The following is a 115261-nucleotide window of genomic DNA, read 5'->3' as shown; positions in this document are numbered from 1 at the left end:
GTAACTCGAGATGACTAAAAGTAAAGCAAGGATGCACTTGGTTTCTGACCATGGGAATGTTCTTTTCTCATGCGTTTTCTGCATTTAAGGAGGTCAATAAATCAAAGATCCGAGCACAGTCAGCACTCAGGGGGCGATCAGTGAGGAGATGAGCACAGTTAAAGGAGAGAACTTTGCCAGGGGCAGGCTTTTGTCTTTCTGCTTGGTAGACACACAGCTGAATGGCACAACAATTTGATCTACCATTTCTAGAGGCTGAAGATCAAACTCAAACCCCGAAGGCTGTTTCCTCAAAGCCAGCAGAGCTACCAGCACTGTAGCAGCACCACAAGTCACTTTTTACTTTGGAAAATCACCTCCAAACTATAACGAACTCCACTTACTGAGCATTCTGTCAACCCAATTAATAACACTAATAAAATTCAGGATAGCTTCAATGCTCTGACAATGCAGTAAACAACCCTGAAACTTGCTACAGATATCTGTGTTTTCCATCTAGTTACACCAGTGGTTTTGTCACACGTTGGATATGGCCCTTAGCAAACACAAACACAGCTATGGCAGTGAAGTGGAGGTGCTCGGTGTGCTTATTTAAGAACAAGATGAGTAAACTATTTCTTAATCTCTATCTGCTGTGATAGCAGCGCTAATTAATTGGCACCTGGCACACACATTCAAAACCAGATCAGTAGACAAACAGTTCATCTACCATTCCCACTGCCAACAAGCAGAAGCTAAAGACCAGAAAACCCATTCCAAGAAGAGGAGTGACAGCTGTTGAATAAGGAGGTGACACCACACCGGGTACCAAGAGGCAGGTGTCATGAACCTGCTCCACACCTAAGAATGGCAAGGGGTGTGCCAACGTGCATTGCATGGCCATGATAGGGATTGTTGGTGCATTCCCACAAGATGGAAGTGAGGGACTACATGTCTGTAGTTGCTGACTGGCAGAAACAGCCTCCTCACTCTTCCTCTATAACAACATCATCTCAGCAGCAGACAAACACCAGGTAACCAGACAACAGCAACACATGTAACCAGAGGAAAAAAAAAAAGGAAGAACTAGTTGGTCTCTGGGATCTGAGGAAGAGGACCTAAAGCACTCAGAAATCCAGCAACAACACAGAATTACTGTGTCATACTCTTCAGATGAGCAGAATCAGACAGACAGAAGGGACCATCTGGTGGTTGGTGACCCTGCACATAGCAGGGGGTTGAAACAAGATGATCATTGTGGTCCTTTTCAAACCAGGCCATTCCGTGATTCTATGCCTGCAGTAAACCAACAGACCAAGCAAAGCAAAGGCAAGCAGTCTGCTCCTGCAGGAGGTTGGAATTACCTTCTCCTGCACAGGTGAATAAAGTTTAAACATAAAGCTTTAATTTAAATATGAATGGTAGTGCTTAAAGTTTCAGCCTTGATTAAAGGATGAAGTGATAATGAGTAAGATTGCTTCCTCTGTGGTTGACTGACCTGCAGGTGATCCGGAACAACCTTTACCATTAACTTAAACCACTGATTAATCGAGCAGTCCATAAAAAAAAAAAAAAAAGACAGGATTCTCCACCTGTGAGAAGTGTATTATTGCAATGTGTGCAAGGTGGAAGAACATCTAAAAGGGAGAGATATTAAGAGCTGCTCAGATAATAGTAATAGTGTTAATGAAGGCACAAGCTGTGCAAATTGCAGAGATGAAACCAATTGCTTCTGATACTCGCTTGCCCCATCCTAATGGCTTCCATCCAGCAGCTGCTGTGAGTCAACCAACAGAGACAAGAAGCATACTCTGCTTCCAGCCCTACTGATCCCTTCAGGGCAAGGGTGAGATTTAGCCCATGGGAAGAGGAAATAATCCTTCATACATCCTTATTCCTGGTTGTGTTGTTGTTCTTTATCAGTTTTGTGCATAGCTGGGGGGTTTGTTGCTGCCATTCAGGAGACCACAAAGAAGCTCACATCTGCTGAGTTGGGACCTCACAGCCAAGAGCACGTCTTTTAAAAGAGTTCATGGAATGGGAGTTCCAAAAAGGTTGGATTAATTGCCTTAGACAAGTAGCTTTAGGATAGGTGTACTGGAAACATCTCACTATTTAAAAGTCAACTGTTGGTACAAAAGAGGATTTAAAGTAAGAGGAAATAAAATGGAAAGTGGAAACAAATCTTCAATTTGAATCACTGGAGAAATATTGCCATCAAGTCTTTCACCAAAATAGACATATTCCCATAAGATGTTTTGCAGAGGTGGCATTCTATAAATGGAAAGCTCCACCACATCTTAAAAGGAACTCCTTATGTATTTTGTCATCACGTTAAAAGTCTGTATTAAGCCAACTGCAAGTAATGGTACCTGGTCCCATTTCTCCCCAACCTCAGCACTTGGGAGTTGAGCTGCGTGGTCATCTCAGAGGTAATGAGTGCAGCAAGATCACGTCTGCTGAGCTATTTGCCTCTGGGCTATCATACCCCAAAGTAGGGGGCTGATAGTTAACTCATTGGTCTCCTCCAAACTGAGCAGCTGGAAAAGTACCATGGATGCAAAACACATGAGTCCCCATCCACTGAATTAATAAAGATGTTTTCAAGACTATTTGCAAGACTGCCAGCTTTTTATCTATTGTAGCTGCTCTACACACTAGAAGTTCCTGTCACTGAGAATCTGTTGTTTTGTCACATATGAATATGATGCTTCTCAAACACGGAGCTCCATCTAGAGTAAAGATCAAGTCAAGGGGAAAAAAAAAAAACATTAATGAATCTAAAGTAGGATGAAATAAAGGGGAGATGCTTCTACCAACTATGTCAGCCTGTGAAAATTCTCAGCTGAAACACTGACTCACTTTGGAATCACTAAAATGAGGTGAACACCTGCATTTGTTGCCCAGAACACTTCACTCCTCCAGTTCTTCTGCTAAATATGGCCCAGAGCAACTCGGCTTTCCATGGGCAGATGAGCCTGGTGCCAAATTAGCACCCAAGGCTGTAAGACAGCAGGCCAGCCTCACCTCCAGCTGCCTCCTCCCTGACCAAATACTTTAAGCTCATCTGCAAGCAACGGAAACACTGCGTAAATGCAAAACCTTATGTGAGTATCCCGAAAGTCATAACAACAAACACAACTAAAGAAAGGGAAGAAAACAATTACAAGAGAACTAAAATCTGGGAGGGTGCCATAACCAAAGCTTAATGAGTGAGGCAGAGGTGTCGGAATATAATGACTTGCCTCTTGGGAAACACTCCAGAGGCACAGCCAGTAGAAACCAAGGAGTCATTTTTAATTGAGTAAGACCAAGCCTACAGATGAGTACAATGCTGTTTTCAAGTATGTTGAACTGAGTCCCTCACTCTCATTAGCAGTTTATGAAATACAGGCTTTGACTACCGTAAAGCAGAAAGGAAAGCTTTCAGCTCAGTCCAACTTTCATTGAGGTAACTTTACATGCTGACATACCGTACTGTTAAGTGATCTCTAATGGAATTATCCTTGGGTATAACTTTCTTCACAAGGAGACAAAAGCCAGGCTGTTTGCAGGTAGAGAAATGCCTCCATCAATGCCTTCCTTTTTGTAGTATCTATTCCTGTAGGTTACAGATACTCTCAGAAATGGCTTATCTAAGCCAGTGGGACTTCTCACATGAACAAAAGTAACCTCACCTTAAGTAATAACACCATAAAAATCACTTGTTAAATGACACAGTTTTAAGAGTAAAAGGAAAAAGAAAATCATACTTTAAGACCTGCCACAGTATACAGCAAATAGTGGCACTTCTCCACATCACCAAACAAACAACGCTTTTGAGACGCTATAACAGTAATGTAGCCAGATACATCTAGATTGTAAAAGAAAGAAAGGAAAGCCATTCAAAAGGATACAGATGACATAGACAACATTATTACCAACATGCAGATCTTCTACAGCGCTTCTAGCTAGATTTTGAGATTCCTTATAACAGAAATGAGTGATTTTTTTACACTGCTTTTATTAAGAGGAGAGCACAGGTTGACTATTTCAGCCCTCACTTGTTTAAGAGAAAAGACAGAAATTGTAGTTGAATTCCATGAATACTCAAACCCATTATTTCTTTAACCTCCACCACAACATCTCCTCTACAAAGCCAGCAAGTGCATTCAGATTCCCTTAAAGCAGAGAAGAAAGCAGACGCCTTCCCCCTAAATAACTGGTAATCGGTTGGAATGTCCTTTAACCAGGAATTCCATCAGCCATATTAATACCCACAGTTGCCACAAACCTTACCACTCCCTTGGCTTTCTTCCCTCCCACAACCAGACCTTTCCAGCCCAGAGGCTCTTTCCCTCTGGCTCAAGTTTCTCTGAACATCCACACCTCCAGCCCATCCTCTCAAATCAACAGCTCTCCATCCAACAGCATCCAACCCCAGAAGCCCAATGAGAGGACCAGAACCCCAGCTGGATGAAATGGGCATGAAGGCAACTCCCTACTCCACCTTGCCATGCCATTAGCACGGCAGCAGCAGAAACACCTGCATTCCTTCAACATGCTCCCAGGACACCTGCTCCTGTAGCCAAAATGATGCTGGTTTTTGATGATACACTCATCTTTATCAAACCACTCTGATCTGCCAATACTGAGGATCCTTGGGTTGCAAGGTTTTGGGTTGCAATTCTACCTCACTACTCTCCTGGGATGGTAATTTATTTTCAGGAAGCACGAAGGCTATCAGACTTAAGAAGTTTGAGTACAGTCATAGAATCACAGAATCATTAAGGTGGGAAAAGACCACTAAGATCATCAAATCCCATCCCAAATTAAACTGCTTTTAGGACCTTGTAAATAGGTTGTACAGATTCGTTGCTGAGTCCTGGTAGGCAGTAGGAAGTTAAAAGCAGTATCAAGACAAAAAGTGTACGGAATACCTACTTTAATACTGAGAAATGGGTACAGAGATGCATTTGTACTCACATTCTGGTACGGTTGATGCACAAGCAGTGTGTTTTTAACACTATAGCAGCCTGAGGTACGTGATTAAAATACAGTGTATTTTTCAACTATGAAGAGGGGAGGATCCACGTTGACTGAGGAATCTGATCATTAGATGCCTTAATTTCTATCCAAGTTTCTGTCTTTCTGACAACCAGGATCATTTTCCTAATAGCTCAGTGCAGTGCCAGGAGGACAGGGAAATATTCAAGGCAATTTCTTTCCTTTCTTCCATCTGATTCCAAGCAGACTGATCTGATACTCCAAAAATTGAAACAAACACCCTAACAGCACTTTTTAAACAGCTTGTAAGCATGCTGTAAGATGAAAGAAAGCAGAACTGTGCTGAGCACATTTCATGCCCATCAAGAAAGTATATTGCAATAGTGCATGGGATTTCCAATGTCCTGAGCCGTAATACCTTGAATCCTGTTGTCTTACAGCAGAGGATGATTACGTAAAGACACACCCATGTGAGAAGCCAGTTGGGTAGAAGCGCTTCAAAAAGGAATTACTGCAGTATGGAGAAATCAGATTTATTCAAAAGAGTAATACTTGAGTGTAAGTTTTCGATTAAAAAATTGTGATTCGTGTCCAGAATGAATGATTTAATGTTTAGATGGTGTGGCTTAAGAGTTAAGTGAGATGATTCCATGCCAGCCTGTTCTACAGACATTTCAAAACTGCATTTTATTTAAGCCATTCTAGTGTAGATGTCACCCAAAACACGATGTTACATTCACCCTTTCCAGACACACTTGTTCTGCTGTCAGCAAACATCCAACTTTGAACCAGTACGATTATTTTGTGAGAGGAGACAGTCCCATAAGGCATGTGGGACCACCGTAGCTGATATGTTTTGACTTATGAAACATACGTATTTTATGTAACGTTGTAGGCTATAATTTGCTTTAAGCTTTGGGATGAGGTTGGCTTTCTTTCTTTATCGACTGTTTTTGTTGTTTTTTTTTTTTTTTTTCTTTCTTTCTTTCTTTCTGGTGCTGCTTTTCTGGAAAATGACCCTGGATGTTAGAATAAATTGTTCACTATGTAACTTGGTCACTTGTAGTCTGATGCATGGAGCTGGAGCAAGACAGTACCTGAGTCTTCCTAGTGCAAAAAACTGCGGTTGTCTTCCTTACCAGAGCACCAAGGAGGTGCCCCAGCTGTGTGCACAGCTTAAAATGACACCGATACTGAAGAAGACATTTGTGTTAGATGAGTCAACACGTGAATCCTTCTAACAAAGGGATTATAATACAGGCTGCCTTTCTCTTTCGTAGATTTCGGTACTCCTTATTTCTTGGCTCCTTGCTCATATATAGTATTTCTTTACAGTCTGAATTACACCTTTGTGTCCAAACTTGTTTAACTAGTATTCTTCCTTGCTAAGTGAATGTTGAATGGGGGGCAGGGGAAAAGAGGAAACACTGTTGGTAGAAAAAAGAGTGAGCCAATGGGAGTTGCATTCACCCCACTTGCTTAACTGATGGCAAGACTGTTGTGTTTTCATTTACACTCAGTGATATGCACTCAGGGCTCAGTCCTGTACTGCGTCAGTAACTGGCTGAGACACAAGACAAGTTATTTGCATTCATTAACCTCAGGAACATTACAGGGAAGTTGGTGGTGCTGTGAAACAGTTTTTCACTGAAGACTAAAAGGTTATTGGCAACACACGTTCAATTAGAAATTCTGATAAATCTATCTTGATTGCTTCCTGATAAATTGGGCTTTTTAGGGGTTGTTGGCTCACTTAGCTAAGAATGCACTTCCTCCATAGGCACGGATTGCCTGATAAAATGGATCTGGATTGCTGAGAGGGAAATAAACCTTAGAGAAGAGTTTGATCTGTGGCACTGGCATACAGATTTACTGCCGTGGAGATAGGTGTGTGTATGAACACTTAGATCCAGTCCTTCCTTATCTACTGAAATCAAGGCCAGATATCGTGTCCAATAGTTTGAATATTTCAAGCATAGTGTTTAAGGACACGGGCACCTTCTTTAGTCCTTTCACTTAGAAAGATAAAGATTGCAAACTCAAAAATGCTATGATCGTGTGGCACTCTGAGCCAGGTCAGGGGTTCCCCAGGCATACTAAGGTCACAGGTGATAAAATGCTCTGCAAATAGCTCACTTGGTACCTTTGCTCCTAGATGAGTGGATATTTACCTGCTTGGCACCTGAATTTTCCCCCTTAGCAGAAGAAAGTGTCAAGCATTACTATGATGATGACGACCTTGGAAGGAAAAAGAGAGAAAGAGAGAAAGAGAGAGAGAAAGAGAGAAAGAGAGAAAGAGAGAGAGAAAGAGAGAAAGAGAGAAAGAGAGAAAGAGAGAAAGAGAGAAAGAAAGAAAGAAAGAAAGAAAGAAAGAAAGAAAGAAAGAAAGAAAGAAAGAAAGAAAGAAAGAAAGAAAGAAAGAAAGAAAGAAAGAAAGAAAGAAAGAAAGAAAGAAAGAAAGAAAGAAAAAGAAAGAAGAGTAAGCTTTTTAGAATGGCTGATCTGTAAGAGTTTATCCTAACCAGCTTCTGTAGCAGAAGGGTTACTGTAGTGCCAGAAGACCTGATGCAGGGTTCTTACATAGGACAGATCTAAGTGACACTACATACAGCAGTGCCATTCCATTCCCCTCTTCAAAGAATCAGACCTCATTAAGGTATTCTCCCTTCTTCTCAAGGTAGAGCAGTGTTCTGCAATCTGACACATCTGAGGATCAAAGGTACTTTTTAAACAACACTTCTTTTACTTAATTAGCTTATTTTTCCTTCTTTGCTACCCCCACCTTGTGTTTTTCCTCCCATCTTTCCTTTTGCCCTCTATCTGTTGGGGTCTATCTCCTCCAGCCTTTGGTATTCCTAAGGTAAATAAACAAAATTCTTCAGGTCACATCTCAGTTCCTCTGGTCATTCTGATATCTCTTCTTTGCACCTCTTCCAGCCTGAATTTGGCTCCTTTGAATGTGGGTAAATCCAGGCAGAGACAGAGAGAGGAGATGACAAGGATGCAGACTTTGAAGACAATCTAAACACTGTGTTTACATCAAAGCCCAAACAGGTGAGCACATTCTCCAGCCATTTGAAAAGCTGTTGATCTCAGCATGGTGATAAAGCAGAGCCAGCAAGTCTAAAGTTTTCCCAACCTTAATACACTTACTGATTAAGGCAACTCTTTGGTTAACATTTGAAGGCAGTTTCCCAGAGGAGACAAAACAATCTAAACTACATTTGCAGGAGATGAGGTCATATTAGTCAGTTTTGTAGTAAGAGATGTGTCTAGGAGGAAGTCTAGGTATAAACATTACAACTAGAAAAGAAAGAAAGGAAATACACTGAAATGCATAAACCTTTTTGGAAGGACTGATGTTTTTCTATTGTATTTGTATTACAGTACTGAGAAACACACTGTTGAGGATCAATGTATGACTTAGTCTGGAAGGTACCTCTAATCCAGTCTCCTACCTATGGGAAGAATGGCTGTTCTTTCCTCCCACAGGAAACAGAATAGGATAAAATAATATTGAGATAATTTTGCACAAGACGCTATTTAAATTCCTGGCTTTTATTTTAAGATGGTATGTGAAGGAGAAATTCAGTCAGATTCCAGCTTTATGAGGCACACTGGAGCTAGCAAGATGCTTACAGAAAAAGGGCAGTCATTTTGGGCTAGTTCTGGTCATCCCATCAACCTTTCTTCATCAGTAACAGAGTCTCATCTGGTGTAAAACTATATCTAATGTTGGAGAGAACAAAGATCCAGGCTGAAGTAAAGACTTGGGTCTTGCTTTGCTGAAACTGCCTTTTCCTTTGAGAGCTAGCCAAGAGAAATATGTGATCTTGGTCTCCAACTGAACCAAGGCAGTCAGATGTGTCCTGTTTTAATACTGCTACACTAAGCATTTCTGTTGGAAGCCCTGAGATCAAATCTAATGAATATCAGTAGTAATATGAGTAAAGTTCCTAAAAAGAGAGATTGAGAAAAATGATCCATGCTTGAAAAAAAACAAAGCCGAACACCAAATTGAAACACTGTTAAGATGAGAAAAGCAAACAATAGCGTAATATAAAATATGGAGTTTCTAAAACCTTGAAAATATTTGAGGTTATTGTGAAAATAATAAAGCAAGGTTTTGACATCTGCAGAGAAGCAATTGTACTGGAAGAAGCAGATAAAAGGTATTCATATTTCTGAAGCATGAGATGGAGCTGCGATATGGTTTAGCACTTCAAGTTCCCTGCTGGTGGAAAACAACATATAGCTCATCTCTTCCTGTCTGTGAAACACTCATTCTTGCCTGACTAATACCAAGAAAATAAAAGATATTTGTCTGGAAAAACATACAATTCCTTTTCATTTCTTCTGTTGAAACTGCTTTCGAGATGGCATTGGAAACTGAAGACTTGACAGAGCCATGAAAATACATAATCACAGTAACTAATAGCTCCAGATCCACCTCTGCCTGTGTCCCATGGCTGGGCAATATGGCAGGTCTTCCCCATAAACAACAGGCTGGTGATGATGATACAAAACCGTGCACTAATGAAACAATAATGCTCTGCGTTCATCCGAACCCTGTGGCTGTCCCTCTGCAGCTGCCTATGAGCCAGTCCCCTGTATCCTCAATGGATATAAAAATTATTAAAAAGCTCTCCTGTGAGATTGCAGGATGAAATTTCTCACTGCTGTTGGAATCTTCCAGCCTCTGAGATTGTTGAACATGCTGATTTTGTGTGAAGAAGAATTTACAGGTGAGGTCGATAAGAGGTGTTTGTGTTTACGTTAGCTATTTCCTGTTCTCCCTTCAGCCCATTCCTTGTGCATCTATCTATTCCTGCTGTTTGTATTGACTGATGTGTACCCAGACACCAGGTAACCAACATACACAACATCCAAGCCATAGACAATCACAACAGAAATTCCAGTTTCAGAGCAGGATGGTGAGAAAGAGCCAAAGTTCAAGCTTACTTGCGGAAGAAAGATAACAAGTGTAATTGTTTGTTTGACAAACACTACCTCAATTCCCCACCCGTCTAATGAGATGCCAGGCTTAGCTTGTGTACATGCAAAGCTGAGATGAGCACGAGCCTTGAAACCTATTCAGTCACATAGATCACACTCAGACAACCTCCAAACCATTAATGGATGTATCCTCTCCTCTCCTCTCCTCTCCTCTCCTCTCCTCTCCTCTCCTCTCCTCTCCTCTCCTCTCCTCTCCTCTCCTCTCCTCTCCTCTCCTCTCCTCTCCTCTCCTCTCCTCTCCTCTCCTCTCCTCTCCTCTCCTCTCCTCTCCTCTCCAGATTTAGAGGCTCCCTCCTCAGCAGTGCATCAGGGCAGAACTTCTGCCAGCCTGCACCCAGGGAAACTCAGTGCTTACACAATGACAGCCTATGTTTCTGACTCAGACCCTCCGGGCCAGGGCTGGCACAAGCCTTACATCTGCGTGTGCTGCTGTGGTCACCCCCAGGCAAGAAGAGCAACTGGGTGCCTGTGGCTGGGTGAGAGAAATGTCCTTGAGGTGTGCAGTGTCTGCCAGGAGCTGCAGGGTGACTCCTCCATGCCCTGTCACTGCCTGCCCTCTGACATCTATTTTCTGTAATGGAATTACTAGTCTTTGCAGTTGCTGAAGAAACCAAACTGCTTGAACAGCACTGAAACCCATCAGGCTGCTCATCCTGGCAATGGGGCCAGCCCTGATCCCAGGCCAAGTTTTCAGACTTCAGTGATGATTGGAGCCCTCTTTCCTGGGCATCTCCAAGGGGGTCCAGTGGTTCCCTATCTAAGGTAGGGACAACACATGGGCACCTGGGGATTGCTTGCAGTGTTGGCTCTTTGCTCATCCCCCTTTCTCTTCAAGAAGTAGGCTGGATATTAAGCAGCAGCCTTCTGATATTAGGAGTCTCACGTATACATTCCAGCTGTGTCTGCAAATGAAAATCATTGTCTGAATAAAACACCATTACAGCCTAAAAATCACTAGGAGTGAACCACAGCAAAATGCTGCTTTCTCTATCTTTTGTTATTCCTGTAGCCCTTTGGTTCTTTTTTACAACAAAACACTTGGCTAAAACCAGGGATTGATTCTCATTCAACAAAGGAAACCTTTTTAAGAAGTAATTATTTTCCCTCTCACAGTTTTGAGGGAAGAAAGAAGCCAGGTAGCAGCTCTGACCTAAACTAAGACCTATTCAGATCTTGTCAGACAACATGTTGACTTAGTTCTTGTTCAAAATGAGAAAACACCACTGATTTCCTTATCATTGCATTTTATTTTCTGCCACTTTGGCACCTCTATCAGTCCTATTTCTTTGTTTTTCCTCTTTAAAAAGCTCTAAAACTGTAACGTTTTTGTGCCTGTATGCTTTCTGTGGCTTAGATAAGATGAGAAAGGAAATATTGCTCCTAAATCTCTGTCAAACTACATTGCCAGTATCTTCCTACTGCATCCCCATGCTGTTTTTCCCTGCTCCCAAGCCACCTGTAGGGCCAAGACAGGTGGAAATGTGGGAGGCCCTGAAGCTGACATTAAGCTGTGTAAAGAGGCAACTCCCAGATACTACCCATTGATGGCCCCTGTTTTTGTTTCCTGGTTGATTGCTTTCAAAGGTCTAAGGGGTTTTTTAAACAAACTTTCCTTCAAGTTACTTCCATGGAGTAAGCTGGTTTATTTACATACAAGAGGCTTGAGTTTAGACACAAATGTAACCCAAGATAACCTTTCCTTCTCTGTTTTAGCCAAAGGGAGTTTATTCAAGGACTTATCAGACCCTCTCTTCCCACACACTTGAGAGCAAGAAGACCACATAAGTGGATTAGCGTGTAGTTCCACCTGAGGAGGTTGCAGAATAAAGGCCAACCTATGAAAAGCTCAAGACAGTGGGTAAATACTCACATCACAAAGGTCTGGCTGCCGTGTCAACAGAACCTTGTAAAACACCCACTCAGCACAAGAGCTGACACAGCCTTTGAAACAAAAAACTGGAAACAGGACTGAGTTTGACACTGCAAAGAGAGGAAATCCCCAGGCTGGGCCATGAGAAGCATGCTGCTGCTGGCTGTGAGCTCTTAGTGCATGGCTCCACTCCTGGGGGCCAACACATGCCAATAAAACCACAGTGGGATGAGGCAGGAATGGCTGTTCTGGGCACAAATGGCAGCTCCAGAGCTGTATCTATGCGGGGACAAATGTTACCTTGCCCAGCAGCCTCATCCAAAACACTCTTAAAGTGTTGGGTTTCTCCCCATTCTGCACACAAAGCTAGGGCTAGGAACATGTCCACCTTCATAGAGGAACCCTCCAAGGGAAACAAGCCCAAGATGTGCAATAAACCCTAAATGCTCACTCACTCTTTCACTGCGACTTTGGATTTATCACGGCCAGCCCCTTTCTGCCTCCACCAGGGCTGGGCTAGAGCTCTAGTGACAAAGGTGGACATGTCCAACACCTACAGAATATTCTGTATGTATTTATCACTAGAACTCACGTCTATGACCTAATTCTCTACACTTCAGTTATATTCAGTGTTCACTGCATTTTTTTTCTTCATAGAAAGGCAAATAAAATAAAGTAAAATAAAATAAAAATAAAAGCTAAAATTGGATCAAATAGAGATATTACAGTGCTGGGAATTAGATTCAACTGGAAATACAAACCAGCATTCCTGGTCTGGAAACATAACTCAGATCCAATCATTTGTCCATTTAGATGCTGCTCAGGAGAATCTGGAAGTTATTCCAATTATATAAATTAGTTTCTTTCCATAAGTTGTTGGCCCACAATTTAGCTGAACTACAGCTGTGTATCAAAGGGTCATGTGCCAAACACAAGGAACTCCAGGAGGCACACTGAGATTGGAATACAGATGTAACCAAAGCCACCATTTCTCACTCACAATCTCCCAGGGCTTTGCTGCTTGGCAGCGAGTGCTGAGGAGCTGAACTGGATGGCAGCTGCTTCCAGAGTGCCGAGAAGTTGGCACCTGGTAGAGGAAGTGTAATATTCAGCATGATATTCTCCATATCTTGGCTATGGAGCAGTCACCTTCAATCCCTGCAGACACCTTATTTGCATTGATAACAGAAACATGTCTATGGAAATCACTCGACACTCTGACTTAAAAAGCCCAACTGCACAGTCACAAGCAGAGTGAAGGAGAGTGAGTCACTGCTCCAGCAGGCAGAGCACACAGACATGACTAAGATCCTTGGAAGGAAAAAATGTTGGCAGGTTGATGCCTAACCCAGGAATAAGAACATTTGAATTGCCATCTCTCAAAGCGTCTAAAGCAGAATCAAGTTAGGTGCCAGGTTTCTGTGCAGAGAAGGAAGATCCGAGCCGCACTCCTTTCGCTTCAGCGATGGAAGGCTCATTCATTTCAGTTTCAAATGCATCAAACGTGCAATACCTGGGGAAAAGTATACACAGAACCCTCCTTTGCAATACCCTCTTCCCCAGGCCATCCCCCTCCCCTGTCCTTATTGTGTGCTATTCCCTGACCCTGTGCTTGCCTTTGTGCAATTTGTGCAGCTGATTATAAGACTTTTATCTGCACATAGCTCCAGCTGTGAGGCAGTGTGAGCTGTTAATCCCAACACTCTCTCTGCAAGCCAAACTTCTCTAATTCCACGAAAGTCTCAGGTATCTCCAGACCACCCTCAGTTTTATGCCTGCTCAGTTTTTTTAAGGTTTCCTAAGTTATTTTTTATTGTTATTTGATTGGTATTGTATAGCTGGACAAAGCCCACATGTTGGATGTATCCAGAGACAGCCCTGGTGCCCAAGGATAGAGGAAAGGCCTCCTTCCCATTCCAACAAGAATGGTACCCAGGACTTCTCAGAAGAAATCTTGCTTCCACAGGATTTACAACCCAGTAATAATCTAAAGACATGAAGACTTGAACATACATTTTATGGGATGCTCATTGTCTAACGTTATAAAGATGCCCACCTTCTCTGACACCACTCCAACTGATGCAACAAAATGCATTCTTGTAAGGAAAAACAAGGAGGAGATTCAGCACAGGCATACAAAAAGGCTGTAGGAAGACCCAGCAGTGTTTGGTGTCAGCCTACATGGGAGTGGTGCCCATTCTTGTGCTCTATTTCGTCAGATCACTGTGGCATCCAGGTCAAGGTTGGCATGAGTTTCAATCTTGTCTTATTAAATGTATCAACATCAATTACGCTTTAATTATTTGCTCTTTTAGTTATGTTTCTGTTTCTGATGTTGATTTTCTTCTGTAGGTACACAGCAGTGAAAACATTAAATGAACCTGAAGTGAGCTTAAGCCAATGCAGCGTAATCACAGTTTATCTGTTGTACCATAAAAATTATACGAGATCACACACAGTGCTGAGAGCAGATTGTGTAAACAAAAAGAAGTGTCTTATACAAGCTGCTACGGTGTTCTTCATCAGGAAGCTTTCATTGCTGTCAAGATTAGTTAGTCATTAAGCTAGCTAGTTCAGCTTGAAGAAGAGAAGGCTCCAGGGAGACCTCATTGCATCATTCCAATACTTGAAGCTTGTAAACAGAAAGAAGGCATGTTTTTACATTACATCTGATAATGTAGAGGGAACTGTTTTAAACTGAAAGAGGGGATGTTTTGATTGGAGGTAAGGAGGAAATTCTTTACTTGGAGGGCAGAGATGCCCTGGAAGAGGTTAAGCAGAGGATGCTCTGTCCCTGCAGGTTCCCAAGGCCAGGCTGGATGGGGCCCTGGGCAGCCTGAGCCCTGATGTAGAGTTTGGGAACCCAACCCATGGCATGGGGTTGGAGCCAGATGGCCTTTGAGGTTCCTTCCAACCCAAGCCATTCTGTGACTCTATGGTCTTGACTTCTCTTCCATCTGTAGCGATCAGTACTCCTTCTGGTAAGGACTCATATGTGATCATTAATTTTGCACTAAGCAATGCTGTGTTCAAACCAAACAGTGGGCAATTATCACAGACTGTTCATAACACTGCAATGACAAAATAAATTGTTACTGCATGGAGGTTTGGATTAGGCTTTTGGCAAGGAAATACTTCTAAAGGTCACTTAAGATTACAGAATGGTTACCAAAGGCAGGGAGAGAGCAAGGTGACCGCTTCCAGGAAAGAAATGGGGAAAAGACCGGAATAAAAAGAGTCAGAGCAGAGCTATTCATTCTGCTACTAACTGGAATCCCCCAGTGTAGCAGCAGTCTGACCTGAATGAGTGGAAATCACTACAGGGCCAGGGAACAGCAAACAAAGTACACAGCAGGGCACTGCCAACAGAAATGGCACTGCAGGACCAGGATTTCATCACTCCAGAAAAGACTGAGTGTTCCCATGGGGAATACTGGAACAGCTGCTCTTGCCCTCGAGGCATATGGCTGAATCCATGGCAATTGCCAAAGACAAATGCTGTAGAGAGTGAACTGGAGGAACCCATCACCTGCCCTTATGGTGAGGGGTGCAGGCATCATGGTAGTACTGTGCACAGAGCAGTTTCAAGTCCAAGTTCAGAAACTCTAATAGTGACTGGTAGCTGCCAGATGAAATCCCCTGAACCAGAAGTCTTACTTGCTTTGTAATTTCATCTTCCTGTGTACCACATTGATAAGAAAAGCTGTGGCTCCGCTCATTAAAAAGCGTCCCGAGTTCTGTGTTCCTGTAAAAATTACATTTAAGAAGCCATGAAATGCTTGATTTGGTGAATAATAATAAAAATAATAAGGTTGTTCTGATCTTTAGAAGTGAAGCCTACCAGAAAGTTGTTTCAATAGTAAACTGTCAGCTCTTAGTGATTCCAAAGAAAAGAATTCACAACATCTCAACATTTCTAAACAGACGGTTTTATTGTTACTGTAACTGCAAAATCAGGTGAGATAAATGGAATTACTGGCACAGTTTCATATTTCTCAATGCATATAAAACTCTCACAAACTTTGATACTGAAAACATATGGCTCTCTAGACAGAGCATCAAGCTTGAAACTAAGAACACCCATTGGAGTCTGACACTGCTGCCCAATTTCCATCTTCATTCTGCACCCACAGCTGGCAGTGAGGATGTAGGAGGCTGGGACATGCCAGGAATGCAGACGCTCAGCTTGAGAGGGCAACTTCATCTTTCTGTTTCCTCTTATATAAAACAGGGAGGACAATACTGTGTTACGTATCTCACCTAAGGTTATCTCTGCATAGCATTCTGCAGTGCAGAGCAACTCGAGACCTCCCACCTGTCTGATTCTTCAGTGGGACTGGTACAGTGTTAAAAGCTGTGTGTGATTAGCTCAAAAAGATGCATATACAAGTATGTGTAGTCTTCAGTCCCAATAACTGGTGAGCCTAAACAGAGCACAGGGCGCATGCTCCATCCGAATGCATCTGGGTGAAGAGGGAGATGCTTCTCCGTTATTCAACCAAAATCCATGTCTCAACCTCCTTCTTCTCCTCACCCACCAGCAAATCTGCCTGGAATTTGTATTTCCATCTTCAAACTGGCAGTTCCAGACCTGATCAGATGTGGGATGCTTTATCAGAAGGCAAAGCTTGCTTGTGTGCCAGCTTGTTTCCCAACATTTGCTCAAGGATTGCATCGGAGGTAGAATGGGGCAGGACCATGTACAAGGGGAATGTCCATCCCTGCAGCACTTCTGGACAATGAAGCTGGACTTCTGGCAGCCTCTCAGAAGCTGATAGCAGAGCCAGACTGGAGTGGGGAGGGCTGCCAGTAACAGATGATACTGTTTAACCTCTCCTAAAATTACCACGATACCAGCAGGTAACATGCTATTAAGTCTCAGGGCAGCGTAGGCTCTGAGGGTGTGGGAGGGGGTGTTTTTCTCTCTCCCAAAACTCATAAGCACATTCCTCAGTACAGTGACCTCACTGAAAGGGTGGAGGAAGGAGGATTTCACCTCAAGATAAACGTGTTTCTGCTGAAGCAGAAAGTAAAGATGTCACTGAAATCTCCTCCTTCCCCCTAGGCCCCTATCCAACCATATCCAATCTCTCTCGGGACTGCACTTCAGGAACGTTCAATCCCCACAGTCTGCATCCATCGGCACAAACCCACTTGCTCTGCATCTGGTGTCACTGTGTGTGACTGTGGGACACTTGGGCACAGTGTGCACTGAGACTGGCATAGCAGCCCACCCATCATAGTGCAACAGCAAGGAGAACATGGACAACTTTCCCCCTGTGTAAGAAAGAACTCTCTTAAAAAGCTTTTGCCCTCATACTCAGCTGATAAGCACGGCTGGGACCTCTGTGACACACACATAGCTGTAGTTGGGAAGAATGTTCCCACTCATCTGGCTCTGGTCCAGTTATCATGCCCAAACTAAGCAGCGTGGGCTCTCTTAGCTACAAGGCTGCTGAGCACACTGCAGCAGCCAGGCACAGCCAGCTCAGTGCCAACCCTTCCCAGCTGCTCCAATCAGACCTTGCCATTCAATGGCCCAAGACAGGAGCCAGCTCTGTAGTCCCTTGCCCTCTGTGCTCCAGCAGCACCGTTCCAAGACAGTTACGCTCCCAAGGAGCAACAATACTGTTGCCCAATGGGGAGAGTCTGACTGCATGAGAAAACACTTCCAAAGAGCTGGAATCATACCAGGAACCTGTTAGCTGCCAGACCAAAAACAAATACTGAGTAGTCCCTTTCCCTCCCTCCCTCCATCCAAAAGTAAATATAACAGCAACCTTTCCCCCCACACCCTTCCTGGATGCTCCCAGCAGCAGTTTCCTTCCCGTCATCAAAACAAGTGACAGTAAAAAGCCCAACAACATGCCTCCTGGTGGGAGAAAGAAAACGCTGTCACTGGTGTCCTTGAGGACACTGCTGAGAATTGGAGGAATGCCTTTTCAGAGGATTAAACCTTGCAGCACAAATGCGAGGGGATCCACTAAAGCAAAACCTGACCAGTTCTTCAGGAAGTACATGGCGGGTTTTTCATGACGTAGAACTTGGGGGTATTTTTCTCTCTGTAATATCTACAGGGACCCAGGGGAGCATTACACCCGAGTTACACCTACACAAATAATTGCTTTCTATGACTCACACAAGTTCAGGTTGTTGTGAAAAAGGAGCTGAGTCTTACAAAGCTACAGCATGAAAAACCTTGGGCAAACTCCACTAGTTTTCCTACTCTGGAAAGAGATAAAAAATAATGGAGAAGGAGGAAGGCAATCAGAAGAAGATGAAGGAAAGAAAGAGCTGAAGGGAAAGAAAACTGGAGCTTTGTATTGTAGGCAGCAAGCTGACAGCCAGATTGGGTGATGGGTTTGTTTATTTAATGCAGTACAGGAGGGGATTCCTGTATTGAGCTCTCTAATTGTTAGATATGCCAGGAGCCTCCCAGCACTGCCCTGCGTGTTTGTGTGATGGATTTACGGAAAGGAAGATGATGTTGACACAGTTGGAACAATCACAAGGTTAACAACCAGCTCTTGTGTCCTGCCATATGCATAGTGCTGTGTTACAAGACTGAAATCAACAGCAAAAAACATGTGTTCTATCAGGAGAAAAACAAAAACCAAATCTTGACTTGTCCTACTGAAACCAAGAAATATCAGGAATAGGAAAGTAGCCACATACAGGAGGCAAGAGGTGGGTAAATCTGACGCAAAATCTACCTTCAACTCTGGAATGCAATGTTAAAGCACTGCGAGAGCTGTAAGCCAGGGAGAAAGATGTCAAAGTAGAGACGGCCAGAGATTTGCAAGATAAAAGTGTAAGCTTCTATGAGTAAAAAACTGAAGAAAAAGTAGAACTGATGAGATAATTGCTAACAAGGGTGGCTAGCCCTAACCCTACCTGAGGCAAGGACAGTCAAGTTCAGCTCTGGAATGCAGAATTTGCAGCTTCTAAAAGCTGGCTTCCCCATGTACTCAGCTCTGGTGAGGCTGCACCTTGAGTACGGTGTCCAGTTTTGGGGTCCTCACTGCAAGAAAGACATTGAGGCCCTGCAACATGTTCAAAGGAGGGCAACAAAGCTGGAGAGGGGTCTGGAACACAGGCCATATGAGGAGAGGCTGAAGGAGCTGGGAATGTTCAGCCTGGAGAAGAGGAGGCTCAGGGGAGACCTTATTGCTCTCTATAGCTTCCTGATGGCAGGTTGTAGTGAGCTGGGGGTTGGCCTCTTCTCTCTTGTAATCAGTGATAGAACTAGTGGGAATGGTTTCAAGCTGCGCCAGGGGAGATTGAGGCTGGACATTAGGAAATATTACTTCTCGGAAAGGGTGGTCAGGCACTGGAATGCACTGCCCAGGGAGGAGGTGGTGACACCGACCATGGGGGTGTTCAAGGAATGACTGGATGTTGTGTTGAGGGATATGGATTAGTGGGAGCTATTAGTGATAGGTGAATGATTGGACTGGATGATATTTTACGTCTTTTCCAACCTTGGTGATTCTATGATTCTATGATTCAATGGGCTTACAGAAAGGCAAGGGGCAAAGGGAAAGCAAAGGGAAATTTGTGTGCTTTTGTCTTTCCTCAGGAGTTACTGGGGTGGCTGGGGCTGGTGGGCAGCATCACGTTTCTCAATGGTAACTTCAGCTTTGGTTGGGAGTTGCAAAAAAGAAAAGAAAGCAAACAATCTGATGGCACCTTGTTAAAAATAACCTCACAAAGGAATGTTCCCTCTTGGCTGAAATGCGGCATTTTTGGCCCCATGTTTGTTCTGTGTGCAGTTTTATCTACATTATTTCTTCAGGTTTGGAGAGTTAAGACATTAATACTATCGGAATTCAGAAGCTTATCAGGAAAGCTCAGGGGCATTCCTTCAGTTCTTCATGTGAATGGTTTAAGAACATTTCCTCGATTGCACAAGACAGAGAACACTGCAGGCTGCAGGAAAGGAAAGGCTGCTGCTGACAGATCTGCCTGGTGGGATTTATTTACTGAAGGAATTGTTTTGTTTCAAACAGAAGAAGGTTAAATTTATACCAGAAAGTCCCAGCAAATTTGCTCTGGGTGACTGTACATATTGCAAACACAGCTCCACTATTGAACTCAGCCTTTCTGCCTGGAAGATGGCCAGAGGAGCGCTGCTCGTTGCAATGAACACAGCCAACACGCTGCTCTTACACTCTGGTTAGAGTGCACACTTCCTATGCTATATTATGGAAAAAAAGCCGTGGAGATGCAACCCACTGCTGCCTAAATGTTAATGAAAAATGAATAATGAAATGTTTCATGTGAGCTTTTGATGACCTCTGTGTTACTTAATAGCCATGTATAGTCTTAGGTGGAATCTTGTCTTCTTTGCACTTCATTTCTATGTAGAATTCTTTTTAGGAGGCTATTTTAGGTAGGCAAGAAATTGACCCTACTGTCATTACACACCACTGGGACTGTAATATGGGCAACACTTGATAACTCGTGTAGTCCAGGGCTAGCATCCCCTGTGCTTGCACACTCTGATAAAGCAAAGCCCTGATGGATGTAGTGAATATCTGCAGTAAGAAAGTGTTTTCAGCATAGTGCTTGAACACAGTTGAATGGATAAGGTGATTATACTGAGACATTATACTGCACCTATTGCACAGCAGATGCCTTTGAAAGCAAGGGTTCCGCTGAAAGACCAGCCAATCACCCCAAGCACAAAGTCAATATTTAACAGAGATGCTTGACACACGCCTTAAGGAACCATCCGTGACACCTACATTTCTCATCCAAGTGAGATTAAGCAGAGCCAGCTAGGAGCCCCATTTCCTTGTGCAGACAATGTGTGAAAACCAAGTTATCTCCAAAGGACAACAAAGAAACACAAAGTGGAAAACCCAGACATCCAGACCCTCCTCCAACCATTCCAGTAGCTTGAGACTCCCTTAAAGGCAAATATAGAGAGAATAGCAACACCAGAGGGCCCACGAAACAAACTGCTGGGGGTCTTTTCTCAGAGCTGAAAAGGAAAGAAGCCAAGGATCCCTCTCTGCTCACTGATGAGAATAACACACAGGGATTTCTGCAGCTCCATGCAGGTGGTCTGGCTCCAGCAATCACCTTTTCTGAGCACTTTTGGTCAACCACACTTTACCTCTCTCTCAGAACGCTCTGATACCATTCTATGGGGTCGTGGAGCTTATATTCAGTGAAGTTATCAAGTAGAGCAGAACTGGTTTTCCTCTGAGAGCCACAGCAAACTGTCAGCAACTTCAACACTGCCAAATCAGGCCAGACAAGCAGTGGATCCACACGTGAAATAGAGATGCTGAATGCTTTAAAGCACAGCTAGTTGCAATCTGAATTTCCATGTACAGCTCTCTCCTTTTAATAATAGTAATTAATATTATTAGTGTACCGTTGCTTTCCAAGAAAACTGTTTTCCACTGCAGTAATTAAGCATTAGGTGGCCCCTTTCTTCTTTTGGAGAAGGTCTGAGATATCTTTATATGACCTAAAGACTTAAGGAGAAAAGAAAAGGAAATTGATAGGAGTTTGTTCAGCTAAGATTTAAGGTTGCTACTGCAAAATAAGCCATTGTTTCCCAATTGGAATGCATACACTGTAAATCAGGGTATGAAACAGAGTATCCTGGCTAACAGCCTGAGTCTCGAACAACGCCTCATCCACACAGCAACCTTTCTGGAGATACATGTAGTATCTTACCCTGAATAACACAAACCCATCTCATCCAGCTCAGATGTAAGAACATACAGGAGGGATCTGCAAATAGAATTGTTGCTCTCCTTTACCCTGCTTAGGTTTTCCCAAGTAATTTCCAGAAGCATCATCAGAGCCTCACCTCTCCCTTTGAACCAAGATTCTACACTGCAATGACGTCCTTTTCCTGCCTACTGAAGAAGCAGAGAACCGTGCTAAATCACAGAGCATTTAAGAGACTCACGTGGACAGTAAAATCCTAATGGGATTGAAGATTCTAACACAAAGACCAGCACGTAGTAGTTTAATGGGAGCATTCAGCTTTCTTGAAGAGGCTAATAAGGAAATAAGGCATTGCCTACAGCAAGAGAGCAATCAGGCACAATGGCTTCAGGACAAGGTTCTTCATTTGCCCTTCAGTATTTCCCAGCCACTTGAAACCACAAACACTTTCTTGCCAAAGCACCGTGCTTTTGCAGAATTAACTTTGTGCTAAACGAATGCCTGCAAGCATGTTCAGTCCTTAGAGCAGTATGTGCTGTGATATTACATGAGGAAATAAAGCATGCTTTGCCGTAGTGTGGCTGAACTGCAGCTTCCTCTGACAGTAGAAAGGAGCTGAACTTGTCTGCAGGACAGAGAAATGCTCCCCGTAGATGCTGTCAGCACTGCAATACATCTTCATGAGCTATTCAAACACGGGGTTAGAAGTGACTGGATTTACTGCTACCTCTTAAGCTGGTCAAACACACATCCCTGCAGTCATGGTTATGGTAAGGATTGTGAGACAAGCACTGGTAGCAACAACAGCACAACAAAGATTTATGGCAGGATCCACAGCAGGGGGGAGCCCTGGGAACAACCATTCTTCATGTGCCTCCAACTGCATCAGCGTGGCTCACCAGGCCACGTGCAATCTGTCCCAGTGCACCAGGACATGTTCTCAGTACTGTCACCTGCTCTGCGACCCAAGGAAAAACCTGCAGACATTCCCCAGCAATTATTCAGAGGCATTCAACCTGCCCTTGTGCTGAATCCACCCTGTTCGTTCCACATCAACCTCTGACTTCTTTTCAAATGGCAGGATTCTTTTTTGACGGTATGCCTGAGGAGAGTCTTGCTTAACCCAACGGTTGCATTAGCAGTCAGTAACAATATGTTCTACCACCCAGCTCGGGCACGGATCACATCTGCTCCTGCCTTCAACATGAAGTCCTCTCTGGACACTCCTGCAGCTACAGACAAGGCTGACATTAAGAACATTCCCATCCTTCTGGTACCCCAATTCCTGGAGAGAGCTGCCTGCAAAGTAAACCCCATCAGAAGAGCCCCTACAAGCAGGTAGTCCTATTGCAGCACAGATCCAACCTGGACTTGGACTTTTCCGGGTAATTTCATCTCTGGGATGAAAGAAAGATCTCGTCGCAGTCCTTTAGGGGAACAGGATCAAAATGAAATCACTGCCAAATCCTGGGCTGAGAGCCAGTGCTGTCCATGGGACTTCTCCCAGTTAATGTAGTGCATTTAGTATATTGCTCTCAAATCTTTTTTCCAGGCTTGTCCTTGAAAACAACTCCCTTAGGCTGTATAATTTCTTTGCCAGACAGCAGCCTATTGCCACACATTGGAAAGAAAAAGCAACCTTTCTCTTATATGATATGTTGATTATCTCATGAATTATATCTGGGTCTGAATGTGCATTTCCATCCAGACTTTTGTCAAACAGACGTACTGCACGCTGAACAGCACAAGGTGGAATCCTCTTCCAAAGAAGCTTGAACAAATTCTGCACAGCACACTCATCTAAAGGCAGATTACTGACACAGTGATACAAGGACATCCAGCACATTACATTACAGAGGGATCTGGGATGCCCTGAGATCCCTGAGTTCACAACAGCAGGGATTTGTGTAGCTAATCAAATTCTGCTGTCCTTACTTTGGAAGGGATCTCTTGCAGTCAGTGAAGGGGTTTGCAAGGCCAGACGCCAGCAGCATTGGGGTCATGAGATCTATTTCCTAACGTGTAGAATTCCTGACATTACTTACCAGAGAGGCTGAAGGAGTGCAGAGCAATGACGTTAGCACCTGCAAAGAACACCTTCCATGTTCTGCAGGACCCTGCACAGTAATAGGCTGTATAACCATCACCTCATCAAAGGCTGGAGAAGAAACAGGCTGTGCAATGCATGAAGTGCTTTGCTTTCTCAAGAGACAGTGGTAGCCACTCCATTTTTCCTACGCTGTCATGACACAGCTGCGTGCCTTGCACATTTTGTATCCATTATTTTCACTTTCCTGTCGTTGCGAAAGGGCTGCATGTTTGGACACCATCCCAGTGCTTAATGCAGTTGGTTTTCTGTCAGTTTTGAAGGGTGCTGCATGTTGTGCACGGCACTGCACCATGCCAAGCAGGGCACTGTGGGGCAGGGTTGGCTGTGGCTGGTGGCTCCCCACTTCCAAGCTCAGCTGCCAGGTGCCTGCATGCATCTGCTGGCAAAGCACAGGGGTTGGGGGGAGGGTATCTGCATGGGATGTGTCACATTTGCACCACCGCAGCACGCTGAGATGGATATTGTTGTTGACTTCCTTATTTGTTGTAAAAACAACACAGCATTTCAACTCACACATTTTGGAACCAAAACTCACGCTGGATCTTATCTGTAGGGAATATAGTGGAGCTTTGTATGCCTATGTTTGCTCAAACAGAAGAGCTATTGGCTGTCAGAGGGGTGAAGGTGTAGGCTCAGATCTATCTTGCAGCAGGAAAATCAGTGTTACGACCCATGTTCTCTTCTGTATCCCTCTGGTTTATCCCCGTGAAATGTTTTGGGGATTAGCAGTGTTCCGTCTCGAGCTTATAGTATCAAATTCAGATTGTCTCTCAGCTGCAGAGGAAATGGAAAGCAAACATCTGAACGAGGCAGCAAGCAGGGCTGGCTCACTCCCTTTCCAGGCCAGAGCCCAGGATCATTTCAGCCAGGACTGCAGCCATATCACCCTTGTAAGCCTCCTGCTGGCTTCTCGCCCTGGGCTTACTGCCAGTAGCAGACAGGCAGCAAAGTGAAATGAAGTCTGGTTTTGGAAGCTGAGGGAAGTTACACCACCATCAACAGGCACAAGGGCTGGTATTTGAGGTTGATAGAGTTACAGCCTGGGCATGGAGAGGGAGAGGTGAGTGGGTGGGTGGATGGATGGATGATGGATGGTGGATGGATGGAGGGATAGAAATCCCATGGATTACAGAAGATACAGGTACTATGGGGAGGTACTTCTGGGCTACCACTGTAGCACCCAGCTCCTGTTCCTGCTGACTCTAGCCACACATGCATTTCCTTCTGCACATGAGCCCACCAACACCCAGCCCTGCTTCCTGTGAGGGCACTGCAGTGCTGCAGAGTGGTGCAGATGATGGTGTGGGGGAAGGTCTGCAAGCACCTGGCCAGGTGAGGGAAATGCACCCAAGCTTGTGGCTGCTGGCTGGGTATCCAACAGGGTTAGGCATCACTTCAACCTCCTCTCACTAAACCTGTGCTTTCCCAATAGGAAGATCCCTGTTTTTACTATTGCTTCTTTTATCTCATTTCTTGAGAAACCTATCAAAATGGGGGAGCGTTGCTTCTCAGTTAGGCACCTCATTAAACACTGCAATTTGTCAGCCACTGTATCTGGGGCAAAGGGTATGTGATGCTAAACAGAGCAGCCCTGGGCTCCTTCCACATACAGGCACCATACAGGTAAGGCAAAACCACAGGAGACATGAGGAGAGCACGCCCCAGGACAGGCTGCACGGCCCATTGCAACAAGAGCTTCTTTGAGAGAAGCAGAGTCAAGAAGCAAACAGTGAGTCTGCCAGCACTGAGAGAAGGCTGCCAGACCACCTCATCCACATGTTGTGTCTCTCCTGTGTTCCTGCCAAGACAACTCCCATACGATATCCAAAGGCCTCATTTTCATGGGGAAACAGCAATTTTCTTGCCCCTCAGCACTCTGTGTCCCACAGGCAGGAGAAGGGGACCCATCACAGACAGCAGCCAAGCCGTGGCAGTTGGCTGCAGGGCAGCAAGATGATATTTCTGCCCATAATGTGGCCTGAGGAACAGGACAAATGTGCTGAGTGTATTCCAGGGCATGCTAGAGCTGCGCTGACTTCTCAGGGAGAACATGCTGTACCAAACATTTCTTATTGTATATCTTGTATAAACAAGGCATTTAGCTCACCACTCGGCACTGGTTTGTGCTAATAAATGCCAGTGGTTTTCCTTGCTTCATCCATCAAAGCTGCATATTAAAGTCAAACCAGAGATGCACATGGGATGTGCAGTTTGGATCAAGGCTCTTTGCAATTCATTTAAGCTATCAGTACTCAGGTATGGCTAGAAAAGGAAGCTGCAAATAGGATTATATGTACAACTACGACAGAGACCAAATGAACCTGAGGAAAAACCATCCCTTCCAGCCATCTCTGGGGAAGAACACACTGACAGGCCTGGAATTGTTCCAGAACATCCCCATATCCAAACAAACCCTGCTGCCACTCAGCTTTGACTCCAAATCTGTTAACATTTCCATCAGGAAGAGCATCATTCACCCCTTCGCAGCAGGCTTTCTTCAGCACTGCTACACGGAGCAGGCACAGCCCTTCGAACTCCAACTGCTGCTCAGAAACTCATCTCACTGCACTCACAGAGCAAGTAGGACACTGAGCAACCACTCATTCCCCTGGTAAAAACTGTGTGCGTCACTGCAGGGCAGCAAAGCAGCACCAGTGGGGCTCCCCAGCCTCAGCACAGCTCCTTGGGCTGCATGGCTGTTTTCTAGCAATCCCTATGGAAACACAGGGCTTGTGAAGGACTGGGACATGGGAGGGAACTGGGGTTTTGGCAGAGAAATGTTGTGGTGTCAGACAACTTGGGGCTGTTTGCAAATATCAGGGAACTGTTCGCTTAAAAGGAAAACAGCGGCTTCTCAATTTGAAAGGAAAACAAAAAACCGCCCTATATTTTTGTCTACATTCTTCTTCAGAAAAATAAAGTAACATGAAACAAATGAACACAACACACCGGAGCTACGGAAAAAAAGTCTGAAAAATGCCATCAGAAACTGAAGCATAAGAAAGGCACAGAGCTCCCCATATTCGGGTAGCTGTGCAAACAAAGCAGTGCTCTGACACAGCACCTCCCTGCTCCCAGCTCGGGTTCCTCTGCAGACAGACATTTGGTGCTATTTGTTTTAGCAAGGTGCTCAAACTCGCCACCTGTTTGAGACACACGGGTTATCTGGCAAGTATTAAATACCACCACCGAGCTAGTGAGGTCTCTTGCTCTGTCACTCTTACAGAAGGTGACCTTCTGGGTAGGGGTTTGTGGAAGAAGTGATTTTCCTCCCCTCTCAGCCTCACCTCCCACCTAACCTTCCTCGTTTCCATTTCATTCCCGAGCAGATAGCGATGACCGCACCGCCTCAGCCCCAGGAAGCACTCGCTAATCTCTGCCTGCAGCAATGGGAGATTCTGCTTTGCTGATCTCTCATCCGGAAAGCTTTCCCAGCCCCTCGCAGGCATGAATGCTACCACAGCCAAGACCTCAGATTCCTCTCATACTTTTCTACCTGTGCATCAGGCAGAAGGCACGAGACCTGTTCAAAGCCATTCTTTTAGAGCAGGTCCAAAGGGACATACTAACCCCGTGCCTTAGCCTGGTAGCAGGTAGGCAGCACTGGGGTCAACTACTGCAGTTCGTTTTGTTTTGTGACTACAGAGATCACCAATTAGTGGCACAGCTGTGCTCATTACTGACCTCATCTGTAACACAGCAAAGGTAATGAGGCTCCATAACCTCTTATTACTGCTCTGACCCGGACGCTTTGAACACCTGGTGATTTCCTTTATGTAATGATTTGTTTCTTTGTAGCAGGACTGAGTTGTTTTGCTGACTGTTGAGCAATTAACACTTTGTCCTTCCAGAAACATCCGAGGCTGCAGATGCCACGAACTCATTGGAACATTTTCAACTAAAACATTCCAGGGGAAACTCAGCAGCTCCTCTTCCCCTTTCTGGGACCAGCACCTCTCCAAGCACATCCCCCAGCACCAGAACACCACAGCAGGGCAGCACCACCAGCACAAAGTCCCATTCTCATGAGCACCGGTGAAGAAACTGACCCTCATCCTAACAGCAATGAATGGCTCTTGTACAACGTTCCCATGGCTTCCAGGCAACAGCCAGCTTTGTGTTTTCAGAGAGGCCAGAATCTTAGTTACCCCACCAGCATGTTTAATTCCTGACCTCTGGACCCAGAAGTGCTTAGATGAGCTTCAAGAGTAACTTGCTGGACAGATTTCTCTGAAGCCAGCAATCTTTTGGTCACTGCGGGTCATTCAGCCTGGGAACAGCCTGCTGGAAAGCCATCATGGTGCCATCAGATCCTTCTTTTCTAACGAGCCTATCAAACATGATCCTTTCAGAAGGATCCAGATTGGTGCTTAGGATCAGTACCTTACATAAGCAAGTTTGAATAACCAAACACAACCTCCAAATAAAATCCCTATTTGCCAAATACTCTCTTTTTCTCCTTGCTCTTATTTACAAATACCTGCACTGAGATGCGGACAAGAATTAGAAGTCCCACCACGGTCTTGTCTACGGGTATTAAGATATAGTCACAGACATTTTGCTTACAGTACCTAAAAATTACAGTAGTAGTTGACGTCTGAAATGCAGAAGTCCAAAGGATCAGAAAGTCCTTGCATCTGCTGGGCAGTGTGTGGCACTTACGCACGTAGCTCCACACATGTAGCTCCAGTTCCCAGGCTGTTACCATCACAAATGAGTACAATGGAGCAGAGCTAAGGACCATCTGTCTGTAAACCTGCTATGAGAAAGCCATAAAAACGTGCATGTGGTAGTACTTCCCCTAGGAATGCTTTCCTACCTCAAGCAATCTGTAGATCCGTGTCTCCATGTGTTCTCAGGATACTGGGCAGGAGCAGAAAGCCTGTTACATTTAACATACATTATCTATAACAATACATATGTATACAATAAAAGTCTAATGTTTTCTTACATAAAGGTACAAAAGTATCTTCATTGCTTTATTTACACACTCTCAAATGAGAATCTCTTTAAGAAAATCAGCTTAGCCAGGTCTGCTACTCAGTACCATGCAGTTGTAGCTACAGTGCGAGGTTTCTTTGGTCTGTTTTGCTTTTTGTGCTGTATGAAGTGTTTGCTTGATCTCAGCCACATATAAACTGGTACTTTAAATGCCATCGAGTTTCCCAGCCAGAATCTCCCCTCTGTGTAAAACTTGAGCGCTCATTGCAGAAAAGAAGGAAGAATAGAAACATGGATGAGAAAAAGACTCTCCTTCAAATAGACAATGACTGAATGATGGCAGAATGAACGGAACAGGAGAGAGGAGCATCCCCACAGCAGAAGCTGCACCAACACAGCCCCATGTCACAGTGCCTACAGCCAGGACTCGGGCTCCCTCTCCCTGCCCACTGCTGTCTCGGTGTCTCGGAAGCAGCTCCCTTTCCTCAAAGAAGAGCTCTCTCGTTGGCTGTTGAACTGGTAAAAAACTCGACGCTTAAACAAGCGATGGAGCTTCTCCTGGAACTGGTTCCCAATAAAGCAGTACACCAATGGGTTGATGCAGCTGTTAGCAAAAGCCATGCAGATACCAAATGGCAGCGCCGTGTCGATGATCCCTGTCACATCACAGTCATCAATGACATTCATATGAGCCAGGGCATCCAAAAAAGTCAAAACGTGGAATGGAAGCCAGCAAATTAAGAAGGCCACAACAACAGCAGCCACCAGCTTTAGGACTTTGTCTCTCTTCTGTTTGTTCTTGCCAAATTCCTGTGCTTTTATCAAGTGCCTCCTGATGCAGATGTAGCACGTGGTGATCACCGTCAAGGGCATGAAGAAGCCAAGCGCATTTTTCAGGAAGGCTGTTCCCACAGACCACTCCGCATAGCTCTCAGGAGGAAATGCCATAATGCAAGCTTTCACCTCCATGCTGCTAATGTAGTGTGTGTCCCGGAAATAAAAAGTTGGGAGGGAGGACAGACAGGCAAGGCCCCACACAACCAATGCTATAAAATACGCCTGATGCAGAGTTCTTCTTTGGGAGCGGATGGGATGGACAATGGCATGGTACCGGTCCACACTCATGCATGTAATGAAAAATATGCTTGCAAACATGTTCAGGCACAAGACGGAACTGGAGATTTTGCACATGAGAGATCCAAAGATCCAGTTGTACCCCTGTGCGTAATAGGTAGCCCAAAAGGGGAGGGTGGCGAGACACAGCAGATCTGCCATAGCCAAGTTGAAAATGTAGATATTAGCAACAGTTTTGGGGCTACTGCGATGACAGAGCACCACAACCACCACGCTATTGCCAACCAAACCTAGAGCAAAAACCACCGAGAAGAACGCTGGAATTAATGCAAACTGGTAATTGGAAGAGGTCAATGGGCAGGGAAGCGATGAGTGCGAGGCAGCCGATGAGTTTGCTTGTGCTGTATGGAGGATCTGCAGAGTTTCCCTGGTGGTGATGACCATGGAGTAGTTGTCCTGCATGTTGGTTCTGGGAGAAAGGGAGGTTCTGTAGGAGATTCATGTACTATCAGCACCTTGCTATCACATGGCTCACCTGCAGATGAGAAAGTGAGTTTGAGATATACACTCTGCAGCCATCTCAGCTCTGGAATCACACAGTCATAATAAAATAAAACCACTTAAAATGATGGCAGAAAGCTGAGGGCTGAAATATCAGGCAACCCTGCTGGACTCCTTTCCTCCATCCCACTAATAGGATGCAATTAGCACTGGGGAGGTCACGGCACTTTTTAATTAGCTGGGCAGAAAAGGGAGCAGCTGGGTTTTATCTGCTATTACAGATGGTTCTTGCTGCAGCCAGTGGAACTGAAAGATGATTGACTCTGGAGCTACAGATACTTCAGGAACTTCTGAGGCAAAAGGCAGCACTGAAGCTCCTTTGCAATCATTCTCTTGGATTTCTAATTCTATTTCCAGCACTGTGAACAGTTAAAATAGTGTAGACAGGCAGCACTTGCCAGCAGGGATCAGGTCGTTCACACCTGAAGATCTCCTGGGACTTCACAGGCATGAAAGCAGCCTTTTAGTGAGGCTATTAAAAAGCAAGCTTTGACTTCTTTAATTCACGGGGCTGGATACAAAGACACTGAAGGGTCTCTGCAGAGCATCCCTTACTGTTAGTCGTTATCAAAGCAAATCCACATCTCTCACTTCCACAGTGACTTTTAATTAGAAGGGTAAAAGAAATATATCCCATGCAGATATAGGCAGTAGATGCCCAAATACATGGTGCTTGCAGGCAGTGGATGTAACAGCATTATTTACCATTCAGTTAGGAAGATCAGGACTGGTTTTCAGTAGGGAAAAATATAGCTACCAAGCATCTGAAATGGGAGATTCTCTTGACAGATCAGACTTTGCTCCTGTGCTTCAAGCGGAGCATTTTTCGAACTTAAAGACTTGAATAGTTAATAGTTAATTAGTTAATAAATTAGTTAATATATTAGCTAATAATTTGATTAACTAATTAGTTAATAAAGAAATCATACCCAAAGTTCTCATTTTACTTAATGAAAAGACAATTCCTTTTTAATTAAGTCCTAATGGAGCCAGTCAGGTATTTAAGAATTCTCAAAGGGCCCTTAAAGCAGCAGAGATTTTGACCAAGCAAAGATAACAGAGTTGAGTAATGAGGTGTCATTGAAAAGAGAGTAACTGATCATTTCAGCAGTATTCTCTGCATTAACAGTTTAGTGAACAATTCCTTATCATCTGCTCAGTGCCAAAGATGCAATTCCCTCCGCTGAATGCACTGACAAAACTGAATTCCAGTTGTGTTGTCTCATAATAATGACAATTCAATAGGGAAATATTAACACACATTTCAGCAGCGTGCTGGTATTCAGGGTACTGGATCACAAACCCACGCTGTGTAATCAAACAGGTCTTAAACTGAGCAAGATACAGCACGGGGTATGAAGTCGTCTTTGCTCCTTAACTCTGATGTTCTGAGCCCTTCACATTAATAGTGAGGAGCTTAAATCTCAGACCCAGTAAGAAAAAACAACCTGATATCCCTGTCTTAATAGAGGGACTGCACCATACCCGAGTTTAGCCACATTAGTGGTAACGTTTTGTTGATAAAGATTCATCCCTCCCTGAACACAAACGACTCATAGCTTAGAAACTCTTTCCAAAATTCATTCCTACTTTTACCTGAGACACAACGAGGCATTTTATCACAAATAGTATAAAATCAGCGAAAATTCTATCCAACAACAGACAGCAAACATACCTCTGAAACCCCACTTGGGTCTGGATGAAGCTTCAGAGTTACACGCTCCTCTTTGCTGTTCTCCTTCTGGCAAGTATCACCTCCAGCTCTCTGCTCTCTTATATCTCCCCTTTTCCCACTGGGAGGCTTTACCCTAAATAACTCGAGAAGCGAAATATGAATGCCTGCCAGCTCCTTTTCCTTTTGGAAGCAGAAAGCCTTCAGAACCCCCCTTTCCAAAGCCACGTGAGCAAATGCAGTAAATCAGGAGAGAGGAACAAGACAACCAGGAGAAAAAAAAAAAAAGCAAGCAAGGACGCAAAAGGAAATGCACATAAATATCACCGCAGGTTTCTCCAGCAGCACTTGGGCCAGGAGAATGCAGCCAGACACAGCTCCCTTCTGCCCCACCTCCACCCCCCGTTGTACATGAAACACATACAAGCCTGAATGCAAGGATCTGTGCTTTTCAGCAGGCAGGGGGATTCCCACACACTGTATGGAGTCCCAGTACTTGCTTTCATACTTGAGAGATTAATAGGCTGTTAGTGCTGGCAGAACTGTCTGGAATGTGGATGTACAGAGGCAGAAAGCAGAGCAACATCACAGTATCCACACCAGCATCTCTGGAGCCTGTCTTACTATTAGTGGCAAGGGAAAGATGCTGCCCAAGCCCTTGAGATGATAACACACAATGCTCAGAGGGAGGAGGGCAGCAGGAAAAATCCATGTGGCACAGAAAAGTTTGGATCTGAGGCTGCCGTGGGGGAGTGTGTGATCAATGGTAGCACATCAGCAAGACTGAGAAGTCATGCTGACTTCCCATCCACGCAAATCTGAGTTTATCCATCTGCTTCCTCCTCACCTCTCATGCTCTGCTTGACCCCAGGCTCCCTCTACAAGAAGTTCCTGCCTTGTCCAAGAGGGCTGAAGGAGAATAAACACTGAGGCAAAGAAATCATCCATCAGCCTTAAACATTTTGTGCTCTGAGTGTGATCTCAGCAGCAGCAGCACATCCACTGTTGAGATGGGCACTGTGCTCCTCAGTCAGGCTGCACGTGCCAGCCACAAAATGCCCCTCATACAGTGGGGGTATTCAACCATGGTGGTGGCTGGGGGCAAGCCGACTGATTGCCTTTGCAAACAATAATATCCATGATAGTTCAGGGGCTGAAAACATAAAAGACTTAACTAATTAGCTTTAAGATAAAAATAATTTGCACTCTGTTCAAACGTACCACAACCAATGCTGGGAGACAGCAGCTCTGCTCAAGGGGCATTAAACACACATCCTTAGAACCCCATCCTTTCTTCAAACCAAACATCAGCTGGATGTGCAAATGCAAAAGATACATGCCCTGCTGCAAAGCAAACAAAATGCAGCCAGCCTTCCTCTTACATGCCACAGCTCTGGAGGACGACTGGCTCTTGGATGAGTGACGTGAGCTGTCAGCACTCCCCTTTACCCAAATCCATTAAGTGTTTTACCAACCATACGTGACAGCACACACTCAGCTAGGAGTTGCTGCTGGTTGTTCTGCGTGCAAATGGCCGCTTAAAGCTCTTGCTCCGCTCTTCATCCAGCATCCACAGTGCACTTTGTAAGCATGGAAAATAAAGTCGGAAGCATGAGAATGTTTATTTTGCAAAGATAACAACCTCAGATTGTTTAGATTTCAATATAACATTTTCCCTTCCAGATATACTTCTGATCCTCACAAATGCTGGCACTCTTTCCTGTTGTATCATTACCACAAAAGCAGCTTAAAAATATATTCTGGGTCCACATCTCTTGGTAGAAAAGAGCTGGATCTGATGCAGCCAGCACAGTGGGAGTCCCACCTTGGGCTGCCCTTTGCCAAATCCTGCTCTTCTTCTCCCCATACATCATTGCTCCATGTATGGGATCCCTTATCTGATGCCAAGTTCTGCTACAAAGCTTCATTTAATCATGTGCAAAACTTCTGCCTCTTCTATTTCCATGCCACTTGTTTCTTCCTCCCGCTGTTTCTGAGCAAACTCAGGCTTCCCTTTCTACTCTCAAGTCTATACACCAAAAGAGGCCATTAGAAGTCTTTAAAAGCAAGCAAACAAAAAGCAGCCACACAAAACTCACGTCCACCATTTGAGTAACAGCTTCTGGATCAACCCTTCAAAAACATGAAATAATACAGCCCAGCTCCAGGATCTTGGTCTTTAGCATGTCAGTGCTGTTGTCAGGGCTGGAATATTCCAAGCAAGCAGTGTATCAGATGGCTCCAGCAGACTGTCAGAGCCAGCTCCTGAGGTTAAACCTTGCCACATTCTCCAGGCAACATGGGATCCAGCAACAGAACATATTAATGGGCTTCATTTGTTTCTTTTGGAGAAAGTAAGAGAGAAAAATCTCTCCTAAATGTACTCCCCACACCAACTCGCTCTGTGTGGGTCAGAAAGGCTCTGACCCTTTCAGTGCTGATTTATAGCAGCATTCCCTGACTGTCCCCATCCCTCCCCCACAAAAAACAACCTACAAAAACCCCATGGTCCCAGGGCAGCAGCAGAGGATGGGGACTCAGTGCCTTCACACAGCTTGGGGGTGATGTGGCTGCACTGTGCTGGACACTGAGCCTTCTGCAAACACATACACACACCCCAAAACTATTCCTCCTACAGCTGGGTTCCCTCCGCACTCCATAAAGTTTTATATGCATTCTTCCTTCCCACTTCTGTTTGTTTAAGAGTTTCTTTAGGGATTAATTGTAAGATTGAGGTACCCACATCCCTACTCTGCAGCGCACTTCTGGGGGACCCTCACATCCCTTTAAGGATGTGGCTGTGAGCAGACCCCATTAAAACCTGATGCCTGAAGCAGCGAGTCCTGCTCACACACTGCAGTGTGTGTCCAGCTGATAGCAGCACTAACACTGAGCTTATCCAACACGACAGTGCTCGGACAAAGTATTGGCCCCAAGCATTTTACAAGTTACTAAAAGCAGTACAGAAAACAAACACATAAGTGACTTTGGAAACACGCTGCACCCAGTGCCAGCAGGAGCAGTGCATGCACTCACAGCCCAGCACCTCAGGGTGAGCAGCACAGCACGCCTGGCCTGAGCTCCATGCCCGAGCACTGCATGGATCCGAGCTGTGCTCCAGGTACCAGTGCTTGTCCACAACAAGCACGGAGCCCACCTCCCACTGATGCTGCTATGGACAAAGCAAAGCATTTCAGGAATGAAGACTAACTCAGCTGGAATGCAACAGGAACACTTGGGAACTCATGGTCAGCAATAGTAAATACCAGCTCTTCCATCAGACGTAGTTCTCACCTGCTCCCTTCCCCCCCCCCCCCCCCCCCCAACTAGTAGCCAAGTGACCCAATGCCAACAGCCTGGAGGAGAGAGCTCCCATGTGCCCAATCTCTGCTTTACTAGTACTAATACATCTGTAAATAACCCAGCATGTAAAGGACGTTTCTTTTTATGTTTTCAAAGCGTGTTTTTAGGAACAGCTGAGAGCTCCAGAGAGCTCAGAGATCATAAAAAAGATAAATAAATCTCCCCTCTTTTCAGAGCTGCATTTGCTGTAAGCATCACATCACCTCCCGCTGTGAGTGATTCCACCCATCTCACCTTTGTTCACCAGGAAGTTTAAAGAAAGCAAACCTTCCTCTTTTAAGTCCATTAGACCCACATGACTGTCCCGAAGTAGGTGCTTTGTGGACTGCTTATAACTACTGTCCATCTCATGAGCAAAACACAGCTCCTTAAAGCCTGCACTATTAGGCAGGGCACTCAACATCGGCTACAAATAATTTCTGAAGTAGGTACGGTGCTCTGCAAATCCCAAGTGTCAGAGAAATTAGTGAGTGAAGAACAGGCAGAACACACCAATGGCCATGATGTGGTGTAGTGCTTTCTGACAGCAGACCTGTAGTGGCTCAGCCTTCCCATCAGTGCCAGAAGGATGAGCCACCGCAGCCAAACACATGATGTACTCCAGAAAAGCCTCCTAGCAGATGGAATGGGACAACCACAGAGTGAGAGAAGGACTTAAATAAGGGCGAAAGTGTGGCAATACTCATGGAATAGCAACCAGAAAGAAAGGCTGTGTAGAATTAAAAGGACATCAGGACAAGTGATCTGTCTTCTTCAGCCTGTATTGCAATGCTCCAGCCAGAGGCAAGACACACCATTCCTGGCTGGGGACATGGAGCCCAGCAGAAACCTGGCTCCTTTATAGTCCCAGCTGAGACATGGAAACAGAACACACAAAGGTTCAACCATTAAAGCCTCTGGTGTGGCCCCAAAGGTGACAGCAGCACCTTTCCATCTTCTTCTGGTGCTCCCAGGACAAACCCCTTGCCAAGGCCACAACGCCTCTGCTGTCAGGGTGAGAACCAGCATTTGGCCAAAGCAAAGCCTGTCTAACTAAATAGATGATGTTATTTACAGCTGGAAGATGGACTCCATTACGCAACACAGCAGCCCCAGCCAAGCTTACTGGGAGCAACTATTCTTTGGAGGGTTGTTGCCTGAAAAAAAATGAGGAGGAAAACAGAACATGGTGATCTAACAGCACAGGAAAGCTAATCTGCTTCTGCACAGCAAACAGTGGGGTTTGTAAACCTGCCCAGCTCACACCATTGGGCATTTTATATACTTTGAGCCACTGTTTGGACAGAGCTGGCAGGCCAAGTTTTGACAGCCAGAAGAGGGGAGAGTGCTGGGGAGAAAATCAAAGCCTGTAAACCAGGATAAAGAAGAGCCAGCAGATCAAGAAGCTACGAGAGGCACCTGAATGGATGGGGCTGAGATAAGGTGTTTCAAACACATCACAAACTTGATGAGTTCAATACAGAGAAGTGAGGGCCCCTAGAGGCTGCTCACACTTTCTCCAGGGCACGAGCAACAAGAGGATTGACTTGAGCAGGGCAATGTGAGGATGGCTCAGCAATGCCCTCATGTGGGCCCAAGCTCAGCTCTTGCTGCTCAGCGGCACCTTCAGACGCAGGGAAGAGCAGCACGCCCTTGGGGTGCTCTGAGCTTTGCCCCCCAGGTTAATCATTCCCCACTCACGGATGGCTCTGGGCTTATCCCGGAGCAATGCAGCATCAGGACGTGGCACTGCCCTGCATGTTTCTGGCTGGCAGCAAGCACGAGGTTTGCTCAGCTCATTACATTCTCCCTTTGAGGAGCCACATTCATCAACAGGGTCACTCAGATCTGGGGGGAAGTCTGTTACCTGCTGCTGTTTGCAGAGAGCAGGAGGTGGGAAAAACAGCACTGTGCAGCACGATGCTCAGCTGCAGAAATCTTTCTGCCTCAGTAATACCCTTTGCAGCACAGCAACACTTAATCAGCTTTTATCTGCCTAAGACTTGATCCCCATTGGGCTGCAGCAGACAGAACTGCCTAATTTAATTTCATCGTGTGCTAAAAGCTCAGCCCAAAGGTCCCTGCAATGCTTGTGGTTCACGTATCCAAAAGGTACGTGCTCTTTTCCTTGTCTTCTCTACTATCCATGATTAGATGTGGTGTTTGACCTGTGGCAGATCATGTTCTTTCTTGTTATATTTACATTTAACTGTGCAGCGAAGGCTGGACTGAGTCTGAATGTCTCTGATTCGTGCCCAAGCATGTGCAGATGTGCACCCGAGGAGGTTATCCACTGTAACAGAGCTGGACTGAGAGCCCTCCCTGGGGAGATCGCAGCATCCACCGTCTCCCTGAACCTCTCCAATAATTACCTGCGGATTCTGACCACCAACACATTCAGCAACCTGACTTTCCTCCACAGCCTCTGGCTGGATGGAAACAACCTGACCTTCCTCTCCCCAGGGACCTTCCATGCTCTTAGCAAGCTGCGGGAGCTGGATCTCAGCAGGAACTCGCGCCTCACCTACCTGCACGCAAACACCTTCAGGGGGCTGTTAAACCTCATCAGCTTGGACTTGTCTCACTGCAACATCTTTGAGATCCACCCGCTCCTGTTTTCACACCTGCCCTCTTTAGAAAGACTCGACTTGGCCTCCAACAACATGCGCTATGTTCCTCAAGCCTTTAGCAATCTCTCCAGTCTTACAAGGCTGTCCCTGGAGAGCAACCACATAGAAGCCATTGGCAGAGATTCCCTGAAGGCCCTGGAATCCCTGTATGATCTGAATCTCAGGAAGAATCGGATCTGGATCATTCAGGACGGCGCTTTTACGAAGCTCCTCAGGCTGGGTGTGTTAAATTTAGGACACAACTTCATCTCTGATTTGCCTAATCAGCTTTTTGATGGGCTGATCCAGCTCAAGACTCTGCACCTCGAAGCCAACAGGGTCACTGCCATCGACTGCACCTTCAGACTGCTGCTCAACTTGAGAAGCCTGTACCTGAACAACAACCAGATCTCCTCCATTTCAGACTCTGCTTTCTCTTACTTGAACAAGCTACACTTCCTTCACCTGAGCAAGAACAACCTCAGCTCGCTGCCCCTCCGCTTGTTTGTAGGGCTGCCCAAGCTGAGGTACGTGTTCCTGTCCCACAACCCCTGGAAGTGTGACTGCAGGATGGTTTGGTTCTTGAGGTGGACGGTGATGTCCAGGGGAGCACTCCAAGGCCTGGACTGTGCCTTCCACATCCACCACAACACAACAGCCCTCAGCATCCCACAACCAGGGGACCCCATGGACTGCACGGCACCACCTGAGCTGGACAGCAAGGACAAGTGTGGGGCAGCCGGTATCAGCACAGCTCCTGGGCATCCTGCACCCACCTGTAAGGTCCTCCTGCTGGTAGTCCCCTTCCACACGTGGTATTTTGCAAGGAGATGGGTCAGCTCAGCAGCCTTGCTTTGACAATATCTCTGATACAACATGGAGGACACTTATTTTCCTGCTATTTGCATGTGAGCAATGGTTTTCATCACAGCTGATTTTTTTTACTATGGAAAAAGAGCATTATTATTTTTCTTCTTCTTTTTTTAATAGAGGAATAAACGCTTTCCTTCACAGGCAGTGATTAAATCTGAAATGCTGGTGTTGAGATTCAGTGGTAACATCTGTGTGCAAATAAAACCCAATGATAGCAAGCACAGGGCTGGAGGATGGATGTGGGGCTGGGGGTTGGGCTGGGAATGGATATGGGGCTGGGGGATGGATGGGGGGCTGGGGAGCATGGCCCCACTGCAGCCTCTGCTCACCCTGTTTGCTAACTGACTGCAGCCACGTGTGCTCTCCTGAGGCAGGATTTCCTGTGTTCAGTTCACACTGAAATATGAATTGCTTGCAAATGTTCCAGCACATCTGGAGCCTCTGTAACTGGCTCTGTCTGTTAGTGCCTTTGTGGTAGCTGGTGTGTGGATTGCTTTGCTGTTAGAATACAGGGCAGCGTTGGAGGAGTGGGCACAAACATCCCAAAAATAACACATTCAGCCCTCCATTGCTCCTCACAGTACTGGCCTCAGCTAACAAAACACTGCAGGACCCCTGCAAACAACTCCAGTATCTCAGAGTTTGTAGCAGCCACATGCCAGGGATCAAACACACTTATGGTGTAGTTCAAGGCTGAACAAGGCTCCTTCCTGCCCTGTGATTAAACTGATCTGATTAGAGCTTCATCACTGCCCATACCTTCCCCTGAGCTCCTCAATCACCATCCCCAGCACAGCTGCTCCAAGCATCCCACTCAGTTTTGTTTAAGTGGCCAATAAGTGCCCTATCTTATCTCATTTGACTTAGAAACATAAGAATAGCTGGGTAAATATTGCAGAGAGATGACCGAGTTTCCAGCACTTATCACTGTGGAAACCACTGTAGATATCATTGTTCAGTACAGGGGAGCTGGGCTGAATGACGTTTAAGGGTCCCTTCCTACTCAAATGGTTCTATGTACTGCCATGAGACTTGCCCTATGGCTACTGAAGGCACAGAGCTGGTGGTGGGCGATGGAGCTCTGTGACCTTTAATGGCCCTTCCAAGCTCAGCCATTCAGTGATAGCTGAGATGACACCAAGCTGTTCTCTGTCCTACACAGATAGATTGAATACAACCCCAGGCATCAACACTGGGATTACCATGGAATAAATACTTCTAGCAACTACTGAAGTTTCAAAGCAAGAATTATTCCTTAAAGGTGGAAAATTAGGATTTTCACACCCAAAAAATGGGAGAGCAGAGCCCTCGTTCCCTCCGACCTGCCTATAGGCACCTCTAGAGATGAGGATCCCATCCAACCTGCCCATAGGCACCTCTAGGGTTAAGGGTCCCATCCAACCTGCCCCATAGGCACCTCTAGGGATGGAAATAATAACTTGCAAAGAGGAGATGAAAAAGAAACCCAACAGAACACCCTGAGCCCCAAACAAGTCACCTGGAAGGGCTGTCAGTACTGCTGTCACTGCAGGGACTGGGCTGTCCTGCACAGCTCCTCTTGCATGGGGCTGCTGGGCCTCCAACTGTCTTTATAAAAGGCTGCAGAGCTAGGGCAGCTCAGGGTTTAATAATGGGTGTCAGAAGGTCACAGCTGTGAAGGTTTAGGCTGTTATGAAGGGCTCAGGGAGGTTTGGGATTGGGGCTATGGTGTGGAGTGGGCTTATGGAGGGAAGGTTTGGGGTGGGTTGGAGGGGTTGGGTGATGTGATGATGGGTTTTTGAGGGAGAAATGTGGGTTATGGGAACAGTGAGTGTCTGAGGTAAAGTGCAGGCATGGCAGTGCACAGCCCTGATGCTATTGGACCTGCAAGCAGGGTGTTATCTCTTGGCATGGCCTTCCACAGCTGTGGGGCTGAGGGCTGGGTGGGGCCAAGGAGGTACTAGGATGCGTGGGGCTGAGGAGATGTTGGTCACAGGGTGAGGAATCCTGGCTGGAGAAGCTGAGGTAAATAAAGGGGATGAAGGTGGAGACTGTGGGTAAAGCTGAGCCGACATCACATGTAAACCAATGCTGTTATGGCTTGTTGTTGGCATGGAGGAACCTGCTGAACATGTGGGGCCGCTCTGCAGAAAAGGACAGGGCTGGACCTTCTGTGCGTGGGGCTGAGATGGTGTATGGGGCTGAGATGCTGCAAGGGGCAGAGCGTGGGTACAGCTCTGCAGGCATGGGTTGCACATCCATGGTGCTCTGGGCCCCTGAAACCAGGGGGTTATCTCTGGCACAGACCTTCCAGAGGTGTGGGGCTGAGACGGAGATGTGTGTGGGGTGGAGATGCATATGGGGCTGAGACGGAGACACACATGGGGCTGAGACGGAGTTGCACATGGGGCACAGATGATGTGTGTGGGGCTGAAATTCCCTCCTTCCTTTGCAGCACCAGCAGAGAGGGAAGAAGAGGTGAGGGGAAGATAGAGACTGAAACGAAAGGGCTTTCAGGCCCTGCTCGCTGTATAACAACTACAGCTATTGCTGCAGACCAGCAACGTGGCCGCCCACGATGGGTGAAGGAGAAACGCAGCACAGCAGCGGCCCCCGGAGGGCGCCCGCCCCGCATCCCGCACAGCCCGGCCCCGCACGGCTCCCCCTGGTGGCCCCGCAGCCTTTCGGCTCCACGCGTGTTATTGCTCTCTTTGGGATGCGCATCCACCGCTGCTCCGCAGAACCTGCTGCCTGACAACGAGACAACCCACACCACACTGATGTAGTTGGGGTCATACAGCCCAACCTCAGACAGCTCCCTCCATTCTGTGGCTCTTCCTGGTGCAGAACACACAGATAAGCAAAGCTAAAAGCAACTGAGAGCAGGCTGCTGTGCTGGGCCAAAGCAAAGAGAACACTGCATTTAAATGGGTCTGTGGTTTGTTTTGTTTTCTTTATTATTATCTCAACTAATGCTTTGCCACCATATGACATCACTTGGAATAGCTCAGAATAGCAATATGATCTCAAAATATAGCAAACAGCTTGCCAAAGCAAGATAATATTAACTCCTATGGATACGGCATCTTCCTTCTTTGGCGACAAGGCTTCCTTTCACCTGTAAAAATACTTCTATATTCCAGCACTTTTTGCTCTTCGGATTATCAAACCCTGCTGTTCAAGAATATCTGCCTCTTCCCTGCATAAAACCTCCCCCCAACGCAGCGTGGTTTTATATCCAACAGCGTTTTAAATAAAAAACCAAAAGATATATATATAATTTCCATGCAGACGTCTGTAAAAATTAGGTTCTAGGTGCACACCGCTGAGCCGGGGCGCAGACAGAAATGCACTCGCTTCCATTCTCACGCTCAGCTGTGCCCTCAGCAAGGAGATATCAGGTGTTACGGCGTTCAAGGAGGGTGCTATTCTCAGATCAAGCCTAACTGAAAAATACAAGGAAAATAACCCTTCTTTATAAGTGGCAAGAGGGGAAAAAGAACACCGACTGCCGTGCTTTGTTTGTAAGGTCATCAGAGTAGTGAGAGGTATAAAAAGAAGCACCATGTAGAGAGAAGAGCAGGAGATCCATCCAGAAGTGAGGCGGTTCTCGCTTAGCATCGTGAGCTGCCCTGCAGGCCCCAGCTGGAGCTACAGAAGGTTCAGTGTGGCTTAGCAGGCAGGACTTTGTGCCAAGCTTTGTTTGCCAGGTCAAGGAAGTGGTCAGACCTAAAGTGAGCTTGGACCAAATGACAGCAATTAAACCAGACTGCAGATAGAAATACAACTCATCCCCGCTGCAATTCATACCAACCACCTCATAAGGCCCTTGGGGGAAAAAGAGATAAAAGGAACAAAAGGAAATAAAAAAAGAAGAATCAAGAACTACACAGTGAGTATTGGAGAAATAACAGGGCGAAACAGCTCCAGAGCAGCACTGTAAGATGCTGGTCTGTTCTGAATGCATTGCTGTGAGCTCCTGCTAAGTTCAACTTGCCTTTGGGAAAAGAGCACATCTGTTGGGTAAGGCTCCTCTCCCTGAGAGTTCTGATACGTTTGCCTTGCAAAAGCAGAACAGCATCCCTTGAACCTCAGCAGTTCCTAGGCCAACAGCTTTCAAACATGGACACAGCTGGTCTGCTTGCTACTCATGCACCCAGGGTGGCAGGTTGGGTTTTTTTTTGTTGCGTTTTGTTGTTTGTTTGCTTTGATTTTTACACGGATCTCCCCTTTTATACTCTCTTCATCCCTCTGCCCATCAAGCAGGCAAACACGGTCATGACCATCTTCGGTTTCACCTCTACAAGATCCTCTGGAAGAGCGTAGACTCGGGCACCAATTCTTCTTGCCATGGATACAGCATACCTATTTGCCATGGAAAGAAGGGTCTGTTAGCACATGGACTGGGAATCCATAACCTATCCAACACCATTTCACCTCCTGTACTAGGATTGGGCTCAGATTGAGCTGCAGAGCTGGGGCAGCTCAGGGTTTAATAATGGGTGTCAAAAGGAGCTCAAGCACTTGGGCTCAGCACTCTCAGGAGTGGTCCTTGAGAGCAGCTTGGCAGAGAAGGACCTGGGGGTCCTGATGGATGAGAGACTTAACATGAGCCAGCAGTGCACTCTGGCAGCTCAGAAAGCAAATGGGATCCTGGGCTTCATCGGGAGAGGGGTGGTCAGCAGGGATAGGGAGGTGATTGTCCCTCTCTACTTGGCTCTTGTGAGGCCCCATCTGTTGTACTGTGTCCAGGTGTGGAGCCCTCAGTACAAGAAAGACATGGAGATTTTGGAAAGGGTCCAGAGGAGGGACAGGAAGATGATCAGGGGGCTGGAGCACCTCCCCTATGAGGACAGGCTGAGGGAGCTGGGTTTGTTCAGCCTGGAGAAGAGAAGGTTGCGGGGTGACCTCATTGCAGCCTTTCAATACCTGAAGGGAACCTACATCCAGGAGGGGAGTAAACTCTTTGAAAGGGCTGACAATAGCAGGACACGGGGAAATGGATCCAAGTTGAAGGAGGGAAGATTTAGGTTGGATGTTAGGGGGAAGTTCTTTACTAGGAGAGTGGTTAGGCCCTGGAACAGGCTGCCCAGGGAGGTTGTGGATGCTCCGTCCTTGGAGGTGTTCAAGGCCAGGTTGGACGGGGCCCTGGGCAACCTGATCTAGTAAAGGTGTATGTTTGGTGGCCCTGCTAGGCCAGGGGGGTTGGAACTACATGATCCTTGAGGTCCCTTCCAACCTGGGTCATTCTATGATTCTGTGTGATATGGTCAGCAGTTCTCTCACACCAGTTTCACACGTCTATTGGATCTTCTGCCACATTCCTTTCCAATGGCACAGGCAAGCGTCTCCCATGTGCAAACTGAACTTTGAAACATCCAGCTCACTTTATCAACAGTTTAAAGTTGTAATTAATGTTTCTTAGGGCTCATAGCTAGCATGCATAATTGAGCTCATGTTTATATTTCTCCCTCTGTTTGCTTTTTAGCAATAACCAAGAGAGGCCGTTATCTACGTGAAAATCTCCTGCCATTCTGCCACTGCAGAAGAGCTGCAGAACACACATTCCAAAGGCAGGATGTGCTTTAAACTTGACAATCCATGGTGATTCAACAAGATGAGAGACAGGCAATGTTCAGTCTCTAAACCCTCATTTCTGGCTGAACATTTCACAAGCCTGAACAAACAGCAATGATCTGCTTCTCTCCTAAGAAGTGCCTGGGCTATTCTGCATTCCTCAGCAGGCAAGAGTCCAGCCAAGCACTCCTCAGGCATTACTGAGAAGAACAGCAATTCAGTTTCAAAAAGCACTTCCTGTCTGAAAGATTGTTAAAAGAGATTGAAAACCACAGAAACACAGTAAAAATGCTTGAAGCTTTAAGTCACGGCATAGTAGGTGCACTCTGCCAAAGCAAAACAGCTTTCAAGATGATAGACTTACTTAGCATTATTTTGTTTGTCATCTTCCGATAGATGACCAGTCTTTACGAGGTCATAGTTGATGCAGCCAGGCTGTATAGCATCTATTAAGTCCACAACTGCCAAGCTTGTGCTGATAGTCTTGTCCTGGAGAGTAAAAGCAGAGAAGCAAAGATGAGTATCTAATCCTGAAACGTACTTCTCACCTCAATTCAACTGCCCTGCAGTGTGCAACAAAACAAGCCTTAAACAAGCTGTTTCCAAGCAGCACTGTGAGTGATTACTCCCAGCTGGACCACAGGGAAACCAAAGTGTTGCTTCTCTTTTTGTAATAACATGAGATCAGGACTCCAATTTACTGTAACCAGTCTGCAAAGCATTTACAGGCAGCATATCCATCCCATTGACCAGACCACAGGGGAGAATGCCTAAAATATTTGTCAACTCCAGCCTCAGCACTTAATGGCACCTCAAGTCCCTACCACTGCCCTAGAAACCAACCACACTCCTCACGCTCCTATCAGCTCACTAGGCTCACTGCTACTCTCCCACCATGGGCAGTCCTCAAAGACTCCTCTATGGCAGCCCAAAGCCACTTCGTTCCCAGCACAGTCTGGATCCTGTCTTGTTTTGGGTGTAAGAGGGGAACCTGCACCTTGAAATTCTGGATGGAGGTGGACTTCCCAGCTTCTTTCAGTGTCTGGTTTACCCAGTTGACTATAATGTCATCGTTGGCTTTCTGACCATCACCCAGGTCCTCAAGGACGTTCAGTGTGTACCTGAGCACAAGCAGAGACAACGAGGTTAGGCTCAGAGCTTGAGCTAAGACCCAGAGATCACACAGCCTGGATGCAACAAGAGCCAGCACAAGTCCATGGCAGCAACCCTTGCAGCAAAAAGGAAGAGCCATCTATCCTACCTGAAATGTGATTTATATTAAAGCATTTAGCCTTTTGAGTCCTTTAATGGAGGTTCTCAAAATTGCCTGGGCTCAGGATGCTTTTAAACTGTTTAATGTAAAACTGTTTGAGCATTGGCAATGTGCTCAGAGGGGTAACACACACCTCCTAGAGGCCTGGATCAATTCACTCGTTAGTATTCTGGCCTCTAGAACCACACATGGAGATGATGCACAACAGGACTGCAGATATAGCTTATGTATTTTGTTCATCTAGTTTAGAAGAATTCAAAGACAAGAAAGAAGGATCTCAACTTGATCATCTGTTTTGAGTCAATATCCAGTTTTAAGTTTCGCCTTCCCCCTTGCTCCACTTCCAGGGTTATGAAGGAGCACTGAAATGTTCCTCTCATCACAACATTCTACTAAACATTAGAACAGAGATGTTGGGTAAGCAGTCCTGCTTTGGGTTCCCACATGCAGGTCAGCCTTGAGCAGGTAAGATTCTAGCCAGCAGCACGCACACAGATCCACTGTGGGCTCCCTGCAGGTCTGTGCTCCAGCTCCATGAGCAGCAGGACCAGCCCTGCCTGTTTATCCAGCTGAGTCTTGAAACCTTGCCAAGGATAGAGGTTTGGCAGACTCTGATGGGTGATCTGCTCCACTGCTGCAGTGCCCTCCTGGCAGAAATCTTCACAAGCTCAGTACTGCAATCCAAAGGTTTACGTTTGAGACAGCCCTTACCTTCTCATCAGCTGCCAGACTAAGGCCAGTGTCAGCGTTGGGTTTCCATCATTCAGATCCTGCCCTCCAATGCCAACCAGAGAGAATTTGGCTGGGTGCTTTCCCAGGTCAACAGCATAGTTACAGTTTTCTAGCTACACAGAAAAAGAGTGCAAAGAGCAATCACTCATAAACACACTCACTTGTGTTTGAAACCTCAAATAGGAATTTCTGGATAGTTCACATTTATTTCTGCTCCTGGTGCTCGCAACCACTTGGAAACTTGATCCGAATGCTTACCTTTTTCATATTAGCTCCAAGCTTCGGGTATGGGGGTTTGTTAACCTTATTCCAGTCAACAGGAACTTTGATCTTTTCATATAGCTGTAGTATTACCAGTGCATCTTGTAGGTCACTGAAAATGGAACAGAATGTGGCACGTAAGGGTTGGAGTCCACTCTGATATGGTCATATCATGGATAATTACTATTATTTACAGGCTGTTGCAATTTTAGTATCTCTAAAAGGAGAACATCTTGTGATTTTCAGTGCAGGTGAAATAGTCCCTGTTTAACACTGGGAAGCTGCTAAGCTAGGCTTTCATGTGATCACACCACCAGGTCCAGAACATAATTCCAGAGGCAGACACCTTTCCATTGCCCACAGGGGCCCAGCATATCCTGCTTCTGAATTACAATCATTTGGTCAAGCCTGAAATTTAGATGGCATATGAATGCAGGTCCTGTTGCTCAAGCTGTACATGCATTGGGAAGTCAGTGTACTAATTTACCAAGGGGAGGAGAAAACAAACCATTTTCAGCCCTTAAAACCAACTGCTGGTGTGCCAGCACCAGAATTCCCTAAGCTAAGGGCTGCAGGGAGCATGCAGTGAGCACTGTCTACTCCCTAACAGCCTTCCTCCAGCTACTTCCTCAGTACTGTGAGCAGCAGCAGCACAATGGGGTGGGCACATCTCCAGCCTGACCTAAGCTGGGTCCTTCCCAAGAGCCTAACACTTACCCATAGAGGTGATTTACGTGGGGGTTCACACCAAGGGAATTCATCCAGTTACGGAAGGTCCGTTCCTCACGGGTCTCTCCTAAATGAAAGAGAAAGAGTTCATGCACCTTGCTGCAAGCTCAGAGCTGTCAGAGGAGATCTCACTGGAGATATTTCCCTCCTGCTAATGTTGTGACTGATAGGGCCATCACCTTCCAGCAGAGTCCAGTCGATGTCCTGGTTTTCAGGCTTGGTAAGCGCTGGGTATTTGTTGAAGAGGTTTGCAACGAAGGCCAGGTTCAGTTTGGGATTTCCACTGACCACATCAGCCGGTGTGACAAACTGCCGGCAGCCGAGCCGCTCTGCCTGCTGCAGCATGAACTCTGCTCTGCGCAAGTCGTCCTTCTCCTGCCAGCAACACAAGGGACAAGAGCTGTCAGAGAAGAGATCGGGCTGCAAAGCAGATGGGAAGCTGCTGAAACAACATCACCGCTCCACCCGCCTTCACTAAGCATCAGTTGCTAATCAATTCAGCAACTGGAGGGACAAAGCATCCACATTAATCCCTTCTGCTGCTGATACACTTGTCCCACAGTTTGTGCCCACTTTTCCTAGCAAAGCCCTTTCCAAGCTTCTATACTTTCCATTCTTTTTAAATCCTTGGATCAAAAGCAGGATTCAGCATGCTCCCAAACGCAGGACGAATGCAAAATGTTTCTTAATTACTCCTGTTAATTGGCAGGTCTGCAACAGCCACTCATTGAACACAAGACCTGAGGTGTGTGTGTGCCCACTGACACCCTACACACACTTGAAATTAAGATACCAGGTTACCTAGAAGTCATGAGTGCAACGACAGGGTCACAAGTAGCAGCTGTACAGAGTGAGGACACAACAGCCTGAATACTTACATTGAAACCCGACATGTTAATATCGATCTGAGGCTCTCCTTCTTTCTGCCCTTTAGGTGCAATTTGATTGAGAAGGTGGAAATAAGCTCTAGAATCCTGAAATGGGTGAAAAATAAAGCTCAGGTTGCATAGCATGTGAAGGACAGCAGTGCAGACACCACAGCAATTCTCTTCAATTTCATCTTTACCAAGTCACCATGGCTAATTGACTTATGTACCTTTACTGAATTACCAAAATCTGTCAGCTTGACAGATAGTAACAGAGCACGATGGCAGAGATCCAGGCAGCACAAAAGAAAAAGGAAAAGGAAGAGGTTAGAAATATTTATGGTGAATAATTCTGGTTTTTAACTGTATGAACTCTGCCTTTATGGCACACCCTGCTGTGCACTTTTCCAAGGGCCTCTATCCCAGAGTCCATTTCAGTTGTCCTTTTTCTTCCTCCTAACTCTTAGCAAAGAAAATCAGCTCCACAACATGATGGGGTCGGCTTGCAAGAAACCCCCAGTGCCCAAGAGCTATCATCACCCCCTGCTTTGCACCATGGCAGAGTGAGAAAAGAGCCACTCCTGGCACCTGAAAAGTCCTCTGTGAGCCTCGCCTCTCACATTAACACTCAGCTGAGAGCAGAGAACAAGGGGTCTCATCTCCCCTCCTCTCCCAGTCCTGTGATACTTTGGATGAAACATCAGCAGCTACAAAGAGAACGTGGATATCACAGAGCCCAGGAATGCAGCTCGTGACTGCATCCATCTGTGTGAGCTGCAGCATGGCCCTACTTAAGAGACCTTGGAAAACTGTTTTCCTTAAAATAAAATAGATGGACTAAGAACATTTGAACATGCATGAGGAACATTAATTAAAACACACAGCAGCTGCGCAGCAGGATCCCACTGGAGGAAACACTCATACATTTGTGTGGCAAGAGATGACAGCATTATGATACCTTCAATATACTATTAACGAAACCTCTCTTAAACCTATTATTTGGAGCATTAAGAGGACCTCTCTTAACCTCTGCATTAAGGGCCTCACAGATGCATGCAAACACAGCCCTGGCAACCCCCAGCCTATTCCCAGATGCATGTGGCCAGGAAAGCTCTCAATACCTTGATGTCTGTGCTGAAGTTATTGATTTTGTGCCAGCCTGCATTTTCCAAGTGGAAGTTGGCCCATCTTAGGAGCAGCTCTTCTGGGGATAGTTTCATAAGATCCTCCAGGTTTTCACCATCACGAAGTAAAGCAGCCAGTGCTGGAAGAAAAACACTGTGAATGCATGGAATGAGCTTCAGCAAAGGACCGAGTGAGCACAGTGAGACTGCAGTATGATGTTCCCACAGCGAGAGGGATCTGAAGAGAAGAAAGTCATGGCAAACACATTCCCAAGGAGCTGAATCCTTCCTTTGCCCTGGCACTGCTGCCAAGAGCTGTGGGTGCCCCATCCCTGGAGGTGCCCAAGGCCACAGGGATGACGCCCAGGGCAGCCGAACTAGCAGGGGGGCAGCCAGCCCATAGCATGGGTTGGAACCGGATGTGCTTTAAAGTCCACTCCAACCCAATCCATTCTATGAGAGCAAACTACAAGCGCTATAACATCCACTTGGACCACGCCAAACATGCACATCCCGCACGAGCAAGCCAACTTCTCAGCTACAAACCAGCTGGCGGGCACTTGGCCTGGCGCACACCCTCGACGAAGCTGACGGCCAGCGCTCCCCTTTCGGCACAGGGGAGGGAAGAGGTGATGGGGCCAGAGGTGACAGCACGAGCAGCACGGCCCGGCGCAGGCACAGCAGCACATCGAGCACCTCGGCAGCGTGGGAGCAAGTCTGTATTCATGCTCTGCAAGTCATCACTCAGAGCTTCATTTACCTTCATTTCTGCTGAGCTCAATGTCGGCAAACAAGCCGATCTTAATGATCTGCCAGAGAAGCCCAAGAACCAGGTGGGGTTTCCCTTCCCTCAAGTCCTCCGCACCAATATTGACAACATGACACCCGATGGCGGACGCAGAATTCAGCGCCAGGTTCAAGTTCTCCTGCAGACAACACAACCAGGTCAGACACAGCACAAGGAGATGCCACTTTGCCTCTCATCCAGCACCGGCAGAGCAGAGTAGGGAATTCCCCCTTGTCCTCATTCCCAACAGCTTGGAGGAAACTCTCGTGGCTGAAGCTTTAATGGAGCTGTCAGCAGCAGGCTGAATCAATAAGAACCAAAGGAGGCACAAGGGTTTAATTTCAGCCTCTGGTATTTAGTTTCACCCTTTGAGTCGGTTGCATTTTGTGGCATCCACAAGAACATGGATGGAGAAGTGTTAAGGTATCCACACACGCGCACGTGTGGGCATCTGTGCAAAACCAGCCTGCTTTACTACAAAACAATTCAGAGAGTCCAATAACCATGTTGCTTTGGAAAGACTGCACTGTATCTAATGACCGCAGCAACGTAAGTGGGAACAGCATTTCAGCCATTTTGTCCTTAAGTTCTCATTCCTGTCTTTTGAACTGTGCTCATCACACCATGATTGCCAATTACACACCAGGCAAAACTGCCTTTAATAATTCAATGCAAGTTAGAAAACTCCATCCTTTCTATATTCCCACAGTAACTCTTGGAGCCACTGAGCTGAGTTCCCCATTACTCTGAGTGTGCATTTCTGCAAGCACACACAACTGTATCATACCTGAATGATGAACGGCGTAAGTTTCTTCTTATTAATTGCTCTTTCATCAATTGTGTCCGGAACAGAAAGATTGATCATTTTGCTGTCAGGAGGAAAAATAACAACATTTGAACAACATCCAATTTCTCATCTCAGCAAGTTGTTGCATTATGACGATGCTCACCACAGCACATTGTCTTTATCTCCCCACTTCTTTGGGCTGTTTTGGTTTGTTTTTCTAAATCAAGGTTGTGTAAATCAGAAGTTAATATTTATGTTATCAAGACTGTATTTGGAACGTATCTGAAACTAATAGCTAAGCCTGAAACCTTAAACATCTCCCCAGCCACCATTGATCTCAGCTGCTGGAGCAAAAAGAGCACATGAATTATTCACAGATGCAGACACTGAACTACTGAAGGCTCATTGCCGTGTTGTCAGGTGCTGCAGTGTAGTAAAACAACCTTCTTCCTCCTGTTGTGCAGATGTGCCACTGCTGGCAAGAGAAACTGCACCAACAAAAGTGCAAACACGGAGTGTTTAGTGGGGAACGTGTGAGCAAAATGGATGTTCAGTCAGCAGAAAACACAACACATTTTTCTTTACATCGTGAACTGTTTCCTACTCAGTTCAGTCTTCGCCTGAATAACTGAAATACTTTGAAACTGTGGAAATAAATTGCTTGTACACAGACACATCACACATAGAAGTAAAGCCTGGGTGACTGGACCCTTCTTCATGCATGCAACACTGTACGGACACATTGGTGCACAAAACCAGCCCAGCATGCAATGGAAATTCCCCTACCTGTGGAATCTGGGGAATTGATTTTGTTTGTTTCTGGAGCCATCAGGACTTACCACAGCACAATCCCATCTCCCACCGCTTTGAACAGGTCGTCTGTATTTGGGTTCATTGGAATAACGTGCCTACAGTCAGGATCATTTTCCAGGGCTTTGTTTATCCAGTTTACGAACGCATATTTCTCTTCCTCTGCAATTTAATTCAATTTAATATAAATTTAATACAGGCTTCTTCACAACATAGCGAAGATTTTCCCAGAGCTGCGTACAGCAGCCCAGAATGAAACACTATTTTATTGGATGCACAGAGTTCAAAGGTGCCTGAAATTAACTTCCATCTATCAGAATGTTCTTGTCATTGACCCATTACACATTAGCCACATCCACGAGGCTAAGTCCACGAGGACTTCATCAGCAAGCACAGTTTACAAAACAAATAAGCACATGTTTAATTCACACGTTGCTTATCTTCCATTACCCTGCATCCAGTCCTGCTCTTCATCTCCATCTGTGATCATTCAGCTACTGAGAAAGCACAACACGTGGCAGGCTGCAGGAATCTGCTCTCTCTTTGCCTCCCCTCACCCAAGAGAAGAGCAGAGGGTCAGAGATGTACCTGAGTATGAATGCTGCGTCCCCTCGCTGGAGAGCTCGGAGGTGCCCCCAATGGCACAGATGCCTTCCTTTCTGTTGATGGCTTTTCTGAACGTTTTAGCAATGTCGCTGCTTTTCACCTCTTGGAATATCTATAATGGAAAGGGCTACGTTAGAGCAACAAGAAATGCCTTCCCAAAATGAGAGGGCTGCAAAGAAGAAGCAGGGACAAAGAAAAGCTACATTCTGCTTCTCAGCTTTGAAGCAAACTCTGTGGTACAACCAGCACATGTGAAGGGCCTAGCGAAGTCATAGTGGGGTTAAATGCAACAGGGGCAGCGGGCAGAGCTGACCCACTCTAACACAAACTGTAAGTGGCCATTGAGGCAGCAGCAGTAGGTTTGCAGTAACCCACACACATTGACCTTCCCACATAGATTTCATGAGACCAGGAGCAAAAAGTGAGAATGTTGCACTATGAGAGCAGGTCCGCATGCAGCAGTTTCCACAGCACCAAAGCTGTTGTGCAATTTTAACCCTTCTGTGTAAGCCGGATGCTCACGTGGCTGTGACTTTAGTTCACACACAAGGCTCTGCCCACAACCCACAGGATACAACAAAAACATCACCTATACATCGACACAATACGTTGTGCAATCTAATCTACAATAACCTGTAACAACAGGTAAGGTTGTTGTTTTTTTTTTTCTATCAGGCTTAGACTAGCTTTCAAAACACCCTGCATTTCAGGGAAGAAGGGTTCTTCTATCATGAGATTACACCATGTGGTTTCTGCAGGTTGCATGCCACTATTAGTGGCCTTGAGGTCCTATAGAACCAAGAAACCATTAAACAAATGCAAGGCCGTATGAATGATCTTTGAATAGAAGGTCGTTCAAACATCAAACTGTAATGCCCTCAAAATTTAAGCGAGCTGTTTCCAGCCAAGCTGAAAACACAAACCAAAAAGCCTGTGTCTTTTTACATTTGCTGGAGTAGTGGGATTACACAGCTTCATTGAAAATACATGCTTTAATGCTGAGCTGTCACCAAGTTGTCTGACCCCAAACTCAAGGGGGTTCACGTCTTACCTGGCACCAGAAACCCCAATTGAACTGCTTGGAGTTGGAAAACAACAGCTCTGTCCACAGAAATCCTACAACTTATACAGCTTATTACAGCTTCTGCTGTATAGACTGGCTGCCTGTAAGGTGTTTTCCTGATGGTTACTTCATCATTGGTACCATTCAAGTCAGACAGAAAAGATTTGATTTCTTCCTTCCCAGGGCAAAGTTAGAGTCACAGACCACTCCAAACCAACAGCTGAACCATGCACCCAGCATGCAAGTGTTCACAGACTGCAAACAAACTCCAACTTACTAGTTGGCTCCGAACTCAAAAGTTCAGAGGGTCTGAAAACAACTAAGGAACAAAAAGAGGTGAATTTAAGTTGACATGAGAACAGCTCCCTAAAGTAGGAGAGCGGCTCCTCTACACGTATTTTATGGTATTATTCTTCCAACGTTCAGAGTATAAAAAGGATGAAGAGATGGATACTGAACAAGCACATCAGAGGAAGCGTTGTCCTTTTGAGAAGACAAAATAAAGCAAGTTAATAATAAAATCCGACCTATTTCTGATGGTTGGACCATCCACCAGCTTCTCCCACCTCTCTACTCCTGTCCTTCCCTTTTAAGGCAACACATAGATCTGAACTTTCCTGGATTGGCACCTAGAATAATTTCAAAGTGTGCCTTGAAATGCCCTTTCAGATCTTTAGCAAGTACTTGTGGGCCAATTAAATTAAGAAGGGAAATGACACTGCTTCTATGGGAAAACAAGCCTTCATCCACATGCCTGGAAAAACAGAGTTGCTTCCAGTCAGTCCTCAGAGCCTGGAGAACTGGAAGTCCTTTTTCCAGTTGCCATCCCACATGGAAATAGAGTTCCAGCCTCCAATGGGCTTCTCATAAAGGAAAATCACATAAGATTGTTTTGTTTGAAAAACAATGTGTTTCCACTTTGTCCAAATCTACAGCCTGACGATAAACAGCACAGAAGACAGTAGAGGTCTCTATAGGACCAAAGAGCTGCTTGTTACCTCAAAAGCAATCTGTGCATGGAAAGAAAACTAGAATTAGGGCAAGGTCAGCCCTTGTCAGAATGTTTCTTTGTCTCTGTCTAAAAGGAGACCCCAGACCATATATGAGAGTGCTGGAAATTCAGAAATAGCACTTACGTAGACAAACTCCTCAAAACTAATCTTCCCATCCTTGTTCTTGTCACTGTCGATCATGAGCTTCTGGATGATCTCTCTCACTTTGTACCCAGGGAGAGGCAGGTTGGCTTCCTTGAAGAGCTCGTGCAACTCATAGTCACAGATGAAGCCATTGCTGTTGAGGTCTGGGAAAGAAAAAGGGATGGAAGAAGGCAATTTAGGAACACAGCTGGCATCCAATGGGCCAAGCTCCAGACAGTGGGGGAGAAACACCATTCCCATGCTCAGATGTGCTTTATAGGGATGCATGTCTGCCACGTTGCATGGGTCATGTGTCTTTGCTGAAGGCAGAATCTGTGTAGGATGCAGACACACAGTGGGACACCCACACTAAAAGCACCAAGCCCAAGAAGCACACATTCAACTGACACTACCCAGGAAACAATAGAACAAGCTCAGTGCACACAGCTCATGCTCAGAGAGAGACACAGAGTGTGCCATGAGCTCGGCCCAGCTTTGTGCTATGGCAGCTTCCAGGCAGAGCTGAACAAGGCCCATCTCAGTGCACATGACCAAGCCTGGGCTAAAAGTTTCACAAGAGAACATCTGCGTTCCCATAAATCATCTCCAGAGCGTTACTTTTTGCATCTGAATTGCACTGCAGCTGGTTTCTGCAGCAAAAATAGAAGGTCACCAAACGCAGCACGTTTCTGCATTCTGAACTGAAAAATCTAAGTCAGCTCTGCATTCACTTTTTAATCATGCTGCTAATGATGTTCTCCACTTAGCACTGACAAAAACAGATGCTGCCAGAACTTTCAGTAAGGACTACAAATGCTATGCAAGGCATTCTGGCAGCTACCAAGACACAGCAGCACAGCATGCTTAGCAAGATGTGATCACCTGCACGGTTTGCTTCTTGTTTTCTTCCTCTGCAAGTGGAAACCTCAAGCTTTGCATGTCAACACATCCCAGCCCCTTTGCTGACAGCATCCCATCTACAGACCACACAAACCCAGCAGCCCTGCTCTTTCTGCAGGTAGGCAAGCTCTTGCTGCAGCCAAGGAAGGGCGCAGGTTGAGTGCTATTTATAAGGCAGCAGACTCTCCATAAGGCCACAGAATTCGACTGAGCTCAAGCAGCAGCTTCTGCTCCCCACACAGCCTTGTAGACCACAGCCTGCATGAAGGGAGGGCTGCAGCAGCCCCAGCAATGCTATCTTTTGTTCCCAAGGGAATCTCACATCGCAGTCACCGGGGTCAGAGATGCTTCCTACATTAAAATAGTCGGGGTGGCTCAGAAGTCCAGTTTGCCAGCAAATTCTGAAAGCCAATTGACTTGTAATGATGTGACAGTGGTGGTTTTTAAGTTGCATTTAAAATAATACTACTAATAATAAAGTTCCAGCAAGCAGCAGGTCGTCACCACCACCAGCCCAGCCCTCCTCATCTTCCACACCCATATGGGATTCCACAATTGTTTTGAGGAGTTAGCAAGAAAGTGACATTCAAATGCTCGCTGGCAGATGTCCAAAGGAATGGCCCCTAGATCTCAAACTGAAGAACACCACCAAGTCCAGCCAATTAATAAATACATTAAACTGCTTCATGAAGTGTCAGTGTTTCCAATAATGCTGATGAATTACGGTGGTTGGGGACAATGATTAATGAGAGCAACCGGCTGCTGCCTGGCCTTGAATTTCAGAGTTTTATTCCAAAATAACATGAGCTTACAGAGGCAGGCTTCATTAAACAGTCCAGTCTGAGATGTCATCAGCAAGCTATTTCCCCTGCAGATACATCACAGCTTCCTCCGCTACAGCTTGCTTTCTTACTGCTAACTATAACCACACGGTCTGCAGCTTCTTCCCATCTCATATCCAGGATAAATAAATAAATGAAGAAATAAAAACACACTGATAAGGAAAAGAAGGAATTTGCTGATCTCCGGGGCCTATTAACCTGAAACAGAACTTCAGTTTCACCTCCAGTTTGCCATAAGCCAACACCTACTGCTTGAGCCTGTGCTCGGCTAAACCAACCACAATCCTTCTCCACGCTGCCAAATAAACAGGTGAATTCAGAAGCACCCAACCAGCCCTCCTTCCAAGCAGCTCACTGCCTACAAATGCAATTTCACATCATGTGAAATCAAGCGAACTGAAAGAGCTCCTACTGGTAAGAATCTCACCTAAATGCACTCCAAAACCTTGGGTCTCCACCATATAGCTCTTCCAACACTAAATGACACCCCAAACACCCACCTCTAAGAATTACACTTCTACAGCATCCTGGGGAAAAGCTGTTGCTGATTTACTTCATGGATTAAAAGGAAACACACAACCCAGACACTGTGGGAGGGGATTTACCAGCAAAGCAGGTCTGTTGGCTCAGGTGCAAGACCCCACACTGAGCCAGAGTTCTTCCAGTAAGGACAGTCTCATATCAAGCTCGAGCTGCTCAGACAGAAAGGCTCATTTAAGCGTTAAAGCCTGCCGGATGTGATGGCCCATGGATCTGGCTTGGCAGCAGAGCCCAGTAACTAGCAGCTCACTGCGCAGGGGAATCTGTACCCATTCTTTCCCTAACACGTCAAAAAGGCATTACACCATAGCCCTGTCAGGGCCTGAAACCCCATCCCACAAAGCAGCTACTTTCCTACTCACGCTCCCCCTCTGAAAACACAGTCAGTATATCATGTAGCAGCAGTAAAAGATTCACCTCTGCAGCACTATCAAGCTCTGTAATGGCGTGCAGCATCACTGCTGGTCCACCATATGGCTGCCTTGCTGGATGTCCTGCCACATGGCCAGCCTTCAGACAGGAGGGGGGTCTAAAACCCCACTCCTAACAGAACCTGAAGTGCTATCCAACAGCTGAAGAGGCTGTCAAAATAGAAGCTATCCCAAGCAAAATCCCTCGGCGTACGACCCAGAATTACTAATGGAAGAAAGCAAATTGTTTTACCAGACAAGCTACAGCCTGGATTCATTATAATCCACCCGATGGAAAGGAAACTACAGCGCATCTGAAGTTTCCTATTCCCACTGAAAGATGCATGGTGCCAGCGTGCTCAGCCTGCCAAAGGTCAGCGCAGTGATAGATGGCTCCATCTTCTGCCCGTACACAGGTGGCGCAGCAAAGCCACAGAAAACAGATCCCAAAAGCTGCTTCAAGCTCTGGCTCAGCTTCCTCCAGACAAGTCCTTAAAATAGCTTAAATAACAGGATGCAAGAGGGGAAAGTAACCACACATTCCCTTTTAAGGACACAGGCTCTCAGCAGGGTCACAGCTCCCTGCTTGCCATAAGCCAGCATTTCGGAGCATTGTTTTACCACCTTGCAGCACTGAACAAAATGTTCATCCGCGTTGTGTTTTTAAGCACAGAGCATTTCCAGAAATGATCCTTATCTCTGCTTATCGGGAACAGGGAGAAGGAAGACAAATAGAACTGCAGATTCTGTACCGCTGTTCTTCCTCTACCAAGAGCCACCGTTTGGCCAGGAGCAAACAGCCACAGCAATATCCTGCTGTTGAATGCTGGAGCTGCTTGTCTGCACTGCAGCTAACTTCAGTGCCCTGTAACATCCCAGGCAGTTATAGAGCCCAGGGTGGAGGTGGCTCCTTCAGGCACAAAAGAGAGCAATAAAGATGCTCTTGACAGACACCAGGGCAGTGTCTGTGGGTTCTGCCATGATTAAACCACACAAACCAAAGGCTGTTGAAGAGGACAAGCAGAGCCCATCACACCTGCGGGTGTATGCTAATAGCTAATTACCACATTTCTTGTTACTTAAGCTTTGACGCTTCCATTTAAACTGAACAGAGATCCATCTCCCTTAGAGCAAGCTAGTTCCCTAACATAAATCACTATCTGAATGGGTTTCCCAGTGCAAAGGCAGCCAACCAACTTCACTGACAAAAAGCCACCCCACTGCAGCCAGGTCAATTGCTTTCAGTTTGCCCAAGCACAGAATGGGCTGCTGCACCCTACTTTCAACAACACCTGCCTTTAGCAGTATGTGATGCATTGTGAAGCATAACGTTGCTGCCCTCCTCCCTCTGTGCCAGCTGACTCCCACCTGCCCTAAAGGTCTGGGGGAAGAGCAAAATGGGAGAGCAAACTGCCAAGAACACAACTCGCTTCACGCCCCACCACTGTTCGGTTAGCTCTGAAATCCACTTTTACTGCTGCAGACTGTGAATTAACAGCAAGACAGAGCTTTGATCAGATGCCAGGCAGCACTTGATGTGCAGCTGGGAGGGGAGTTGGGATTGGCCTGTACTGCACAACCCGCTCCCGCCCAGTCCCAGCCCCAGCTGCAGACTCTGACCTCAGCCTGCTGCTGCCACCCAGCTCCCTCCCATCCTCCAGCAAGCCCCATGAGGAAACCAAACCAGCAGAAAACAATTTCTCTCCATCACGTCAGCTCTCTGCCCATCTAAGCTTCCCCAAGCAGCCTGCAATGGGCTCATGCCACACCAGCTCAGGAGGGAGGCAGGAGCAGGCAGAGCAACCCTGAGCATTGCCCACAGCCAGGGAGGTGGGACCCGGGGAGCCACAGAGCCACCAGAGGGCACCGCAATGCACAGTGCCCACAGAGCATCTTATCATCAGCACAGGTGATGGCCAGGGATGCAGCTACTAACTACACTTTGCTACATATGCACACTAAACTCAGTGCCTCCACACACCAGAAGCAGAGCACCTACATTTCCCTCTGCCAAAACAGCACTCCTAGGACCAAGTTCTGAAGCAATGGGGTGACAGGCTGACTGTTGGATGAGATGATTTTAGAGGCGTTTTCCAGCCTTTATGATTTTATGATACTAAGTGCTGCCTGGCCAAAGTAACACAATGCCCACATCCTTCCCTTTGCACTCCTTGGCTAGCAGTAACACTCAGAAGCAGTGATGCTGCCAAGTGACTCCTGGGCATGGACAGCAGGAGAATGCCCACATCTTACCGGCATTGCTGCTCTCAGGAGTGGGAGAAACTCAGTCCAAGCTCACAGTAGACAGATGCAAGGTGTCCTCCTTGCTCCCACTTACCAACTTTGGCAAAGGCCTCCTTGAGTTCCTCCAGCTCGTCTTTGGAGATCTGCATGGTGACAGCCATCTCATGGATTTAGGGGGGACCTGAAGAGTGAAAAAGGCTTTGTGTGAAACCAAGCTGCACTCAAACAAAGACAGCTCTGAACAGCACTATAGTAACAAGCAGCACTAAGGCTACTACAGCTTTCTAAGTCACATTTGTCTCCCCAATAAGAAAGATAGATGTGAAACTTGGAAGATGGGAAACGCGCTCCTTACCAAATCAGAAACTCCACTCACTTTGTTAATATTTAGCTCTGTGTCTTTAATTGACAGGCTGTGTTGCTCTGCACACATTAAGGCACCCACTGCAGCTGTGTGCTGCAGTCAGGAACAGTTCCCACATCCAGGGATTTGCACAGCTTTGAACGACACAAACCTACAGTTTAAAGCAACCAAAGGGCTCTGCCTGCTCATCTGCACACAGGAAAGCACACAACTATGAAAACCAAATAACAAAGATACTGAATAGTACCTGAAGAAAAGCCTTCTTGCACAAAGTAGCAGACCCGATACTTTTTGCCCAAAGGAAACAGTCTGTTTTTCAACAACAAAACTGAATAAACACTGATTTCCTGCAGCCAGTCCCTTGAGATGTGCTATAATCCCCTTTTCTGAAGAGCAGTTCGGTTCCACCTGCTAGACTGGAAAACAGGTAGTGCCATAGGGATGGTAAAACAGGTATCTGCCCATGTCGCCTTCCTGCGATGTCTGTGACAGCAGCTGATGATGATGTTGGTACTTTGGTCGATACAAACAAGAGAGATTGGTGATTTATTGGGTGTGCAAACAAGACGAGCTTTGCTCAGTGGCCTCTCATGAGCAAAATGGTGCAGCCCAGTATGCACACAGCTACAGCTCAAGGTTTAAAAATGGTGATATGGTTCCATGCAACTTCCAAAGAGATCTTCAACCGAAGACTTTCCAGCTCTCACTTTGTTAGCTACAAAGCGGAAGACTAAAAAGGTTTCCTCCTCTGCCGATGGGAACAGACGCAGCCTGCTTCTCTGCGAGCAAAAGGATGAATGCACATTTACAGGCCTTCAGAAGAGGGGATCCCAAAGGGCTGGCTCACAGCTGGAGTGAGAACCCAGGCTGAGATTCAGCAGCACCCGTGCTGTGATGAGCAAACCTCTCTTGTTTGAAGCTCCCAGCTGCTCCGCAAGCACTTGTTTGGTTAAGAACACGAGTTTGCCTATCATTGTAAATCATCACTTTCTGCAACACACATCACTAAGTCTGGAAAGTTGTTAGAGATGAGAGTGATGGGCAGGTAAGGCACCCTGGGAATGCAGCACCCATGGGTGCCAGCAGCAGGGAGAGGCACCAAGAAGCTGCACCACTGCAGAGCACAGAGGAGAGCCGAGCAGAGCCCACCTGTGAGCTCAACAACCCTCATTGCCAGGCTTGTACTGCAAGAACAGGGCAGAGGAGGAATTACTGCAAAACCCAGCCATGCTGATGGAGTAAAAAAGCACCACCAGAGCAGGACCTTCACTGTTAGCAAGCCAGGTTCCCCTGCAGCACTTGAGCAGCCCCATCCTCAGGGCCTCCAAAACCCAGGTGCTCTCCCAAGGGATAAAGGAGCCGCTCAGCAAGAAAAGTCAGCTCTGAGTGAGCGCAGGGCATGCTACCAAAGGTGGATTTCACAACTGGCAGAAACACACTGGTCTGGAGATGAGCAGCAGTTCTGGCTCTGCGTGGCATCAGCTGGCAGGAGAGGCAGAGCTCCAAAACTTCAGCCCAGCCTCCCTCACTACTTTTTGCCTAAGCCTCCTTTTCAAACCATCGGGTCTTCCCTTAAGAAGGGATCTCCAAGCACATCACTATTTAAGCCCTTATCGGGTTTGCTGCTGTCTCTCCCATCTTTAAGAGCAGAATGAGCAGCTGAGATGAAATCAAAGCTGCATTGTTTGACTTTATCAGGGAACGATCACGCTCTGGATACACCCTGCAGTTGGTGGTGTTGGTCTGCACTTAAAGAACAATTTCCTTTCTATTCCCTATGCTTTTCATCTTACCAAGTCTATACAAGAGTTACAAGGGTCACCAACAGGTGATGCTGTTTGGGTCCATCCCTCCCCAACCCTCCTTTCCCCCAGAGGAAGGGGTTCCACCTCCACTTGGCACACAGGGCTGGAGAGGCTGGGAAAGCTTTTCAGCTTTCTGCTTTGTTTCTTCTAAGCGAAGGGCATTCAGAATTGTGTTCTTTCATTCAGATGCGTCTTGAAACAATCGGCTTTGTCTTCTCACGGTCATAAACCCCCTTTGTAATGCAGCGCTGGCCATCACACATCAGCTGTCTCACTCAGACCCAGCTCTGCGGTCCTCACGCCTCACCACATCCCACTGACTCCTGCTGGGCAAAGCCTCTGGCACGGCAGGGCACACAACGCTGGCCAGAGACAAACCGTGGTTAAAGCCCCATTGTAGAAGAAGGAAAGAAGGCCAAATGAACAAGGAAAACAAAAGATGACAGAAGGAAGTGATCCCACACCCATTTTGTACACTGGTGTATGGGTGTAAATGGGAAGGCCCGCTGGTTAATGTGCACCGAAACACAGAGTTAAAGGATGAGATTCCTGCTAAACACCACCCCAGTCCTACCTCTTCCCTTCATCTCTTGGGCATGGAACAAGAGTTTGTGGGGCTCCCCACCACCACGGTGCAGAGGCACACAGCCATGCTGCACTTGCAAGACCTCACTTGGCTGCAGATGAGAGCTGCTGTAAGTGCATCTCAGGTTTTCCAATATCAACTCCCTTCCCAGATAGGAACTGCATCATATTTCTGTGTAAACAAGCTTTATAGCTTCTAAATGCACCACAGCCACCGACTCGGGGCCCATTTATTTCTGCTCCAGACAGACGTGCCATACTGGCAGGTCACATCCAGCCCCTGTGCTTCCACAGCTGGGAGCCACCTGGAGACAAGCTGCAGCAGGGATGCTCCATACAAGTGATGGGTGCATCTGCTCACATGCTACACTTGTAGCACAGGTGCAAGCACCAGGAGCAGACCGGGGCCTCTGACTGCTCACACAGCAGCTCCAGGCACTCCCATCCATGTCAAGGGTCTCCAGATGCAGACCCAGGAGGGAAGCACTGGGAGCTGCGCCCCATGGAGAGGATTGGGGGGAAGGAAAGTCAAACAGCTGCACATCTCCCTGAAAGATGGAGGATTAATCCAATAAGGATGCAGCAACTAGGTATTTCCTGCCAGCCAGTCACTCTTCCAACAGAAACAGAGTTGGAATTTGCTTCTGATCCAAATGGAAGAGCTTGCTTTCTTAGCAGCTCTGCACTCGTCTGAAAACTGAGCTGTTCTGTCCCTCCCAGGCCCACCCTGTTCTAATATCCCTGCGACTTGACTGATTAACAGCACCGACTGATTTACCCAAACAGGCGCACACACAGACGCATTAAAGCGTCAACAAAAACGTATTAAGAAGTACCTTTTCCATTTGATTAAGACAGATGAAGACAAGGAGATGGAGCCGTCAGGGAGCAGTGACTCACACCGCGTGCATTCCCCTTTGCAGAGGAACCTGTGGCTTTGCTGTCATCTCACGACAGAGGCTCCAGACAAGAGAAAGCAAATCAGTCAGCATCGGTAAATTAAAAATAGTTCAGAGCTTGCACATTTCTGACCACTATTCAGCAAGAATAAATTTTGCTTCAGGAACATCGAGATGCAGGACAGCCAGCCTATGGGTACTCCTGCAGGCCCCTACAAGTGTGTTTCAGCCCATCCCATGGGGACAGCAGCTCCGTGCCCACCCAGCACAATGGAGCTGCCAAAGGCCAGGCAGACAGACAGACACACGCACACCCACCCATATGGCAGCGGCACACCCAGCAGCTCTGCTGGCTCCTTTCTCTGGTCCAGCCCAGGCAAAGCCTTTGGGGTTTTGCAGACAGCAGCTTCAAACTTGACAGCTGAAGGAAGAAGTGAGAGCTCATGGCGTGCAAAGTTTGGCCTACGGAGCAACTCATTGCTGCTTTTTGGGGAGACAGGGAAGCTGAGGGAGTGATGGCCTTTGAGTGCAAACCAATCAAGCAATCCATCGTCTCCTGCTCCTCACCAGTGTGCATTTGAAGCTGTTTTGTTCATCAGCTTCCTCCCCAGCGCAGTGCTCACTCACTACGTGTGGTTATTGGCAAGCATCAGGAAGCACAGAGACTTGAATTTGGCAATTGCTTTCCAGACAGCCACCAGCAAAAAGCTGAAAGCACACCTTGCCAGTCCTTTGTATTGTACCAGCTGCACCCAGCACCTCACCAGTGCTGAGACCCACTTGCAACCACCATCCCCCAGAAGTGAATTTGCTGCTTGCTGCTCTTTGCACGAACACAGCACTCCTGCATGCAAAGCACAGGGGCAACCCCAGCACCTCGGTGAGCTGCTTCCTTACCTCAGGAGGGGAAGTGGCACAGGCTTTGAGCAGGCATTGCTTTGCAATGCTAGACTGCTACGCTTATTTTTATCCAGGGGCACAGATGAGACTCCCCTCTGTTGTTACCCAACTCCTCACCACTATAAGGAGAATAAGTCAAAGCCCTGAGGAGCGGAGGAGCACTGCAGCCCATCACTGCCATTGGATGGCCAGCAGCCCTCTGGATCCAGAGCAGTGTCCGCAGGGCACCCACCACTTCTGGTTACACACTTTCCTCCAGCAGGTCCAGGTGAAAAGCCTCATTTTTCCCAGCTCGATCTGGCTGGAAGAACAGCAGGATTGTTCTGTGCGGATGCACAGCAGGAAGCAGTGCTGCACAGAGGCGGGGTGACTCCAGCTGTATGGAAACAACTGCAGCAAGCTGATTTTCCTAAACCTGGACAGATCGAGCCTTCATTTTTTTTTCAACTGTTTTCTCTCCCAGGACGGAACCAGACTCACTGCTTTGATCCTATTAAATCTTTATTAAAAACAACTGCTGGAGCCACCAGCCAACTCGCACGCCTCAGACTCTCCAGCTCAGCCAAGGTGTCTTACTGGGATGCAGCCAAACAGAAAGTTCTGTGTCTTGTAGATACAGAAAGACAGCAAGAAATAGAGGATGCTCATCCACACAGCACCCAACTGCCCGAAGGCTGGAAGAGGAGGGAAGGAAAAGTCAAACTAACACAAGCACCCCACTCCATTTGCACAAGGGAGGAAAAAGCCTTCTCAGGTCTGGATGCCATCTCCACATCACGCTGCAGGCTCACACCTACGGCACCCTGTCTGCCTCACTGCTCCAAGCCCACCAGGGTTATCAACAGAGCACTTGGAAGTGGCTGAAGCACTTCTGGAGGCACTGGATGATCAGACCTTCAAAGCCCATTCTTCAGATGCTTCTCCAAAATGCCATACTTTGGCATGCCTCTGTTTTTAGCAGAGCAGCTGCTCCAGGATGAGCATGCATCCAAGATCGTAACCTGCTAGATCAGTTTAACTTACTTCTGAATTCGCTCGCATCAGTGGAAACAGAACTATATTGCCCATTAATTCATTGTCAGAGAGTGAACCAGGTCATCCTTTCAAGACCTCTCAGGAAAGGAAGAGCTGAAGACTCATCCTGTCTGGAACTCTCAAAAGCAAAAGCAATCTGTCAGGGAGAATTCCGACCTAGAGGCAAGAAGGGGAATGACGGGGGTCACATGTCAGCTAATGGACTCAGCCTCAGAAGGCTGGGTTTTAATTTCTGGCTCTGGCACAGAAAAGTCATACTAACATCTCAGGAAATTCTTATGCTCGTAGTAATCCTTGTTCTTGTACAGCCCCCCTAGAAAAGAGGAACATTAAACACTTCCTTCTGCCTTTTCTGTTTCTTAACCATAAATGACCAAGAGGTGGGTGCTCTCTTAGCACCCATGCACAAAACCCAACAAGGCAGCCCTCATCCTACAACAGGAGCCCCAGAGCTCCCTGCTGGCAAAGCAGCAGATGCCCCGCCTGCATGAGCAAGAAGGTTTGAGGATCACAAGGGTGAATCAGAGCAAATTTCCTTCCCCAGGAGCGACTGGAGCCTGCTTGCTGAAACCTGCATGTTACCCCCAACATTCTTCAGGCATGCACACTTCCGTTGCTCAGCATTCAGCCCAAAATCAGTCCAGTTCCTTACAAGGGCAAACTTGGCCCTCAGGCTGTGCCCTGGATTTACAACAGCTGGCTAAAGACCTTCATAGATACAAGACAGTTGTGGCCACACAGCCCAGACCCATCCCTATCCACCACGCACAGGATGCTGCTTCCTTGCCCAAAGACTTTCCCTTCCTTGGGAAGTCACAGCAGATGCTTCAGCCATTGCATGATGTCCACAACAGCTCCCTGCTTTTGCCAAGGGTCCTTACAGCACCGCAGAGCCCCTGGCTGGGCTCCTCAGCCCCTAAAAGCAGCACGCCCCAAGAGCTTCTCCCATGTGTTTGCTACAGAACAGCCATTCCCAGGCAGCACCTCTACTTGGCAGGTGGAGCTACTGATAATGAATATTCCATGATTAAGAACAGTATTACTCAGTCTGCCAGTTACAAGTCCTGCCTCTCCAGGAAGAGAAATCAACCCAATCCCTACATTAAATCACAGCACAGTCACTGCTTGTTCCATGCCAGCATACAAGCTCCCGCAAGCCAAACACCCAGCATGACATTGCTGGTCCCTGGTGAGCTGGATGATAGGGAGCTGCAGCAATTAACTGTGGTTGGGTGAGGTTTGTGCCATCTTTCAAAAGCCACGGCCAAACAATTTGTTGCAGGCTGTTCTATCAGCTCGGAAGTGAACAGAGCTGTCCTGTGGCTGCACAGCCAGGACTGAAATCCCAACAACCACACAGCACACAACAAATGATGGGAGAGAAGTGTGTCAAATGCTGCAACTACAGCCCAAACCTTGAATGTCTTGTTATGCTCTACACTGCATTATGTTCCAGAATCATCTGAAGAACAGGAATCCCACCCTAGCTGATCTCTTACTGGAAAGAGCTGCTGGTAACAGGAGGAAAATCTTTCTCTACTATTCCCTGCTACTTGCAGTCTTGTTTGGAGAGTACTTGGGAGAAAGGGAAAGAAGTCAAAGAAAGAAGTCAAAGCAATTCAGTTCATTGAAAGAAATAATGCCAGACAGCAATAAGTCAGCGTTGTTGCACAGCCATCCCACTGGCTTCAGGAAGCAGAAAGAAGTTTGAGTTTGACACTCATTTTCTCTAGAGAAGAGATGCTAGAGATCCTATCTACCCTTAACAAAGGCAGAAACATTAATCTCAAAGATTAATGTGAAAGGCTTGGAAGAGCAGAAGGGAGCTGCTCTCTCTGCCTCCCAGGAGGTTGCCATGAGAGTGAAATTAGGTTGACGCTGACAGCAGGGTGTTCCCCACACTGCTCCATAATACAAATTGCAACAGCAAAGAGGGAGCAAAGGTACCAAACTCACAGCCACATACCTGTGTTTGGAGCACTCACCTGTGCTAAACACAGCTTGATGAGCACAGTATACAATTGGGTCTCCTGGGAGCCCACACTGCTTTATTCCCAGCTCCAGCAGCACAGTGCTGGAGCAGACACAGAGGGAAGGAACCCATCCTGAGCACGCAGCCCATCCCAGCTCTGGGAGGGCAGGAGAGCTCCAGCTGCAGAATCACTGCTCCCAGCTGGATGCTTCATAGAACCATTGCAGGGCAAGAGCAAAACATCGCTAAGAGACACCTGAGAACAACAGGTTGAGCATAAGCAGAAACAGGCTATGAAAAAGCAGCACCGCGTGATTTTCCAACTCCTTAAGTCCACGCTTTCCAGCATTTCAGTATGTTCCAGGACTTGGTGTACAAAAGTGCTACAGTCAGCATTTAGGGAGGTCCATCCCAGCTCCCAGCACCACCAGAAAACACTGCAAGCGACATGAACTCGGCAGCTTGGAAACAAACAGCCGCTGCCTGCGGTGCCACGTGCACTTCTCAATGCAACAGCTGAGCTGCAGCCCGAGCCCGAACCCCCCCGCTACAACACAGCCTGAAAGCCGGGCAGCCACCGAAGCCAGCAGCCATTTCCCCACAACTCCCCATTCTTTCTGCAAGGAGTACGTTTAAGTATTCAAGGCTGGCTGCAAGTTGAAGCAGTTCTGCTGTTTAAAAGCCTGTGAGTGGGGAGGACGTGCCCCAGGCGGCTTTCTGGGAAGGCACACCCTCGGTGCTCACTAGCAAACAGATCGCTCCTCCGCGATGCAAAGTCGGTCCCAGCACCCGCCGTGCTCTGTTTACACTCCCAGCTCAATCAGGTGCACAGATCGGCAACGATCCTCCACCGGATTAAAGACTCGCCGTTCGCTTTTTTGCCCTGCTTTCGCCGCTACCGCGCTAGCGATCGCTATTCGTATAGCAGAGGGAAGAATAAGGAAAGCAATGAGAAGCACCGCCTGCAGCCGCGGGGCAGCCAGCAGCGCACAGCCCTTACCTCGCCCTGCTCCCGCTGCGCCGACTCAATGCCGTGCACGGCCGCTGCATCTCCCACACCCACAGCACAGGGAGAGCCCACAGCTCTGCCACCAATGGGGAGAGCGGGCAGCAGGGCGGCACTGAGCATCCCACGGACAGGGAGCCCCAGCCTGGTACTGAGCCAGCATTGCTCAGCAGCACGAGGCACTGAGAGAGAAACTTAGGCAAGCAAACTCGTTTCTTTGGTTATCTTTACTGTTACAGATTAAACACTCCCAGCGTGCGCAGCCAAGAGTTTGTGCTTCCCATGACAGCCTATCATTGTAAGATTTGGTGCTCTTGGTTGACGGATGCCTTCAGCCCATCGGATGCAATGAGGAGCTCCAGGCACAGCCAGTCACCCACTGCTTCACCCCACTGCTCCTCCAAACACAAAGCGATGCAGCCAGAAGACCCCATGGAGCAACAAAACCAAAACAAACAAGCAACACAAACACAGTTGTAAGTTCCAAGCTCAGAGCTGGCACAGCGCTGTATTGCATTACCTCAATTAAGCCCTGTCTGCTCCACAGGAAATAGAGCCATCTGCTACCAACCAAAAAGACACAACCAACCACAACATCGTGCTATCGTGCACTACTCCTCTTTCTTTTTATTTACTTTTTAATTGATCCATTACCAAAAAAGTCCAAAGGAGTTCCAAAGAATAACCACATATATGATATGTAATAACCACACACATTAGAAGTCTCCTGTTAGGTCCATCCACACAACACCTGAGCCCTCAGATAGCAAAAAGGAGAGGATGTCACTTACCGAGAAGCAGAACACTCCTAGTAGTAAAGAATTTGAAGAACCTGTGGCCATTATAACAAAGACTTGACCAATAGGCTCATTGTTTTCCTTTCTTTTCTCTCCCTCCCCCCACTTTTTTTTCCTCCTTTCTTTAATTACATCAGACAGGAAGGTGAGTCACTGCCTGGCCCCAATTCTTGGGCATTACCTGAAAATCGAGCTTCCAGCTGTGAGGTTTCAAAAAGAGGCATTTAAAAAAGCACACACACACACACACCAAAACCCACCTCCAAACCCACAACCTGACAGCTTCCTCGGGGCGGGAAATATAATGAAAACCAAAATAAGACGTTTTTATGCCCAAAATTGTAACTGCAAAAGACAGAAGATGGAGCGCAAAAGTGCTTTTCAGGCCAAAAGGAGCAGCTTGTCTGCACATCAGGTGGGGACCAGGGAGAGCAGCCTCAGCACCACTCCTATTTGCATCAGCAGCAGCTGGGTTCAGCATTGTGGCAGAGCTGGGTGCAAGGAGCTCAACCACAGCAGTGATGGAGCCTGGCACGAACACGCATCAGAATAGAAAAGCTTTGTTTCAGGAAGTTTAATCCCTCTCTGTTTTTGCTTTACGTTCAGGTACAGCAAACAGTAAAAACTCATGCTGTGTTAGGATGCACCGGAGCTTTGGGGCATTGCAGGTCTTGGAGAGATCATGCAAAAGCTCAGCTCCTAAACTAGATGGCAATTTCCTCTATCAAACCCTGTTGCAGGAAGGGCAGAGCTGTCACAGGAGTAGGGGAGAGCAAAGGAAAGCCTTCCTTTGCCTCTGGCATATCCACGGTGCTGGGATGGAAAAGCAACACCGGCAGGTTTGTAGGTGGCAGCCCCGTGCTGCAGGGGCACCTTCCTGCTCCACTTATTCCATTTTCCATTCAGGTGGCAGTCATGCTCCCTAGGTGGCAAATAGCCACCAGCAATCCCTTTACTGGGTAGGGAAAAGGCATCACGCCCCACAGCCAGCACAGATGCTCAGCAGCTCCGGGGTGAGGAGAAGCCGAAGTTATGCACACAAGGGCGTGCATGAAACTATCTATATTTGCAGAGAACCAGTGGCAGCCAGAATGAAAAGCACTCAGCTCTCTAAATATCCCCAAACCCAGCCCTATTGCTGCAACCTGCAATTACACCCAAGCCCAAAATAGTGCTCAGGCAGTGCCAGCGCTGCTCTCGCTGCGGCACACCCCGGGTGGGTGACGGCATTGGGGACACGCTGCTCCCAGCCCGTTTCCTCCAGCACAGCCAGAACAGCTCCTGCCCTCTTCCAAAATAGGAGTTCTATGGTCAGTTCAGCACACCAGTGTATTTTCCTCTTCCCCTCTCTAAGAAAGCCTTTTAGGGAAGCACAGGATGCCCAAGGAGCTCAGAAGTCGCTCTGGTTGGGTGACAAAGCACGTCTTGCACCAAGCAGAAGGCACCCATTCCTCAGTGAGGGACATATCCAGGGCAAGGAGCCCTTCCCTCATCATTGCCAGTGACCTGGAAGCACACAACACACCTGGAGCAATCTGACCACAACACAGCCAAGATTTACCACACTCCTGCTAAAAGAGCAGGATCTCCTGCACGAGTCCCAGTTGCAGGGCTCTAGCAAGAGGATACAATGTTAAGGTGAAGACTTCCCCTCCCTGTAAGCTTGCCAACGCCACTTGTGTGCAGGAGGGATGTGGAAGCACCACTCCACGGTCACAAGATTTGCACAGGGGGAGGACAGCAGTGCTGTCAGGGTCAGCAAAATGCCCTTCAAGCACAGGGAGGTGCTGATGCTGACGCACAGGGACAGGATCCCTCCAGCGCATCATTGCGCAAGGCAAGGGCACGTCTCCTCCCCAGTTCCAGCTGCCAAGTTTCACTGGGAGGCCACTAAGTGCGTTTGCCCTCCAGAGGTTACTGAGCAGGAGCTGCCAGCCAGGTGAGGCAGCACAGAGGGCAACCAGGATTCAACTCATCCCCCTCTTCACATCATCCTAGAAAACTTCCACTTGCTCCCGGACACTTTGCTTTCCTGCCTCTCCGGAAGACTTTCTACCTCTAGTTAGCAATGCCAAGAGATGCTACATTAATAATGGAAACTGTACAGGATAGTCAATGAAACCCAAGGTGAAACACAAGTTCCCAGAAAGCACATTGTAGCAGCCCTAGGGTATAACATGGGCAGGGTTCTGCCTGCAGGCATCTCCAGCTCCTGCAGCAAAAAGCTGCCTGCTGCACACAGCCTGCCCCACACCCTGCCATCCAGCCAGCTGTAGGGGCCATGCCCACCCCATGCCTGCTCAGTGCTGCAGGTCTGCTCTGTGAGATGGGAAAACAGGAGGGCAAGTCACAAGCAGCTCCAAAAGCCAGGGTAATTTAAACTTGTCAGCCTCTCCGTAGCAGTACAGGCACACATCCTGCTCGCTCTGTCTTAGCTCCTTGGCGTAACCAAGTGTTTTCAAGTACATCTTCCTACTTCAAAAAGGAGAGAGAGGATATAAGGAAAAAAGTAACTAGGTTTCCTGGTTTGTCTTCCAACTAAATAGCCTCTTCTAACAAAACCCCCACATGTTGCAAGGCAGGGATTTTGAGAGCAAGGCTGATCACCAGCCAGCATCCCATTTTGTAGCTGGGATTGGCAACCACTTACCAAACCATCACTCCCCCCTCCCCCATTCTGTGCACATTCTCTTTAAAGATAAGGGTTTTAATGAAGTTATGTACGATGGATGGAAGCACTCTCCCCCGTGCTTTTTAACATACCTCGAGGTCTTATACACTTCTTGCCTTCACCATCGCAGCTGATCAACTGCAAAGTACATTCCATCAATGTAAACATCTATAGAAGGCTTTGACAACAAAGGAACAAGCATTTGACCTCAGCTCCTCAATTTATCAGTCCCTTTAAAGAAGAAAAAAGAAACGTCTTTGCTGGGTTTGCCCCTTAAAAGCTTTCTGAGCCACTCTTTCAACAAGCCTGTCAGCAGGAAGAAAGCAAGACATTAGTCAGGCTCACGCTTATTTAATAAAAACCTGCATATGTGGTAGAGTCTGAAAGTTTGCCTTTATTTTTAAAGGGCCTGCAAACCAAAGCCTGAATCTGTAGTGTAAAACAGGCTCAAAAATTTGCCCAACCCTCCCTGCGCTGCGGCAAAGCTCAGCACAGCAATTAACTGAGTAGTTTATTCCCAGCTCAGAGCAGGGAGCCACACAGTCACCACAGAAGTCAGAAAGTATGCCCAGAACACCGTGCAAAGGATCTCTCATGTCTTGCTATTTCATAAGGAAATCAGAGGCTCCACTGATGTCAGCTCCAGGAAATGAGCCACAGGCAGATGATGCCGGAAGCAGGCTTTATATTTAGTCCTGAGTCACCCACTTGATTAAATTCTAAAGACAGAGGTGGGTGTGGAGAGGGGATATGTGTAGTGGAGAAAAAATATACAATAAAGAACAAGCTATTCCCTTGAGATCACGGGCAAAGGGGACTTGCAGGGCTTTGTTTGGTTTGTAAAGCAAGAGGCTACAGATGGAATGGGAACCCTTCCTGCACTGTCACTGCAGAAAGCAGCTGTTGCATCTGCTGCATTTCATGGGCAGAAGCAAACAGCACAGGGCTGAGCTGGGCACCAGCACTATGGGGTGCTTAGCCTGTATGTGGCTTAGGCATTCCATGCCACAACAGAACACAAGGGACTGCCCGCATAGACGACATCTGAACAGAGAAGCTGTTCCGTTCCCTTATCTGGCAGCACCCAATTGAGTCACATTTACAACTGAGACATATGGAAAGCCTAAACAGACTGCATGCCCATGAAATAAACTTCAGGTTAATCTGCATTCACCAAAGCCCAGCTCTTTGTATTGGACCACAATACAAAGTACAGCACAGATCTGTGTCTTCCTACCGGTCTGCCATGAGCCCTGTCACCTCCCACCACCACTGAGTGCTGTGCAGTCTGAGAGGTGACAACATCTCCACAAGCATTCCAGCAACCTCAGCTGGAGTTTTCCAAGGAGAAGACCCACTCAGCAAATACTAAAACACTGGTACAAAAGCCACCAACTCTACCTCACTTTGACCTGAAAGCCAACAGAAAACAAGAGCCATCCCCAGTGTCAAGTACAACCAGTGACTTGCCCACAGAAGCAGCCTATTAGATTACTAAGCAGAAAGTAAATAGGTGTAATCTTCAAAATAAGATTTCAACAGCAAAAAGGATGTGGCTCTCAAAATAAATCTGTGGACTGCAGCAAGACTGGCAATTATGCAGAAGAGGTCAAGAACTGCTCATATCTTCCACCTATAGGCAAGATAAGATTATTCGCCTGCACTCATCACGGCATTCTCAGACCAGTAAGTAGGCATTTGACCAGTTGCTGACCACTGTCCAGACCAGTCTGCTGTGGAATGATCCAGGCTGGTGGTGAGGCTGTGGGAGGCAGCCACTGGGTGGCTCTTCAGCCTCACTCAACCCACCAACAGGTGAGTATCACTGTCAGGAAGGTCCCACCATTGACAAGTCAAGGTAAAGACTGTGCAGTCAGAGCAGTCAGGTGCCCAGCCCAGACCTGCAGGACCTTTAAGGATTTGCTGGTATCTCACCCAGGCATCCTGCCTGATGCTAGAAGTAGCCAAGAGCCATAAGACATGAAGGTTTTGGCACACGACTCTTTGAGTTGTGCAAGTTGGCCTACAAACTGAGCTGCCTTGGACTAGTCCACAGTCTTATCTCAAGGGACTTTGAAGCTTTTCCTGGTATTTAGCTTTCTGGCTGGATTTGTTGGCTTCTCCCACAACTGTTCCTTCCAAAGGCCCCAATAGAATATCTCTGTAGGTTGGATCTACTGGAAAGGCCAACTCCAGCAGTGCTACATCCACTGCAAATTTCTATGGTGTGTAAAAAGATGAGAGCACTAGATTGGGTTGCCACTGACTCGCATGTGAAGTGCAATTTGTCACTCATAGCCTTCAGGTCCCTAGACTGCTATCTTCACCATGCAGCTCATTATGCTGCTAATTAGTAAGCTTCCTCATATTTTTCAGACCATAAAGAGAACTAAAGAGAGGTTGATCTCTGTGCTGTGAAGTCATTCTTTGCTTTGCTGATTTCTTGTACTCTATGAGTGCAATTGCTCTAAAAGTCCATTACTGCTACTGTGTATAATAATATATGTATTACTGTGGGGGAAAAAAGAACACCCTCACGTTTCCAAGTTTAATAAAAAATAAATACATACATTTATGGATCCTGCATGAAGCCAAGCCTTAAGGCAAACTATTTCATAGCAGGCACAAAGCAACTGCAGGTCAGGCAGGAAGAGAAGCTGTAGCAGCAAGCAATAGTATCACGAGGTACAACCCAGATTAGGCCAAAGAGATCCAAATGCTGACCCAGAGTGTTATCTGGGAACATAACACATGAAACAGCAATGTGCTAACAGTGCACTACTCTACTAGGTGTTCAATAGACAAAGTCTTAACAACTAAAGTGAATTATTGACTGGTGCCAGTCATAAAGATGCTTGCATAAGAGAGGGCTTCGAGGCCATTAGCACAGGGCTGAACTGCTGAACCTCAGTGCATTTAATGGCTTTCCAAGAACTTCTTATATAGACCTTCAGAAGTCAGTGAACAAAGAGATTGACTAAAACAATCCCCTAGAACCCAACAAAAGGTCATACACCCCTCGGAGAAGGCAGAGGGAGGGAGGCCTGCAAGGCCGCGCCATCAGCGATGGCTGTAACTGGGGGCTGCCGTAACCACCCATCCAGAAGAGCAATGGTAACTCCCAAGAGCTTCTTAGCCAAGCAGAAGCAATGTACATTTTTCAAGTTTTCAATAAGTAGTCTGGCTACACTGCCTTGAATAAAGCATTTGGTTTGTATTAAACAGTGGCAAGAGCCCAGCTGGAAATCAGATCGACGAGAACATTACAAAGGGGGTGGGCAGCAGCGGGGCAGAGGCAAGATTGCTCCGGAATGTCCTATCTGTGTCCCCAGAGAGAGCTTAGGCCTAACCTTGGCCAAACAGAGCAGAAAGGAACAGACTAAAGTTGAGGTCAGACATCCAGGACACTCACTCAATACATTTTCAGCCCTCAGAAGGCCTCATTTCCCTTCTCTCCTCTAAGCAGAGGTAGATTTTACCTTAACAAAGACCAAATTTGCTCATTATTTCCAAGCACACTAAGGAACTTGAAGGAGGTTGATGGAAAGCAAATGGAAATAGTTAGACGTGCACTCAGAAGCGTTACGACCACAGAAAAAGCTCTGAAAAGCAACACCAACCTTCTCCCTTGCCCATCTGCAACACCAATCATGATGGGATAACTCTACACACACCTTCTGTATTTCCCAAAATAAGGTCCTGGCAGTCTATTTTTGGAGGCAAAAAAAAAATGTTTTGTGCAGAATTCAGGAAGAAAAAGCTTAATTGTAATATTGCTTTTCAACTCATTTCCTTTGTTCCTGTGACCAGCTGGAGGCAAGCACCTTGTTCTATGTTGGAAATGTTTAACTACAGGATTTATAGCAGTATATATATATATATACACACATGCATATTCCACTGCAGTGCTGCAGCTGCCCAGCAGCCCATAGAAGAAGGCAAACACTGTTTTAACTCAAAGAAAACAGCAACAGAGTCCAGCATCAGCCTGCTCGTTAGGGTCCTGCCACAGAGGTTCCAAGGCAGGAGAGCATCCAAGCCAATCCCTGGGACAAGACTCAGCATCCTGGAATCTCAAAACCACAGCACTGCTCTAAACCCAAACAATGCTCAGCAGACCCTTCCCAGCTGATTATCAGAAGGAGTGCAAGATTGGAACAGCAGCATAAACAAGGACCTGGGATTTATGACCTTTCTGATGTTGTTTAGCCAGAGACCCAGCTAAAATGCTGCTTCATGAAATGCAACTGCCAGTCACAGGGATGGGGTGCTCAAGTTGAAGTTTCCACTTGGGCAGAGCTGTTCTGGAGACACTGAAAACTCTGGTGCTCACCCAGCAGCTTCACCTGCCCCAAAAGTAGGGGAGCAATTGGGACTTGTGTGACCACCGCATCAACACAATGTCACTCCCAGCCCCTTTTCCTGCCACTGACAAGCCAGTATAACATGGGGCTTCCAGCATGCACAAGCAGGATCACACCTCAACTTGTCAGCTCCTGCAGTGTCAAGCAACAAAGATGTCTGAAAGAAAAGGGCATACAGAAAAGTGGGATTTTAGCTACAATTCCCTGATCCCAACAAGATGAGCACAGAACACACAGGTGGGACACAGGTGACAACACAGTTATTTCACAGACTCCACATTGCGCATCACCTTCCATCTGAGCCAGATAGGTGTGAGTTTGTCATCCATCGTCTTCCATTTTAAGCATCTCTTGTGCACTCACTTGTGGCAAGCCCTAAATTAAGCCCAAACATACTGGCAAAAATCAGTCCCACATGTAAAAACTTGAGTGAAGAATCACGTGCCTTCCTATCCCCCTTCTAGGATCTAAACACTTTTCATATGTCCATCTTTAAAGAAGGGAGAACAAAGGGGATTTTCCTTAAGCTTCGTTTCCTGCCACCTCAATGAGATGCTGTAATTCCAGTAGGGATCCAAAGGACATCCCCGCTGCACTGCAAGTTATGTTCTCCTATCAGGATGGTCTCCCCATCACTTGGAGTCAAGGCAAGAGAAGCAGTTGTACACAACAAACCTGGTAGGAGCCACACAACTGGACCCCAGAGCATGGGGAGGATGACCTCCAGCACCCAGAGCCAAGCACACCATCGCTGCACTGTTTTCACCCACACCTGCAGAGCACAGCATCCACCCAAAGCACAGCCTCACCAGCACCCAGTGCTGGAGAAACAGGTACAGAACAGTCACACCACCTGCCTGAAGGACCCCTCATCATTAGATTTTCTTCCTTATGTTTTTCACTTCCTTCTGCTTATTTTGCAGTTGCTCCCATTGCTCCCAGTGTCCTGCAGGTTTTCCTTTTCTTGGCTTGCTTCTGCAGCAGGCAACAAATCACATTGCCTCACAAAAGTTCCTGCATTTATATAATGTTTAAAGGCAGCCTTGCTAGCATTCTTTTCAAGGGGAAATAAAGAGAAATCAGTTCCCTTTAGCACAAAAACGTCTGTAGTAAAGGAAGGACTGCAGGAGTCAGGTTTTCCACTTTAAGAAATGGAGAGGTGAGCTACCAGACTCTTGACTCTCAACTTAAGTAAAAACACACAGTTGAATTAAGCAAAAGCTGCAGGCTCTGTCTCTCAACTTGAAGAGGAAAAAAGTCCTCCTGCTGCCCTTCCACACTCAGCTCCACAACTGTTTACAAAGGTTTTAGAAACTAGACAATATTTCCTCATCTTGAAGTTTTTTTTTCTGCAGTCTAGCCTAGATTAGAAGAACCAGAAACAGAACAGGCCGAGGCGGAGTCCAAAGAAATGGAAGAGAAAAAGGCACTTCAGAGAGACGTTTGATCATCAAGGTCATGTAAACCATTCCAGGCCTGTGAAGCATGCTAGTCAGAAATAGCTGTGAAACAGGCACCAGGCAGGGGCTCCCTGCTCTCCTCCTGTCCCTGTTCCTCCCTCATGTTCCTCCGTTCCTTTAGTTCATGCAGAACATCCACATAGGATGGAGGCTGCTCCAAGTCCCACAGGCACCACTTGCCACCATCCCTGCAGAGCAGGCAGGAGACAGCAACTGGCTGTCACTGCTGGAGCAACTCGCTGCCTCGTTCTGTTGTCCTTGGCCATGCTTACAACATAAAACGAGGCAAGAAGTCAACAGCCGAGGTTTAACTACACAAAGGACCGATGCCCAAAGCAAGGACAGCAATCCCAGAGCCAACCACTCCAACTTGCCTGAGCAGTCTTGGCTTTAGAACTTGACTCTTCTAATAGGCGTGGGGCAGAATGAGATCACCATCCCAGACACTGATCGATCTCCTGCCCTTAATGTTTGGGTTTGTTTGTTTGTGGTTTTTTTCCAGTTGTTTAGTTTTATAAGAGGATGGAAGATCGTGCAGCTCAGGTCCAGACAGACAGGACCATGTGGGAAACTGCAGGGCAGGAGCAGCCTCCAAGCCTTACAGCTCTCCTGGGCTGAGATTTACCTCAGTTGGCAGCCCAGTGCCAAAAGCACCCCCTAAAACATTGCTGCGGTTCACGCTGGGCATAAAAACGCTGCTCACCAAGAATGCAGGCTGATACAAAGCTTTGATTTGGGGCTAAGGCTGCTACCTCCCAGTGAATGCACAGCACATATAGAGTTTCTCACCAGACTCTCTACCAAGCTCACAGATGTAGGAAGCACAGCAACTTCCCTCTGCGAAAGCACCTCCCCAGCCAGGATCCCTTCTTAGCCCCAAACTCTCCTCTCAGAGAGCTGGGGTCCTCCTAAAGGTCATCCCATCCAACTAACCCTCTCCACTAATAAGGGTGAACCAGGTGTTTCCTCCAGGCCACTGCAGAGAGGGACTGCAAAGCCCACGGTTGCTGGCTTACACTTTTCAACTCAATTCCTGCCAAGAAGCATAGCTAAAAATTACACTCCATCTCTGTAATAACTGCATAGGTAGAGGTTACTTTAGGCTGTGCACTGACAAGGGTCACCCTTACGCTTTCAGGTGCATTAACAGCAGATTTTCTAAGGCATTTTGCAGCTGAAGGGCTTCCTACGGCTGCCAGCATCCCAGGAGCCAAGACACGGATGTGTTGTGCACAGCCTTTCTTTTCAGCAGGCTGAAAGCTATTTTCAATCCAAGCCCATGTAGGGTGGGGCTCAGTGTCCAACCAGGCCAAAAAACCACTACAATCCACAAGACCAATGCCTGGCAACCTTTGCTTGCAGGCTGATGTCTGTTCTATTTTGGGGATAGGAGAAATTTAGAATAAAAAGAGATATATAAATTAAAAAACAAAGGCGGCTATGAGAAGTGAATAGAGGGAAGGGCCAGATTTATCCCATGTATTTTGGTCTAAAGAACAAAGCTGTAAAGACTATGAATCAGAACTGCTTTATTTTCTATTTCCAAACACAGTTTACAAGGTATCCTTTATATCACGGGCTGAGAACAGAAGAGTGCAGCCCCAAAATATTTTGTACAGGAGGAAAATTCAAACCAAGGCTCCTTGCACAACAGTGAGACCCTTGGGAGGATGAGGCAGGAAAGCAGCCACCAGCCATAGACATACAATCGGGATCCAAAGCAAGGAGCTTTCCTCTCTGACACACGCAACATCTGTTGAGACACCTTGTTCTTTTCTGATGCTGGTATTGCAAGAAAAGGACAAAGAGTCGCCAAAGTGACCTGATAATTGGAAAATAAGAGAAGTTTTGCATGTTTATGGTAATGGCCAACAGGCAACCCACCATGAACAGAGGTGGTTCACACACTCTCAGCACCTACAAGAGAGTCAGATCACACAAAATTCCTACATAAAAGGACACCTAAGTTCTATTTATTACAGGTTACATCCCAACAGCTCCTTAAAACAAAGGCATTCAACCCAACTTGACACCGCTATTTCTGCCTACCACGTTACCTCCACCTTCCTCACAGCACAGTTTGGTCTAAAACAGGGTACATACAGCTCCTCTTACAGCTTTCAGATGCTCCTTTAACATCCATCCACAGACCACAAAACACTGGCATCAGTATCTCCAGAGTTCCTTCCCTGCCTGACCAGAGCTGGATTATTAACATCATTACAGAAGTCTGCAATTACTTCTCTTGGCAGAATGCATAAAAAAGGGGCAGAAGAGAAAAGAAAGTCCACTGGGCTAAGTGTGTTTCCATTATTTTCCTGTTTAGCCATCCCTCTTTAATTGCACTCATAATCCAGCTCCATCAGAGAAGTGAATATTCAGTGAAATAATGACCATCTGTGAGCTGTCAGACTAATGAGAACCAGAACAAAGCTGAGGTCCAGCACTGCTGCACCCCATGCACCACCGGCATCTCACTCACTGGTCTCCAAGGAAAAAAGTAAACATCGACGCAAAGCTGTGAAGCTCAACATGAGATTTCATTAGCAAAGCAGTATGAGTGGTCTCTAGATGTCTCTTAATGCCAGGTGATGTTCACAATCAGCATCCCTTCTTCCCACCTTGTTCCACCCACAAAGGAAGGCACCTGCTACCTGCTCTCCTGCTTCCCATCACAGCGAGCCACTTTCAGCTTTAAAAGAAACAAACAAACAAACCAGCTTACTCCAAAACATCCGAAATTAGCCTTCCAGCAGAGACACTGCACCTTATCTTCTGAAGATCACAGTAACAGCCTCTCTTCGCAGCTATGCAGCAGGGACTCCCAGGAGCATCTGTGAGCTGTCGGTCTCTTGACAGGAACAAAAACCTACTGAAGAGGCAGGAAAAACAGCTGTAAGCATTTCAAAGGAGGAAATGAGACAAGGAGACTGCTTATAAGCATCTGGCCCGTATGGATTGACGCGAGCAAGCGGCCGCAGCCCTGACCAGAGCTTCCCATGTCAGACAGTTGTCCTGCTCCCCACATCCTCAGCTGCATGTCAAACCAGTCATTATTTAATTCATGTCAGTAATGTTGAGGCTACCGTGCCCTGTGGGATGGCCATGGTGGTGCAAGAGATTGCTGCACCCCACCTGGGCACAGCCCCAGCAGCCAGCCTGCCTGGGACGCTGCATTTCCACAGGCAACCACCATCCTTGTGACTCCCAGCTGCTGAAAGACAGAGATAAACTAACAGGGGTCAACCAGCAACACATGCAAAAAGGGAAAGAACAGCTCTTTGCTGATAGTAACACCATTAAGGACACGTGGGCTGCCTCTTCATCCCTACATCACTTGCAAACCCGGTGACAAAGAGTGGGCTGGACCCACAAAACACACACCTGACCCACTAGTTGTTAGAGGAGCACACCCGATCTAATTCTCCCAAGCAGGCCAGACAGGACTTGCTTGTCGTTCTTCACATTTTTAATCTGTGACCAAAAAAGCCAACAGCTGTCAGGCTGCCAGGATGCCCCAGCACCCTGCCCAGCCTGGGCACACCATGCTGGGAGCAGCCCCTGCCCTGTGCACAAAGAGCTTTGACACCTCAGGACTGAGCAGCCTGGTGTTTGCAGAGCACACACTGGCACGTCCTGCTCTCCCAGCCTTTGAAGCAGAGATTTCTGCCTCCTTGCTCCATTGCTTCTTGCTCAGAGAAGAGGGTTTGCCATGTGTATGGCTGACAGATCACAGAGCTCACCAACCCCACTACAGCCAGCATGAGAACGTATCTCAGACACACAGCCAGTGGTGCCTGCTGCCCAGCACTGGGCCCTGCAGCCATACACCAGCCCAAGTCCCACCCTGGGGCTGCTGTCAAAGCCACTCTTTGTCAGGAAGGTATGCATCAGGCACACAGGGCTGCAAAGTGCCCATCCTGGGGTTGTGATGGGGCCCAACCACTCCTAACAGACAGGATTCCCTGACCCCTCACTGGCCATAGCAATGCTACACAGACTTACGCTGCTTGCTGCTCAAGCAGAGAAAACAAAACCTGGTAGAAAAGAGTTTTGTGAAGGAGCTGAGCAACACAGCAAGATCCCTTGCACTGATGTAAAGCAGGGGGCATGTGGGATTGATCCCCTCCAGGCATGGCATCAGCCTTGCTGTACCATCAGACTACACCAGGACAGGGCTGGGTATCTACAGGGCTGCACAAGCCAGCACTGCAGGCTAGGACTAAAGCTATGCTAAATGCTGGCACGCATAAGCACAACCCAGCCCTCACCTATCCCAAAGCATCCCAGCACTCCCCTAGAGAAGCCAACAGCAGGGGCACCTTCATTAAGTCCCTTGCCATCCAATTAGCTCGAGAGAAACAGAACATCCAGCTGAACAAAACCCAACCACGTGCAGCAGAGGACACAACAGTGGCACAGTGATGGGCAGCAGTCACAGGGCTGGCAGTAATTACAGCCACCCACTGTCAGCTGAGCTGCTCTGCTCAGAGCCATCAGCATCTCTCAGCTCCACCACCCAGAACCCTGCTCAGATCACTGCTCAGCTGCCTTCAGTCCTGAGATCACACCTCTCACCTTCCCACCTGTTCCCGTAAAAAGTCATGAGAACAGCAGGTGCCTCTCTGGGCTGGAAAGGGCCTTAAGGTAAGGATGCAGGCAGGGAATGCTGGCAGTGTGTTACAGCCTGAGCAAATCTCAGGGGCTATTGAAGGGGACAGAGGTCCTCATGCACACCCAGCCACCAGCACTGCACGCTGAGCTCAGCCACAGCTGCTTGTGCAATGTTCCAATCCTCCCAAGGGTCAACAGGAACGTATGTGCACAGATGTCAACAACAGCTGCCTATCTAATAGTTGGGGGAGGAGCACAGCAAGGTGATGTTGTGTCATTCATTACACTAACCCAATTAAAAGAATAATAATAATAATAAAAATAAAAAAGCATTACTTAACACATCCTTGCATCACCCTCATCACAAAACCAGGAGCAGCTCTTTTTAATCTCTGCTTGGAATGAGTGTTTTGTTCCATGCATGAACTGAAGTTGTTTTAATGAGCTTCTTCCAAAATGAGCACCCAGTTTTATCTCTAACACGAATCCAGGAACTTCTGCAGCTAGATTTACATTTGGCTTTTTGATGTCATTAGCAGCTTTACGGACATAGAGCTCACGGAGCAGTTAAACACATACAAGCAGCAGTATCCAGTACACAAAGCTTAGCAGTCAGCTCCTATATACTAACACCTCCTATCGCAGCTGCTCCCAGGGTGGTGAGGAACTTCTGCCTTGTAACCAATAAGTTACAAATTAATACCTGTGATTGCACCATGGGGTTGACAGCCCGGCAGTCACATGCTCGGGCAGCGGGCATTGAGTACAAGCAGGAACATCTGCCTTCCCATGAAACGAACTGCAATGGCCCGGTGGCAAACTGCAAGGTAACAATGTAGCATGGGAAGTTAAACCGACCTCCAAGGAAAAGCCAAGCTGGCAGGTCTACATGTAGAGACGGTCCGACCTCCTTGCAGGGCTCTGGCCTACAGCGTTCAGCATTTTAAAGGTGAGGGATGCAAAACGTTGCTCCACCGATGCTGAGCACTGATGCTCCAAGAAGTGCATCATTATGCACTTAAGTCACTTAAGGCAGCTGAGCAAAATTACTGCCCCTAACATTCATTTTAAGCGGTCATTAAAAGCAGCGTTCTCCTTTGCTACTCGTTTCTCTACAGCAAGTTAAGATGCTGCACGAGGGCCAAGAAAACACAGGAAAAAGTTCAGAGAAGATCCTGTTGGAGTGGATGCAGCATCAAACCCGCTGGAAGAGGCCGTAGTTCCTCCACTCACCACCTTGATCTCACTGCTATTGAAACAGAGGAGGCAGGAAGGGAGCCCCAAGGGATCGGGAGGGGGGGGGGGGGGGGGGGCCCTTGCCTTTATCCCAAACCTGAGCAACACCTAATGAAGTCTTCAGTCCCCACAGCCCTCCCCACTGCGAAGCTAATCCAGTCAAAACCAAACAAATAAGTTTCTGGCGATCTGGGCATGCTTTAATCCAGGTGGATATTTGCCTACTTTATAGGAGGGGTGACTTTGTCTGATTGGCTTTGATAAGAGAACAAAGACCCCGGCTAAGCACGGCTCTTGATATCCCGTACTGAATAACCGAATTCTATCATCACGTTATGATCTCTTCACCAGACAAAGAATGAGTAATTCTAACGAGTCTTTCACAAGCAGAGAATTCTTCCTTAGGAGCTCAGTTACAACCAGGCAACATCCTCAAATTGTTCAACTCCTGGCAAGATGACCGGGCTGCGATAAGAGCAGCGGTGCCACAAAAAGAAAGATTGTCCTTCACAAATGAGCCTCAAACGAGACTTTTAAAGCATTCCAACGCCATCCTAAGTCCTGCACACACACACACACACCCCGCGGTGCCCCTGGGGCTGAAATGAGCAGAATATTGCACCCAAGGGACGGGCCCTGTGGCAGCTAATCCCCTGCACGGCTGCTGCCCGCTGCCAGACTACAGGCAGCTCCTCTTTGAACAAGATGCCTTTTCAAACCGGATTGAATTTCTATACATCATTATGCGCAGCACTAACATATGTTGATCTCGGCAACTATTCCCCCTTTATATCCAGGTTCCAGCTGTTGTCTTTAAAGTGACTCCATAAGTCTCCCAAGCACGAAGGAGGTTTTCTTCTCAAGTTACCAGGCACACTTGAGGAGTCACAAGTGTTACCCGCTGAACAACGGCTCCAAATTCTCGTGTTAAAGCAATTTATCTGAGATATCTATTATCTTTTACAGCCTCTTCCCCAGACTGACCAAAAACAGGAAGCCCAGCTCCAGTTTGCACACACATTCCTCTGGGATTGTGTAACAGCAATAACAACCCCGAGGCTGATTCAATGGCATTTGCTCAGAGCAAATGTAACAGCTCCCCCAAAAAGAGCGAAACGAGCCCAAAGTGATGCTCTGCTCCACCGTACGGACGCTCCTGCAGAGCAGAACACGTGGAAGCCTCTCCCAAAGAATCACAACCGCTAAGTGGAAGCTGGATCCCCCTCCACGCGTCTCCACTGCCCTCACTCAGATTAAAACTTAAGAGTCACTCAGTCGCCCTGGAGGACACGTTACCTCTGTCAGCATCAGGGTTTGATGCTACCTCCTACCGGGGCTCTCCAGCCTTCACCGTGCCAAAGAAAGCCCGAAGCCTCGCCCTCTCTGAAAGCCCCCACCGCTCCCCTTCCATTCGCAGCCTCGCAACAAGAAGCCATTGTTCGGGGGAGCGCGGGGACGTTTCCTCTCCCGGCCCCAATTAGAAACGTACAAAAATAAACCCGCACGCTCGCCCCACGACTTCGCTTTACGCCACCCCCTTCATCGGCTCCTCTTTCCTCGCTTTTTTCTGCCGTCGGCCACGTTCTTCTGCACAAAAGACCAAAATGAAGCGCAGTCCCCGTTTCAGTGCCGCCCTGCCGGATCCCAAAGCAGCAGTTCGGCTCCCCGCAGCTTTCCCAGCTCTCACTAACCCGAACTTTAGCACAAGTTGGTCTCCGGCCGCTCACCAGCCCGGGGCGGGGGGGCATTTTCCACGGGGTTCAACCACCCAAAGTCCCTTCCACGGCCGCAACGTGACCCGCAGAGCCCCATCGCTCTCGGGAACGCACCGGGGCCACTCGCCGTCCACGGGGTAGGGGGGAAACAAGCAGGACCGGGCCGAACCCCGCGGAACCTCCGCGTCCTCTGGAAGGATGCTCGGCCCGGAAAGAGTGCACAGCAACTTTTTACCCCAAGTTAGAGCCGCGCTGGGGAGAACTTCCAGCAGCACTCACCGCCCGTACGCCGAGCCGAGCCGCCCCGTGCTGTGCAGTCCTGCCCCGTGCCGTGCCGTGCCGTGCCGTGCCGTGCCCCAGCCCCGCTGCCCGCGCTCGGTGTGCCCCAGCCCCATCGCCCCTCCGGATTGGGCCCCGGAGGCCGCACATCACGGCGGCCCGCAGCGGCGATTAGGCAGCTGCGGAGTCACTCAGGGCGGGGAGGAGCCGGCCGGCCCGGAGCACCGCCTGCCTCGCCTTGCTTTGCTTTGCTTTGCTATGCCTCGCATTGACTTGTCCTGTCCTGCTCCTCGTGGCCCCGCCACCCCACAAGCATCCCCGCTCCGTGGATCCCACCTCCCATCCACGCGTTGCTCCGATCTTGCAAGCTTTCCCCGTTCTTCCCTTGCGTGCTCTTCTCCTTCCCTACTGGCTACCATCCCTTCTGTCCTGCAAGCATCCCTGGGTATGCGTTCCTCCTCCCGGCTCAGGGTTCCTCTTGCAATCTTACCACCCCCACCCTGAGCTGCAGGCACTGAGGATGCCCAGGTGGAGCTGATGCAGGTGGGTACAGCGGGTAGGGGGCTCCCATGAGACCCCCCCAGCAGTGGAGGTGTGCGTGTGTCTGTCTCCTTGCACTCCACACTCTGCACTCCTGCACATGGAGCATTGCTGTGGCCTTTCCCTGCTTTCCAGCCACCCGATTTGGGATAGGTGGCCTCATACCTGGCCTCATTTCTGTGTTTGCTGCACAGACATTCACACTGAGAACTGCTGGAAGGGCTCAGGAAGCCAGGGGCCCTGGGGATGCTGCTGCACAGAAGTGATGAAGAGCAGAAGTTAATTCAGAAGGAAAGCCTTGAGCTAAGAAAGAAAAACAAAACCTACTCAGGGTGGAAGGAGGTAAATAGAAAGAAGGGATATGGAGCTGGGCCTGAAAGCTGTGTCCCAAATAAGAGACCTCACACCTCCCAGCATCATGAGCCACCAGCGTGGCACTGCCACCTCCAGCAGCACAAAACACAGGCTGATGCCTGAATGCCTTCTGCTTTTGGGAGGAGGGAGGTGTGACACACAGCCTGTTTCAGTTCAGAAAGATAAGCCCAGAGGTGAGAACAGCACAGGTGTAAACAGGAGTGTGAATGTGAGGCGTTAGTTAGGTCTTGTAGAGAGCAATAACACTTGTCCCATTTCTTTGTGCTTCGCTATTTTCCACCATGGTGAGAAAACTGAGCTTGCAGAAGGGCACTGGTTACTTAACAAACTACAATTAGATATGGCCCACACCAGCAGTAGATCATTCCCTTTCTTCTGTTTAAAACTTAAATAGATGTAGGACATATTTAGCTTGGACTGGCCAGCAGGATCCATCGTGATGAATATTTATGCACATTACCAATGTTAGAGGTGCACATTTCCAGATCAGAAATGTACGGTCACAAATGATATGGCTTTGCATGAATTATTTACAGCAAGTCTGCCGGTCTGGTCATGACAGAATAAAGAAAATCACATTTCATTGTCAAAACCATCAGGAAAAAAACCTTTTGCAGCTCATTTTCCAAAGCTGTGCAATGAAAGGATCTGGCAGAGTGGTTCCACATGATGGGAACAACACGGCTCACAGCGGGAGGTTCCTCATCCCATTAGCTGGAGCAGCTCCCGAGGAGAATCAGGCTCTCTTGCTCCCCACCCTTTTATTCTCCTCTTACAGCTGAATTTCCCATTGGGTGTCAGGAAGAATTACATATTCATCAGTTTATCAGAGCAGCTCTCTGGAGATCGCTGTAGTAATTTTATAGCCATCTATACTTGGCATGCTATGGTGGGAGTCCTGCGCTGGTACTGGGCACATTTCATCACCAGCATGACAGAGCTGCCTATGGTTTTGATTCTGGTTATGAACTTTAGGAGGGGAGAAAAGACACTTGAGGGTTGTTGGGGGGTTTTTTAGGGTCAGGTTTTGGAAGAACAGCAACAGAACAGAGCAAAAGACAGGAAATCATCTTGGTAGATCCGCACCATTCAGCAAATGCAGATTACACTTTTGCGTGCCCTGCTTTTGTCCACAGCAGGACTATGAAACAGGCCACTCTTTGTTCTCAGAATGAGGGAGTGAAGTGTTAAACATATTGAACATGTACCAGTTGTCTCTTCATTAGGATTTCCCCACGTCTTCGGACACAATGAAAGTTCGGCTCCAGAGGGCAAGTCCATTCATTCAGCAGGAATACAACCACCCCTTATTATCCTGATATAGACATCACACTCCGGTCCCCAGGCTTATTGCACACCCAATGTAATTTCTCTGTTCTGAGTGGGACGCTAAAACGTGTTCAGTGAAGATTAGTTTCTATATAACCAATGAATACCCACTTTCCAAAGCCAAAGAAGCTGCCCATCCTTAGGTAATCTGCAGATGTGTGTCAGCTGGGCATGGCATGGAGCAGCACTGACCCTCTGCGGGCTCAGTGCTACACAAGTGAGTTACATGAGTTGTAAGTACGCCTGCTTAAATGGAAGCCTCCCTTACGGCAGCTCAGTAATACATCTGTAGCATTTCCCTGCACAGATGTAACTGCACCAATGTGAAGTCTTCTCATGCGGCTGTGTTACTGAATAATACGTACATTTAGCTGATAATTATGGCTATTTGCATACGGCTGTTGTATCATGGCAATAGTCACGTGAAATGAGGGGACTGTGAGGGTAAATAATGCTTGTCTGCTTGGTGGCAGCGCTCCCTGCTTTCAGGCTGAGAGCTGCTGCACCACTGCCAAGGAAAACCACGTTTTGCTTAAGTGGAGATGGTGCCTTTTGAAACCAGCATAGAGGAAACAACACGGCCCTCAGAGATGGAGCCCAGCACCGCATGGTGGGCGTCTTTTCAAGGTATGCCTGACATCCCACGTGTAAAGCAGCTCCTTTAAACCCTCATAGAATGTAGCTGAGGGGTGGCAACAATCTGGATGGAGGGAAGGCAAGGTCATTAAAAACGTGTGTGTGTGATGTGGGGTGTGCAGAGGAGCTGCAAAGCATACGGAGGGAGCAGCAAAGCCCACATCAGAAGCGGGCTTTAAAGAAGCAGCCCTTAAAGGAGCTGGTGGGAAGCCCTGCCATTAGAATTAGGGCATCTGTTCTCAACTAGGTCTTTGTTTTGTTTTCTGCGGGCACTTATTTACAACATTAGCAGAACTGAGGGGCCGCAATATTCATGTCCAAAACACTTGTCATCAATCAGGGAGAACAACAGAGCAGCACTATGGGTGCGGTAATAAGCTGGAACTGCTTTTTTCCTTATTGCAAATAGTAATAATAATAGTAATAAAAGCAGATGGGAATCAGCATCATGTTTTGGGGGTGGAGCAAACTGGATTTATGTGCTGCTAGAAACACTTACTCAAATAATTCTGGGCACTTCCTTGCTTAAAATGAGCTTTGGGGAAATAAATATCAGTGTATCCAGCAGACCTGGTCAATGCAACCACTGCTGCCACCCCCACTGCCCAGTATTGTGCCGCATGGTGGGACTCTGCACCACACTGTGAAACCACCATTGCCCCTGCTTGCTTGCTTGTGGGCCTTTGGGGTCACCTGGTGTTTCACACTGTCTCTATTCTACTTTCTACTGTATGTTGTGGTGCGTTTCTCGTCAAGGAGAGTTTTGCAGTGATTGCCCATCCAGTATAGAAGCAGCAAGGCAGAGCTGTGTGTCGTGTCTTTGTGCAGCCCTACCTGCTGTTTGTATGGTCCACGGACCTTTGAAGCCCGCAGGAGAGAGGCTGCCTTGAGCCTTTATCTGCAGTTCCCGTCAACAGGATGAACTTCCCTCCTTCATTGTTGTAGACCAAAAAAAACCAAACAAACCTCAGAACAAAACACAGCACGGCAGTGAGAAGGTGCTTTTGTATCTTTACTTAATGCACTGACCCAGCAAGGCCAGACTCTGAGGTGCAAACAACTGTCTGCACAGCAAACTGTGCTTCTAGAGAGCACCAGCAGCAGAAGGTCAAACACACAACCAAGCAGAGTTGGCTGGCAGGCTGTGGAATATACAGTCCCTACCCATGCAACTGCCTTTAGGGCACTTGGGTCAGTTACCTAGGTTGAGTATTTTGCAGGTGTTAGCATGGTTATGACTGCGGCTTCTTCTTAAATCCTGCCAGCATGTTTGGAGCTGGACAACATCCCTCCAGAATGAGTTTTTAGGAGGAGTTTGGGAGAGGAGGAGGCAGGAGTTTTGGCATGCTGGGAGTGATACCAAGGCGGTACTTCACGCAGCTGGTTCTGCACTGGGACAGGACTGAAGGGGGGAAATAAAACACCCAATATTCATTGCATGGTGTAAGGAAGCTTGAAATGGAAAGAGCTGGGATGTGGACAGGGTGTCCACAGAGGACTCACCTGCACAGCTCTGGGTCCTCACCAGCCTTCTCTGCCTTCCCTTGGCCGAAGCTTAAGTAAGGCACAAAAGAGCTGCATGGCAGCTGGTGAGTGACATCCATCAGCTGTGGATGAGAATACAAGGCTGTGCTCAACCACCGGGGAAGTGTTTTTGCCTCTCGAGGGCTCTGACCTCCTCTAGTGTTCTTCATATTCCCTCCATTTGATCACAGCCAAATTGCAGCTATTTTTTCCTAGTCCATAATACATTGTTGGATATTGTATTCTCCTTTCCTTTAAACCTTTTTCTCACCTTCCCTGTTTTATTTTTCCCTCTACCTCTTGTCTCCTCCCCCGTTTCACTCACACTGCCACAGAACTCCCCCGGCTCCTCCAGAACTCTGCAATCCCACCAGCTCCCAACCCCACAGTGAGAGGAAGCAGAGCAGTGCTGTCTGCATTCCTGCAAGCCTGGCGCTTGGGAGACAGCGTGGACATGTGCCAGTGCTAATAAATAGGGAATTATTAATGACTGTGCAAAGCAGGAAAATTGCAGACCGAGATAAGACACACAGAATTCCCACTTGCTGATCTTGGATAAGGATATTTACCAAAGGGGAAAAATAGCCTGTCCTTACTTGGATATCTCTTTGTGCAGTGTGTTTGCGCAGGCGCTGCGCTGTGTATGAAGGCAGCAGTGTGAGTGATGCCGTCTGCCTGCGATGGATGCCTTTGCTCTGCTGCCCTCAGGCCACATTGCAAGAGCTGCTCCCAGTGCAACCCGGGGTGCTGGGGGCAATCTGCACAGGCCATGTGTGCCTTATACCCAGTAGGAGACTGGGGACCTGCTTTCATCTCACCATGTTCCAGGCTGGGGTTGGAGGTGGCTGTCCACAGCTCTGAGGTCAGGCTGCACCACATCTTGCCAAAGCAAACACCTGTGTAGCTCTGGCTGGGTCCAGTGCACAGGAAACCCAAGGCAGTGGCCAGAGCACAGCAAGTAGAACAGTTTCTCCTGCAGATCTAGTGATTAAAGGCTTTGTTTCTTCCTCCTGTGTCCCGCAGAGCTGTCCAAGCACCCTGACACTGCAGGATTGCTTTGCTGCAGGGCTGAGCTGCTGTGTCCCAGCACAGTGCTAAGCAGGGATGCTCTCCTGAGTGTGAAGGTGGGTGGCTGCTGGTGCCTCGGACAACATTTACATATCAGAGCTTTGCATACTCCAAGTGCTATTGCTATGGTCACAGAAGATAAAGAGAGAAGTGGCTGAGAATAAAGAGGCTTTCACTGTAACTGATGTGCAGGACAGGGCAGAGAGCAGAGGAACTGCTTGCAGTGGATGGGAAGAGCGTGAGGAACTGCAGGGATAGGGCAAACAGCAATCAGTGGTTGGGGTTGGGGTGATCCTGCTATGGGGCATGGAACAGAGCAGCCGCCTTCTCCAAGGATTTCCAGCCCCATTTTCTGGGACTGCAGTTTCTGGTTATTGCAGCACCAGCCAGGCTGGGCTTTCTCTCTCTCCTCACCTGCACAGAACTCCACTCAGCACAGCGAGTATAGCAGCGATGCATGGAGCAGCTGCAGGATGTGCTGTGTGCAACGGCTTTAGCCCCAACCTCAGCCCGGTAAGAGGTGCTCAGCTCTGTCCTCACTGCACAGCAGCATGGATTTATCCTCAGGGAAGCAGCACACAGAGTGCTGGCTCCAGTTGGCAGCAGAGCTCCCTCCCTCCCCACCTCACCACTGTACTCCCTGTGCTCAGCCCTTGCTGTTCTATTTTTTGCTGATCCAGACATGTTAAAATGAATTTTTCTCTTGGTGCCTGACTCTAGGCAAGGTTATTAGGTAGCTGGGTCATTGCAGTACGTGGCTGTCAGCTGCTGAAATCATTTACATTAGGCTGCAGGTCAGTAACCCTCCGCATACCTCACTTGGAACAGTGACTAATCAACATCAAAACTACTGCAAGCTTCATTTTAAAAACAAGGCATATTTTCTTCCAAAAAAAAGAAAAAAAAAGAAAAAAAAGAAAACTGCAGTTCTGTGTTGTAAAATGATCAGCCCTCAGATGGCAAGAGCCCAGCTCATTTCCCCTCTGCTCTGCATTCTGCAGTCACAGCCACGCTTATTTCCAATAGAGCAGAAAGTCTTTTCCATATGCCTCCTCCTCAGCCAGTAGTCTGCAGCTAATGTTTAATGTTTCCTAAGTGGGACGAGATGAGGACAAACCAACAGCTCTACTGTGATGACAGCCACCTTAGGAAACGTGAAACTTTGCTACAAAAGCAGTCTGCAGGTCTGAGAGCAAGCACAGGCCTTCAGGCTGGATTTCAGTTAGTCCCCTGAGCAGTGTGCAGCCTTGGGATGGTATGTGTGAGGGGCTCTCCAAAAGCAGAGCTGTGCTTTAACCCGTGTGTGTGCTCAGCAATGAAGAAGGCTAAGAACTCATCTGGATGGGCAAATATCTGTGAATTCTCTCTGTCTTTTGCATGGATGTTTGATCTATTGGCATTGAAAAGCATTTCTGCCAATTAGGATGGGTGAGCAGAAACCTCATCTCCTGCACTTCCAGAACTCCCATCCCAGCAGCTTGTGTCTGGAGCTGTCTTGGCATTTCACATTGCAGCCTCACAATAGTCTGCAGGTTTTGACCAATATGCTCTATAAAAAAAGAGTCGGTTACTGGAAGAGGACAGTAAACAGCTCATAAAAAGTATTTCTCAGCAGCAGCTCCAGGACGGAATTCCTCCCACCAGCAGCCCATCTTGCTCTCTTTGTTAGTGCTGATAGGGACAGAAGGGTATTCATAGCTGCAACGTGGCATAAAAACAGAAGAAAGTGATATTCTTTGGGGAAAGAATGAAAAAAAAAAAAAAAGAAAGAAAGAAAAAAAAGAAAGAAAGGTTCTCTAGCTCTAGTGGGCTAAGCATTGGCAGAATTAGAAAACAGGCTGTGTTGTCCTCAAGCAAGGGCACTGCATGTCCTCCAGTCAGTGAGAGGTCCTCTGCTTTTGCATGGGGAGTAGTTGTGAAAGAACCAAGCTCTGGGCACACTGGCCCACACAGAAAGGTCCTCAGATGGGCACTGGGAGCCTCTGCTGTTGACCTTGCCAAGTAAAGTCAGTCCCACACTCTATCATTTAGGGCTGGGCCTGTACACATCTCTGTTATATCCTTGCCCCAGCAGCAAATCCATTGCAAGAGCCCAAAGCTGCATTTCTCCAGAGACATACTTTGTTAGGTCCAAGGAATTCCGAGGGCCCAACTTGCATCTAAGGTGGCCACATCCATGTTCTGCATCCCACTGATGCATTACCTTCCAGTTCTAGCGTCTTCCATGCTCCACATGGAGACAAAGCACAGTGTTATCAGCTCCCACCATCCCATGCCCCACATGGAGGAAGAAGCTCCTGTGAAGGATGAAGTAACACGTATGTCCCCCAGAGAGATCTTATCTCATACTTAAGCACAGTGCCATGAAAAATAAAAGGCTGCTACAAGCAATGAGTGACAATTGGCCTTAGGTTTCATTGACCCCAAATCTCTTTATGATTGACTTTGCCTTGTGTTAACGCGTGTCTCTCATAAGGAATTTGAGAATGAAGCACTGCTAAAGGCATTAACACATACGTATATTTTTCAGCCACTAAATATCCCCTCCTGATCTGCAGAAAGAGGCTTTTCCAGTCATTATATGCTCATGATCCATCAGATTGGTGCTGGGAGAAAATCTGAGGTGGATTTCCGTCTCACGCAGCCGCTAAGCAGCTAATACCAGCTTTGTCTGCTGAAACACACTTGATCCAATGGCGATGACTGCAATATTGTCTGATAGATTGGTCAGGCCAGCTAGCCATGCCGTGTTCTGGGGAAACATGGCTTTATTTGCCAATGACTGCAATGGATTGTGTGCACTGTGGGTTTTGTTTAATCATTAACACAATTATTTAAGGATTATACTGGAAGAGCAGGAGATCACACAGCTGTTTTCCTTTTTTCACCCCATTCTGAAGGTGATGCTGGCTGGTAGACCTGGAGATCTCGCTCATATTCACCGGGGAATAGAAGCTCTAAGAATACATTCAAGTGCAATACTTTTTAAGCAGCGTCACTTGACACTTTGTTCCAAACGTGAAGACAAACATTTCAAGGAGGTTGAAAGTGTTGCAAGCGTTCAAGTCAACTCAAAATAAAACTACTGTTTTTGTGTTTGGTTTCCCCAGCCAAACTTGTTTTCCCATCCTGTAAGTGGGAAAAACATTCTGATTTCCCCAGTGGAGACCATAGCCTCATAGAACTGGGAGCTGGAAGGCACCCTGTGTGTGGGAAGTACCAAAGAAACCCTTTGTGCTATGCTGCAAAGAAGCGCGTAGTGGTTTTACAACCCCAATTGGGACGAAGGTTTTTCCTTGTGTACCTGCATGCATGCTCAACCCCCTAGGTTTAAAACTCAGCTGGAGTCCCTGGCACCTCCTTCTCACAAGATGATCATTCCTGATCACAGAATCACATTGTACAGCAACATCCTGCGGAGTACACAGGGTTTCTTAGGGCCATAATCATGGAGGCAGAGGTGACAGCACAACTAGAGGGTGACAAATGGGGAAAAGCAGTGATAATGCAAGCAAAAGTCTCCTACAGGCCAGCCCACGAGTGATGCACGTGCTGTGATCCAGATGACCCTTAGCAAGAGCTTTGCCTTCTGCCCTGGGCACAAATTCCCTCTGTCCTAAACTGCCCTTTGCAACCTGCCCTGGGCATCACGTGCAGCTCTGCCTTATCAGCGTGGCACCCACCCCTGGGGGCAGGTGATTCAGTTTCCAGCCAGGAACTGCTGCAGAGCAATGGAGAGAAAAACTTTGATCTTTATCAGCATGAAAATAAAGACTTCTTGGAGGCCGCCCTTCCCTGCACTCCCAGCTGCTCCAGCCAAGCAGAGCTGCAGCCATTGCCACCAGCACTGTGGTGCCAAGGGAGTGTGAACAAGTGCTGGGGGGATTAGGGAGAACAGCTGCTGAAACAGCCTGTGCAGGCAGAGCCTGGTGAGGGCAGCTGCTGCAGTACAGACAGCTGGCAGTGCAGGGCTCACCTGCTGCACCCATCCCTGCACACCCAGCTTGGTGCCAAAGTGATTTGCAGCCCCGTGGCATTTATTAAAAGCAGCTGCTCCATAGTGAGACTGTGGTACTCCCTCCCTCACCACAAGAGTAGCCTGCTGTAGGGAACCTGCTTTAGGGAGAGGTTGGACTGGGAGGTCCTTCCCAACCTCTATGGTTCTGTTGTTCTGCAGTCCGGATGGGGACAGTCCTTACTCCCCCATGCACATCTAACCAGAGGTCCGTAAGGCCATCCCTGAGTTTTCCTTTACTGCTCCTCTGGCCTTGACCATGAACGAGCTGCTCCCTGCTCCCTCCGGCAGCCTGCTGTGCATTCACATGCTGCTGGGCAAACACACATTGTTTGAATTTTATTGTCTGTGCTATCTCCCTCTTAGCAGCGCAGTTATCTGCAGCACGTATAATATGCCAGCTTTCCTGTAAAGCTGCCTACACTGGGGGTTTTGTCAATGAGGACTGTCTCCTATGACCTTTCTGTACCCTCGGCAGGTGTTGGCAGGAGGATGGGAGTGGAAATATTCGGTGCTGGGAGGTCAGGAGAACTTAGCAAGCCACAGACACTGAAACTTCCATCAGTCTGTTGGTGCGGGTCGGTGTCTGGCCCTGATGAGCTGACGACAGGCTTTAAGTGTGCGATAAACACCCATTCTGAAGCAGAAAGTGTTGAAAATCGGTGTGAAAGAAAGTGCAGAAAGGAAAGGAACCAGAAGCCAAGCATCTCACTGTGCTGCAATGCATCTCTATAATGCTTTGCCAAGCTTACCATCCTCTGCAACCTCTGGGCTTGCAAAGTGAGGGCACACTATACATGGCTTTGTCTCTGAATGACACCCAGGGGACCTGGTGAGGTCAGATTAACAACTGGCAAAAGAGAAAATGTGCTGGAAAGCAGAGACTAAGGCTCCAAATCCTCATCCCCGAGGGCTCAAGGCAAAGGAGAATGCTAAGTGGGGAAAAATGTGACCAAGTCCACAAATTGCACTGGTGTTACAGCTACCCAGGAACAGCCCCAGGAATGGGAGTGTTCAGCATGCTCGGTGGTCAAAACAACAGCAGAGGAAAGAAGAACAGGTTTGGGTTGGCAGGATGGGGTGGGGAAGAATACGTCATCTTGTGCAACCAAAAGCACTTGGCTCAACCTGAAATCTAATTGCTGTGTTTCCTAACGCTGTGCTGTACTCCCCTCATACCACAGGTGACTTCCAGTGGAAAATACGCATCTTCAAATAGTTCTTCTAATAGTTACGGAGGTCTCAAGGTGAGAGAGGGGAAAACAGACAATGTAGAAACAGTGTTGTGCAGGTTCCCCATGCAGGAGTGTTTGAATCTCACTGTACACTACTTTGCCCCTTGCTCAGATACAAGATAAGGCTTCTCCAGCAAATAAAACACTGAGCAAGCAACTGAGTGAAGGGGGGTCTTTGGTTCTGAAGAGTTTTGGAGAGGAGCATTTTGAGTCATGCTGTGATTACCAGGAGTGGAGATCATTGAATCATAGAATCATGGAAAGGCTTCAGATGGAAGGCACACCAAATATTGCCCAGTTCCAACCACCTGCCTTGGACAGGGTTGACACAGTCTAAATCAGGCACTAGCCCAGGCTGCCCAGGGACCATCCAGCACTGAACATCTCCAGGGCTGGGACATCCCCAACTTCTCTGGGCAGTCTCTTCCAGTTCCTCTCCATCTAACTGGTGAAAAATTTCCCTTGACATCTAATCTAAATCTCAGACACAAGGAATGCTTTCTGTTTCACTTCCCAGAGTCACCCCATGGATCCAGACACCAGGTGGGGAGCACCGAGGAAAGGTCCTGCACTCCCCCAATGGTGATAGTGAAGGCGGCTCATTTGTTGGCATTAGCATCCAAAGTTTTGCAGGGTGTGGATGCTAATGCCAACAAATGAGATGCCATCAAAACTTTGGATGCAGTGGAAAAGTAGTGTCAGAACTAGCCAAAAAGTTGGTGTCCTTGAGTGGTTCCAACTGTAGTAGATTAAGCAAGAGATCTCTCATAGAATCATTAAGGTTAGGAAAGACCTCTAAGATCATCTAATCCAACTGTCCACCTACCATCAGTTTTGCCCACTGACCCACATCTCACAGTGCCAGATCTCCATGGTGCTGGAACACCTCCAGGGATGGTGATTCCACCAGCCCACTGGGCTTCCCATACTAATGCATCACTACTCTTTAGGAGAATAATAATAGCAAACTTGATCCAAGTGCAGGTGAGCTGTGCCCTACCCAGCACCAAAGCACAAAGCTCTTTGGCCATCCCTGCCTTACACACATACTGCTGCCAGGCAGAATCTGGAGACGCTGTGTTCAGAAGTGATTCCATAATGATGCTCTGATGCCATTTGGACACGGGCCACAGAACTCAGGACCCACACAGTCCTACCTGGATGGCTGCACCATGCCTGGGCTGGGGGAAGCACTGCCCTTCCTCCTCAACCCGCACACATCTCTGCAGCACAACAGGGAAAGGTGGCATTGCTCACACTGTGCTTAGCTGTTTCCTTTATGCAATAGCCCCCCTGTTGACCAGCAGAGTCTGAGAAATCAAACACGTATGTCTGGGAAGGAATAATTCTTCTGTACAATTTGGGATGTCAATGGCAGTAAATCAGCCGGCGTTTTCCTAAAATGAGCTGCCAGGAGGAGGAGCAGGAGGCAGCCTGTTCAGCTGTGTCTGCCATTCCTTTGTTATGATTCACCTTCCACAAATATCCAAACAAACAACTCTGCAGGCAAGAATATTCTGGTGAGAGGCAAAAGGCTGAGCAAAGTCACTGAACTCTTGCTTGGAGCAAAGCTCCTCCTGATGGCCTGCTCAGCAGAGATGCTCTGGGCCATGCAGTGCAGCACTAAGCAGTGCAGGTAACTGCCCCTTGTGCTTCAGGAGAAGTTCTATACTCCTAACAAGAAGCTGGTCTCCCCCACAGCAGAGTCCGTAGATATAGATAATTCAGCGGATATCAAGTAGGTCAGGAGGTATTTGGAGCTGCCTTTACTTGTGAGGCATTACAGAACCCTTAAATCTTCTGTGAGGGTTATAGAAATCAAAAGGCTTATCATCTTTACAGCTGTAATGCTACAATGGGATGATAATAGCTGGGTGGCAAAGGCTTTGGCTACAGCAAATGAGAACGAGCCCAAATGCACCAGACACAGTAACAAAGGAAAAGAAGCGCTGGCTTTTGGAAGGCCTCAGGTAGGCAGGGATCTCTTGCAAGAGATGCCCTCCTTCTCCACTGCCAACCTTTAAGTTAGGTGTGGGAAGGGGTGGATCCTGACTGCCCCCCTTCCATCACTCAGGTACAATGCAGACACCTGGGCTCCCCTGGGTTGGTCCTGCCTTCCCACCAGGTGCTCCATCACTGCTTCCACTACAGTGATACATGGAATACACCTCTGCTTGCAACTGTGTTTTTTAAGAATCAAATCATCACAGTGAAAAATCAAATAACAACTGTGCGAGCAGTCAGAGGAGCTGTGCCATGTGTGATTTCAGAGGAGAGAAAAGTTAAGCCCACTAATAAACACAACTGGTACATATGTACTAACCTCTGTGTTCCAACAAAGAAAGAAACGAAACAAACCTCTCACTCAGCTCATTCCTATGACTGACTGCGTGCAGCTTTTGGCTTCAGTGTCAACAATAGCATCAATACGAAGTACAGACCCTCAACTCCCCCCCAGGGCCTGGTGTGACAGCAATGAAGCACCATTCAATTCAATGCATTATTGAGCAGTATTCAGTTATTTGCTGCAGCTCTGTGATTCTGTGGCTCCTTGCCCAAAGGGAGGCTGCCAGGCAGTGCCTGCAATATTGCAATAGGGTTGGCTGAGACGACACTTGCAGAATATTTGGGATGCTGAAATCTTATCCATAAGCCAACTACATTGGACAGGCTGACAAATGACCCCGTTATCCTCCATCCCTCAGCAGATCCCGTGCCATAGATTAACTCCTGTCAGAAATGGCTCAGGGCTGATCTCCTGGGTGCAACGCTCTCATTTTTGGATGATGCATATGGGTCACGCACAAGTGCAGGCTTGGAGCACTGCTGGCTCTGCAGGCGGTTGCAGTGAATGGGTGCAAAGAGGGGTAAAAGAGCAGCAGGGAGAGAGCGCTGCCCCTAATGCAGAGCTGCAGGTTGTCTCCTTTGTCTCTCTCTTAAGAAAGAATTCTCAAAGCATTTCTGAGCTTGAGCTGTTTGCATGTTTGTTTCAGCACATCGCTGTGTTGTCATTTAATAGGTATTCCAGAAGAAGGAAAGGAACGGTAGGCCAAGCTATTTCTAACTGCTCTTCACTGCCTCCATCTTTCCACTAAATGTGAGCTCAAAACTGAAGCCACCCCTGCACCTTTTCTCCAAACACAGTGTACGTACTACCAGGATACAGAAACAGTTCAGCATCCCTTCTCAATAGTTTATGAGTAGTCAACTGATGCTCACTGTGTTCTGCATCTGGAAATCATCCAGAGCAGCAGGATGTATGCATGCAACCCAAAAGTCTGTTTATGTTTCACACTCATCGTTATTTAGACCAGCTGTGCATGGGAGAGTTCTTCATGTTACTGCTATTGTGCAAAGTGCAAAAGGCACTGAAATACCATGCTCCAGAGGGCAGCTACACTCAGAAGTCCTGAGTGCAGAGCAAACCTCTCCAATTTTGACTTCTAGAGCTTTTCTTGGAGCTGGGTGTGCATCTGAGGATATCACCCAAAGGAGCAGCTTTTGGGTGGCTCACAGGAGGGACAATGTTCTTCTCTCAGAGCAGCCCAGGTCTGAAGTACTTTTGAAGACAGAGCACAGTGGGCTTTGGGTTGGGCAATGGTTGCTGTCGCATTACTCAGATGTTGGCTGCAGTGCTGGATGACACAGGAAAAGGTTGCAGCAGCGGGGAAAAGGGTTGGCACGATGCACGCTGAGCAGGGAAGCTGCTGTTGATACATGGCACAAGGAGATAATGTGCAGAAATAACAGCCAGGATAGAGGCTGAGAGAGAGCCGGAGCAGATAAATGCTCAGACACACAGAGCACCATCTCTGCTATGGCAGGAAAAAAGGGCTGCATGCACACTGTGTGCTGCTCCCTGCTGATCAGCCTCTACAAACCACGGAGCAGCTGTGTGCTGCCCACAGCAGTGCTGTACCCTTCTCCCTGAGCTGCTGAGTGCTGGGCTCAAGGAGCAGCTCTGGGCCCACTGAGGGTACGTATGTGCTGTAGTTGAACTGCCTCATTGCAACCCTATAAACATACGTGGAAGTGGGATGCAGTGGGTTCCTCACTCTGAATTGTTATGATGTAGAAACAGTCTGCTTTTGGGACCCAAGAGCAGAAATGGATGATGAAAACTCTCAAATCCTGGAAGCAACCAAGATGCTCGCTTCTGTGCTTCTGTGAAGGGGCAGGAGGGAGCTCTCTCTCCCCACCATTACTAACCTGAGCTCAACCAAGTAACCATTTCCCAAATGCCTTTCCTTCCCCATCCCCTGAGCAGCAGCTTCCCCTTTACACTCTTCATTTGCCCTCTGCAGCCCAGAGCTCTGTGAGGTTAGAAAGAAGCATCCATCACTGCCCCAATCCCACACGCTCAGAGCTGCTGCCATAGGGGCTGCCAGGGCTGTCCCTGCTCCACAGACCCCCACTGGGATGATGGGCATCACACTGCGTGCCATCCCATGGCTGACTTTTTCCTTCTTTCTCCTCTCACGTTTTGGTACAGACAATCTGCACATCAGTTAGCATTACCCCTGCAGGGCTGCTTAGCTTTCCGAATGCATTTTGGGCAGAAGTGGATGGAGAACACACAAGCAAGAGACAGGGAGGCAGGCTGCTGGTCCGGAAAGGCAGTGCTCTAACCCGACAAGGGCAAAGGAAAACATTTTTCTGTTGTTCTTGGATTTGTCCATGCAGAGTTTCTCTTTCTTTTCCTGCCAAGTCTGCTTTTAAAGGTCTGACTCCGCACTTTTCAGTGGTTGTGGAGAAATCTTTGCTTCCTACTGCTTAATAGTTTTTCCACCGAGCTCATGGATGTTTGAATGCCCCATGTGCAGACCAACCCTCACCCACCAGAGAGGGGAGCTGCCAAGGAGGGGCACCTCTGCAAAGAGCAGCACAGCGCCCTTCAGATGCAATGGGACACATATGGATATGGGCCTGACAGGGGAACACTGTGCACACATCCCACAGGCATATGGCTGCAGCAGCCTTACCTGGGGACTCAGCTCTGCAGCCTCCACAGTAACAGGAGCAGGATATGTCATGGACCTGGAGAGAACATGCTGTCCTTCCCCAGCTTTCTTCCTTTGCTTGAGCAATAGCTGCTGAGTGCTGTTTTCTTTGCTGTCACCCTCACTGGTCCCTTAACATAATGGCAACAGAGGAAGCAGAGGCCAAGCAGTGAACATGCTGGGTACATAAATCCTGGCTGAGAACAAGTGCACCAGAACAAGGCTTGAAATCTTGGTCTGGCAGTTCACCTTGACCTCCATCAGTCTGCAAGGAGCAGCAACAGTGCAGAAAGGCAGGGAGGGGGAAATGGGATGGATACTGCAAGGGAAATGGGATGGATGGGTGCCATCTATGCACTAAGATGTTTCAAATGCACTTGAGATAAGCTTTGCTGAACTGTTTCGCTACACTCTGATTAACACAATTTCTGTTTACTATCCTTGAATAACTTGCATAATAACCACCCCTAGTTTTGGCCTCTGGTGCATGGATAACAAACAGCAGCAGAGGTCAGAGGAGGCTCCGGTGAGGAGCACAGAGCTTCCATCTCATCTCCGCAGGAGAGGAAGTCAGCAAGCACTGCCAGCCTCATAAAACAGGGCATTAACACACCCTGCCATGCACACATCAGACAGACCTCTGCATCTCCATACCACCCAGATGGAAGTACACAGGTAATGGCAAGCTGTGGTGGTGGCTTAAAGGAGCATGAAGCATAAACTGGGAAGAGTATTAAACCAACTGCAATCCACGAGTGCTGCAACATGGCAGCCATGAGAAGAAAGAGGCATTAAAGAACATTTTTTTCCACTGTGTTGCAACACAGGGCTTGGAAACAATCATGGAGCGATCTGAAATGTTTTAATAACAAATTCTCATCTTATCAAGGGGATTTCCCCCGTGTATCTCAGGCACTTCACTAAGGAGCTTAATGGCCCTTGTGGCCCTAGAACAGATAAGAAAACTGAGGCTCAGCTCTGTAAAAACACCTCACAATCAGCTGCAGGGAGAACTCTGCTCCGTATCACACCCCTGTGTGCACCCAAACCCCCATCTCAGCGCATACACCCAACAGGTGATGCAAAGAGCAGCATTCCTCTGGTGCAGCTGACAGGCAGCACGCTGTGCCTTGCTGACTGCCACGCAGTGGAGTGAGGAACCTGTTGTGATAATCCCATTCTCCTAATTGCCAGCTGCTCCTAAATTTCACATGAGCACGTTTGAAACCAGCTGGTGTTTGCATAATCCCGCTGCTGGTGTGAGCATGGACAGCTGCAGAGAAAGCAGAGCTCACCTCCTGACAGTGACACGGCCATCGCATCACCTCCAGCAGAGCTCTGCCTCAGCCCCTGCTCAGTCCAAAAGGGGCCTTTGGGCACCACCTCAACAGAAACATGCAGTGACTGCAATGATGTGCTTGGACCCACCCCAGAAGACCAAGGAATGAACAGGATGCCGCCTTGCCCTCTCTTTTGTTGCTGGAGTTTCCTGCCAGAGTGCAAAGCACTCCCACTTTCCAAAGGCCTCGACTTTCCTGGGCAGCAACGCAAGGGATGGAGGGGAAGCAGCAAAGTGCCCTACTTCTTCCTTTCATTTTCAACTTGGCTTGACAACACACTGCTGCTGCTAGCATATCTCCCTTCCTGCTCTCCTTAACTAGAAAACGCACTTTGACTGATTGAATTATTCATTGCAAACATCTCACCAGGCCACAGAAGACCAGCTTTTCTCTGCCTGTGAGTTACCCACAAATGAACACGTATTTCTTTTTTTATTGATGTATTTGTTTGTCAGTAACTGCTCTGTATGCATTTGAGACAGAGAGCTGTTTGTGAACCGGTTGCTAGCTCCTGTCCCTTGGGTGGGGGGGAGCAAAGAGAAGGGAGCAACCAGGCATGGAGCAAGCATGGAGCAGCCTGACCCCATTTACAAGGGAGGCACCTGATAACCACTGTCCCTTCTGTATCACAGGCGCCCTGATTTGGCAGAAGAGCAGCCACTGCAAACGTTAATGCTAGCAAGCCCTGCTTGCACGGGTGTCTGCACAAATCAAACGAGACAAGGTGAATCACGAAGCTGAACATATCATGTTGAGTGAATGTTTTGCAGCATTAGGTCAGGGCAATTGCTCATATAGCATCAATTTATGCTGTGGGAAAGATCCAACTGAAATGCAGTTCCCAAACTTGCTATATCCCTTGTGCTTCTTTCCTACCTGAACCAACTGGATGCGCAGCAAGCAGCTCATCCATTTACTGTGGCTTTTTTACTATGACAATTTAACTATGTTGTTGGGTCAGGAGGTTCTTTGAGGTGTACAGGCACAAGAAAGGTCAAGTATTCCTCTCCTGTAACAAAATCTTTGCTTGAGGCAATGAAGCAGCAAAGCCTTATAGCAGGGAAATGCTTCCAGCATGTAGCATATCACCCAGCTGCTTCTTTTGTGGTGAGGTTGTGAGTGGTGTTTGCTGAAATTCAGAGTCCTACAAAGAGCATTTCTCACCAAGGAGAGTGCCATTCTCCAGGAAACAGAGAGAATACATCCTGCAGTGCTGCCACATCCCTGTACTGCTGGGAATGATCAACCAGCAGGGACCCAATGGTCTGGAGAGCAAACTGTTGTGCTCTTGGGAGAAACAAACTAATGTGACACACAATGAGAAGTGCTCTTTGACATACAGACTGCCTTGGTATAGCTTGAAGTAAGCAAAGTGTTCCAATTTTTCCTTTTCTTATCAGATTTTCATTACCACGCAGAAGGACTTCAACATCTCTGCACGCATTTCTCCTCTACACATAAAATTCAGGGCATGACAAGGACAAGAGAAGCTGCTCCCTCTTTCTCTCCCCAGTGTGCATCCATAGCGGTGATGGAAGGTCCATACTAACTAATCTAGCAGAAGCCTCTATGGTCATCTTCACTCACAAGCAGAAAACCTTTAAAACATGTTGCTGAATAGTTGCCATTTGTTTAAGTCCCAGCAGAGCTCTTTGCCTGAAAACTTTCCAACCTCTCCATTCATTCCACCTTCCCTCTGGTGGAGGGAAGCACTGGCTGTTGGAAATGATCCAAGCTGCCCCTCTGCAGCCAGCCCTCTTCATTTACCTACATCAGGCAGCAGTGCAAGAGAAGCAACACGGGGAGACCAACAAAGCAACCAAACAGCATTTCTAATTCCTGGAACCCAGGAATGAAAGGAGTGAGGCCCAACCATCATCCCCATCCAGCACAAAGCAATTGCTCCCTTCCCATTATTTCCATACATCCCAGGAGGATGGAGCTCAATGTAAGGGTGGCTGCCAGACCTGCTCCACCACGTACCTAATTGAGAACAGGCTATTAGGGATGAGGAGTAGCTGACAGATGATGCTGAAGGGAGGTGATTTGTTGGGTTAGTTTCGTTGTTTTGATACACTTCTTTGGGTCACGGGACTAAGGAATGTCTCATGTTGTTGACTGCTGGTGGCCTGCTCTGGTTGGAGGGCACGGTGCTTTCCAGCCACCTGACACTGTCTAGACTGCTGCAAACCCAGAGCTGGTGTTGGCGTGGTCTGAAACCTCATTGCTGGCCTCAGTGCCCTAAAATACTTCTCCTTTTCAGTGGAAATTGCTCAGAAAACAAGTTGGCTCCCCACTGAGCATATGAACGGCTCAGCTCATGTAACACAAATTAATTCACGGTAAATTGAGATCCCTGCAGAAATATCACCTATGCATGAAAAGCAGAAGTTTGCTCAACAAAATGAGGGAAAAGAAGGGAGAGAAACACGCAAACAACATCCAGCAGCTCCCATTCTGGTGTAAATATATCCCAGGATGCTGAGTGCTTGGAGGACATTCAAGAGAACCACAAAAATGATCTGGAATCTTAAAGCATACATTTGGTGTGAGAGCACAGAGCTGAGCAATCCGTTAAACCACAAGAAGGAGTGAGGATGACTCCAGCACAGCCTGCCAACGTGAGGGTGCATTTACAAGAAGGATTTCAAAAACTGAACCAGAATGAGAAAATTCCAATGAGAATGCAAAGAGATGAAAGAAAAATTGATTAATCCTCGGGAAAATTCAGGAAGGACTTTTTATTTCACATTGAAAAACAATGGAAGGGGTGGCTATTGGCCTTCTACAAAACACTCTGCAGCAATGGGCAGGATGCGGAAGCTGCTTAGTGCAGCTGAACATCCCATAATCATATCTGCCAGTGGATGACATCCCATAATCATATCTGACAGTGGATGACTTCCCATATCCTTTCCTTTAGCTTGGAATATATCCATATATGATGTTCCCGGGTATGAGTGGTGCCAGCTCTTTGGCTCAGAGGGACTTCTCATCCTTTCAGCATCCTCCCTTTAATAGCAAGAAGACTTGCATAATTTATCATTATTAATATTAATGGCACTTCGCTCACATGTCTGAAAGAGCTCCTGGCCTGGGCTCTGCAACACAGATGGCAGATTTTCTCTGAGTACTGTGAGCAAGGACTTACCAGAAGCCACATCATCATGGGCATCTTTGTGCCATGAGACTCTGCAGGTAACATCTACATCTAGGTAAAGCGTGCCAAGTCTGAAAGTGGAATCATAGAATCATAAAGGTTGGAAAAGATAGCTGAGTTCATTGAGTCCAGCCATCAGCCCATGCCCACCATACCTTCTAATCCCCAGCCCTCTGTCCCACTTCCACCCTTTTCTTGGAAACCTCATTGGAAACAACTCACTGTGTTCATCAGAACTTCCTTGAACTTTTGGAGCAACTCTGGGCCCCACCTGGGGTTGGAGCAAGTTGTACAAGACTGGAGATATTATCTCAGCAGCCTGTCTAAAATGGCTGCATCAGCCAACCTATTAGGAAATGGTGCTACGTCCCTAGTAGGACTGAGCTCTGCTTTTGCTATATAGCCCTGAACGTTTCCAACCCACATTATCTGGAAAATCTCTGCTGAAACACACCAGTTTGTGGTGTCAGTCTTTGCTGTACCTGCTCTGTCTTGTCAGAGACACAAGCCCAGGCCAGGAATTAATTGGCTCAGATGAAAACTTACTCTTCTTCTTTTACTCTTTAAAACTATATTTTATATGTCTTCATGCTCTAAGTACTGAAGCAGCACGATGGACAAATAGATAACAAAAGGCAGTAACCTGCTGCTTGGCAGCCTCGGAGCCGCCCTAGACTCAGTGAGGCTCTGTTGCTCTCCCCCCACGGCATCAGCCTTTGCCATCACAGTCGATGCTGATGTGGCAATGCAGGCTCCAAGGCCAGGCACTGCGATGCAATTTGCAAGCCAGCTTCTTTCCACTGCTCTGATTAATTGCCAGTGTACCTTCCCAGTGCACTGACACGCTGCTTCTGTGAAAATGCAGGAGTGCTTTAGCACTTATGGGCTGGGTATGTGCAGTTGCAAAGACATAACGATGGTGTTATACGCATTATACCTACACAGTCCCAACTGTGTTAAACACAGAGCTATCTGCACACTGTGTCTCTGCTGAAAATGAAGATTAGTGTAAAAAAAATGTATATTCTGGCTTTAAAATCTTAAATCAATTTCTCAGCTAGCAACTCAGAAAGAGAAGTCCCTTCCAGTCTGTAGCTACAGACACTGACGTTGGAACCCTCACATCCAGATATAGAGATTTCTTTACCCCACAGTCATCCTGTCTGATCTCATTGGGAGATTCCGGGCATGTGGTACTTCTGAGGTTGAAGAAGTGTGTAAATATGGTCTCAGAATTGGAGGTTTGGTTCCTACACAAGCAAACACTCTATGTCTGTCATTTCAAGCAATGGAAGTATCAAAAAGTAACCCATGGTTTCTCTGTGGCTTCATGACAAAGCCCGAAACTATTCCCTCTTGCTCTTTGTTTATTGTGCAAACTCTTTCCCCACAGAAAGAAATGAGCTCCATCCAAACACCACATGACTGAAGGCAGCAGGTAAGGAGCTCACCTCAGGAGGCAGTGAGCAAACAGAAACAATGATTATGTGGCAACGCAACCACAAAACAATTTGGTAACAAGCCACGCACCTGGAAGGATCAGCCACAACCCTGCAATGAGGCTCAGCTGGTGTTTGCTGAGAGTTGAGAGCACACACGGCCACTTGTCACAAGTGCAGCAGCTCAAGAAGCTTCCAAATGCAGCCAAGGATTTGTACCTGCAAGAGGGGAATAACTGATATTCTCCCCCATCCACACCTGCAGCAAACCAGGTGGGAGGAGTGCCATGAGGTCAGGCAGAATGAAGAGTGCCCAGAGGGATCTGAGTCTCATTTCCTTTTAAAAAGGCTGAGACAGAACACTGGGTAAGGGTATGTTAAAAATAAGCAAGAAATACAAGGCAGAAGCTGGGTGTTTTTGTTGCCCTGGGATCACCCTGAAATAGCAGGCATGACTCAGGATGCTCAGCCCCAACAGTCCTGCACTGCACTCACTGACATAGTGAAGACCCAGCACATGGACATAAATAAAACAAAGGCAGGCTACATGCATGGCCTAATCCAGTTACAACCTTGATGAGTGCTTTTCCTCTTTGAAAGCAGCTCCCTCCCATTTTGCTCTTTGCAAACCTGGAGGGGTGCTTTGCAGCAGAGGCAATGCAACCCTGCAGGAGCACTTCAAACCGACCCACAGAGCTCCCCACCTCAGCTGTAGGGCTGGTTGCCACCAGCACAATGCCTGTGGATCACATTTATAAAACCCATTCCTTCCCAGCCCCCGCCCCCATTATAAAACACCTCTCTTTTTCCACTTCCCCCTATTCTTCGCTTCTTTCCTAGGCTGGCAGCACAGCTGTAGGCACATCTATGCTTCTCTCACAGAGCAGGGCAGCTGTGTGCTGCAGAACTTCAGTTTCCTATCTACTAGCAGTAGGAAAGAGATAAGTGCTTAAAGATAACTTACGACCTGTTTAGAACTTCACAGGTATTTCAGCACAGTTCTTTGTTTGGTCATCCCAGGGTAAAAGAACATGGGTGTTCCCAGTTGCTGTGGATAGCTTTGTTATCTTGCTGCTCTGTTTGATGTTTCTTGCTGTGCTCCTGTAAAAATGGGTGTCATCCCAGCAATCACAGGCACTCAGCTTCTGTGTGGACCTTCTGCTGGGGCTCTGATAGCCTGGAAGCTGCTTTCAAGCTTTTGTCTCTGCTTATGGCTCTTGCACTGCACAGTCAGACAGAGGGTATGGCAGCTGTGTGGTGTTTAAGGGACCCCATAGGTGAGCTCTGCTGGTTGCAGACAGTGATGGGGGAGAGCACAAGATTGCATCTGCTTTCAGTATAACATTTATTATTTACTGTTTTAGAACTTCCCATGGTTGCTGGGATGTTGTGCTGAGAGCTCTCACCAACAACTCTTCCATGAAGCTGATCTGTACTCTCACAAGTCTCATATGAACAAAACAAGTAAACCACAATGAATATCTCCTGGAGACCTGGCTCAGCTTTTGCAATACTTAGATCTCATTCTGGAACAGAGCAGCGTTGTGTAATCCCACCTGGCTGCAGGTAGCTGTGTTGGCTCTGTGCTCATAGCTCTGGTCCCTTGGCTGTCTGGTTCTGACTCTGTGCTCTCAGCAAAGCTTCTCCCATAACAATCCAGGCCTTGCAGCTCAGGAATGTTTTGTTTGCTTTAATCCTTGAGCAAAGCTATTTACTGGTATTTGGTTCCAGCAAAGAGAGGCTGTAGGGCTGTTATCCAGAACAACGGGGCAGGCTTGCCACCAGCCTAGCAAGAGAAGTGCCAGCACTGAGATAAAGGCTCCTTTCGAGCTGCAGCTGGAAGAGCAGAGATGCCCACAGAAGGCAATTCAGAAACTAAGGCATGGGCCCTCTGCTCCATCTGTGTGGTCCGTGTTGTGTGCTGCAGAGAATGGGGGTATCCAGCAGCAGCATGGACTGAGCAGAGCTTTATGGATGGTGCTGATCTCTGCTGGGGGCTTTGCAGAATGAAAAATGCCCATTACAGGTGGAAAATAGGTGTTTACAGACTGAGGAGAAGGTTGTGTTTTCCCATGAAGGTAGATGGAAGGATTTGCAATTCATAACTGGGAGGAAAAAAAGAAGAAAAAGGCAAAATTAAACCCTGGAAGATGCACTTTGTCAGTGACCCACATGAGCCTGGCCTGTCCAGGGGGCTCAGCAACAAAAGCTGAGTCTTCCTCCCACACTAAGATACTGAGGATATTGTTTAGAATAATTACTTGAGCTTCCTTTATGGGAACAAATGCCAGCCAGGGCTGGGGAAAAAGGCTTTAGTAGGGGAAGAACAGGACATCTCTGCCATGGCCCTACAGCAAAGCATGTTTGTGTGCCCACTACCCCAAAAATGAATCACCCAAAGCTATTTGCACTAGATCTGGTTATTCACTGTTTAGCCAAGAAACAAGACTATCCAACCCCAGATGATCGATGGGGTTTGATGTGGAGTCCTCCTTAGTGAGGCTGTTCAGGATGGGGACTTCAGGGAGATGATGCTCTGTGGAGAGTTGTGCTGAGCTCTGCATTGGCTGTGATGCAGAGCAGTAAGCATGGGTTGGCTTTGCCTTGTGAGCCTCAGCCATGCTGTAGATGTGGCACTGAGCAGTGCAGTCATTGGGGGTGGACTGGTGGTTGGATGACCTTGGTGGTCTTTTCCAGCCTTGGTGATTGTGTGATTCTATTCTGTGATTCATGTGTGCTGGGAAATCAGAGCTTTGCATTTTGGAGAGAGGCAGCACAGCAGTGTGTGCTTTGCAGCCACAGCGATAACGAGCAGCTGGGAAAGTGAGTTGCTCTCCCACAGGAATTTGACATTTCAGCCTTTCTGTTTAGGGGAAGACTTACTGGCTTTAAGCAACCTTTCCACGGTGATGCTGCATTTAACGCTGTGCATCTCCATTCATGCACCATTTCCTTACTCATTACCTTTGCCACGTTACCTTCTTTCAAGCCCTATTGCAGACCATGGGACTCAAAGCACCTCTGAGCACCAGCTGGTTGTTACACCTCACCTTCCTCAAGTCAAAGGGCCCAGCTCTGCCTTGTGGTTCCTATGCCGTGAGCTGTAGCTCTATGGATTGCTCAGGGAGAGGTCCTAGGATGTCTTTATTTGGCAGGAATGACAAAGATGCAAAGAATGATGGAAAAGGTTGAGTGTCTTGGGGTGATCCTGGCACAACATGGATTTTCCCAATAATGAAGTGCAGGTGGTGCTCTGAGCACAAGATGTTTGAATGATACCAGAGCTTAGTGTTCCTTCTTGGCAAATGCATTCCTCTCCCCAGCTTCCTTCCATTGATCAGATGAAACAAATGAACTCCTGCAGCTGCTGTAACAAGCTATCTGGAGGCAAACAAGGTTGCTGGGCAAATAGAACGGAAGCCATGACTAATTAGTCCCTCGGGAACATCTTCATACAGAACAAAGCAGATATCTCAGTATTGCATTGGGAGGGTGAAGTGTTGATCTGATCACGTGCAGAACCGCAGTCTTCCTTCTGCAGACCCCAGTTTCAGCAGAAGCCAGCAGTGACTTCCTCCAAGTGAAACACAGTGTTTTTCAAGGGCTTCTAATAAATCCCAAGGCTTTTCTCAGCCAGACACTCAAAGCTCACCAAACAGTGGCACTATGTTCTAGATCCAAAATTAGACAGGATCTGAATGGAGATCCAAATCCCACTCTGAAGCTGTTGGTAAACCTCAGCACGCCATACTTTTGCGCTGAAAGGAAAACAAAAGCCTGCATTGGTTGGTGTTGGTAGAGCAGAAACAAATCCGTCTTCTCAAATCTGCTGACATGGTTATTGGGATAACATGAATGAATGCAACACATTAGCCAGTGCGGCACAGAGTGGCAGTAGAAGATAGAAGATGACGTGAGAAGGGATGACAGAGTGCTTGGCAACGTGCACTGGGCTGTTCTCTGCCCTGCCCTCAATGCAAAGTGCACTTTTGAGGAAGATGTACCCAAGAAGCAAGGCCAAATCTCACTGTCCATCTGGGAAAGGAGCAATGGGGGAAGCCTGGGGGCAGGAATGGGTCCCCTGCAGCCCTTCCCATTGTCCCCAGAGCTCTGCAGGAGTTGAGAGGATCTTTGGCCTGAAGTATTTCCTAGAGACCTGAGAATTCTTTGTTTGCTGTTTAGTTCTTCCATTGCATCTGGGCTCTGTATCAGCATCGTGGACAGAGTGATAACAAGGAGAGCAGCAGGAGCTAAGGATGAAAAACACTCTTTGCCTTTTAGCCTCTGTTTGCTGGGAAAGTGGCTGATCTTGGCAAAGAGAATATCTGTGACAGAATTTGCTCTAATGGACATGAACTGTGCTGTGCCTCTTCTGCCTGTTGCACTCTCAGATGATTTCACCACTTTACCATCCAGCCCTTATGATAACATTGAATGCATGCATGCTAAGCCACGCAGTGCAAAGGGGCATAGAGCCTGCTAAAGGGTAATACTGTTCATCATCAGTTTCTAGACTGTCTGCTCCCAAAAATGCAAGTAAATAGCACAGCAGGCTGGGATAGTGCAATTACCAGGATTGGGAGTAGAAATGCATTGATGATGCTGCTGATGTTTAGCAAACAGAGCAAAGTGATGCAGGCTTCTCTCTTCATTCCTGTGCATTGCATTCTTGTGCACTCTGCAGCTTTTACTTTGTCAGTCATTTTTAAAAGCAACCAGCAACTTCTGGGAATGCTGAGCTTAAAGAAAAAAAGTGGGGAGGAGGGGAGAAAAAAACATGTCAGGCATTCCTGTGGGTTAGCAAACATGATTAACCCACATCAGCAAGAGTGAATGAAAGAGAATTCAGTGAATGGAGTGAGCCAAAGAGAGCTCAGTACTGGTAGCACAGCAGATGATCAGTTGGGTTTTTGTATGACTGTGTAGTTAGAATAACACAAGTATGGCTGTAAACAGATAGTCAGAGGGTTATCTAAGGAAAAGACTCACCAACTCTGAGGGGATGGATGGATGGATGGATGGATGGATGGATGGATGGATGGATGGATGGATGGATGGATGGATGGATGGATGGATGGATGGAGTTGAGGCTCACCACCAGAGCTCCACAAAGGAGCAACCTCCAGAAAAAGATGCTACTTTAGTGGTGGTCAGCCCTTAAATGGGATCTAGGAGAGGTAGATTCAAACTCCACCCCTTCTGGTAGCACAGCTGAATTACATTCACCTGTGCTCCCCCAACTGACTCCTTGCTTGCCTCAGGTGGTCAATCAGAGGTTCAGGCTGTGATCAACAGTTTCCCTTACAATGACTTAAAAGGCTGATGCTCTGCATTCCTTTAAAAGCATGCCTGGTGCAAACTGTGCTTCCCTTTTGCCCACTGCTTTGTATAGCTACTGCCCCCATCCTTAGTATGCTCCAGGGGATCCCATTGCTGCTGTGGGACAAAGCAGCAGGTCGGCCAAAGGACTACCTACACTCAGCAGGGTGCACTGAGGTCAGCACCACATGAAATGCAAGGGTGGTGTAGCTGCAGGCAGGGACACTGAATGTTTTAGTGCAAAAATGAACAACCAAGTTCAAGCAGGGTGTAGTAGAACCTCTCTCACCAGTTGGACTGCAGCACAAAGTTCCCATCTGCTACAGTTTGCTGAATACTCTTTGAAAAGCTGTTCAATATTTCCCTTTGCTGCATTTAGAACTGCAGCTTGCAGTGCTGAGCAGCTACTGGGGAGGGGTGGGCAGGTGAGTGCAGACAGTGGCAGTATGGCCATGGGAAGGGAGCTGCCATTATTGCACCTGCAGGTACTGATAAGGCTTGGGTGGAACCTGCTAAGTGTCAAGCAGGTCTGGAACCCTGATTCAAAGCATACAAAAGAATGTGAGAGAAGGCTAAATATCCCACCTTGTCAGGATGTTTGTATGCAATAACCTCTATAAAAACGTTCACCCGCTTCGTTTGCAGCAGTGAAAGCTTCTGATGAAGTTTTCACGAGAACATTTCTGGTTCTCTTCAAGAGCTGGGGGAGGATACTAAGACATCTCCACAGCATCCCACAGGTGATAAACAAAAGCAGCTTTTCAGAAGTGCTCTGTTGCTCATCTGCACTGTAGGCTCATGACCAGATGTGTCTGATAGTGTGAATTCAAGGTGCTTCTGAACCAGTGTTAGACCCATTGCACCGCATAAAGCCAGCAGCACAGTGCAGCCACTCCTTGGGGCTGCTGTGGAGCTGTGAAAACATAACACAGTTTTCCAAAGGTGTGGTTAAATGTGCTTTCATCACATTTGGGTGTAGGGATGGCAGCTGTGTGCTGCAGGGAGCAAGGCATTGGTTGTGCCAGTTGGATGAGGGCTGGGGTGTGCTGCCCTGGAAGACCCAGGGAACAAGGGGGTCTTTGGTACATACTGACATCCAGACATCCCCTGCAGCACTTTGTGATTCGGCTGTGAGAAACACTTTGGCCACGATGGGCTTCAAAATGCCTCTGTCTCATCAGCTTCCTTCCCACTGCCCGGGTGTCCCAGCCCTGCAGGAGGAGACCTGAATGTGGATGTGCAACAGAAGGAGCTTTGTGCATGCAGATGCAGCGACACCCCCTGCCCCCCAGTCAGGGTCCTTTCCCTTCCCCCTTCCTACAGCTATCACTGAGGGAGGGAACACCCATTTTAATCTCATGTAGAGCTGGAGAATGCTGATGATTTTTTTGCAGAAGGCTTTTCTTCCTCCCAAACCTGAGATCTCTGGGGATTCTGCGTTACTTTGTGCTGAGGGGGAATGAGTTGGTGGTTTTGTTTTCTGAAAATAATAAAAATGAATTAAAAAACTCTGGACAGCTCACAGATTTCTATGAAGAGAAGGAAATCAGTCCTTGTTCCTGTCTCTAGCTGTTGAGTTGTGTTCTCTCTCCATTGCACACAAGCAGTTTCCATCACCACTAGTGTGCAAATAAAGTTACCTGACTTTGGCCTCTCCTACAGTGAGCAAAGCCTCAGCTATGCCACGTGTCCTGCACTAGTGCTCACTGCATGTTGCACCATTCATTCTGACTTCATGCTGCTTGAGGACCTACAAGCTCCTGCAGTTAAAGAAGACACACCCCTATGGACACTTCAACTCAGTCCCTCCCCAGGTGTGGAATTTGTAAGCTATTCTCCAGCTTGTGGAGGCATTGTAACTACAGAATGGTAGTAATGGAAACTGGGGCTTGAGCACTGAGTGCTGCCCTGTCAGTTGTTACAGAGCAGGCAGCTTGGAGATGCTGTACTGCAGTGGGATTCCTGCCTTTGCTCAGACCCAGGCATTTTCTACATACCAGCACTAACTGTGGTCAACTAAGAAACCTCGGATTGGTTGACAGTGAGAACCTTTGAGCAAATGCACAGATGAATCACTGTGCTGTGCTGGCTCTGGGGCAGGGGAAATTCTATGTGTAGGGTGAGTGCTCCCTGCAGCCACCTTCTTCACAAGGCTTAACGTGGTATAAAGTAGCTAGTGTTAAACATTGCTGTTCTGCACAGTGGTATCACAGGCGATGCTCCCTGGCAGAGCTGCACTCCAGCATTCCCCTCGGTCACCACACTCCTTCATCCCATGGTACCCCTCCATTATTCATGGCCAGAAATGGGGACATCCTCACTTTCTATGGCTGGAGGGTTCCAGTGCCATTGCTCAGAGGGCGTGGGGTGGAGAGGGTTATGACTTGCCCTGTGTGCCTTCCCTTCCTCCTCCTGGAGGGTTAATAGCTACAGCGTGGTGTGATTTAGAGCTGAGCATCTTCTTGTTGCTCTCCCCTGGTCTTGACCTACAGAGAGAGCAGATCTCTTGCTGTGCCTGAGTTATGAGCTTCTGCAACCAGTGTGGTCTGCAGCGTGGCAAAGTACATTGGGGGATGAGAGGGTGGAGGTCTCAAAGTGCTGGCAGCAACGCAGAGATTCCCATCCACACTGAGAAGTGACTGTGGATTCACTGTGGTCTCTCAGCGTGCTCTGAGCATTTCAGAGTCATGAGTCAAGCTCCAGACCTCAGGAGGTAGACTTACAAATATGACATCCAACAAAAAAGTTGTTTCTTTTAATCTGACATCTGAGATTTTAAGTTACCGCCAGGCCGTAGTCTTCCCTGCATAGCCACAGCATTGGGAATTTACTTTTTAATATAGGCAAGATGAGACATTTACCTCCTGACCTGTCTCCAGGAAGCAGGGCTTTATTGCAGCATTCACCATCACAGCATTTCCAGTAAAACCCTGAGAGCTGGCAGCAGTTCTGACGTAGATGGGAAGGATCTCCTTTAGAACATGGCTCAGTGCTAAATCCTAATCCCTGATCTTGAGGGGATAAAGCCCAAATCTAATTTTCTGTCCCTTTTTCCTCCACACCTTGGAGCTTTATCTTCCCTATAAAAGTGGTCAGGATTGATTCAGATGAACAGAGGGAATAAGGCTTCAGCAAATGAGACCTGCATTGTGGAAAAACAGCTCTCTTGCAAATGGAAGTGAATAGGCTA

The 115261-nt window shown here is 47.4% G+C and overlaps 3 protein-coding genes and 1 long non-coding RNA gene across 20 annotated transcripts; 1 reads left to right on the top strand and 3 right to left on the bottom strand.

Moving 5' to 3' along the window:
• Positions 1–28603: 28603 nt before the first annotated feature.
• AGTR2 (angiotensin II receptor type 2) lies at positions 28604–32385 on the bottom strand. The gene is made up of 2 exons (XM_015860243.3): positions 31903–32385; positions 28604–30201 (listed from the first exon to the last, which is right to left on the bottom strand). The coding sequence occupies exon 2, from the start codon at positions 30126–30128 to the stop codon at positions 29007–29009; it is 1122 nt and encodes a 373-aa protein (XP_015715729.2). The 5' UTR covers positions 30129–30201; positions 31903–32385; the 3' UTR covers positions 28604–29006.
• A 5036-nt stretch (positions 32386–37421) lies between these two features.
• Positions 37422–38888, top strand: LOC107312486 (uncharacterized). Its single transcript, XM_015859954.3, has one exon. It carries the CDS (start codon positions 37422–37424, stop codon positions 38706–38708), a length of 1287 nt encoding a protein of 428 aa, XP_015715440.1. The 3' UTR covers positions 38709–38888.
• A 2748-nt stretch (positions 38889–41636) lies between these two features.
• On the bottom strand, positions 41637–85451 carry PLS3 (plastin 3). 17 transcript variants are annotated; one of them, XM_085544490.1, is made up of 17 exons: positions 85428–85451; positions 79973–80119; positions 59484–59570; positions 54454–54617; positions 52237–52366; positions 51678–51810; positions 50839–50920; positions 50025–50190; positions 49262–49404; positions 48153–48248; positions 47454–47649; positions 47263–47341; positions 46543–46657; positions 46264–46397; positions 45277–45400; positions 44644–44768; positions 41637–43067 (listed from the first exon to the last, which is right to left on the bottom strand). In XM_085544490.1, the coding sequence occupies exons 3-17, from the start codon at positions 59548–59550 to the stop codon at positions 42935–42937; spliced, it is 1887 nt and encodes a 628-aa protein (XP_085400616.1). In that variant the 5' UTR covers positions 59551–59570; positions 79973–80119; positions 85428–85451; the 3' UTR covers positions 41637–42934. The 17 variants fall into 17 exon arrangements, with proteins under 17 accessions (XP_085400616.1, XP_085400615.1, XP_085400619.1 ...); XM_085544489.1 differs by lacking the exon at positions 85428–85451 and adding an exon at positions 84927–85194; XM_085544493.1 differs by lacking the exon at positions 85428–85451 and adding an exon at positions 84927–85194 and having other exon boundaries at positions 80015–80119.
• Positions 85452–88965: 3514 nt separating this feature from the next.
• Positions 88966–89578, bottom strand: LOC146760942 (uncharacterized). The gene is made up of 2 exons (XR_014946121.1): positions 89475–89578; positions 88966–89373 (listed from the first exon to the last, which is right to left on the bottom strand). It is a non-coding gene; the product is annotated as an uncharacterized LOC146760942 (long non-coding RNA).
• Between the last annotated feature and the right edge of the window lie 25683 nt (positions 89579–115261).

Source organism: Coturnix japonica, chromosome 4 (assembly GCF_054131305.1).
Source record: "Coturnix japonica strain WE chromosome 4, WE-NBRP24, whole genome shotgun sequence".
Taxonomy (NCBI): domain Eukaryota; kingdom Metazoa; phylum Chordata; class Aves; order Galliformes; family Phasianidae; genus Coturnix; species Coturnix japonica.
The sequence above is the reverse complement of the archived record's forward strand: the minus strand, read 5'-3'. Positions and strand labels throughout refer to the sequence as shown.

Excerpts from the sequence above, each read along its gene's own strand:
- LOC107312486 (XM_015859954.3), top strand. The coding sequence starts at position 37,422 with ATGTTCTTTCTTGTTATATTTACATTTAACTGTGCAGCGAAGGCTGGA.
- PLS3 (XM_085544490.1), bottom strand. The coding sequence starts at position 59,550 with ATGGCTGTCACCATGCAGATCTCCAAAGACGAGCTGGAGGAACTCAAG. Across the intron at positions 54,618-59,483 it reads GGAGGCCTTTGCCAAAGTTG|ACCTCAACAGCAATGGCTTC; the intron begins GTAAGTGGGAGC and ends TTTCTTTCCCAG. Across the intron at positions 50,921-51,677 it reads GGAGATGGGATTGTGCTGTG|CAAAATGATCAATCTTTCTG; the intron begins GTAAGTCCTGAT and ends TCCTCCTGACAG.
- AGTR2 (XM_015860243.3), bottom strand. The coding sequence starts at position 30,128 with ATGCAGGACAACTACTCCATGGTCATCACCACCAGGGAAACTCTGCAG.